General features: G+C 42.0%; 2 protein-coding genes and 1 long non-coding RNA gene across 8 annotated transcripts; all 3 read right to left on the bottom strand.

Moving 5' to 3' along the window:
* Positions 1-34,754: 34,754 nt before the first annotated feature.
* ZNF326 (zinc finger protein 326) lies at positions 34,755-64,053 on the bottom strand. Of its 2 annotated transcripts, XM_064455472.1 has the most exons (13): positions 63,860-64,053; positions 63,312-63,386; positions 57,078-57,204; positions 54,601-55,006; positions 51,676-51,874; positions 49,853-49,887; positions 48,833-48,920; positions 46,460-46,574; positions 45,252-45,399; positions 44,823-44,922; positions 43,340-43,470; positions 42,251-42,346; positions 34,755-35,501 (listed from the first exon to the last, which is right to left on the bottom strand). In XM_064455472.1, the coding sequence occupies exons 1-13, from the start codon at positions 63,873-63,875 to the stop codon at positions 35,337-35,339; spliced, it is 1,701 nt and encodes a 566-aa protein (XP_064311542.1). In that variant the 5' UTR covers positions 63,876-64,053; the 3' UTR covers positions 34,755-35,336. The 2 variants fall into 2 exon arrangements, with proteins under 2 accessions (XP_064311542.1, XP_064311543.1); XM_064455473.1 differs by lacking the exon at positions 63,312-63,386.
* A 6,189-nt stretch (positions 64,054-70,242) lies between these two features.
* LOC135313973 (uncharacterized) lies at positions 70,243-75,492 on the bottom strand. The gene is made up of 4 exons (XR_010373482.1): positions 74,337-75,492; positions 74,098-74,247; positions 73,929-73,995; positions 70,243-70,546 (listed from the first exon to the last, which is right to left on the bottom strand). It is a non-coding gene; the product is annotated as an uncharacterized LOC135313973 (long non-coding RNA).
* Positions 75,493-83,572: 8,080 nt separating this feature from the next.
* On the bottom strand, positions 83,573-138,684 carry LRRC8D (leucine rich repeat containing 8 VRAC subunit D). 5 transcript variants are annotated; one of them, XM_064455469.1, is made up of 4 exons: positions 138,396-138,670; positions 126,461-126,588; positions 106,315-106,416; positions 83,573-88,772 (listed from the first exon to the last, which is right to left on the bottom strand). In XM_064455469.1, the coding sequence occupies exon 4, from the start codon at positions 88,768-88,770 to the stop codon at positions 86,200-86,202; it is 2,571 nt and encodes an 856-aa protein (XP_064311539.1). In that variant the 5' UTR covers positions 88,771-88,772; positions 106,315-106,416; positions 126,461-126,588; positions 138,396-138,670; the 3' UTR covers positions 83,573-86,199. The 5 variants fall into 5 exon arrangements, 4 of the variants coding, with proteins under 4 accessions (XP_064311539.1, XP_064311537.1, XP_064311538.1 ...); XM_064455467.1 differs by lacking the exon at positions 106,315-106,416 and having other exon boundaries at positions 138,396-138,669; XM_064455468.1 differs by lacking the exons at positions 106,315-106,416; positions 138,396-138,670 and adding an exon at positions 127,831-128,181 and having other exon boundaries at positions 126,461-126,584.
* Positions 138,685-144,179: the final 5,495 nt, after the last annotated feature.

Here is a 144,179-nt window from a genome sequence, read left to right as displayed (position 1 = left end):
ATGGGAAATAGCCAGATCTTGACAGCTGCTGGAATTTTTAAAATTCCTTTCACACTACCAACACACCTGAAGATTTTCACTGCAAAGGAAAACAATGCCAAGGAATGGCAAGACTTCAGAAGAGCTGGCAAACCTAAGGACGTCCAGCTCCGTGTGGCTCCCCTCATACAGCTTTGAGAGGCTTGGCTTTTGGAAGATGCTTGGCACTTCCCTCTTAAAAAATAGCTTCCTTTCAAGCTTCTCAAATGAAACAGTAACACAACAGAGATGCATGGTGCCAGGGCACATTTTTGAAACTGCTGGCCTGACTCCTTTGGGTGTATCTTTATACCTACATCTGAAAATGCCAGAAATGGTGGGGAAAAAAACCACCCCCACCTGGGAGAAAAAGGGAGAAAATGATATTTAAGAAAACGGAGAATTTAAGTTTTCATTCAGATTATTTCATGCAGAATATAAATCAGTACCATGTAAAATTATCTTCTAGGTGCGTCAAAATCGGGGCTTTGTATCATGCAAATAGCTATTGAAGGTGCTGTGCAGAAATGCGGCACCGACAGTGACTGTGCATTCATAACCTGCGTGGGTCACTTCGTCCTCAGGCCTCCGACATGACTCTTGAGGGGATAAGAGGAAAAAACAGACCAAAATACTACCCAAATACAGAAAATTTCAATAATCTATTTTATGTTTCTGTAAGAGCGCAAAAAAAAGCGCAGGAATAATTTTCAGTTTTGACAGAAGATTGCATTTGCCTTCCTTTCATCCTGCCTCCTAGGCATCGAGACAGTTTTCGGCAGCACTCCTCCCCCTGAATGACAGTTTGCTCACTCTCCAGTGAGCATGTATGAGACCAGGATTCACGGGACAAAGATGGCTGGATGGATCATTAGCTCTGCTTGGTGAAGACCTAGTAGTGGCAGAGGGAGTGAGGAAAACACTGATCCATTGCTCCCCAAACACCCACTAAGAGGAATCCATAGACTGCACTGTAGACTTAACAGACTTAATTATGGCATATGAAGATTAATGAACTCCATAATTTGTATAATGTGGAAAGCACTAGCATCCTGCACAATGAAGCAAACCTGAATAAAAGAGGGCTTTGCTCTTGCAGACAGAATCTCAATGCTATGGGATGGGATGCAACCAGACCCGGCTGCATCTCACCCACCTCAGCAGCCGGGTACAACCTAAGCAACACAATATGCAAGGCAACTAACCCCTAGTGCCAGTTCTTGTGATTTGATTCCAAATTACAGTAGTTTTAGATAAATTCTAGCCTGTGGTTCTCTGTCAACACATAGGGGTCTTATGGAGACTGAATCAGTGCCGAAACAAGGCCAGTGCTGGAAATGATTCTGCCCAGTTTGTGAAGTAGCTCGTTAAAATCTGCCTCCAGCAAGCTCCAGCCCCCTACCACTGCTCTCTGTGTTACCCGAGCTGTGTGACTTATATGTAACTTCTGCCATTCCCCGCTGCCCATTCAGGCATGGATCTGCCACCACCCATGAAACTTATTGTCATTAGTTTGACAGTGGGGCCCTGGGCAGAACCATGCACCCAACTCTGATACCCACCCTCCTCCTAGAGCGTGGAGAGCTGCAGAAAGAGCTGGAGAGCAAGGGCTCCTCATTCCTCTGCTCTTTTCTGCACGCTTTTTCCTATCTGACTAGCACAAAAGTTAAAAATGCAGTTTGTGCTAGGCTTCTGCGCTAGCTAGACAAGTGCTGATTGCATACCCTCACTGTCCACACAAACTTCACTGGAGTTAGGGAAATTTTTCCTTCCAGAATGACGCTGTTTGCAAGTGATGCCACTGCTCACAGAAACATTAATTCACAGAGGATGCTGCTATCCCACAACCAAGCATTCAGGTGCTTTGCATGTTTTGAAAGAGCACATCACTACAGTGCTGGATACAGTTTAACTTGGTTTAAATTCATACCAGCAGCTATAACGTAGATTCATTTTTCTAAATATTTCCTTGAGAAGAGTATCAAATGGAATGTTTCTCCACCTGCACACAGACAACTTCCATCCTGACAGCTCTGCAGCACGACCCAGATGAGGCTGAGAGAACTGCCTTCCTCCAAGACCTACTGTGCACCTAAATTGCATGTCCCAGACCTTGCAAGTCTCATATCTGCTCAAGACTCCTTAACTGATTTGTTTATCACTGTAATCACTGGAGATAAAACTTCCTAATCCGTATGAATCTGAGAAAAGAGAGGCCAAACCAGAGGTTGAAATTCTACCTCCCAAATATTTGGGTCAGAGATCCAAAGTACATCAAAAATTACTTTCTGTATACCATTTCCAAAGTTTATTTGTAAAAACATCTATTATGCCATCAGCTAGTTAAAAGATTTTATCATCCCTCCTCATATATTGTGGATTTTCAGTAATGGCACGCGTAGGCAGGCATCTTATACAATTCACTGCTGACCTTAAGCTTCCACATCCGCTCAGCTGCTGCCTGTTGTCCGCTGTTTACAGTGGAAATCCATGACACGCCTCACAACTGGCGGCTTTCTGGCAGGCATCGTACATCCTTGGCATAGTTTAGAGCAGAGCTCCTCCTGCCTGTTAGGATCATATGCTTTTGTTCATCTTAACTTACACAAGTAGATGGATCAACTCTATTCAGACTTGGCTTTAGGTTGCACAGATGAAGCACACTGGTACATTAGGGACGCGTGTGCGTGTTTATAATACGTAGCTATTTAAATAATAAAAATCCTGCATAAAGTATTTTTCTACCACAAAAGGATATCTGAATAATAATAATGCAAATATCTATTTAGGTAAACACTGACACAGTAAAACCATCACTGTAAAATAGCTACCGATTAGAGTACCCAATCCTACTTCCCCCTGAAAGAGTGACAAAATTCCCCTTAAGTGGAAGAAACTCCGATATCTAAAGAGCTGCTGCCTGACAAATACATTGTCCTGTTAATATTTTGCAATTAAAAAAAAAAAGATACAAAAAGAGGCATTAACTCTTATTACAGAATCTTCTTGGCTTTGCTTATTAGTCCCCATTGTTTTCTGAGACCTAACATGGAAATGGAAGTTTTAAAAGCCAATAGCCGTATGTTGACTGTTGTCACACTTTTACCAAAGACAAATACAGATCTGTTTGAAAATTTACTTTAAAAAAATGCTCCCAGGTTAAGACCGTGTATGCCAAGTTTCAGCCCAGAGCGAATTTTTATGGCCAAGTTATAAACCCTTGAAAATAGGAAACTAATACTGCAAGGATTTAAAATAATAGAAAGTGTTTCACATAATATAAATCTATAAGCAGAGTATTATATTTAAGTCTTAATATCTACATAGTTGGATTATCTTATATCTTGACAATCATACTAAGTAATCTTGCCTCCTTTCCCCTTCCTTTGATTCAGTGTTTCATTCTTATGCATTAACAATGCTCTGGGCCATAAAATACTGTATTAATATTAGTTTGTCACAGTGGACTAAATTTAGAACAACTCATTAATATGGGAGAGTAAAAGGCATTCTGCCAGGAGTGTGAGTGACTCTATAAGCTCTTAAGGCTATAAGTTATGCAGATATGCCACTTGAACTAGAGAGCTAGCAATTCTTTTTGTTACTAATAAGAGATTCTATTAGTTGAAGCCGATTCTATTTCTAATTAAGAAATGTGGAAAAAGGCAATTTTACCATTGGATGTACCTCTGGTGTGTAGCTGGAATAAGCCACACACCATCTTTCTCTGCTTTCCGGTCGGACAGGATTAGTGGCACATACACAGAATGAAATTTCCCCTGAAGTATGAAGCAAAAAACTCCATAGTTTATTCTTTGGTAGAATCATAAACTGTGTATCCAGAAGAAAGTCCGGCATTCAGAGCCGTTTCAAAACAAATCTCGCCATGTTTAGAATTGCCCCAGTGAAGAAAGTTTTCATTTTTCACAAATACAGTCTTTCATTCATATAGTTCCATGCCAGTAATGCCTTCTCAAAGGTTGTCAAATATTAATTTTTTTAAATTTAGTCCCTTGCTAAGCTACAAATATTCATGTTTAACACCAAGTAGCAGTTCAGGGGCTGACAACAGTATGTACCTTTTGAATGATGCATAGAAAGCAGCAGTTAGCACAAAGACAAAGCCACCAGATTGGTCTCAGGGAAACCCAGTGTCTGAATTTTTCATGATTCCTCTAGCACTTAAAGAATAAGAAACTGGCTACTACTGTTGGGAGATCAGCATTGTGAAGGTCAGAGCCCAAAAACATGCAAGTGAATCAGGTTTTGCCTGGGGAAAGTGAAAAGGGATTTAAGCTGCTTAAGAGAATTATAAAGATTTTTTTTAATGTATTTTACAAACACTGTAGCAGCTAAACAATAGCTATAAAAATGAGGAGAGAATCATATCCACCTACTATTCACTGCCTGTAAGTCTCAAAAGACAGAGAAAAGACCTTTTCTTTATGTCTGAAGGCTTAAAACTTCCAGAGATCATTCTTTTTCATATAGACTTCCCATTACCCTTCTTCTGCCTTTTAAGAACTGCAGCTACTTCAGAAGGAAATTGATAAATGGGAAGTGTAAAATAAATTCGATAATTTCTCTATGCTTACAAAAATGCAACTGCAGTAAGGTGATGTCTTAATTACTTCACAGCCCAGTGGCTTGTGTATGTGCTTATTTTCCATAGCAGACAAACTTTACTTGATCTCATAATTATTTCTAGAGAGTATAAATTGATTCCAGGGGGGGAAGGAAAAAAAAAAAAAAGAAAAATAACAGAAACTGCTTAGAAAAACATTACACTGTTTAAGCAACTGATGGCTTCACCTGTCATCATCTAGTTAAGCTCTTAATGAGTTATTTTCTATTCTTGGTCACATCTGATTTTTTTTTAATATAAGTCCCTTTGAACAGCTGGGAGTTACAGCATCCTTTGATCACAGTATTCTGAATTTTCAGTCAAAACGAGGACATTTTTGTCCTTACTTGGGCTATTTTTACAAGTGTATTTCTTCAAGTATGTTTTTGGGCATTACTTCGCAGGCATACAAGGAAGCTGAACAATTAATGTATACATTTTTACATAAATGTTTATAAATTTAGTAAAGGGAGAAAGCTTTGCCACAAGAAACCTCAGCTCTTTTGAAGGCAGTTTTCTAATGATGACCCTTGGCATGCTAGCCCACATGGGACTCCTCTGAGAAGAGTCTGATGAAAATTAGTCTATTCTCATTTCAAACAGAATTTTGCTGAAGTCCTGATCAGAGCATCAGCATGGAGTCCAGGGAGACAACACACGCTACTTGATTCACTCCGCAGCCTCCCTCTCCTGGTAATTGTTGCAGGAACACATAGTGACAAGACTATAGGATGTGAGGGGTCTGGATGTACTCAGGCTGTTACTCTCTGTTTAAAGATTTAAACCATCAGGGTATGATAAGGCTTTTTGATGTTCATTGAACATGGAGCTTGGGTACAGAAGAAGGGGAAAGGGCTTCACCGGAAGGCAATCATCTTTCAGAGCCACAGTAAGACTGAGAGAGGTGGGAAAATCTCAGTCTCAGCATAGACATGGAACAAAGGGAGATGAAAGGGCTAGGGTGAAGAAGGGGCCAGATCTGGCTGTGAGGCAGAACTTGCACTAAAAGATAGTTCGATGCCTTAAAAAGCAGAAAAAACATTTAGTGTTCTTGCTCCATTAACATACACTTTTGGCTAAAATTTAACTATTCTGCACATTTTTTTACAGTTTATGTTGACACTAGGTTTAAACAATGCCTCTGGCTTATTTTGAAATTATTTAATGAATGTACTTTGTCAGATGAACATCATTTCCTAATTATACAGAAAAGTATTAAATGATGAGCTATTTTAAAGAGTGGATACAATCTTTTCTCTCCTCAGGGACAAACTGAAAACAGGCTGATGCCATACGTCGCTGTATAATGTGGACGATGTTGCAGGGGTGGGACAGAAATTTTCCTTGTCTTGACAAAGCGAGATCTATAGCTAGGCATCTCAGACAAACATGAAGAGAGATCACCATCACCAGGTAATGCTGATACGCCACCGTTTCATCACCCAGAAGGGAATGACTATTTCCAAGGATAATTAAGGGCCTAATCCTGCACCATGAATGGTGATGAGCACTTTTGACTCTCATTAGCTTTAAAGGGAAATGAGAGGAATCAGTGGGTCACAGGATCAGGCTCTAAAAATGAAAGAGAGATTTGAAGGAGTCATCCACACAATTTCATACATTAGGAGAAGGAGAAAGACAGTTTGATCTGAGTGTCACTTCTATGCTCTGGGAGTTTCACAGCACCTCCACTCTAGAGCACTGTAATTTTGTAGGTCCAATAGGCATTTGCCAGCATTAGCTGCTCTGAAATAAGAGAGAAGGTAAAGGATTCACACAGAAAGCTGAGTGTTAAGCTGATCAAAGTTAGAGTTACAGGGATTTATATGCACCTTTCTAGCTAAGAAACACTGTCTGCTTTTTTATACTAATCTCAGCGGGCCAAATTTATCCTGATGTAGCTCAAAGCATATCAGAAGAATTACTGCAGAGATAAAGTGGACCCAGTCTCCCTCTGATGTTATTTATAATCTGTATGTTTTGCTCTATAACGGCATATATAGTTAGAGGGTTGCCTGACTGCAGTCACTTACAAGGGTGCAAAAGTCTTCAGCAAAGTTAATTCTGAGTTTGATGAAGGAGATTCACATCAAAGCAGTAACAAGGGCTATTCCTAAAAATCATTCCTATTATTCACTAATGTTCTTAACTTGGCATTAAGAGCTGTATTAATACTCACATTAGGCTGTGCATTCTTCAAACCTGAAGGTTGACACCCTTTATCTAACAGCTAAATACCTTATATGCATCTGTTGTGAAACAGCTCAGTCCTGCAGCGTGTCTGTGAACAGCCTGCTTCTGTGGAAGTGCTTAGCATGTATGTTCGGCATCCAAGGCTGGCATTTTCAGATGCATTTAAGAGACTTAAGCATACAAGTCCTACTGAAAGTCAATGAGGCTTGTCTTCCTAAATCAGTTAGGTCTTCTGAACGTTAGATCCTATTGCGTTTCAGCAAGAGTTGACTGCCCAGCTAAGGCTTTGAAAAATCTAGCCAAGACAATAACACAGTCACAAAATTAACACAAACAATAGACACAAGTTGTATCAATGTGAGTCTTTCTGTGACCAGCCTACTTAGAAAAATGGTAAGACCCCTAAATAGTGAATCCTCTTTATCCAGGACCCTCTCTAAATTTCATATGAGGAAAGGGACACTCTAGTTAATGCACAGATGTACCATGTGAGAGCCCAGGTAAGGCCCACTTTATTAGCTACTGTATTGGCCAACTTCCACTCAGAAAGGAATGGGACTTTCCTTGCTGCCGTTATGCAGAGAGGCATACGTCCAAACTTGTCCGTTATCTTATAAGACGATTTGGTAGGAAATTTTTGCTTCGTTCTGAGAAAGAAACATTCATCTCTGTTATTGTTTTGAACAGCGCAAATTGAACAGTAAACCTAAGTACCTTGCAGCAAATTACAGATAAGACCAGAAGATGCTGCTATGCCATCCAAGCCTCTGTAGTCATATTTGATGTGGTGTTTAGGTAACAGCAGTTACAGGAAACAGAAGTTGAAAAACAGTATATATTTTTTTTTAAATGGAAAATGTATTCCCTTTCTTTCGTTTCCTTTAGTTGCTGCCACACAACATATTCATCTGCAGCCATCAAAGAAATTATGCATGGAGCAGTAGCTCACCCAACCCCCTGTGGCTTCAGCCGACACTTTAGAAGCTGGGATCCAAAATGCAGTCCCAGACCACAGATGTCCTAGTTTTTCCATACAACACTCCTCGCTCAGACAAGTTAAAAACGTAACTTTGTATGAAGTGACAACCAACAGCACTGAAAGGGGCCAAAGTTTGCATGAGGCATTGCAGTCACCACAGGTACAAAGTTTATAGGCACCAAAAAAGCCACAGTGGGATTGACAACTTCAGCCCATGGCTGGAGGAAGCAAGTTCTGGAAACACAAATTTAACCTGATTTCTTGTGACACAGTCAATTGTGGAATAAATGCTATAATAGACACATGCTGCAACAAGAACAAAAATCGCACCAGTTGCTTTTATGTTATTATACTTCTGGGCGCTCTCACAAAAACTTTCCCCAGAAAATCAATAAAGCAGATTGTGCCCAGCAGTCACCCATTACAGAATTAAATCCATATGCCAACACAAAACAATGAAGAAAACAAAACTAACAAGGGATCCATTTGGCTTTGTTTGACTTTGCCTGCCAGAGAATGAGAATGCAAGGCTGGGTGTAATTCAATGCAAACTTTGGCCTATCCTGGTCATGCATATGACTGACCCTCAGGGCAAGACCATCAATTTTCTATTAAAGATCAGAGAGTTGACATATCAAAGTCAACATCTAGCTGAATAACTGCAGTAACTTGATAATAATTCTTTTGTGGATTTCAGAGTGGCTTTTCGGTAAAGTATCAGAAAGGTAGCAGTTTTCAATCCTGACCCAACAAGATCTGAATATGAAATAAAGGATTTGAGCTTGATCTCCCCATGATGTGAGGATGAATGTTCTGGTAAATGTTAACTTAGTGCTCTGAATAGCTCAGTAATAGATGGGTTTAGGCGGTAATAGGTTTAAAATGTCAACTTATTGAATAATAATTTCATGTTGTACAAATACTACGTGTAAGAAGGGATTTGTTTTGCAAATTTTGAAATAAATGAATGGATTTGTGATGTCCTTCACTGTTCCGGTCAGAATGTTACACAAGAACAGAAATTAGTTTTGCTTCAAAAATATCCCTCGTTGTTTCCCTGCATTATTCCGAGTATGTGTTGTTACTCACAAGTCTTGTTTACTCCTGACCATTAAGTAGCTTGATGCATGTTTTGGCCCCCATGACAGGAACGATAATCATTCATTGTGCAAATAAGATAGGATAAAGAAATCTTAACAGATTTGTCTTAAAAATTCTGCCACCCAATCTAAGGAGGACATCATTCCATTCCTTACGCCCAAACAATTCCCCCTGAACTCTTACTGAAGCAAGATCCAACACAAGCATCAGACTCTGAAGCAATGACAATCCAACACTGCCTGACTGCTAACACGCGGGCAGAAGCATTCAAGCTGCTCCCTTTTTCACATCACGCTATTTCAACCATTGCCTCCTGTCTGGGCACCGATGTTAAGCAACCTGTAGAGTATTGCTAGCATACTCGGGAAGATGATGCCAAGCAATTGGCCATATGGCATTCTGGAATATAAAGGCATTCTGGGGGCCTTTTTATTTTTTAATTATGTTTTTCTTTACTTATTCTCAGCTTGCTTCCATCCAAATCTTGCACTGAACTGCCATCTATGTACACTTTCACACTTACGTAAACGGTTCTCATTTTAGCTTACATAAGTTTTAATCCACTACACTTTAATTGATACCAAATGACCTGTGGATGAATCGTAGCAGTTTCGTTTTTCTGACTGACCCTGAAATCATTAGTTCATCTTTAACTTATTAATCAAGTACCAAAGATATAAATGGAGCCAAAACTGTTCATAAACTCATTCTTAATGAGTCAGGAAGAGATGGAATAATGAGGAGTGTTAGCTAAGCTTAGTTATTCCTTCTAATTCCCCTTGATGAGTGCCAATAGCTGCATGGCTTGTTCCCCAGTAAGAACCCATGCAGCTCAAAGCCCTGTCTTCCAGACCTGCTGGAGGACTGGCAGTTGCACCTGCTGTACGCAATTATTCCATGGCCTATTTTGCACAAATAGCTTCATGCGATAGAACAAGAGGAAACAGCTTCAAGCTGCATCAGGGGAGGTTTAGATTGGCTATTAGGAAAAATTTCTTTACTGAGAGAGCGGTCAGGCACTGGCACAGGCTGCCCAGAGAGGTGGGGGAGTCACCGTCCCTGGGGGTGTTCAAAAGACATGTAGACGTGGCACTTCAGGGCATGGCTTAGGAGACATGGTAGTGTTGGGTTGACGGTTGGACTTGATGATCCTAAAGGTCTTTTCCAACCTTCATGATTCTATGATTCTACGCCTTCAGATTTATTTAAGTCTCCTAAAGCAGCACAGGACGTTACATCACTGGGTGAAGAACCCTGTCCCAATTTCAGATAGATAACTGGACCTCAGACAGTCAAGTGATTAGGGCACACCTCAGTTAAGGATGCTGCTGCTCTTTGCTTCTTGACCCCAAATTGTTGAGTAGCGTGGCCACAAGGTTAAATAAGTTTTATGTTTTAGCCCAGAATAAGCTGTAGTCACAGGCAAAATGATTCCATCTAAATTGTCTGATGCTGAAAGAACCAAGAGCCTAAATTCCCGAGGAGACGTGCCCCATCCACTCCTCTGTGGAAGTGGCAGCTTGAAAGGCAGACCCTGCTGGGAGACATAAAGGTTAGGAGCATCCAGCCATTTCTATGGGAACTGGCTGTGATATCGTAAAACAAAAGCTGATGATTTCTGTACAAGATCAGGCACAAAGAGGAGGGGAGAGGGTGGGCTGTGGAAAGCAGTTCTTCACTCTCATACAAATATCTTAGAGAACAATATAGGGATTACAGGAAATCATACGCCAAGTAAACTGCTTTTTGGATAAGTATTTTCCGCTTACAAGGCTGCCCCAAGGCAAAAGTTGCTCTTTAAACAGAATTTGATTTTAAGGGCAAATTTACAATTATAATTAGCTGCAACGAGCAGCCAAACCCAGAGGGAGGGCTGCGTTCAGGTCCTAAGTACAGTTCCTCGTGGTCTGGCAGCATGTTCAAGAGCCCCCACCTTGTTGCCTGCCCCCAAGTAACACCCTCCAGACAGCTTGTGGGTCGTGCTGACAGGCGGACTCCTGTGCTCCTAGAAAGAAAAGAAAGTGGAGCTGGGGACACTGCCTGGAAACAAGTACATAAATACATAAATCATTTTAAAGCTGATCACAGAGGTAACTAAACTATCGAAGAAACTTGCAGCACAGAGCAACTTGAAACCCCAAGTGAGGCTGAACCCCCAACTCTTGCTTCAGCTTTGCCTGAAGTCTTAGGTCAATTCATACGTATAGCACTTCAAACTGGGGAAAAGGAGAAAAAAAAATCCTCAACCAAAAGCCCAAACAACAAAATACAATAATGCAGCCCTGAGAGACTCACAGAGGTATCAAGTTCTGAGACAACACACATTTTTAGCCCAAGATGTGCCAAGCTGTACCTTAAATTATGACCTTGCGGAGAACAAGATGATAGGGGAGCCCAGTAAGTATCTTCAGCATGAACCAAAGAGTGAAAAGACGCTTGAATAATTAGTGCCACTGTCACTAGGAACTTCAGCACCAAAAGATATCGACATTCCAGCAAGCAGGATTTTTGCTTGGTTATTACTCTCATAGTACACCTTCCCAAAATACCGTGGCTTGTTTCTGTTTCTTGGTTATATTAAATTGTGAAATCTAAGAAAAAAAAGGATCCTCCTTCCCATAAGCTATACATTGGAGCCTTATTCAGGACTGTGGCAAGATAACATGGTAAACTGAACAGTTCGACCCATCCCGTAAGCAGGCTGACAGCTTGGAGAGTTCAAATGGCAAGCACATGGTGAAGTTCCTCCTCCACAACAGTTTGTGTCTCCCAGACAGTATGTTATATTTAGGTTTGGAGACATTGTATCTGAATCCATTCACCGTAACATCCAAACTCTAATGGTGTATGGTAAAGAGGAATGCCAGATGAGCAAGTCAAAATTCTCTGTGCTAGTGTGGTGCTGGCGACCCTACTCACCCCTGGATGCCCACCGACTTCCTTATCTGTTATGAGGACCAGTGGGCTTAAAAAAAAACAAAATTCAGCTTTCTTGAAGAATAGAGGAGGTCTTTTTTGCTTTCTCAAAATCTGTGCCTCCCTAATTTGATCAGGAACTTTGACTGTTACAATTTTCCTTGCAATTCCCAGTTGGAAATATAGAAGCATTAATAAAGTCTCTCCTAACAGCACCGTCAGTGAGACCTTTCTCTCCAGACTCTGTGCCTGCGCTAACAGAGCAGTTTGGCCAGAGATCACAAATTGGCTTCCCGAAGCCATCCCCATCCTCCATGCGAAAACATAACTTGTAAGAGCACACAGCTATCCTCAGGTCTCTGGCCTGCATGTAAGGCAGTTACTGCCTGCATATTCAAATGAGCGCTTCCTCCCTCACTCCATAAGGAAAATCCAAAGGTTCCGACCTTCCACAAAAAGAGGCCTAAGCCAGTGGTGGAAATAAAGTAAAAGTTTCTCCTTCCTTCATTAAACATATTGAAGTCAAGCTTCTAGACAGATACTATCACTGAAGAGTCGGGCTAGTGGAAGTATGATGCTACAAGAAGCTGAAGAGCTTAACTTGGAGCAGCTGGTGGGTGAACCTTGGGTCAAAGGTGGTAAACATGACTGCGATACTTTCTGGAGTGGTCACATTAACCTCTGAAAAACCCTAACAGGCTTCGAATTTGGAAAGAACTCATGCTCTAGGCAGTGCTTTCTGAGAGCCCAAGGAACGGGCAAAACCAGAGTTAACTCAAGTACAAAGACTAAATGATCCGAAGCTTCCTCTGTCAGGATGAAAGCAGGCAAGAAGCAGGTATCTGCGTGCTAACAGTACATGCCAAGTGCTTTGCAGGAATACTCTCCCTGAAGTCAGAGACCGCTCTCGGAACCAACGCTAGAGCTTGCACTGTCTACAGAAGAGGTGATCTTAAGGCATGATGTAGTGTCATCACCCAAAGATCAATACGGCTCAAATAATTATCAGCCAAACTTAGAGAAACCTATCATTCCACTGACAAGAACATCTGGATAGTGGGGTCTGCCATGGAATAGAATCTTTTATATGACACTTTAGCTAGTGTACAAAAAATATAGACCCTAGAAGGAAGAGGGAAATCAAATTCACGTCATCATCAAGTCACAGCATCAGCTCCTCTATAGTTTTGGTTTTTCCCCAGGGTTTTAGTTTTATTTTTTCATGTTAGAATGTGATTTTTTTCTTGTTAGCAAAGACTTTATTTTCCAAAGACTAAAAAAGACACCCACAACATTAGAAAAGATTCAAAACAAAACCTTTAAGAAAAAAAACCACAAAGAAAAAGCTATGTAAGACAGCCAGCGCCAGCAGCTCCGTGACGCAGGCAACATTCTCTGAGAATGCAGAATTTAGGCCGTGAAATCTTCCCTGGCCATTTCCTCCAACCTCCACAAACACATCTGTTTTGCAACAGAGCAGCCTGCCACTAAAAGGCTGTTTATGACTATCCAAAGGCCTCCCTGTATTGCTCATATTACACGTGCAAGAGTCATCCTTTGGCAGAATCTAACCTTTATTATTTCCATTCTTGAAAATAAAGCTTATGTCAAGGGGGGAAAGTCTGCGGTATGATCTTCCTCCTCTCTGCCTACCATATGCACAGCCTAGGGCAGCACTGGAAAGAGTCAAGGACTTGCCCTTGCAATGAGAAGCACCGTAACAGCTTTCAGGCTAACCCAAGGATGCGCATGGGTTGTCACGAGTGCAAGCTTGGGCACATCCGCCTGGGCTCTAGGTCGGTGAAGCTACAAGGCTAGCATTTAGCCCGTTTCTTTAAACAATCCGTAGACATTAAACAGCATCCTTGATGGTATTTGAAAAGCAGGTGTTTTTCATACCAAGTAATGCGGAATTTACAGAGGACTGCTACGCAGCTACCAAAAGAGCATCCAGAATACAGAGGAACATAAATCGCACGGCTGAAATCATCATGCCATATTTTCAGCCGCCAACTTGCTAAACCCATATTCATTTGCCTCCACCAAAATATTTCAATCTTTCTTAAATGAGGTTCAGTCCTACACAAGTGTAAAATGGATGTGTGTTTTTTTAAAGCACTGAAACTGATTTGCATTTCAGCACATTGATATATCTATAGGAGAACTTTAATAAAAAGGCTCAGCTCTTCCAGATTATTTGGTCTCTGTTGGTTTTGGCGGTGTATATAAAGTTATATCTTAAAAAAAAATGAAGGTAAACCAGGGATCCATAGGTAATCTAAGAAGCACAACATTCACGCTTGTTTATATCAGTATTTTCAGCTAGTACATATACATGATTTATTTGCAAACAAATTAATTAATGTTTCAGCAGCTGTTTGCAGCCAGTCTGTGATCTAGTTTAAACAGAGATGACACTTTTTTTTTTATTCTACAGGGGCAATTTCAAGTACTCATAGATTATATTCTTACTATCAGTCCAAATGATAAAAGAGGAGTGAATCCTGAAACAGCATAGCTGACTTTATAAGATCAGTGTGCTTCCACATACCCAGTTATTCCCTAATGCCATCTTTCCTGTGTTATCTTTTAATTAAGGCTGCATAATGCCAGTTTATAAACAAATCTCTAAGTAAGATCAAAACCTGACATATTTTAAATGTTTTTCATTCTCTAGTTTGTGGTCTCCTGGGGGCGTTATTCTAAAATGTACATCTCTGTATGAAATGACTTTTTTTATCGCATTGTGTATAATGAAAAGAAATGTTTGAATATTGTTCTGTAACCTGACAATGAACAAACAAATGAAAGAACAAATGCTGGGTAGCGTAAAAGATAAGCTTAGTATACAGTAGGTAGATCACTGCAGAAAACATTATTATACTTTGTGATTTTATTTCTTTTTTTTTTAAAAAAAAAAAAAAAAGAGAAAGACTACAAGACAAAATCCCCAAAGCCTCGCTAGGCTAAATTTCCTCCTTCTTCTTTGAACAGACTACACAGATTTTGTTGACTAATTGAGATCAATCCCAGTTGTAAATCGCCTTGCTATCCTACAGCTTTAATTAAGCTACCAGAGGGAGTTGTTTATCAATTAACACTTGTTACAAATTATTAGTAATTATATGGACTTTGCGTATATACTTCAGCCAGTAAAGACTAAGCCACACTTCCCTGTGACAGAAATTAATTCAGATATAGCATATAATATTTTTCTTACAAAAAACCCAATCAGCACAAAAAAAAAAGTGGAAATTAGATTGGTTTCGGAAGACCTGAAGTAATCCATGGTATTACTTTTAACTAAATGCAACAAATTTTAACGTATCTTGTGCTTAAATGTAGGCAATTACAGCAAGTGAGTGAAGTTAGTCAAACTCTTTTCAAACAATGGTAGCATTCTTTAATGGGTTGCGTGTGTTTCCTTTGAGTAACAAACATCTTAAATAAGGAACGTAGGTAAAAGTTGATAATGTATTCAAACATTAAAGCTACCTATTGCTCTGTGCACTACATTCTGTGATAATTTTAATTGGCTTAATTGAGATGCACAAGTCTGATTAATGTTTAATTCCTTTATATTAAAAAAGAGAGAGTCAAGTAGTTCGACATTTCTTCAATTATGTTAGATCTTTCTAGACTTCAAAGGAATGTTACAGTAGACAGCCAGATACTGGATGAACTGATTAAAGAATAAAGACTGCTCATTATAATCTAAGAGTACAAAATTGGTTTGTGTAGCCTTTGAAAGTTGAAATTAAGAGCTGTTGAGCTAAAACTCAAGCTACAGTAATTAACCCAATTTATAGCCATCTTCGCTTACCTGGTTGACTAGGATTAGTCATTTGAAATGATCCACTAGATTCACTGGCTCATTTATAATTTATCCTATGACCAATGAGGTGCAATTTCACCCTACTGAAACCTTCATGAGACAAAGATTTAGTGCCCTTACTTAACTTGGTTTTAATTACTTAGGATAGAACCTTCCTCATTCACATTAATGAGTAGAGACCTGTTCAAAATCTGCCTTCCCTCCCTCCGCCCCTCCCATTTTTTGACTACGTAAGTAGTAAAAGACTACAAAATCTTTTGGAATAACACAAGTGTTGCATTATAAAAATAAGTACCTTACAGTAAATTTTGTATCAGTACCGCATTGCTCTTTGCTAATACATCTTACTGCCGAGCAGAGAGAGACAGGCCATTCCTGGAGGCTGTGTGTGGATACAGCAAAACTACTGGGCATGAAAGGGTTAACTGAACTTAGGTTGTATTAGAGAAGGGGGCAGTGAAGTTTGTTTCTTCAAAACCAGCCTGTATTAGCAGGAGTTTTAAAGGTTGTCTCCATTGGCAATAAACACTGAATCAATTGATTTTAAAAAAGATCTGTCTTTTGACCAGAATAACAACTAGAAAAGCAAAGGCACTGCACTTGACTGAAGACAGATTCACCTAAGTCTCAATTATTTACTACTTGCAATGCTTCATAAGAAGAAAAAAATCATCTAACAAGTTTTATAATAACCAATGGGCTTATGAACAAAACTACACTGCTAAATTATTCACAGGAAGTAGAATACGAGCACTAAAAAAAGGAGTCAGAAAAACAAATAGGTGGCCTGTTTTGCCAAAGGAAAGCAACTGTGTTAGAGTTATTTGATAATCATGGTAATGATTTGATCAAGACTGGTCTACAGTTGGGCTTACATGGGAGCCCTACACCCTGCAACACACACGAGCTACATGAAAACACTCCCCTAACTAACCACCTTAAAGGTATGCAAAACCAAAAATGACAGTAGAGGAAAAGAAGCTTTTCAAATGGAAGCAGTTCAGCGGCTAAGGGCATGCCGGAATGCAGTCAAACCTTTGAATACAATATTTTTTGACAATACCTGTTTAATGTAACTGAACATGAAAAGATATCAACACATGATAGTTTCTCATCTGATGAAAACTCTGAGTTCTATTGACATTAGTTGGAGCAGAGATAATTTTCATATTCCTAGAAGATATGCCCAGCTGTTTGTAGCATCTTAGTAGTACTTTGTTATATTAAAGGTTTATGGTAGAGAAATGCTGCTTTGTAATTACCTATTCACCACAGGCAAAAGAGGGATTTTGCTTCTTCCCTTTTTCCATACTAAAACAAAAGCTATTGCTCAGATTCTCATACCCTAAGACTGTAAGGTCCCTTTCTCTGGGTTATCAGATTCATAGCTGATTAAGAAAAATTAAGTGCAAACAATTACAGCATCAAACCTGCAACCATTTATCCTGCCATTACAAATACTTATTTGAATTTGTACAGGAATGCAAGTGCCGGCTAATTAACTCTTAAAAAGAAGGCTACCTTCATTTCTGGAGGAAAATGCATCAGTACTGAGGCAGACTGACAGCCACAAATCACAACTATTACAACAAAAACGCTACAGGACATGATTACTTAAACAAGATCATCTCTACACCAGAGCAAGAAGGAAATATTTTTGATCGACAAATTACTTCAGGTACATTTTCTGTAACCTTTGCAAAAACTCAGATGGAAAATTACTAGACCCTTGCCTTGTGCTGCCATAGATTGATGCAGACTGAACAAGGAAAACAGCACATTCAGAACTAGCTGTTCCTGCTGCAACACTGTCCACCGTGCCACTGCACACTGCTGGAATCTTTGCCTGCAAAGCCTGACAGCTACCCATTCTAGTTCCCACCGCTTGTCACAGCAATAGTGGACACCAACTCACACACAATTCCACAATCCAACATTATGATAGCATCCTCTTTTCCTGATATCAGAGAAAGTGCACTCATTTTCTGCATATTTAGAGCTCTTCTCACAAGTTAGGATAACCTGAGACTTCCTGCCCTCTTCAATAACATGGCTATTTCACCCCCTCACTAGGGAGGCTATCCTCAAGCTCCCCATATCGACTGACGCTTTACAGATAGAAAAGTAGTGGTCAGGTGGTAACCTGGAACACAAAGGCTTCTCTTAGACAGTTATATTTTAACCCTGCACTGTGTAGTTCTGCAAATGGAAGCCAGGAAAGCTCTGAAAACCTTTTCCCATAATGCTCTTTCTACATATGCAAGGAAAAGATTCTTGTATATGTTTTAATGACACGTTCCTATGACATTAATGCTAAATTACACTACGATGGCAGGGCTTATATTTTTGCACAGTACTCCTATTTCTTTGGGTGGACTGTGAGAGTTACTCAAGTACAAGTAATCCACATTCTTGGCCTGTCAGCCTCCTCCGCTGGCCCAATCACTCCTTCCCTTTATGGGGGCCATGTGGGGGGACCACGATCAGGTCTTCGCCCTGACACCTTGCTTCAGATCTTATAAATTAAGCAGACCAAGGGGAGCAATGTTCATACAAGACCCCTGTGTCCCAGGGGGTAGCGAAAGCAGCATTGGTTAAAACAGAGAAGGCCATCGCCTTTCTGCAACAATGCTGCAACCTGCCTCTTAAGAAGTTTCTCATTATGTCTTTTGGACGTAAAGCAGAACATAAAGATACAAAGGATATTTGCCAATTGCAATTAAATAAAATGCTTTTATATTCCTATTCCTAAACCCTGACTGACAGTGTATCCTCTTAGAGAGAGGCCATCTTTCATCTTGGAGGCAGCTATGTTTTACTGATGGGTGATACCCAACACAGTATCTTTTAAAGCACTGGGTATCCCTTGGAAGGTAAGGTACTATTTAATAAGCTCATCAGCATCTACCCTTGTTCTGTCACTGCCTGATCTGCCAAATTATGCGTTGCAAGGACGAAAGGAGCAGACAAACTTAAAGTACCTTCCCACCTATTCTGTATGTTCAGTAGATGATGGGAAGTGCTTGCAGCCATAGGAACGCTCACCTGGATATATGGTAGAGAACAAGCAGGCTAGGTTGTAAGTTCTGCACTCATCCACCTGCGGCAGAGAGCTCTAGCAGGTTTCACTTCTAATTGTGAAGTTTCCTTATCTGCCTAAAAAATGTTCCTGAACTACACAGTACCTTTGAATTTTCATCATTGGCTGAATCTGACAAAACTCTTGGTATCATATCTCTCTCTCACTCATCTTGAGCAGATCTTGTTAGTGCAGATTAGAACTTGTTAAAGATTAATTCTTAAAGCATCCTCAAGCTTTCTTTTCCAACAAAGGAAACATCAATTATAGGCTCACACATAAACTTTGCCCCTATCTTGAATACTTGCTGCCCTTTATAAATCTTAGATTTCTTCCCCTTGTGTGTGTTCAAAGGAGAGATTTTATTGCCTCCAGGGGTTGTTAAACTGATTGCAATACCACGTATTTAGAGCAGTTCAGTGGGAATTAAGCTGGTTCAATGCTGTCAGACCTAGAATATAGCTGTCAAATAGCATTACAAGTAAAACAGCCTTGATAAGAAATAATGACCAAATGTCAATCTGTTTTTTACCAGCAGCACTACAGACTTAGCTTGCCAATGAAAAATGCAATATTTTGCACATTACAGTAGCTATGCTTTTGTGATGCTACATAATAAAGGGTGTTTCAGTCTTTCAATTTAGCTTATTTTTAGATTATACAATTTGATCACAAAAAAATGTCTCAAACCTACCTTGGATTCAAAGCAGCAATGCTTAAAGTCTTGCTTTAACCTCCTCACTCTCTTCTGTAAAAAAACAACCACCACAACACCAGAAAAACCACATGCATTAAAAATTCATTAATCCTATTTCCTAAATCTTAGCCATGCAGAAATTAAAACAGCCAACTTGGCTTAGAGCTGCTTTATGCTGTTACAGCATAAAGGGTCAAGTTTCTGACATCCGTAACTTCACACTACAACGCAAATCAGTAGGTACTGTTATTTTTCTGACTTATGGATTGTTGTTTTTAATGACAGAATTATGTACAAAATTACTACATTTCTTGTGATTTCTTCTGCAGATCCAAATATTTGTCACTTATATGAAGAATTAACATGCAATAAATATTTTAATACTTAAATACCCACTATTCCCACTCCAATACTTAAATAATTACTACTTTAACACTTAAATCATCAGGTGACAATACAACATTTATAAATGGGTATTCATTTTTTGATAATGCTAAAGACTTCAGTGTAATGGTTCCCATAAACAATGAGACTTTAAAACCTAAAATAAAAACATTACCTAGACACGACTTAAGACTCATTTATCCAGATGTGACGGGGTTCAAAGTAACATCCCTGAAAACTTGGTTTAGATAAAGCAGGGCATATTCCAAAAATGCCTGCAATAACTTGGAGTCACAGTTGCAGCCCGAATAATAATTTCACGATTTTGTCTGTAAGAGATGCAAGAGTAATGATATACAAAGGAAGGACAAGGAAAATCTAATGTAATGAATAAACAATTAACAGAAGGAAAACAAAACACAATCCAAACGCTAAAGGCACAATAAGACTAAGAACATGGAAGGCAAACTGTGCTTTCCGTGGCATTCAAAAGGGCACTTGTTGACAGCAGTGAACACCCCAGTACAGACAAAATTAACGCAGTATTGTTTAAAACAATATTAGAACTTTGACAGAAACCTACAAAAATAACAAAAAAAAAAAATCTAAAATCTAAGAGGAATATTGTCCCCCAATTTCAACTGCAAAATATTTTCCATCTCTGAAATAAGCAGTCAAAAGACAGACAGCATCTTTGTGCTTACTACCTTCAAACTTACACCTGATCTTTCCATTTTGTAAACTTCTCCCTTGCATTAGATAATCCACTGTGAACAAAGAAGCCCCATTAACAGCTACCCAAGGTAGCGTGTGGCTGAAAGTACGGGTTTCAAGTACGCATACAGAGCACAAATAGCATAAGACTGAGGAACTACCCCGTACTCCGAAGCTTCGATCAGGCTGTGCAAAATCTGAACATTTCAGAGCTGGTGAGCCACTACAAGTCCTTCCATACCTATGCAATTCCCCGTCTTCAGTGAATCAACATGATATGAAAGTTAAGTCTGAAAGGGGGCCACAACATCTGAATAGAGGTTTTGGGGTTTGGTAGATAGGCTTCATAAGAGAAAGTCACAGTAAAGCGTGACTGTTGCCAGCTTCAGACCCTGACCTTCATCATCAGTCCAGCTCAAACTGTCCCCTAAACTCACTGCATGGTAAGAGGCGATACTAGTACCAGGCATCAGTACTAGCTAAACAGTACATCATTATAATCACTCTAAAAGATAAAATATATGTTCCAATGTATTTAACGAAGTAAATTCCACTTTCTGCATTAATGATCAACATTCATTATTAATGGCCAAAGTACTGCAGAGGGTATTCCCTTTTGGATGAATTCATAAGAATTAACTTCTACTTACACTTGCATTTTTGCTTTAATGCTTTTCCTGTTCCTCTTGTGAAATGTTTACAGCTCATGCACCGATGCTGGAGGAGTAACTGATTTCAAACTCGATGCCATCATTTCATAACTACACTTAAGGAATCACAGGGGAATTGAGTGTCACCACTGAGCAATATGAATAATTTCAAGTTGCGAGATAAATGAGGCAAAGATGGGGCATTTATCCAAAAATCAATCCAGAGCCGCAGGCAAGACTCCCTTTCATTTTTTCTTCCTTAAGTGAAGTGGGAGATATCTGTGTGTGATTTCGTTTTGTTTCCACTTATACAATTCAGCATGCAGTCTATAATTATAGATTTTGGCACAAACCAGCACAAGTTTCTCACTACTGATGTTGAAAAGCTGTCCTTCAGTTGGTTTTGCAAATTATTTTTCCTCTATTGCAGCTACCTCACAACCAGTTAAACCGTACTGCAGGCAAAGTTCTTTAAAATTTATTTGCATTTTAGTAAATACTTTTCTTAATTTAAAATTTTATATTAATTTTGAATCGTTCAGAAAGAGCATCAACCAATGCATCAAAAACTGACATAATCATTATTTAGCTTGATAAAAAACCCACTTCAATAAAAAAAAGGTTTGAACTTGATTTTAAAAAATAGAACTTTGCTGCCCTCTACCTGTCAGTTTCCAGACTGGGGGAGAAGACAAAAATCAGAACTATGTCCAAAGTCCCAGACTTTTCACAGAATACTAAAACGAGCTCAGAATTCAACTACAGTTAAACAACCTGTCTTGATCAAGCAGAAAATCACAGTCATAATTACTGTCCCCATTTATTGAGTTTAAATGAGGGACTGCTGTAAAACTATTTGGCAAATACAAAAAAAAAAACCAGCCAACCAGCTCTTTTGCTTATGCTTAAACATGGAGTACAGAACCACCATGGGAAGAATGATTTCCAAAGCCTTTTAATTATGTTCAGGTGGAAGTTACTGCCCTAAAACCACTCACTCGTTTAATCATCCATTACCGGGGCCTCCAGCATGGACTCCCTCAGGCCAAACCTACTTAATTTCTTTTCTGTTAATAATTGTGTTTGGTACACGCAGGACAAGACAACAGCCACGTTTCTGCCTCTGCTTTCTCTCATAGGGGTGCACAGTCCCTTTCCTTTTACAGGCTGTATCCTTCAAACACTCCCGGTTTGTTTTGCTCTATTAAAGGCAAGACTTGCAAAAGGAATTAGAAGGAATCAGCCTGAGCCCCTGCTTCAGCACATTTCCTTCTGATGCACTAAAAAGTGCTGAACATCCATGATTGCAATCACAGAAACAAAAGAAGAAAACCCTCTCTTCCTTACTTTCCTTCTTCCACCAGAAATTCAAGTTGCATTTGTGGTGGCTACCGGATCAGTGCAATCACTACAGCACTCAAGTCAAACACTGCTACTTATATGGCAACAGAGTTTTACCCCTCCTTTTTAAATCTGTAGTTTGTTCACTGGTTTCTCTTAATGCCCACTTAATTAAAACACTAGTGAGGAAAAAAACCCACCCTTTGAATCCCCAGTAGCCTTACCATATTCATCTTACGCTCTCATTGAACAGCGGTAAGAGTTAACTCTACTCTGACTTTGAAAGCCACCGTGAAGGAAAAGAAGGAGAGTACACCTTTTCACATATACCCTCGATCTACTCCTGTATTCTGATGAAAGCCCTCCTTCACACAGAAGGAGACCCCATCTATGCTTGTTCCAACATGATTTATTCCAGTAACATTAACAACCCTTCAGATCTGACTGCTACTAAAATCAAGGAATTTGCACAGAGAGAAAAAGTTATCTTTCGTTAGGGTTAATAGCAAACCTTCTGAGAAGCCTGGCAGTAAGAGAGACAGCTCCAGCTCTGGACAGCTTATAAAGATGCAAGAAGAACACAGGCTATCCAGAGAGCGACAGGGAGCGAGGAGGCCTTTTCTCGGTCGCCGTCCAGGTTCTACCTCTCTGGCAAAGCTAACAAATCAACACTGATCATCTCAGGATTACACCAGGCTCTGCTGCCTGCCACTGCCGAGGATAAAAAGCCTCCAAGAAGTTCACTTGGGATCTCATTTTATTAAACCATACTGCTGCACAGAAACTTCACCAGTGGGCTCTGTTATAAAGCCTTTAGACAGACTTGGCAAGTCAGACTTTGTTGTTGGTTTGGCTTTTTTTTCTTAATCTTGAGTTTGTTCTGAAGAACAACAAAACAACTCCTTTTTTTGTGAACTTCCCAGAAAAGAAAAAAAAGCAAGGCTTTCAAGAGGAACTGAAAACAAGATGAGTTTCACATGCCACAAAATAACAATTTTTGAATGGAAACCATGGAGAGCCACTTTGGCAATACAAAGACTGAAACACTGAATAAGCACCTCTTTTGCTGACAAAAAAAAAAAAAAAAGTTAAATGAGAAAACGAAAGCATCTTCTTTGACAAAAGAACACAGGTACAAAGCAGGCATTTTATTTAAACAGGAGTCCTGTGGTTCTGTGGTAGGCCCTCTCTTGAAATCTCAAGATACTTTCAGCTGCTTTGTGAACTTTTGTAATTTCCTTACCCAAGTGAGAAGTTTAACCATTAGTAAATGAATTTCTACAAGGTATCAGAAGTCTTCGGAAGAGCTAAACACAAGCAGAGAACCCTCGACCCCCATTCAGTTACTTCTAAAGCAATACTTCCCTCTCGTACCACTATATGTTCAAGGAGGTTTTTTTTTAGTTTGGGTTGGGTTTTTTTGTTTGGTGTGGGGTTTTCTCGTTCGGTTTTGTTTTGTTAACTACCAGCGCTCCCAAATAGCAGTCAAACAAGAAACTAGAAGAACCACAACAAACTCTTGCAAGCAGTCCTTTCCCAACCCATAGAAGCTCTCCAAATTGAGAGGTCAATGTAAAGGACCTAACCCTTATGATTTTAAGGAAGTGTTTTATATCCACTGGTAGAATCAGAGCAACCTGAAGTCTGTTCTCCTGTGAAGGGCTTATGATGTTTTCTGACCTGCTCAGAGGAAAGAAATACAAAAAGTTTTATGAGTGCAGCTAAGGATTTTATAGTAATATCATCGCAACTGCACTCCATCATGCAAGTTCAACAAAACTAAAAGTAGAAATACAATATTGCTAGGGAATATCACTAAAGGAACATCTTACGAACATTCTGCATTTGTACACTTTTACTGTAATGTTAAAAAGGCTAACCAGCTTGGGTTTATGATAGCCTGCCAATAAAGTCCAAAAGAATTTTACAACAGATGGGCATTGACTTAAACCTAGGAAAAAAGTAAAAATCAGGGTCCTTATAGTTAGGATTTTTTAAGTTAGGAAAAAGAACTCCACAATAATCTCGGAAAAAAAGAAATCATGGCCAAGCTCCGTGTGGAGTGACAATATGGGTCCCAGGAACTAAACAGTTAAGAATATCTCATGCAGGAAGTGAGTAGAGGTCTGGCATAAAATGTAAGTGCTCATGCAACCCTGCATTCTTGTTTTGCATTTTGAGTGTCTTATTTTAGTCAGTTAAAATCTCAGGCACTTCAGCTTCTGTAATATGGAAAGTACACTGAAGTTGGATCTGTCTGGACTTAGGTGTTCAGTACTATGACTGCATCTAGATTTAAATATAGTTTCTACATTAAAAAATACTAGGAAAAAGAAGTTTTTAAAAGTCTGAGGACCTGAAGAATGGATAGCTCCTTTGTATGTTCTTTCAAAGATTAATAGCTGCCCCTCTGCCCATGCTTACACTTCCAGCAACATTTACCATTGATTCAAAGGTTGGGAAAAAAAATAGTGAACTAACAACTGCAGGGAGGGGGAAAAGAAATCAGTCCTGTATAAAATACCCTTACCACTTCGATGAGAAATCAGAGACCATGACTGGTACAACAAATGTGATAAGGGAAGAAGGAATCAGAGAGGCAGAAGGGAAAATAAGTCGGTCTTCATTTACAATACTGACATCAACCTAAGAATTAACATTTGGTTAACACAGCTAATACGTATAAAGGAGGATTACCACAACAGAGGTACCATTATAGCACCCTCCACAGGCTCGAGATCTAAAGATTCTGAACACAGAAAAAGACACTCAGAATAGAGCAAAAGAGGAAGTGAGAAGATAATATCATATCAAAGACGTAGAATTTAGCTGCCTTTGGTTTTGACGTGTTCCCTCAGTGTACTTCCAGGGAAACAAAGTAAATATTCGTGATGCGGAGGAGAGGAAGAAGTAAAGCCTACAGCATCCGGAAAAATATCTGGCGAAATCCACATTCTGACAGCCACGACTTCTGTAAAGCAGGAAGTTGTTGCCTTCTGGTTGAAGTAACACCTCTTTGCAAGAACAAAGCTGTCACAGAAAATCCTGCTGCATTTAAAGCTTCCTGCATTATCTGATACCTTTTACATTTTATACATCTTCTCATTTTGAAATGCTTGTCGACTTTTTTGAAAGCCATTCTCAATCTTAAGAAAAATGCTCAGAATGTTAAGTTAGGTCGATAAAGTTGTGAGCATTTTCTGTAAGAAACAAAACGAAAATCTGATTGTTCGAAAAAGATTTGTGAAACGGAAGCAAACCAATTCTGTTTGCTGAAGGTCTTTCCTTACGCTTTGGCCATATTTAATGTCCCAAAGATCACACTGTCATGAACCTCCAGCTAAAAGGAGCCTCCTGAGAGCAGTAAGGATAAAACAAATACAAAGTAATGTTGACGCAAAGTTCATTCTAGCTAACCAAGACTGCATTAATTACATCATACGCTTACATAAATATTGTAAACCTACTAATGTCCACCTTCTCAACAAGCACAGTACTTAGCTCTCACGTAAAAGTAATTAGCAAACCGCAGTGCTTTGGCACAAAACTTTGCATGCTTTGAACATTCTTATGTACATGTTCTTACAATCGCTAGGATTTTGAGCTTACTGAGTTTGCTGCAATTAAGCAAAACTAAAGAGACAACGATTATTTTACATTTACTTTCAGAGCTTGAAATATCCCTTGTTTAGGTCACCTGATAACAAAACCCACCTTAATTCAAACAGCCTAATACATTTTAATAATCTTTAACTCTTTCGGTACAAATCCAAGTTTATTAGGGATGAATCTATATGCTTCCATATTCAATTTGGACAATTGAATTCTTTGTTTAAAAATAATTTTTAAAAAGTGTCTCTATGAACACAGACACTTAAGCTTTAAACAGGTTTTTCTCTCTGCCTTCCTGAATTCCCATCTGAGGAAGGACAGGCTAAAGGCCATAAATTTAGAGCTATCTTTACAGATGAGACTGGAATACAAGTCAAATATGACTTTGTAAGTACGCTATTCCTGTTCTCTCTGACAGACCAGTGTCCCATTAGCATTCTGGAGGAGCTGGACAGAAGACTATCAGTTCTTAAAAATATGCACAAGAAACTAAAGTGAAATTATAGATTAAAAGTAAAATAGTTTTGTTCCATTAAGGTTCCCTCCTTTGTTTATGGATTAGCTTTCACAGAGCATGTATGGAATTGTATTTCTACAGTATCAGAAGAACTATCCATTTTGTAAGAGTAGTGGTGATGAAGGGTCCAACACTCAATCTTACCAAAACAGGCTGGGTGCTGCCTTGGCTGTGTTGCTGTCAGTGGAAACTTTGCCACTGGCCTCGATACACTGGGGACTTTGTGCAGAGCATGCTACCTCTACCACACATGCGACCGTTGCTCTCCATATACTGAATATATTTTTCTGGCAAATAGCAAGTCACTAAACTGAAGCGGTTTCATCTCCAGCTTTAAGCTGCTGCAAAAATAAAATTAGTCTGACAATTGTATCAGCATTAAAACTGCTTGGATAAACCAAGCGTAATCAAAGCCTGATAGCATATGTGTAACACCTTGCATTTAAAAATAGCCCTTTATGCTTCATTAATCTCAAGGTTTAAAACAGATGATGGAGGTTTATAAGAAAATGAGTACTAGCTTTCAAGCAGATCCTTTCTAAATAATTGATAGTTAAAACACATGTCAATGCTGCTATACAGACATGAAAGTTGCAAAAATAATATAGCTGAAGCGAATATAGCTAGAGATTACAAGGAGATTAGGGCAGGGATCATCATCTGTCTGTACTCTGAAATGCCTGCCAGGCTTTTGGGTGGTGTGAAAACACTGAGTATAAAGTAACATTTTCTTGAGGCATGTGTAGCATAAAGGTCGATCAGCCAACCACATTTCTCAAACTATATCTCTCTCTGTTACAACATGAATGTTGCTATCTCACATGAGTACTTAAAAACCAGCTGTTATTTTAAAAAGTCAGTGCTGTATTCTCATCGAATTCAATAAAAAGCCAGGAAATCCCTGGAATTAGAAAACCTATACAGCTGTCCTCCTTACCTCTTATCCATGTGACATAGAAATGCAGATTGTGACTGCATTGTGCAGGTCTGAGCAGTGAATACAGCCTTACAAGGTGCTTAGATTGAGTCTATTTCTTCTCACTTAAAGTTACATTATGCTAGACTTAAGGCATGCTTTATTTACATGCATTCAATCTCTAGTGGGAGTTTATATACTGTGCACTGGATAATTCTCTAAGTGAACAACAGTCCAGCATCAAGAAGAGTTTCATGCAGAATACAAATAGAAAGCATTAGACGACTACCTCCCAGGGACAGCAAGTTCCCCGGGCTTACGTTGGGGATGAGGATTGGTCGATCTGTTCACCCTCAGGGGCTGTCTGGAATTATAGATCAGGGACCTTATTGTCATACCCCAGCTGCTGCACAAAGCCACTAGAAAAAAGGAGATTTACGAGTATTTCAGCAGCACTGAACCAGGGATACAGAAGCTATACAACTGGGAGTACAGTGGCTCTAAATCTGTAGGCATTATGCAAAAAGAAAATGCAGAGTTCGGCATCAAGGGAGCTCTCCCAGAGCAATAGGACATCTTTGTAAATTCTCTAAAGAATAAATTTAACAGTTATTAAAGAACAACACCCTGTTATTGCAGTCACTGAACTTTACATCACAAGGAAAGATGCAAGGGATTTTCAGAAAGACATCTGTCATTTAACAGTGACAGTGACCTCAGCACTGACAAGCAATTCAAATCCCCAGTGATGGAAAGAAATTAACCCCTTGGTACACAGTGGGTTGAGAACTCCAGCACTAGGACTGCTGCACACTGTAACGGTACAGCAGGCAGAAGGCTTTACCTTCAGACAAGCAGTAGATGCAATAGGTATGTTTTTAAAATTGTAAGTGCCGTAACATAAAGAACACTTACGACATTATTTAACATCATGATATTGACTGTCTTTAAAAGGTGCGAAGCCATTTCAGTGGCAGAAATAAACCCTTCAATGAAAACCATTTATAATGTAGTATTTACGGACTGGACACACAAGTAGGGAGGCTAACACCCTTTATATATACCCATTTCACACGACAATTGTATTTTACCAAGCGGGTGTTCAGTCAGATGCAGAACTGGGAGACTCTAGAGATCCTGCGTAGTCTTTTCAGTAGGAACTGCTACAACATTGGCCTGCAACCTGACCTGACCCTAACTCCTATACATAGTCCTAAGGAAACCCAGGAGAAATACAAAATCTGCCCGTATGTTCTAGACACTCACCAGATGGCTGCAGAGTGAGAAGAGGGATCGGCCACAGAGGTCACTCCATCCCAATGGCTCCAGTAGCTCCCATGATGCCTACAGAGAGTAGGACTGGACAAGAAGCTCTAAGGAGTAATACAGTAAGTCCTTCAGCCCTGCTCGACCCCACCTCACATTCTGTGCATTTCCACACAGAGAAAACTAGCACAAGACAAGACACAGTATCCTTCCTTCTGGGAAGGGCACCATACTTGTTACTAGACAAACCTTCACAGCTAAGGAAGGCAACTACACCTGTCCACTGTAATCAATACTAACAATAATTAAATTGGAAAGCTCTTTCCTTCCACAGAGTCAACTGCACTTCTTGAACACTGGCTTAGCCTCACAACACCTGAACTGACTAGTCACTTTTTTCAAAGGAAAACACGTAAGTGGTGGGAAACCTATGGTTGAGTCTGAGAGAAAACTCAGCTCTCCTAACTGTTATAGCTTTGCTAACCTTTTGAGGGAGGAGATGCCCATGTAGCACCAGATTTCTCAGTAGTCAATAGGATGGTTCCTTTTCCTTTTTTTCAATCTCCCCTTTTTTTTACGTTGCTTTCTGTGACATTTAACAAGTGTGTTAGTTACCACCAACAGAAACAAAAAGTTACACCAATAGGCTGAAAAACAGGGCAATACCATACATACCGCATATGGAGCCCCACACTATGCTGATAAAATCACTTTTAGGCTTTTAAAATAAAATATGGTAGAGATTGCATAAGATCCACCCTTGTCTAAATAGTAAGTTAAAATAAGTTCACTTTCTAAAATACATATTCTAGACCAATGAAAAAAAAGCGCCTGATCAGCAAAACAGTTGACATTATCTAGGACAGCTACGCAACAGTGAGTGGTCCTCTCCAGCCTTAGAAATCCGTGGCCTAAACAGAGTATGCCACTGTACTCCAGGTAAACAGTGACCGCATGCTAAACAAACTGCTGGTCTGCCATCACAGTCCCCTCCCTCAGAGTAATTAGCTTCCAGATAGATGCCTTTAACACAGAGTTAAATATTCAGACAACACAGAGCACATTTAGATCTTAAGGCAACTGTAAATTGTCCACTGCCACATGTATAGCGGCTACACACTTATCTTAGCTATGTTCTGGAAAACTCAAACAGGCTCCAACATGTTCCAGTCATCTCAGTGTGAAAAGGGGAAGACCGATTTACAGGTACTCTTGAGGGAACCTTAGCAATTGATGGTTTAATGATACAGCAACCTTACAGACCGATAACCAGGGGAAAAAAAAACCCACCACCAAAAAATGGATCTGGACCACAATATTATTAGCTGGTGATGAAGGACATCTCTCTTATGACCTTTCTGAAGTAACAAGATTGAAAAGGATTGTACAATGACCAAGATGCTGTTTTTTAAAATGGAGCACATCAACACTTGCAACTTTTTTCCTAAGTCCATACAGCTGTTCTGCTCTTAAAACTCTCTGATAAATATTCACTTGAACATGCAGTAGGCTGTGCTAATTTGCAATATATGCATTCCTGCCACAGTGTTATCCATTCTTTGCTTTTTTGGTACCCCACAAAAGCTCCCAACGTTCTTAACTTACCTTCCCAGCTTTGGATATAAAGAGAACCCTACAAACAGTTCATAACACACATATTCTAGAGTCCACGAGGTAGATGTATGGGGTAAAGAAGAATGAAGATGGCAAGTCTCCATAAAAAGAACAGGCACATTTGATGTGAGGACTCAAATGTTTGACCTGCAGGGGACCACAAAGGCAAGCAGGTTATTTATTCCTTGCTCTCCCATAACACTTGGTACTCTTCAATCCTGAAAAAAAGAAAGAGAAAACCAGACTTCTGCATACAGGCGGAACTTTGTTTTACATCAGAATCACAGGATAGTAGGAGGTCTTGGGGTCTTGTTAAGAAGCCTCTGTTTTATGTTTTTGCCTCAGCAGATTTTGATGTTCCAGTTCACCCTCTAGGTATTTATTCCTTTTCCTATGGGCATCAGCTTTGAAGTAACAAAGGATGGGATGAGGAAAGCTTAGATTTGTAGAAGATGATCAGAAGCTCTTTTGTTTTAGATGTTGGACTTCAGTTTATGCACATTTTTATTTATACAGAAAGGTTTATTCATTGGCTAGCTGTATTTAAAACCAGTCAAATCTGTTTAAAGACAGCTGAATTGAGCTGCAGGACTTAGTGCAGCAAGAGTTATTTTAAAAGCAAGTATAATATTGTAAGCCTAAAAAACTTAGGACAGTTTTAGAAATCAACTCAAAAAGAAATTGAACAGATGACGTGTTATTTTTATACTTAACTCAAAACAAACCTTTATTGCTAACAAACCTGATGTAAAATTTCAATCCTCTCACATGATTTGAGGGACTTCATCGCAGGCTTTAGAGCCAAGAGTATGTGGGACTTACCAAGCCTTTCCTTGCATTAGGTTGGGAGGAAGCATCTAGGAGACACCCAGTCTCTGATGGTTATGGGCATTCCTTACAATAAAGTTTCTCCCTACAATCCTACAGGCTGAGTGGGTGAGGACTTCATTTAGTGGAAGGATAATCAACTGAAGAAAAGCTCTGGATCCTTTATTTTAGTGCTGCTTAAAAAGAGCAAGGGGCATTCCAGCATCTGAAAAATACCATAAAATTAGATCGGCATTTAAAGAAAAGCTTTATGGTTTTGTTAGAAGTCTGTTGGCAGAAGACAGCAAGAAAAGGTATAGTTAATATTTCAGCAAGCTGAAAACTGATTTAATTTATTCTTAACTGTAAGTAATACAGGAAGAGCCAAAGCAGAAGAATCTACAGGCTCATTTCAAGATTTCAATCCTTTATGTAGCATGAAAATAAACCAAATATTATGTGGATGTGATGTTATTTGTTCTGCAGTTATACTGTGTAGCAAAAAATAATTACATATAAAAAGCCTAGTGCATTTGGCCTGCAATACACATATGATCACACACATATGGTAGTTATTCGGTAGGTATAAATTGCAAGGATTAGCGCCCATATTTCTTTCTACTGTGCTGCTACCTTGCAAGTTCAACCCTAAACAAATGAAACAAAAAACACAAACAAAAAGGCACAGAATATTTTGTCAACATCTCTCAAAGCAGTAAGATTTGGGTTCTAGCTCCGGAAATAGGTAGTTAGAACATGAGACAAGTTGCACATATTTCTTCAGCACAACTAAGAACCAACATACCATTAAGCAGTGTCCTGTAAAAGGTTAAAAATGCAGCAAGGTGTTTCCAACAGAAATAAGATAGCATTAGTGTCTCTGTGCAAGTCAAATCCCTGCAATTCTTGTGCAAAGTAAATCCTCACCTCAAACACTGCATGTAATTTTGGCTACTCAGACCAGAGGTACTACACCTTCTCTGTTGATTCCACTCCAGACACTAAAAAGAGCTCTACAGCTCATGCACTGGAACAGGATTAGAGAAAGATCTTGCCTGTGATCTACAACACCTTTTTATTCCCCAACAGATGTTTTTAAACATCCTGAAATACTTAACATCACTTTATGCCATATTTTAACCAACCTCAAAATTCCTTATCAAACCTCTCATATTGGTTCCAGGGTAGGACCTATACCCACCAGCTGCCTAAAATACATTCAGTTGCTCTTCCCTTATCAGCTGGCTCTCCAAGAAATACCATTAGCAACCAGTCATCATCTGGAGCGTGAACCACCAACTACTACACTTCAAGTCCAGTTCTCCACTGATCTTTCATTTACTTAACCTGGTCTTTAGGGATGGCGATACAACTGCGCTCCCAAACTGTTTGTGGTTTTGTATTACTGGGGTAGTCAACATTCCAAGAAGGTTCTTTAGAAAAATATATAGGGAAAGGCATATGTTATAAACAGTCAGGAAGCTGAGAGCACATAGCTGGTCTTTGGTGAATGCAAAGGGAACTGCAAAGGTTTCTCAGCAGGGATGTCTAAGTAAATATACCTGTATATTCTGGCAGGCACCTTCATCCAGAACTGCCTAAAACTGTGGACTTTATTTCTGAAATTCTGAAACAAAAATTTTGCCATCTCCACTCGGTTTGGAATAAGCGGGGCGGGGGGACACAGCTGACCAGGAATCCATGTTGTCTGGAATGCACAGCCATCATTCCTGCTAAAATTATTTCCATACTTTGTTACTGATGTAGGAAATTAATTTAATGGAATGTTAGCTACAGAAGGGGCCCAAGGACTCCAATAAAAGTTCCTTCTAAGCCTACAGAAATTGGTAATTTTGTCCATTATAATCGGCAGTTGCCCTGCCCCCCCCCCCAAATATGTCACCTAGGTTTAAGCTATCACTTAACACACTTTATAGGTGAGAACTGTCAGTATAGAGAAGTCGTCAATTATTTAGATTACCAGTGAAGTCAAGAATGATTAGAGTTCAAAGATCCTGAGGTCATAGTGGATAAAACTACAGCAATGGAAATAGAGTACTGAGATCTTAGGTAGAAGGGGTTACCTCAGCTGATTAGAAACAACTTCTCTCCAACTATAAAAGGGCTATAGACAAAGACAAAAAAACGCACCACTTGCAGAAATTTGGGCAGCACCTCAGTTCTGTTAACTACCGCAAACAAGTTCTCATGCTAAAGCTCTCGACAGTTTCTAGAACACTGTCACAGTTCCTGTTAAGTTGTCTGGGAAGAGATCAGCATCTTCCTCTTGTAGGGCAAGAGATCTACAAATAGAACACACAAATAATTGAGTGACCAGCTTGTAAGGCAGAAGGGCAGATTACACCCTAAAAGTAATGCAAATATGAATCTTAATCCTAGTCTTGAGATGGCGAACAGGAGAATGAGTATTTAGAGATCTAAGTAGTACTGTGTTATTTGAAGCTTACATATCCAAGAGACACTGTTTAACCAGCTGTAGGCTTACGGCATCTTTTGATCAACCCATGTTAACTTTTAGTTCCAAGCTAACCCACTTACAGGTACAACCATCAAGCCTACATCATACTGTTTTGGTTGGTTGGTTGTTTTGGGATGGGTTTTTTAGGTTTGGGGTGGGTTTTTCTGTTGTGGGTTTTGGTTGTTTTTTTTTAGTTGAAAGATATAAGCCATATAGGAAACAAGAGGTCAAGGCACCAAACAGTTTAATCTCTCTTTCCTCACAATGTTATACATTTTCTACTCTCCAACCTATGCTAAAAAGCAATAGCTAAACAATTAAAATACACAGCATTCTTTGGCTTTGACTGCTACTGGACCTCCTGCTGGCCTAGTATCTAAATCAAGTATTCCCCCATAATACTCGCACACTTTCACCATTTCTACATCACTGAAAAAGCAAATTGGTTCACATTTGAGGTTAGAACTATTTTAATTCTGTCTAACCTCTGTCCATTCTCTGCTTGTACCACCTGTATACAGCAATGGCTACAAATCAACACAAAGGTTCTCCAACGGAAAGGTGCACAAGTTACACATATGATGAGATTTTGAAAAAAATTCCCCATAATAACTTCTGTTAAGTTACCACATTTAAGGAAAAGTGATACAAATTGCTCAGCTGTACTTAGAAATAGTTAAATCAAACATTTTCAGCTCTCAGTCAAAAGCTAGATTAGAAGGACCTGTGCAAAAACCAAGTGTACTTATATATCATTTCAGACAGACAACAATGTGCAGCATGTAAATATACTGAAAGCATGCTTCCCTAGGCACAGTCTGAAGGAGTAAGTGCTTATCTGCCCTGGTAGGTGGAGTCCAGATACATGAAAGATCAACAACAACTAACATGAGTCGCTGAGATGCAACTAGAGATTTTAGAGAATTGCAATCGTAATATCAGTCAAGACTTGATTTGAAACCAATCTGGTAGTCAGCATGGGGAAATACTTGAAATACTTAACTATAGACACTTTAAACAGTAACATTTCTTAAGTGTTTTATTGCTACAAACTGGTACATCTTATCACAAAAAGCTACAAGGCATATTATAACACATACTCTATTATACAGAGTGCAATGCAGTCCCCGAAATGGCCACACTCAACAGCACAATTTTTGAAGATACCCATTCTGTACTAGGAGGTAAATATGATAAGTTTATGCCATTCAGCATTTGATATATTTACCCCACAGACCCGCCTTTCTTCTCAACTGATTAGACCAAAAATTATTATATCCAACTTTCAATACACACATCAAAAAAATAGGATGCTTAAAAAAATATACAACACAATGTTTTAATCAGCTTTAACAGTCAGTTTGCTATAAAAAGCTCAACTAAAATAGTCTTATTTTCATTTTAAACGAAATTGGAAACACAGAGGAATTATATAAACAAGTTCTCCACGGAATGGAATGCATGCATACGGTGGGGAATCTTCAACATCTTCATTTGAGACTATTAAAAAGTCTTAGCCATTTTATAGCAGAAATAAAAAGCTGTTTTGCCCCCCTTCCCCCCCCCCCCCCAATATATTTTCACTTTCTTGCACTTAGTTATCTTCAGTGTGGTCTAAAGTGAAGTCAGTTTGTTCTTCGGTTTCTTCTTCCTCCTCCTCCTCTTCTTCTTCCTCCCCCTCAGCTGGCTCATCAGCTTTGTCCTCTTCTTCCGTCTGCTGCTCCTGAGCCTGATCATTAATTTCAAAAGGATTTTCACCCTGAAGCAGAAGATTGAAAACACACACTTTGATACTTATTTCGAATATAAAATAAAATAATACTCATAACTTCAGTGAATGAAAAGGGCAGCCACTAAGAAACGCTATAGTATTTTATACAGCTTTTTAATAGGGTTTGGTTTTTTTGTTTTAAAGAAAATCAAAACAGATTTTATTCAAAATTAGCAACACCTCATTTATGCACACTGGAAATCGGGATCTCAATGACCTGTTTTAATGAACATAGAAATGGCATTGAGAAAAACCCAAAGTATGCTACACGCAAACTTCAGTTTAACTTCAACATTCAGTAAGTTAAAGTTACATGGTTAAGTTTCAACATATTTTTATTGAGAACTACAGCTGCTCCCGTTTCCTCCACAATTAGAACCAAATCCGAAAAGGAAAAGCAGAACAAAACTCTTCTGATTTAGTCTTTATTAAATCTGAATAATTCTATCAAAAAGGCAAGGTCTTCACTAAACAAAAAAGAAATCTAGAATTAATTACATTGACTAACCTGAAATTCACTCCATTGCTGATCTAGAAAAATTATCAAGCAGATTTCTCGGTATTTTAAATATGCTGGCATTCTAGTTTCACATTTTCTCTATTTCATAAAACAATTCAGTACAAGATATAGCTCTGCTTTCACGTCCTTCAGTTATTTAAGAAGTACAAGTAATCAATACACAATAAAGAATAGCAACATGAAGTATCAGGAATTTCTTTGTTAAAGCTCCTTCCACATTCAAACATACAACAGAGCAAGTCTGATGCAAACATTGACACCAATCGCTATCTACACTAGGATTGGGATGTCAAGAATACTATTTAAAAGATGACCCAAAAGAAAAACTGAGTACTAGGCCCCTTGTCCTTTTTTGCTTACTTATCAGAAGAAATATAAATATTTTTACTTCAGTTACATTTTTCAGGTAGTGTCTTCCAGGTGGCCTACAAACTACTGAAAAATTAGAAAGCTATAAAAACATTTAGCAAATGCCACTAAACAAAAACTTGACTTCATTTTTATTCAAAAAAATCATAAAAAAACGATTTAAAAGAGTAACCCAAAGAAAGTAGAATTCTTTGAGACCAGTTTATGCCAAGTCCCAGGATAATTTTATGCATGCACTTTGTAATGGCCAGCCTACAGCACTTCAATGGTGGTGCCTGTTGAGCCCAGTCAACTCATAGCCTAATCGAAGATATAGCTGCCACATATAAACCCCATGAATAAGGTAGTATTTAAACTTCTTTAAGGTACTAAGTTCAGCTTTTTTAGAAGTAGACTCTAAAAAGTAAGGGTCAAGTACATAGAAAGCTGGTATCATAAGCTTACCTGAGCCCTAGGAAAACAAGAAAACCCCATATCTCAGCTAAAACTCTGCAACTTTTAGATGATCTGCTATTACTGTCAAGCACCATGGGGCTACAGAACACTAAGGAGTATTTCACAGAATAGGTACAACATTGAAATACCAAAAATATTTATTAGCTCAGTAAACTGTTTCAAGGGAAAAAAACCATACAGAAAAGCAAGTGCCTAAACCAATTCAATGCCCGTGTCAGTGTAAAGCATTGTGAAATAAAAAGATCGAGCATCCAAACCTTATTCAGTAAGAATTAGTGCAACTGCCAAATTGTACTCATCAGCTTTCCTTTTTAGATAGAAGTGCGAAAGGCCTCCTGACCGCAAAGCCTCTAGTGCCATTTTCCTCAGGTTCAGCCAAATATTTTTAATCACATTTGGGTACAGGAACAAGGAGTTCCAAAGACAGACAGAAATAAGCTAATTACCGAGTTAAGAACACTCTACCTGGTTGGCTTCAGATACACACTCATCAGAAGACATTACAGAGCAAAGACAGGTATATTAAGAGTTTGATATGGCCTAACAGAGCGCATTGTTTTCCAGCAAAAGGAAACAAAAGGTGGCTTTTCTCTGTAAATGATTCACAAGGGTATCAGAAGCCCTTTTATAGGTCTGATAGGAAAAAGATTAAAATCCTCTCGTGTCTAGGCTAGGCAAAATGATGAACTACAGCTACAGAATGCACTTCTAAAAGGACTATTTCCACACTCCTGCTGACAGTTTCTGACCGTGCCTGACTCTTGGGGACAAGCTACAGAAAATTGTTACACTTCATTCCTGTGGAGCCAGTACATTGCTCCTGGCTAACCGAGCAGAGCTGGATTCAGCACACTACTGGCTGAATAGATCTCTATACAATAACAAGAACAAAAAAGTTAAGATGCTCTCTCCAACTGTTTTGTTTGGGTTTTTTTTTTTTTTCTTCCAGACAAAAATGTACTTTTCAAGTTCTCAAACTACAGAAAAAGTTACTGCCCTCAAGGGGAAGATCCTAATGACTGCGCTCTTTTCCAGTGATGTAGCATCAGAGGCATCCAGCACAGCATGCAGAGCCAATTTTGATGCTAGTTGATTTTGACAGCCACGCATCTTCCCAGATGGCTTTAAAAAACAAAATAAATTTTAAAAACCCAGAAAACAAGAACACAGGAACACCACCAACCTGCTACAGAAAGACTTTATGATGCCTACAGAGCTTAAAACCACCAGCAGATAAGCAGTTTATTCCCAAGAGATGCATTCTTTGGGTTCCTTGTCTCTGGAATATTTAAACTGCAAAGAAAGCTTAAGACTGTGAACTGGTATTTTCAACTAAAGCTTTGGGACTCTAATGTCCCCAGAAACCACTCTCTGTCTCACAAACCTGACCCAAAAAGATACCAAAATCTGATTAAACTTTAGAATGCCTTAACACACATGATCAAACAGTCCTGGGATAGAGCAATAGAAAATGTCAACTTCCGTGATGCTTCTCTCGAGCAACATCCAAAGCAGCTTTTAATCAGAGACATTGTTCTACCTAGGAAGTTCTAAATGGTCCAAAATTAGATATAATCATGACTTTGTCAAGTGATAACTTCTTGCCTGAGAAACAAGGTGGTCTTTTCCTCCTTCTTATAAAGGCACTTACTACCAGGTTCATAACAGTTCTAAGATGTTTGTTTCAGAGTAGCCTTCAGATGGGTTGATGTGAATTTCCCACCTTTACAATATGGATGTAGGAGAATAAGGAGAAATTAAGAACCTCAAAAAAAAAAAAGCACACAAAGAGTACACTGGAAGCATAAAAAGGTACCTCACAAGACCAACACTGGGGAAACAGAGGGGTCTTTAAAAGAATGGCCAAGGTAAGAAGCAATCCTTTCAAGGTTCTTGGATTAAAATATCTACAATGAAGATATCAAATGAGAGTAAGAGGAAATGTTCCTTGCATGCAAAGGACAGGATGCAAGCAATATGCCGTTAATTTAAGCAATGAATTTGTTTTTCAAATATAGAAATTAAAAAATAATTACGGAATAAGGTAGCGTAAAAGATTGTCACCAGCACCATTCGGATCATAAAGATCACAGGCAAGTTTTGACAACTGGAAACCTCCGTTCTGTAGTTTTCTGGAATCTGAACAGAGAAATTTCCAACAGTGCAGACACCAGCTCTAAAGCAGCAGCAGCACAGGGAACACAAGCAGCACTTCCTGATGGACGACACGATACAGAAAGTGACAGTCTTAACAGTGGGGTCCAGCAGAAGACTGGAAGAATAGTACACGTGACAAGAGTTATTCCAATACTAATAGATGCAAGGAAGCTGCATCAGTAAATCAAGGCGGCCACCTTTAACAAACACTATTTTCCACCATGATGATTCTTGTTGCTCTCACCATCGACTGCGGCACTAACAACCACTACCAAGCCCTATCTGGACCTTAGTTTCTTTTCTTTCCGTTCATAACTCTCATCACCAACCAGAAGCGTAACAAAGATCAAACACCAGGAGCTCTTCTAAAGCCACATCAGCTAACTTACTTGAAGCTGTCTTCCATGGAGCTGGGACCTTAATTTCAAGTGGATTGTAACAAGACTCTCACACAACATGTGACTGATTATCTTAGGCTAACTCCATATAGATCCCTCCATCTTCAGTGGACACCACATATATCTTTACCATGTTAAAAAAAAATTTTAAAAAATAGCTTAACTCAGTGAAAATTAGCAGGGGTGATTTAAACTTTACACCTTTGCTACAGCTGATGTGTCCAAGCTTATAGAATTAGTCAAGCATGCATACTTATTGAGCATGTATAGGTCAATACTACAAAGTTTGCCTTCAGTTCTTGAAAAGATGACTTTGTTGTGACATTTGAAAAATTAAAACTGACTTCATAATTAGTTAAGTAGGAAAATGTTTGAAAAATGTCTACAGCCAAAAAATTTCTTTCTGCTTTGCTTTTCACAGTGCAAACTAGAAACATGTAGTTGAAGAGAAATGGAGTCGAGTGTGTGTAGAATGACAGTTCTGAAGCTGTTTGTTTAAAATGGATGCATCCATTTGCTTTGTTTCCTTCTGCACATACTGCAACCAACCTGTGGAACAGTCTCTGGTTGGACAGAAGATTAAATCAAAGGGCAAAAGACATTTTCTATTAAGCACTGGGTAAAGGAGTAAGTCACAGATAGAAAGGCATTTTACTTAAAAGAAGTGGCCAAGGTGTCCCAAATAAAACAGCAGTCATTACTGCCTGTCAATTAGCTTATTCCAGACCAGAAGCCATGATTCACTCCCTCATTTTCAAACATTAACCAGAGCCTTCAACCTTGAAAGTCTCATACAACGCAATACACAGCAAATATCCTCAAGACCGATCACCCACTGCCAGGTGTCAGCCAGCCAATCAACCCAAATTACATTAAACTGTCATCCTCCAGGCAGTTACTCAGTAGCTCCATGAGGCAACAGAAATGGCTTAAGCAGAATTTTTCACACGGAACCACAATGGGGGAAGGCGGGTCCCAAATACTGGTTGTGGTAAAGAGGTGAACAACTACTCTCGGCAGGGTGTGGTTTAGAAGGCACTACTGGCCTCACAGAAAAAGAGCTTTCCCTAATTCAACTCTATTTGGGATATGCATCTCTTCTAGGCCACACATTAAAAGAACAAACTTCCCAATATGCAGAGAAATCCAGCAGTGTAACAGGAAAGGGGGGAAAAAAACCACTTTTTAAAATTTTTTTTTTGCTTATGTCAAACTGTATCAATGGGGATGCATAAAAATCAGGAGTTGCTGGCCTGCAATTTTGCTCTGCTTCTGTCAAAGGCATTTGTGATGTTAATGACCTGCCTTTGAAACCTGGTACCAATCTATGGAACAGCCTTGCAGGTCTTCCCTGCTCTGAATTCCCTCCTTCCACGCCGCACATGCAGGATAGACAACGCTTTCCAAAACAATGCTGGGTTTGGGCTTTTTGGGGGTTTTGTTTGTTTGGGGTTGTTTTGGTTGGAGGGTGGGGAGGGGTGTTTCCCCAAGCCAGTCTGCCCTTCATCTCAAAGCAAGTTATTTTTGGCTGTGACAAGGATTTCCCCCTCTCCTGGAAGGCTGCAGGCACCAAGTGCATGCACCACAGACTCCAATTCATCACACACTGTATAACAGAACAGCAGTCCTTCAGTCTGCAGCTGATTATACATGTAGATAAGGATAGAGGGATTCGTATAACCAGAAGCCAGTTACATCTCACTGAGCAGGTGCTGCCAAAAGTGTATTAAGTTCAACCCACCCCAGGACATACCAGCGCTAGGCATTCCGAAAGTGTCAGTGGTCTCCTTGCGAAGACAATCTTGCAGATTTTATCTTTCCCAGTTTTCCAACTGAGGAATGACACATTTCCATGCCCCTTTTACCAATCCCCCACTAGGGGGCTGTACGGGACAACGCACGGGCACAGCAGGCCGTAAGGAATGCCGGAATAAAGAGCTGGAAACAACAGGCAGGTGTTCCAGGCTGTGGTATCTGGTCATTTGCTACCTTAATAGATATAGAACAGTTGTCTGAAATTGATTCATGCACCCAACCATATGCAGTTTTGCAGGACATGACTAATTTGACATTTTTAAGTCACAACTAACTTCTGCGTTGGCTCATACCTTGTCATATTTCTGCAGCACAATATTGCTTTGTCTGAAGGAGTCTATTGCTTAGGCACAGGCAAAATTATAAACCAGTTAAAAGTAACTGCCACAAATAGCCAACAATGGTACTACAGAAAGAGTCACTATGCTGACCCAGAAGAAAAAAAAAAACACTCGCAGTTTGCTAAAATGAATTTACGTTTCTCAGGCCATGTATCTGCAACATAGGCTACCACGCCTTTTAGATTCTCTGATCGTGACAACTACTGTTGTAAGCTTTCATTTTTTGTACACTGCCATGAGTGCTAGAAATTCTATGGAATAAATCTAGCTGAGTAGTGTACAGGCTGTACTTTAGTGGAGCCTCTGCTTCTAAACATAAAGATTCATTCATTTTGTGAAGTGTTTTGTGCTCTACAGTTAGTATTACATATAGAGTTGAAGACACTGCCAATGCTTTCTTAAAGCGTGGGGGTTTTTTTAGTTATTTTTTCCTAGATACACCTATAAATGGTAAACAAAACCCAAAAGCTGGTGAATCTGAAGGTGGTAATTTTTTCTGCAATGAAAGCTGTCTGAGACAACAACCTGAGACTGGCAAAACACATTAAAAAGTATATTCAATCTTGAGCTACCTAGAAGGCAGAAACAGAAGAGACAGCACTGAGGTTAAACTCCATCAGCATGGAGGAAATAGTGATAGAGCAAACGTTACACATGACATTTTTTCCATCTGCATCTTACCTTCACATACAGTTCATATCGTGCCTTGACTATAGGATTATTCAAGATACTGGTGGCAGTAAGGACACTCTCCCTTTTTATTTGTTCTCTGTAGGCCTAGGAAACAAATTTTAAAGTGAATAATTATCATACACCTAATTCCAACTGTCACACAAATTTGAGTTCATGGTCAGTTTCTGTAAGAAAAATAAGGAACATATTGCAGCATGAAATGCACATTATTAGCTTTTTAAGTCCAAACCACATAATAAGCTCAATTAAGTCTGGTACTGTTTAATTCGTTGCTTTAGCTTGATCAAATGATACATTTTATAAGCAAGATGTGAATAGACTACTACCACACACCTGTCACAACCACACCTGTTCTCATCTGCAGATAACATGCATGCTTTTCCATCACAGCCTAACATGTTGCTGAAAGTGTCCCTCCTCATTGCAGGGGGGTTGAACTAGACAACCTTTAAAGGTCCCTTCCAAACCAAACCATTCCCTGATATTCCATAATCACAGAAGCTCATATATAAACTAAACATTATTTTGGCAATCTTGCTTACTATGACAACTGTGATTTTTTCCGCCCACACTCCTCTTTCAACCCTTCTACCAACCTTAAAAGTGTATCATTATAAATTGTAACAGGGACCAGTTCTATAGTACTGCTAATCCTAAACTGCTCTCGCATTTCTTCAAAGTAAGAAGATAATGGCCAAGAAACAAAAAGACACCAGGTTTGTTATCTTGCTGGAAATATATGTATATGTTTTGCATTTTGGATAACAATCTTTCCAACACTTAATAGCAGTAAAAAAAATTCTAATAAAGTAAAAGTCATTCCTAGTAACCTTCTCAGGACTTACTGCTATCAGCTGTTCAGCACACCAACATTTCATTGACTGGGGGTGCTTAAGCCCTGGCTACTTCATGAGACATTATGTTTACAAAGCGTAACAAGGACATTCTAGCTTTCTAGAGAACAAGTAACACCAACAGGAACTTAGAAATTACTTGCACCGAGTACCATAACACTTCTCACCTATTAGGTGATGCTTGTGCTTTTTTAATTTATTTTAATGATATGTCATATCTTACTTGTTTTCCTTTTGTGTGATCAGGAGATTTTAAGTGCTGCTGAACAGAACTGTGCAATGCAGGAACGTACACGCTGCAAGCACTGCAGTGAACAGTCTCAACTTTCATCATATGGTCATCAGCAGTAACCCCTGCCAAAAAAGACGCAACAAATCATTAAGACAAATGCGTTATTCTAGGGGAGCAGAAGAGGGGATTGGTTGTTTTATACCAGAAAATTAGAGCTCTCAGTTGTTAAACATGTCAAACTGAACCACAGGGGAATATTCACTCAAATTCAGGCATCAAAATTAGGCTCTCTGAAGGCAATGTTGAAGGAGGATGTTTTTCACTTGGATACTTCAACTCCTTCTCTCCACAGACTACATAGGGCACCCAGGCAATTATGTTTGCTGCCTAAGGTTATGATATATGAACACCTACCTGCCTAAAGAGAGGGAAACAAAAATGATACAACAATCAAATTGAACTATTTAATGTACAAAAATACTATCTATTTAAAATCAACAGTAACTAATATCCTTAATAATACAAATTCTGATACAAGAAACAAATAAAGCTTCACCAGAGCAGTTGGATTTACCATAGCCCTCATAAGAGCAACTAATTTGTTTCCTTCCCTCCCCTCGCCACCAGGAAGAAGCACATGAATCCAGTTCCTCTTGCAAATTTAAATATTAGCTTGCCAACAGAACGTTCTGATGATAAAGGCAAACAGTACTTCAGGAAAGTACATAAAAAGAATTTGGGAGATTGTTAAGATGTTGACTATATCTGTTTAAGTAGCTTTTAGCATTTAAATTCAAATTAAGGTAATATACAAATACAGTTATTACCTAAAGTAAAGACATCAAAAGGTGTCCCTTCTAGCTCTGGCACATCTTTTGAAAGTCCTCAAGCAAAGGATAAAGTGGAAAGATATGGCACAGCAAGGCAGGGATGCACAAAAGGCCCTAGAAAACTGCCTTTAGGGCAGTCAAGGGGAAAGAATTCAGGCCAAGATGCATCTTGGGTAGCCAAGAAAGCGCTCAAACCCCTCCTTTTGTCAGCGTCCCACAAAACCACAGCAACTAGCCCTTACATTACTCATATCCTTACCATCATATTTGACCATTATCACCTTACTGCTTTGTTACATGCTCTCTTTCAATCTATCTGCATCCACCTGTTGCCACTCCTCACGCGCTATACTGAATCAGACTGTGGCAAAGCCCACCTAATTCTGGCTGCCAAGTACCTAGCACAATGTTATCTTACTTTCTGACATGGCTACATGGATAGCAAATGTTATTAACATTTGTTATCTCCAACTGTGCTTACTTTCCACATTATATCAGAAATGAAGCAAGGAATCCCAACCAGGTACAGAAAAGGTGTGAAAATTGATCATTTTAATTCAAACTTTTTATCAAATTCAAAGAAGAATGGAAGGACAGGATTAGAGCTCCACAATATGCACTTTCACATAGAAAGCATTACTTACCTTCCATTATATCTTTTTCAGCTGCTTGAGCATTTTCTGTTTGGTTACTTGTCTGTTGCTTACGCATAGCTGTCTTCTTGAATTTATTCACCATACACTCCTACATGGAATCAGAAAAAAAGTGGTAACATTTGATATACGACTGTTTATATTCCAAGAGGCACCTATACTTAAAATATTACTGAAAACAGCTCTGTAATAAACAGCAATTAATTGTTTTTACTGCTTAAGGCATTGGTTCTTATTGTAAAATTAACACTATTTTACAGACTCTGAATTTGCTTCAACTTTCAGTAATATGTGCTGTGTCAAAGGTCATCTGCAAAAGGAGCAACGATGATAAATTAAGCATATTTTGAAGCTAAGTGGTAAATTGTGACCACAGTCTCATGTAAATGTATTACATAAATAAAAAAACAGTTGTCTTACATGAAGAAATTCCATCACTACTTTGTCAAATTTGGTTTGCTTCTGGATATGATCCAACGTTTCCTGGTGAGCTGCACTCTCCAGATGTGATTCAATTTCTTTTTCTTCAAACGTTCGAAATTTGCAAAATGAGCAAGTAAATGCCATTCTATCAAGAGAAATACATTAAATACTACCATTAAAGAAACATTCTTCCCTCTCTCCTCAAAACTACAATGACTTGACAAACCTAATCAGAAAAGGAATGGGAGAAGCATTCTTTAGAGAAGTCTAAGTGAAAAAGAAAAAAAAAAATTCCAGCATTGTACATCATGAAGGGTAACTGCTACAAGAACCAAATACACATCAGGCCAGTCTCAGAGTAATGAATTATCTGTGCAGAAGATCAAAACTGCTGAAGTCAGAAGCTAGCCATTTAGAAGTCACATTATTCTGTGAGTATATCTATCATAGTTCTCTAGTTTGTGTCACCTTTCGTAGTACTTCTCACAGTCAAGCCAGCCCATGATTTCCTAACTACAAATAGTCAAAATAATTAATTTAAAGCTCATTTTCCATACAAAAACTATATAACCTTTATAAGGAAATACGGCCTCCTCAGCACAATGAGGAAGTGGCTGTAACACTATGACCATACACTGCAGTGACACAGAACAGTTCTGAACAGTGCTGGCCATTAGCTTGCCTGGCTGCAGCAAGAGTACGAAAAGTTACAGAACCATCTACTTTTTTTTTTTTTGCGCTACAAAATAGCTCACCATACTTATAAAACCACAATAAAGTCAAATTCTAACAGCTCATTTAAGGCAACATGAATATCTATTTAACTGAAACACATACTTCAAAAGCAGTACTGTGCTAAGCTGCTTCTCAAGTGTGCACTGATGCACTTGTGGGGGAGAAGGGGTTAGGAAATTGTGCGTTTTCTGATACAACAGAGGTCCAGTCTTCTAGGATCCAGTCTTCTAAGCCACAGGATCTGGGTGCTGGGTTTTGTTCTGAGTTTTTTTGTTTGTTCGGGTTCTTCGGTTTTCTTTTAGGGGTGGGGGATTTGGGGGATGGCAGAGGGTGGGTTTTTTGGTCATTACTTTGTTGCATTTTATTTCCCTAAAATCAGTCCAAAGGGTCTTTCAGGAAAGAAGACATTCCTACAGAGGGGTAAAGGGGAAGAAAAGCACTGCACACAAGACGGAAGTTGTAGAACAAACCTGTATCCATCACCGTATTTTTCACTATTTTTTTCCCTTCTACGCCTTTGTTTCTCTCTTCTGGCCTCAATTCGCCGCTTTTCTTCTTCCTCACTTTTAGCTTCTCCTTTGCCATCTTAACAAACAGTAGAAGAATTTTAAAATGTTACATTAAAAAAAACAAACCAAAGCAAGTAAGAGGATGTGTCTTCCTTGCCTTTTCCACAAACACCTCAAAATGCCAAGAACAGCCCTATAGCAAAGTGGTTCAATGGTTTATTTAAATGCCACAGAAGTTTTGCTTTGGTTTCCTCCTCTAAAGACAATGAATTCAAACATCTGCTTCCAAGAAACTTAGTAGTTTAGGGGTTACACTCTAAATTACACTCATAAAAGTAAAGAAATTCAGAGTTAAAGCAAACCCTACCCTGTTATGCCTAGTTGTTAAAGGCCTCTTCAAGTAAGTGACCAGGAAAGGGTACTAGTGGTGCATGGGGAGAAACACATCATTTAAAACTCCCTCCATGGTTTTAGAGTACCATTGCTATAATCTCCTTAAGTAAAAAGGAACTATCTAAACCCATTCTCTTCTGCTGAGAAGGCAGTTTCCAAAACACAAAGCAAAGGTTCTTATGAGGGAGACATGACAGTGTTTCATTAAGGTATGGTACCCAACCTAAACTTCAACAACTTTATTATTTTTCCCCACTAGACTTTGCTTGATTTCACAGAAAAATGTTCCAAAGATTTGCAGTTGAAAAAATAAACCAGTGAAGGAAGAACCATCTGGGAGGGTGGGGGTGAACCCCAACAAACCCACAAAACAGAAAACCCAACCAAACCTTCAAAGGAGTAGTTCATTAAATTATCACCTGGCATGTAAGTTAAGAGTGCAAACAAATAAATGACTAGAAATTAGCTTTGCAACGTTAAAGACTTCTAAGGACATTGGCTATTTGCATAAACGTACTTATAGTTGCCTTTTCTATGCCTGCTTTAAAAGCCTATAGACAAAGGGAAACAATTAGAATATTATTCGGTGAGTAGTTTTAGAGCAGGAAAAAGAGGACCACTTAGTTTTCTTCTGCAGTTCAGCCTTAGGAGAGAGGTCAGCCCCTGTGAAATCTGCCTCCAGCCAAACAGCAACAGAAAGGAACATACAGCAGCATAATGCAAAAGGAAAAACAATAAAAAAAGACTTGCAAAAAGCTCTGTGGGTCTAGAATTGTTGCCAGCAAGTACTGAAAACATTTCCACTGACTAACAGCTTACACTTCATTCCTGACTACCCCAAGGTTTTTGTTTTGTAGTAAAGTGTTTCAAAAATTACTGATCCAGAGAGAAGATAAACTCTTATCCAAATTTTTTTTTAATTCATTTTGAAAACAAAAAAACCAACCACCCACCCACAGAGGCAATTCCCATTACTGATCTCAGGATTTAAATTTCTCTTAGTGCCTCACCACCAACCCTGGAAACTCGCAAAGGATCACTTGTTTTACTGCTGTAAAAATCATCTAGCACAATTCTGTGGAATGAAATGCGCCTGTATCTCACCCGTCCAGCTCACAAATTCTCCTCTTATAAGCCTCTCCTGTTACAAGCTGGGGAACGGAAGCCTAAATCTACACAGAAACTGGGACTCCCGCTTTCCTTCAGTGCACTTACAAAAACTTTTAAAATTGAGAAAACCCACACAATTTAAAAAAAAATAAAAATTAAAAATACTATTTCAAGAACAAGAAGCTCTAATCTGTTAGCTGCAAGCTTCCAGCACTCTTTACCATCAGATTAGACTACATACTGATAGGGCAGCACACAAGGGAAGGGTGCTAAAAATAGCTGCAGCCTTAACATTGGATTTCTTCGTGTATGTGTTTAAAATCAGTACAGTTAATATACACTTTAACTGATTTTATGTAAACTAATAATTAACCTGTTTCATCAAAGCTGCACATGAAATAGGTCTCTCGTTCTTGAGAGCAGCTCTGAGTTAACTAAATCCACTTTCATAAAAGTGACTCACCGAGGATTTAAGGGTAAGGTTGATCAGCTAGTGGGGTAAATAATAGGATATGGGTGAGGAACTGAGGGGATAAACATTTGAGCAGTGGGTATAGAAAACCATTGACGTTAATTTCACAAAAGTTAAAAACAAGTCAAACAACAACATACAGAGACAATCAGAAAGCAGAGAGACAATAAGCATGTAAAGAACAAAACAGGTGACTGATGGATGTTACAAACAATCTTCTCCGTGGCCTAAATTTATAAACTCTTAAAAAAAAGTCATGCTACTCTAACTGTTAGAGGTCATACATACAGGCTTACCAAATCTATTCACTCAATGTCACACAAATACAATACCATACCTGACAAAGCAAACTGACTTACCTCCAAAAGTCTGATATCCAAGATCATAAGCATCTCTTGTAAAGTCTTCATATATAACGACTGCACCACTTGTGTCCACTTCAATTTCCTAATAAAGTCAAACCCATAGATTTTTTTTGTAAGAAAAACAACAAGACAATGCCTTTCTAAATCCAGAAAAAGACAGCACAAATTACTTCATTTCTGATAATCTGTTACTTGCTATTTTTATCAAATATGACAATGGAAGAAAGCGAATTGAGTGTCTAACTAGACTCAATGTACAAACACTCCAAGCTATGCATTTCTCCTTAATGCCTTGAAGTCTTTGTGAATTAGTTTCACAATCAAAATTCTCACTGTCTTCTACATAAATATTCTGACTTCCAATTCAGACTTTGAAATACTTACTTGAGAGTATGTTAATAACATCCACTCTAAAGGAAAGGAAATATCATTCCAGTCTCTCAACATGGAACCAGGATATACATACACACACACACCCCCCTTACTAACCACATCCTTACATATTGCTGCAACTGATCTTCCTGTAGGTGGGAACTAATCTCTGTACCCTGCCAGAGAACACCTGTTAACACTGGTTCTTTTTTTATTTGCCCTCTCTCCTTGATGTGTCTTATGTCTCACCCATTCTGTCTTACTGTTGGTTAGTAATCTCTGTCATTTTGCGCTTAATTTCTCAACCCACCCAAGCAGGTCACAGGTGTATGAATTCAAGCTGACTACCTATGACAACAAGAAGTGTTCATATGACAGCTCTCCATGCATCGCTAGAGCAGGTAGGGTCTACAAATACACTTTAACATTCATTTTCCAGGTGATCTGCACAAGCTATATGTTTCACTCAAAATCAGTACAGATTTCAGACTGCGACCAAAATAAGGTAGTTGCAATAAAAAGTTTAGAAAAAACTTAAGTGCTTAACTTTTAGAACTCTACCTTACCATGAATAATTATTAAGCCAAACTATACAAACTTCTGAAAGAATCACAAACATTTTCCAATTCTGGGAGTCTTTACCTCTATTGTAGAATCCTGGAAAGACGTCTTCATGTCTATAAACATAAGATGAGGAAGAAATAAATAATGCAGAAGTGCTGTCACTGTCAATTCACTTTAAGACAATAAGAAATTTAGGTAAAAAAATCAGCTTCTTATGCAGCTAGGACAGTCTACATCTACAATTCATCATATTTTAGTAATGATACCAAATGTAAAATCAGTTATCCTTCAGAATATAAACTAAATAGTCTTGTAGAAGCAATCACCTATATCTAACTCCACAAAACAAGAAGGTCAAGACTGAAAGGACAACACAATTTTGAGATATATTTTCATACATATATTGTATACCGATTGCATCTGCTCTTCTGTTAGTTGTTACCTGCTTCTTAGCTTTCAACTACATGATATTGCTTAGTGCATCTCAGTTCAAGTCTCAGAAAATTGTATTAATCCACCCAACAGTTTCTTTCCTCCAATGTCAGAGCCACAGGACAGGCTGATTAAAAGCCTATTCTAGTAGGCTCTATCTACACCACTTCTTAAAGTAACTTCGGTATTAAGTAATACATTGGTCCTTGGATTGTGGAAATCGGTGAGGGGGGACAGATAATAAACTAGGATTGCTCTGTCTGAAAGTTTAGAACCAGAGAACCTACAAAAGTACTGAAAGAAGAAGAGCTAAGAGGGACACCTTTGAGATGCAAGTCTTTGATATAGCTGAATGTGCATTTTACAGACCCGTGTCATCACCACGAAGCTGGTGAGTCCAGCAATAATGTTACATAAACAGAAGGCAGAGGCATGTGCTCTATACACCCAGTACCTGAATTTTTTACAGTATTCTTCAAGCTAAAGGGAACAGCTTTGTAATACACAGTAATGTAACTAGAATTACAGAATCAAAAATAAATTTTCATATGGAAGTTTCTACCAAGTCTGTGCATTTACCTTGCAAGCTTTGAGCTAAAGTAATTTTAAACATTTCTCAGGTATGATTTGAAACCAAGCTAAATAAAACACTGCAGATCCAAATGACTGAGGAAATTACAAGCACAAAAAACTAAAATATGACTGCTGTACATGCCACTCATAATATTTAACTTAAGTTTACATTCCCTCAAAGTAATTTATTCAAACCTCATTAGTGATTTTTTTTCCTCCAGCTTTGCCTGCAATATCAGAGTTATTACAGTTGTAGGACATCTTTAGGGAAACTAAACAATCCAAGCGCCACCAATACTTTGCAGTGTATACTTCCAGTTTATCTATCATATTTCCAGTTCTTCTCTTCAGTACTGCATTTCATTTACAAGAAGGAGCGATCTCTCTCTGCCTTTCATAAAGTACTCTGTAACAGTTTTCACCATTTTCTCACTTCGCTTCCCCTTCCCTCTCCTTTTCACCCACACCTTACGCCTTTATTTCACCTGCACTGCACTCCTTTATGTCCATCAAAGTATTTGGACAGCAGGACCCAGGCTCGTGCAAGGGCACATTTTAGTATTTGTCAGGCACTGTCCCTTAGGGCAACCTGAGGCCTAAAATTATTTTCAGTGGTGAAAATTTGCCTCCAGGAAGTATCATTATAAAGTCTGAGAGAAACGGTCTTCAGCAGTACATATTTAAACACATCAAAATACTAAATTTCATTCAGCAAATTATCTTTTCAGTCGAAGAGTAAACTCAAAATGTGTTGTGGAGTACTTCAAAGGTAGAAAATGAAGAATTGCGAAACAGCACATACAGCCCTCTTTCTGAATATTAAAACTAAATAATGCTTAATGAATTAAAAAAAAATCAGTAATTTTAACTTCAGAATTTTGGCACTTGTTACTTACTAGGTGATTTTTTCTGGCTCAACTTCAAAATAGGTTTTGTCATTTTGGGTTTCTTGATAAATGTCCCACCAGGTTTGTTATATGGCTGTGGTATCATTTTTCTTTTTATCCCTCTTGCAGCAACTGCTGCAGGACTGGGTTTGTTATGATAGTCAACAACAATTCCAGGTCTGTGCATTCCTCCAAAGTCTCCCATATGCTGAAAATTTGTGAAAGCAAGAAAAAGGTATTAGTATATGAAATCAATAGAAATAAAACAATTACTTGGTACAATTAAATGTGAACTAAGTAAAATCTGCATTCTAGAGCAAAATGCAGGGGAAATTTAAGCTTCCAGATTGATGCCATGTTGGGCAATGGCTTTGTGGGTGTTTGTCCAGTAGAATGAATATGTATGTATAAACTGTGTTTCTGCTTATTCAGAACCATTGTCCAGACAATAAACATGTCTATCAGAGCTCATATCTCAGCCTAACGTCTTGGCTCCTCTCTTCAGATTCTCTAGATGATTAATGACTTCTCCCTCTGGGGAAAAAACCAAGGGCTAACCAGTCCAGTTTGACACTTCAGTCAGCAGTCATTTAAGAGAAAAAAAGAAAAAAAAAAAGCAGCTTTTTTTTTTTTAAATGCCAAATGATTAGCAGTGATTTGAAAACTTAGTAAAGAAGGTTGTCCAGTGTGGAACAGTGATTAACTGAAGGATGCTCATTCTTTCCTCTACTCATCTTCCCACTGAATTCAATAAATTCAGAATTTAAAAGCTGGGCCTGAAGGGAGCGATACAAAAACATGGCAGCAATAGGAATGAAAACTCAGTTGAAAGACTAGACCTTTCTATTATTTCTAAAATGCTGCAGTCATTTGTGGACACTCGTTCATGAAAGTTACCTCTCTGAAGGCACAGAACACGTGAGTAATCTGAAGTGGGAGAATTTAGGTAGCTGCAGTATTTTCAAAAGCGCTAACATACTTATTAATATTAATTGAATTATTTGATTAATAAAGGGCAGAAGAGAGCCCACTGACTGGATGGGTGACTTGGATAAGCAGAAATATTTGTATTGCCATGAGAAGAGAATTAGTATTATGCTACCAAAGTTAAAAGAACATAAATAACTTCAACATACTTTGTGAAAAATATTACTTTTAAGCAAATTTTAAATGACAGACAGAATGTACCAAAACAGGCACTTTTCTTAATCAGAAGTCCATGCACAAGATCTTCATGTTAATTTATTTAGTTGAGATAGTTACAGATCTACCTAGCATGTACATTTACACTGTACACACAAATTTTACGTGAAGTACGCACTTGGATAATTTCAAGTACTTTTTTGTTTTAAACAGACAGTCTATCTATTAAAGGTGCAATGCATTTTACATATGGTAAGTAGTTTAGCCTTTACATTCTCCTTCATTACATAACAGACTAAAAAAAGATAAATTTCAAAAGCAAAACAAAAAAAGAAATAAAGCTACTTGGTTGTAACTCTGCACAAAACTTTCAGATCCAAATGCGTTCTGAAAGAATGGCATCCAAGCTGAGGAACCTAACGCTTTCAGCTTCACAAGCGGCAAACCATAAAGATTAGAATCTATTTCTCATACCATGCTATATGCCAGCTAGCAGCCATGTGCAAATCTGAGCTAAAATTTGAATATGGCAACTATAGTACTCAAGAATGCTGTAAAGCAGACTTTCTGGAACAAAACCACCACACAATTAGGCATTTAAAAGACCCCAGTAAAAAATAATCTTCCTCTACACTTCAAGCTACAAACAAGTTGTATGGTTTAGTATTAAAGAATTGCTTCCCAAAGAAATATGGCACGCTTAAGAATTTTAAAAGATAAGTTACACCTAGAGGCACAGGCAGAGAAGTGTTCACTGAACTCTTAGCACTTAAAAAAACATAATCAGAACTGGGATTATAAAACCAAGATAAAGGGACACCATCAACTCAAAGTTAGTACTTCTGTCGGGATTTTTTTTTTTTTTTTTAAGTCTTTTGTTGTGGGGTTTTTTTTTTCCTCTCTCCTAGCTCATTTAACATTAAGCATTACTTCTCCAAACTGTGATCCACTATTTTGTGTACAGCTAATCTTGCCGTTTCTTGGACAGTTTTTACATCCTACACTGGAAAGGCGTCCACTGAGAAGACGTTAGAACATATAAGTCTTCAAAACAAAGTGAATACAAGTAACAGGACTAGGCATACTCTCTGGATATTGAAGTCAATTCTGTGAAAGGATGTTATTTCAAGTTGATGATGCTCCTTTAACCATGCTTTAATTTTGAAAAAGAATCACTGTAGCTGCTGACCACCCACCTTTGCCATTTCCTCCCCATCACCCTTCCAATACACAAGTCAGAGTAAGAATTAAGTTTAAAAGACGACTTGATGTTCCATAAAGCATGTGTTCAACATATTAAACAATTAGCTGAACTTCTACCTTTACAGGAAACACAGACTACTCTAGCATTCACAACCTGGGTATTATTTTTTGCTTATACATTGCACCTTTAACCTACTCAAAACTTCAAAAGACTTTGAATTAACTTTTACAATGTTCAAGAATTTCCCCACCAGCAGCAAAGATGCTAGCGTTTACAAGGAAAAATGGAAGTCCTTTTAATCCCTTTTAGACCAAACCCACTACTTTTATCTTCACCTTTCAAACAAAAGGAGAGATTTAACAAACCTTATCAACTAGTCTTCTATTACTCATTACTTTCAACAGAAAGAGGGACTGGGTTCTACTTGAAGACAGCTTCAAGGGGGTAAACAACATTGTCAACCATGATAGTTTGCTTGGACAAAAAACCCACACTGTACCGAACAGTGCATTCATTTTAAAGCAGTGGTCTTGAAAGGGTTTAAAAGAGTGTCTAGTGAAAAGAATCTGAAAAGATTCTGTACTTACTCCTCGGCCTCGGCCTCTGCCTGTTGATGGTCCTCCAAAAGCATCATAGTTTCTGCTTCCAAATCCACTTTCAGGATAAGCAGGCGTTCCTCTCCCCCGAGAGCCTACAGGTGCAGGCTTCATATGGGGTGAAGAAAAACTGCTGTAGGAAGAGTAACTCTCTCTTCCTCTGTCCTCCATAAACCCAGGCCTCAATTTTGAACGGGAGTAAGGTGCTTCCCAGCTAGACCCGCCCTGGTTTCTACCTCCGAAAGAGTCAAGGCTATTCCGGTAGGAGTTGTCAAATCGACCACCATAACTACCTCCGAAGCGGCTTTGTTCGGGTTCATTATAACCATAGCCAGATCTGTACAGATCTCGCCCACCCAGAGAAGACCCGGAGTCGTAAGACTCATAAGGTCCAAACCTGGAAAAGTTGCACAGTGAGGAGAAAAAAAAGTAAGCTTACTAATGTTATACATTTCAAAAGACAAGTTATCAGTTGACATTTATCAACTAAAATCAATTTATTACTATACTGGTCCGTACAGTTGTGTTATTGTTTAATCTTGATTAGGGCTGGGCAAATCACACTATGACCAGATAGAAAGCTATCTGAGTCATTTTTGCTACTAACAATTCTAAAGTTCAGTAGGCCTGAACTTTCTTTACTTATAATTTTCAGCAACATTTATTTACTAAAACATTATTAGAGCCCAGCCCTAGTCTCACAAAAATAATCACCTGCAGACATTCATAGGCTAGTCAAACTCTCCTTTCTTCAAAATCATGCCCTCATATTCTAACAGTTAAACAGCATTTAAAAGGTGGCTTTAGTTCTGAATTGAGGAAAGAAAGAAAAAAAAAATCTTTTTTGTAGTGGTACAGTTGTGAGTCTTAAACACCCCACAGTTCTACTTTTAAAGGAAAAATACATGTGCTCTTCCACTCATATCTGTACTTTTTTGACATTTTCTGCCCCGTAAAATTCAGTCTCCCGATCAGAGTTCATGATCTTCAGTGTATTCATCTTGCACTTGCAGACCATTAAGTCTAGCAACTCAGGATTTTGAAAGTCTACCCAATGCATGCACAGTGGACACAAAAACAGTCCTTGGAATTTCAGAGTAGAGTAACAAGGAACTGAAATCTTTAGTTATCTACCAAGAGTTTGCTTTGCCTGGAGGGGGAGGGTCAGGATGGAAATCATCAGTATTCGTAACCACTTGGAAGGGAAACACATTAGTGTCCCTGCCAGGTTATAACAGGGTAATTCAGCAGGAGTTGGGAAAGACAACCCCTTGACTGATAAAATATAAACTAGGACAGACTCAAATTATTAACTGTATCTACAGTAAACTGAATGCCTTCATTTTAAAATATGTTCGTCTCAGAAGACCCCAAGCTACACAGAAAATGCACTATCTACAGAAAGAGCCCATGCACAATATTAACGTTACATGGCAAGAGACATTTCGGTGTTCAAGTAGTCATTCAACCTCAATCATATGCAGATTACTATATGGTAGGTACAGCTCATTCCTGAATCTCTGCTCAGACTTTTAAGTCAATCTTAATGTTCATCATTAAACAAATTATACTTAACTAAAATGTTTAACAGAACCGTGCAGCAAAACACAACACTTCTCCAGCCTCCCTGCTTAGCACTGTCCTTGCCCAGTGGCACCACAGTGACTACAGACAAGAGTCATACAGTAGTCTGGCTGCGGCCAGACAAGAATTCAAGGGCACACACAAGAAAACCATCAGATTATCTAAGTTTTCTTCACGTTTTATTTCCTCCAAGATAGAATCGCTACTCTGAAAAGCATGCTTCTTTGAATACGATATTAAGACCTAAATCAAATCAGCTGCTCCCTACTGTTTTTGTCTGAAAGAGCAACAGTAATAGTATCCTAGCATTAAATACACAACTTTAAGACCACTGCATCAGAATTTTTCTTTTTAGACCAATCCATCTTACAAAGCAGCCCAGAACATGCACGCAGTTTTGAGTGTAATCAGTACCTGCCAATGAAATAATCTGGACATGACTTTAAGATTCAATACCAAGATCAATTGAGCACTGCACATTCAAGCCAAAGAACACATACCCTAAATGTTCCTTGAAAACGGAATGTTGATAGATTCAATCTAAGGCACTAAACCAGTTAGGTCTAGTCTGCTAGGTCAGAAATGGTATGTCAGGCCAATCAGCTACAAATTGCCAGCCATTACTGAAAAATAAAACTTTTTTCATTTTCATTCAAAGACGCATTGTTTCACTGTCACTTTTCCACAAAAATGCTGATTATTACAAGAATCTAGCTCTTACAGTTTAGTATTTGCTAGTATTTATCAAACAGGAAGACTCAGAACGGAAGTGTTTATACAAAATCATAACAACATGCCTCAGGAACACTTAAGTTAGAAGACAGAATGATTTAAACTTAAATTGGATTTGATCAATTCTTGGGACAACTGAAGGATTATTTTACCTGTTACCACCACCACCACCTCCTCCGCCTCCACCTCCATGACTCTCCATCCCATAGGATTGGTTAAGGTAAGAGTCCATGGATCGTGGGCCACCATAGCCTCCATGCCCATAATCACGGTCCATGTCTAAAAAAAGAGCAGAAAAATGTTTATAAAGAAAGCAAGCATGAAGTCTTATTAAGTAACCTAGTTTAAATTCTTAAGTAAAAAACTTTACTCTGCCACAGTGCTTACAAATAAAATACAAAACTGCCAGTTGCAAACCAATTTTGACACTGTGCTTAGGGAAGCCATGTGTCTTGGTCATTATCTGCGCACCTCTTAACTGAAATCCAGTTCATATTTTTTCTCAGTAGTGGATAACTCAGAATTACTGTTCCATCAGCTGGAATTCGGACGCAAGTTAAGAGAATTAAATGCAGAAGCCCAATGTAGAATATGTCAGAAGTTAGTGGAGAATTAAGACCACTTCCCTCCCTTTAATAATACACACAGCTCACAGGCATCTGCCTTCTCTATCCAACACTACAAGAAGCCTTCACTCACATTGACAGAGACCTTGGGTCAAGGTTACAAGCTGTCATGCTGCAGTGCAGACTCTGTCTATAGGCTACAGTCAAACGAAAGAATTTTCTCCAACCTAGCACAAAAACCTACCCAAACGAGCACCGAGTTGCAGTTCACTAACTGCACTAAGATGTTGGTATTTCATAGCTGAACTGAAGTCATTTCCTGACAACTTTATATCTTGTAACAAAGTCTGGCAAAAGAACCAACTTCTTCCTCAATATTGGAAGTCCTATGTAAAAGTACTGGTTAAATAACCACTCATAAATTCAAAGCACTAAAACGGTGTCATAGATCTGCATAACAAGTATGATCCACTGTCCTCCTGTAGCATACACAATTCGCACTTCACTGGCATTCTGGAGACCAAAACTTTTGGATAACACACAGAAAGCCTGGCAAGTCAAGCCTCACAGAAAAGGTAATGCAGAGAAGGAAAACACAGTGAACACAGGAAAGATAAAAATATAACCACACAAAGACTTGTCCGCTCTAACAAGTGAGTGTATTTTATACATTTTGAAATCGCCAAGTTTAAGCCATTGACTTTTCCAGAAGATAACAGGGCAATAAGCTCACTTGAAGTCATAAGAAGTTTTCGTTTTTAAAGAAACATTGCCTAGAGAATTACTTATAATTGCATGAAAGTAGCTGTAGTGATGAAAAGTATATATATACACTATTTCCTGTTTGTACCTGCTTCTTGTTCGCACCAGGCAACCATCGTAACCTACTTTCTTATATCTGTCAACAAGAATTCTGCAAATAGTATTGAGCTGACTGTATCGCTTTTACACAGATGTTCTTAGCATGCCTGAATACAGACTCCAACAAATGAAGATCTCCTGCTAATTTTTTTCTTCTAATAATCATAGGTACTTTCTAAAAAATTAAAGATTATACTTTTGAAACAAAAAAAAAAAACTTTGAACACAGAAGTCACTCTACACCTTTCCATATTCCGAATATACAATAAGATTCTGCAGCAAAGCACAAGAAAAAGCTTTTCAAAATACTAATCATGTAGCACTACGCAGCATCAACTTAAACCGCAAAGTTACTCTTTAAAGAGATGGCTGACCCTTCTAATAGAAGCATCTATTAGTCCTTTCTGGTGTGACTGAATGACCTACCACCTAATCCAGTAGAATACCCTCAAGACTGCCTACATAGAGGTAGCAGGCCAGTATAAGGAGTAAGTTAGTCAATAAAATGAACTCAGTTTCACAGAAATTAAGGTTAGATGATCCCATGGTCAATCTCAGATCCAAGGTTTTAAATCTAATCCAAAGACACTGACATTCTGAAAACTGAAATACCTGACCTGAAAGCACCCAATAACTTACTTCGTTTCACCTATTCGTTGCTCCCTATTACCTACAGGCCCTGAGATGGCACAAAAGTAATTAGGTTAAGAGTTTAAGGGTTGAATCAAGTCATTCAACAAGGAAGAACACAACATACTGTCAAGATCCCTGCCACTGCAGTCCGATTCTACTACAGGGTAGTAGGTAGTGATCCACATGCCAGAAGTTCACTACTGTGAAAAACACATGAGTTCTTAAAGAAAAAAAAAAAATGGATCGAAGCATAGTTTTGAAATCAATTATTAGTCTCAAATCTTCAGCATGAAAGCAAATACTAAAAATACGTTTCACAATCACAGGTTAACTTCCGACATCCACTTTTGCTCAACACTCTCCTTACTCATCAGCGGCTCATGTTAGATAACATCAACAGTCTTGCCATAGAGCTATGTCAGTCCCTAAATCCTCAAGTCACTGGCTCTAGGACATCACCTCCTCCTCCCTAACAGTGAACAACTAATTCATCCTTTCCAGACTTACTACCCTGCATTCACCTGCATTATAAAACACTCACATTTGAAAAGGTTTAACAGACGATACACAAAAGGTACAAAGAAGTGAAGAGGGATTATCACCTTGCATTATTTTCTACTACAAGAAACTGGAGGTAACAAGCTAAAAAATTAATTGGATCCTTTTTCACAAAACAGATACTTAAGTCCTGGAACTGCTCTGTGAAAAGTAGTTACTAAAAATTTACATGGATTTAAGAAAGAAATGGGATAAATCCGCTGACAAGAAATTCAAAGGATGTTGAACACAAGACTATGTCTCTGGTTCAGAAAGTCCCCAAGCTGCAAACCAGTGAAGGCATATAAATGTACTGAAGGAGTACTTGTATTATTCCTTCCACGTTGCCAAATGGACAGTGACAGACAGGATATTGGTGAGATCTTATGATCAGCTTCTAACTACTCCATGAAGTGTCCCACATTGCTGAGCAGTCAACCTATCATTCCAGCCACTGGCCTCCCGGTTCAGCCATTGTGTCAGCTGCAAACTTCGCCAAAGATTTGTAGATTTTACACTTCATGCCCAGAGCCTGACAAAGATACTGCATTCAAATTAGTAAGTGCAGTATCTTTTCAGGCATTAAACTTCTCTTTATCCTGAAAATCTGTTCTTCAGATAGGCTTTATCCTAAAAAGGGGGAAAACATACAAGAACACAAGAAGTTGGGTGAACCAAAATAAAAGGATTTCGATTTTTTCATGTAGTAGCTGAATAATAATCACTTGTACAGCTTTAATTATTACAATCTCAAAGTAAATAGCCTATTAGCTGACAAACCTCACAATCACAGACATCAAAATCCATTTGCACTGGCCTCTTTCACACTTTTGATTCTTCTTCTACTAACTAAAGCAAGACAGATGGACATGGAGCATTAGAAAAAGCTGCATCCACACAGAAGAATTTCCTCTGCCTGTAGCCTGCTCCCTGTTCACTGTTACGTTACCTCTGGCTGTCACCACCGATGAAGATACGCAGAAGTTTGCCCGTCTGTGCGAACTATTTAGACCAAATGTGAAATTGTTTCACACGCTAAGAGAACATGTGCTAAAGCACTAGAGAAAAAGCACCAGGAATTGTACTGCAGTGTCTCACACTGAAAATTCGGAAGTGTAGTACTTCATTTAAGTCTAAATAGTAACTGTTTATCAATGAAGCCTTTGAAGAAATATTGTATCTGTGTATCTATGAATACTAGAGTGAAAAAGAGAAGAAAAAAGTGGCAGCTCATATTTGCTCCTAAAGTTTAAAAATGAAAGAGTAAATCTCCAAACTGATGAAGTCACTGACCAAGTATCTGAAACAAAGAGTTTGCTGAAGGAATAAATCAGGTTTTGGTATCTGCAGCCTCTTGCATAAATATGGTGTGGATAAATGAGCTGTTGAACTAAAGTACAGAAACAGAATTGCGAAGAACAATCTCACTTTTCATTTCTAGATCATGCTTAAAGTCTACTGGGGTAGGGCAGAGGGGAAGAGAGTTATGTCAAAGGGGAAAAAATATTACTTCTAATAAATAAGAATGGGACACTAAAAGACAAGTTCAATTTACAAATGAAAATGTTCGTGTATTCCTTCAGATTAAAACACAAGAACAAAGAAAAGCCTATCTGGTGGAGAAACCATTTAAAATAGCTGCAAAATAAATCTCAACAGCCAGCAAAGAAAAAAATCAAATTTTCTTAGGGAAAAAAGTAGGAAGTTAAACACGTAGGAGGTAAGACTCAGAATCCCTTGTTACAAAGGAGTCCATTCAAAAGAAAAAGCTTAAGATCAGAGAACATTGAAGTCATTCACAGAACAAAGAAACAAATTCGTTTTCTATAGTGTTCTCCATGTGGAGTACATGAAAAGGCTACGAAGATTAGAAAGGCGAACAATCTTGCAGTAATAAATAATAAATCAAAAAATAAACTTCAATAAAATAAAAATAACCTTTAAACAATAAAAAGCCCCCAGAAGCACTAGCTTGAAACAGGCTAAATTCCCCTATATTTTAAATGCATAATGACTACAGCAAGCTTAAGGATCCATTGTGCCATAGTAAGCAACATTTTTTCCAGGCACGCTACATTTTTTGTAACACCATGCCTGCTTTAAGATCACAACTTTGTTATTAGATACAGAAGTTTTAAGACATCAAGTCCCATCCAACCACATTGATGAATTTTAGGAATAGCAGCAAAAGCCATTTCCCCTTCCAGATTAAAAGCACAATGGTTACAGTAATCAAAATATTAACATGAATAGTTAATATTTCTGTTAATAATATTAACAGAATTTATTCTACAGGGCATGTCATCTCTGTCTCAAGCCAAGTCATCAGCAAGGGACAATGGCAGCATTACAGCGGTCATCAGCCATCCAGTGAGAAGCGCTTCACACTGGCTAAAAGTTTCCAGCAGGAGGAACCTTGCCAAGAACTCAAATGAAAACTAGGCAAAGACGAAAACTCTCAGCATCCATCCTCTATTGCCATCTACTGGACCCCTACAAAATAGCCTTTAGCCCACTATACAGAATCGGGGTAAGCAAAGCTTTATGCATGCCTTACCGACGTACATACAATGCATAAACACTGACATTACATGTTTCAAACTGCATACATGACAGTTAAACTTGTTTAATAATTATGAATAATGGAAAGCTTAATTATCACAATGAGAACTATTATTGAAGAGGTATATGAAAGGAACAATCTAATTGTACAACATACATTTGATTGAATCCAGGCTTATCCTATGGGAAGTAACCACTTTAATACTACTGTCATCAGATCTCAGAAAAGCAGGTTCTGTTAATGGCTACAGTGAATATTCCAATAAAGATAATTAAACTGCCACTCAAGAATTTTTTCTACTAAAAATCTAAAGGACATTTAATTAGGAGTTAATACAGAAGATTAAAAAACAGGGCCACAGCTTTCATTTCTATATTTTACTATGAAGAAAGATAAATACAAAATAACATAATCGGCAAAAAAGGTAAGACTCAAGGAATGTATCATTTAAATTATCATCCTGCAATCAAAGATGCATCTGTAATCCAACATGTTACTTCCATGTAACAGCCAGCAAGAGTATCAAGAGATCAACAGCAAACGTTTATTTGATGGCATCTGTAAGTGAAGCTTAGATACAGTTCAGTAAAGTTTTCATAATAACATCCTTTTAGTATTTGCTTGCATGCTGGCAAGAGATGTCAAATCATTCCTTGAGTCTTACTAAACTTGTAACCTTAATCATCTTACAAAAATATGGGCATTATTTTGTGTTGTATCTATGTGGTATTTTTGATAGCGTAAAAACAAGAGCTAGCTTTTGCTGTATCACATTTACTTTATATGCTCTCTAAATTTCTTCCCAAACTTAAACTTAAAAAAAAAAAAAATCAAGCAGTTGCAGGTTCTGCTTTTTCCATGTCTGCATAAAAAGGGGAAACATCCTCCTTCTTTTCAATAGCAGTAGCAAGAATCAAATACAGCAGTCCATAAGAAAGCAAAATACTGATTTATGTAAAAAAGCATGACTATAAAAGTTTGTATTCCCCCCCCATCCCCACTCCTCGATCTCACAGTTTTGATTTGGAACGTGCAGGAGTTCATGTCGACATGCCCAAGATGAAAATCAAGTCTCACTCCCAGCCAGTTATAACTCCTCCAGAAAACAACATGTGCAGTCAAACCATGTTACGTACTTTTAATAACCCGTTTGTTTTTTGCTTTTGCCAACACTGACTGTTCAGCCCCAACGCTTTTTACAGGTTAGACGTATTTATAGCTCATACCTGAGACTGACCCACTGGGCATGTTCACACCACAATGCATGGGGGTATCTGGGAATCTCCAATCTCTGTCTTCAGCTGGAGAGGATGGGTCAGTGAGAATGACTTAGTGCTTAGCAAGAGCTGGAGGGGAGAGACAGGGAGCCGCAAAGCGAGGCGGCTCTCTCTCCTGTCGGATCTCCAGTCTCCTGACACGACCCCCTCACGGAGCTCGCCCCGAGCTCCCCCCGGCCCTGCCCGCGCCGCCCCCGCCCGCCGCCTCCCCCTCGCCCCCCGCTCGCCCCGCTCGCCCCAGGGCGCCTCGCCCCGCCGAGGGCCGCCCCCTCCCGCACCGCCCTCCCGCCCGCGCCGCCCCCCGGGAGGGCCCTCCTCCCGCGCAGCCCTCCCGCCGCCGCCGCCACGGCTCCCCCGACCCGGGAGGAGCGGCCAGGAGGAACTCCCGTCCTGCGCGGAACAAAGCAGCCGCTGCCATTTTGAGACGCGGCCGGGCCCCGCGGCGGCAGCGGTGGCGGCGGCCGGGCCCTACCCTTGCTCTGGGGGTGCGCCCTCACCTTCCCCGTAGTCCATGGCGGCGGCGGCGGCGGCAGGCCCGGCTCCCCCAGACGGCTGACGGCCGCGGCGACGCGGCGGCGGCTCCGGCTTCTCTCAATGGCGCCTTCTACCACAACGAGCGGGGGCGGGACCTGGTGCCACGGCGCGCCGGCGATTGGCCCGGCAGCCGCACCACGTGAGCAGGCCGGCCTGCGAGGAGAGGGAACCCGGGACCGGCGGCGACGCCGCGTGAAGCGCTGGCGTAGGGTGCCCGGATGGGCTGTGTCACGAGGGAGGCTGCGCGGCGGCCATGTTGGGCCCTGGCAGCCGCCATTTTGTGTTCTGGCGTCGGGCCCTCTCACGCGTCAAGCCGCTCCAGGAGTAGCAGTGGCGAAACGTCCAGGCCTATACCCCCCGCGCCCCACACACGCACCCATGGGCCCCGGCGGTGGCCACTGCAGGCAACGCTCCCCATGGTGCATAAGTACCAAAATCTACCGTTACGCAGAGCTAGAAGTCCAGCAGAGTGTGGCAGGAATGAGCCTTGGGTGTCTTCCCTGCAGCCCCACAGCCCCAGCTGTGAGGGGTCCCGTCCGCTGGCCCTGCCAGTCCCTAAGGGGGGCAACTGCTGTGTGGTGCAAGCCAAATGCCTTTGCAAAATAAAACTCTTATTTAAGCAACACCACCCCTCTTAATGCCCCCCTTAGATGAACCTAACAGGTATTAACACGGGTTCATCTGTCAATCTCAAGACAAAGTAATTTCGCGTTTATAATAGGCTGCACTGAAACAGAAACAGGCTAACAGTAACCACAGACTTCCATTTTAAGTTAGTGGTAAGCTAACACTGTGCTTCGCTGTGCAGCCAAAGATTTGAGGAAGAAACAGACTTTGACCCAGACACATCATCGTGCAAAAAATCCCCCAAAGTCCTGTGTGAAGATCACATGTGGGGAAATGCTCCATGTCTTATAGCTTCTTAATGGTTTATACACCCCTGAAAGAAAGAAAGAAACAAAAAGGAAAAAAAAGCACATGAGGGAGATGGCAATGAGTAGATCTGGTACAGAAAACCTGGGAGTATGTCTCTGAGGACAAGCTGTGTGTGAACTTCCAGGTTTTAAGGCCAGGCAAAGCCACTGCCTCCCAGGGTTTGATTTTGTCTGGGAAGCAGGGCTTCTTTGGGTTTCGGGTGGCTGATAGGATGGCATCAAAAACTTCCAATTTCTTCCCATCTGAAAAGTAATAAAAGCCTCACTGCACAAAAGAAAGATTTGACTCACCCAGGTCCAGAGTCCAAGTTTTGTATTAAAACCTAAGTCTGGCAGAGCAGTCAGGCAGTTTCTTTCCCCGAGCTCTGGATGGCAGCAGATGCGAATGTACTTGAAATGCAGACATCGGCTACAGCAAGGGAAGAGCACAGCAGCCAGCAGCTTCCCCTGATGAGCTCTCCTCTAGCTCTAGGTCCCGTCTCTCCCCAGCATCACAGGAGAAGTACATGCAGAGAAAATGGTTATTCCTGCCAAAGGGAATCTTTTCTTTGGCTTCACTGCAGACTTCTCAGCCAAAGATAAGTAATGCTTGTGCAGAGCAGTGATTTAAAGGCCTGAATAGCCCTCATACAGACTTATCTGTGCACCCATCCCTTTACACATGCACCCTCGTGCAGACCAGACAAGTTTCTTGCATCGAACATGAGACTTATACAATACGCATTTTCCTATATGTTCAGGGCTGTCTGCAACGTAGCAGCCTCTTCCCTGCAGCCTTTTCTGCACTGCTGGGTGCAGCGCTGCTCAACATGATTTATAGTCTTGTGCGTGTGAACAGGAACAAGGAGCAGCATCACACTGCCCTGCAGATGGGAGCAGACCAGTGTGTGGGCGGTATGGTCAGAAGGGCTCCTGCTACCAGTGCCACTGGGCACCCCCCTCAGCAAGCCTGCCGAGGGCCTGCCCGCCACTTCGCCATAGCCTGGCACAGGTGTTCTCAAGAAAAAAACATATTTGAAGATTTTTTCTATGCAAGAAAATACATGGGCACAGCTCTATGCATTCTGCTGTACACAAAATAAAAAATGTGGGGAATTAAAAAATAGCATATATGTGCACAGAATCCAAAAGCTATCCTAGGTAACAATTTGATACAAGTGTAGTGGGAATAAACTGATTTTTCCAGGTGGCCTGAGACACGCAGCAGTCAAAATTGTAAGGTATCATCTCTGCTTGAGGACTCAATGCATGCTGCAGGATGAGTTGCTGAGGAATACACTAACCCCTTTCCAACACATCTGTCTGGGCCAAATGAGATGGCTAATGAAAATGCTATTGAATAAGCAGCTCTGAAGGGAGGAAATCATGCAGAATAGATAGATTTGTGATCACTGTAAGAGTATCTGGCTAATGGTTATTCAAAATAAACACAAAGATCCAGAAAACCTGATTCATCTGAATCAGCTGCCCCTAAAACTATCAAAGGGGGATGGTTTAGCTGTTGCCCTGGTGCAAAACCTACTGAGGGATTCAACAAATGAAACTCTCTGGTAGGCTGTGCAACCCCAGGGTATATGCTATTGCATAAAGGAGAACAGGATTTATAATGAGGTGCCTGAGAGGGAAACACTGGGATTGAACAGGGGACTGTTAAGATGATACAGGATTATTATGAGATGTTTAGGGAAAAGGCCAGAGACAAGGAAGGGAGGAACAAAGGTAGATCAGGGAAGAACAAAAAAGATTGAGTTGGATGGGGGAAGAGGAATAAGGAGGACTGTTTGCATGTAAGCAGGCTGCTGGTCAGTATATTTGTGTGGCTGAGCCCTGTGACTGTCACCATTGTCTGTCTGTCTTCTTTTTAAATTCTGTTTTTAACTATTTTCCATGTGATTGTATTCTCTATTCTGTGTCTGCACATGTGGTCTGCTCATGAACTCCAAGCCAGACTAGCTGGTGAGTCGAATGAGCAGTCTGGGAGATGGGTGCTGGGAGACCCTTGAAAGGGTTTTCCCTGAGCACCCCTCCTTAGAACCTGGATCGGGCTTTGCACCCTGCCTGCACGTGTGGTGTGGGTCTCTGTAAAGACCCACACTGACAATGGGCAGGAGCTGGACCAAGGCACCTAACACTCCCCATTTGTAGGATAAAGGACTTGATGCCAAAATGGCATCTCTTTTGTGAATCTCTCCACTATTCTCCCCAAGCATGTTTGTTCTGTGACTAATGCATGAGCATATTTACTCATTAGAGCATACTTGACTACCAAGAGTCACAGGGTTAAGCCTCTATATTTTGTCATATTAAGAATCTGACTTCAAAAGGTTAGAAGCAGCCTCTGAAAAAATCCAGTGATCATTGAAGTCAGCAGAGAAGTTCATACAGACTTCAGGAAGCTCTAAATTGGGCCCATGCACATCATGGCAAGGTTACTTATAATTTGTACGCAACTCCCCCAGTGTTATTATGAGAATTACTGCTATCCTGTATGTTGTTTCACGATCTGAGGAAGTTATTGACAACAGAGGTGGTTGTTATGGGGACAGCAGTCTGTCAAAGAAAAGAGGGTACGTGACAAAGAGAACATCTGATTATGAAGAATTTGTTCTCATACCAACAAGCACTTCAGGCACCAGACAGAAGAGGAGGTGCTTTCACATGCAGCCCTGGAAACACACAGGTATATTTGGCCTTTTAAAGTTACTGTCCCAGAACTAGAAGCTCAGGGAGAAGAAACTGGATCTGGGGGCAGACCAAGGCTACAGCAGGTATAACATAAAATTTTTTGGATTCAATACAAACAGGTCAGTAAAAGCGTATTATTTTAGACTTAATTATGATCAATGGGCCACTGTTGGTTTCAGGCTTTTTAAAACAAAGGCTCCTTCTTTCCTCCCTGCAGGACTCCAAAAAGGAAAAAATCTAAGCTAAGCAAAGCAAAACAAAATGGAGACATAAGAAGAGAAAGGGAACAGACCAGTATTGTACTTCATTCGTTCTCAATGATCCAAAACATGAATGTTTCAGTTCAGCGTAAAATCTCCCTGTGCAATCCTGTTCTGCTCTTGAATTCATGTTCTGCTGCTTCCTTGGATTTGTTTTCTTGGGTTTTTGTAAATTTTTCAGAGCAGTACAGGGATAAGAGAACAATCAGTGATTTCTCTAAGCACACATAGCAGCACAGTTATTGTGAAATACAGCTCTTCTGTAGTTTGGTACTGTTACTACCCACACCCTCTCCTCCTCTTTCCAAGTGCTGTGTTTTCTTTTACCCTTTCATTTAAAGCATTGTCTAAAACCTGAAGAAACTCTGTAAAATGGCTATCCATTGCTGCTAACAGTGGTTAGCAACCAGGTATTACCAGTTGTGGCGGCCTAAGCTAACAAATCCTCTGTATTTCATTGCAGTGGAGCTGATCTAAATCTCATTGACTATAAAGGGTGGGGGTTCTTCTGGCCTCTGATGAAAGCTCTCTGTCACTTAACTCTGTTTAGAGCAGGTGTGATTGACATAATGTTTAAATCTACAGGAGTACTGCTCTCCAACAACAGATCTCTCCAGTGCCATTAAAACAGAATTCACAGCAGTGGAAAAGATATATATATTTTTTTAGATTTTTAACATACTTCTCTGGCACTTGACATTTTCAGGAGGTGGCTTTCTTTGCATTTTAGGACGATGGGGAGTGGAGCAGGAGCATGAAAATTGCATTGATTCTTTCCAGAACATGAAATCTAATTCCCTTTCTTTCTTCTTAGATATTAACACAGAAGCAGATCCTTCCATCTGAGCCTCACAGAAGAACCATGGTAACCATCCAGAGCCACGGTGATTTCAGCGGGCTCTTAATGTCTGTCATCACAGCATAAATAGGAGCCATAATATGGCATTTCCAAAGCTGAAATATTATGGCCTCTGTATGTATATATTGTACAATACAAGCATAAAAACCACCCTAAAAGTCAGCAGGAGGGAGTGGAAGCATCCTAATGCAGAAACATACTAATCAGTTATTCTTTCCTACTGGAAAAAAAAAAAACCACTCAGAATATAGATTAAAAGTCAACCAAACTTAACAAACTTCTTCACACCCCTCCTTTACAGGAAAGTCTGAAGCTTTCAGATGTGTCATAGCACAGACCTGCTGGAGCTCGCATGTGCTACGGCCCCGCTGGAGCCCCAACAGCACCCCACAAGCAGCAGTGGGCACTCACCAGAAAGGGTAATTGCTATAACTTTTGGGTACGGTAGAACACAGAAGTGAGGGTAGCAGAACCCATTTCAGGCTTTGTTTTTTTTGGCATGATTTCCAACTGCTGGTTGGTTGGGAATAGAGAGAGGATATCAGCTTCATTATCACACAGCCCTAGAGGAAAAAGAATCTTTGCAGAGCAACTTATTAGTAATTAGGAAATTACCGGTGAAGTGCCGTACTTTTCTTGCATGCAAATACTTATGAGCAATTATTCTTATTGCTTTTTAGATTTACAGCTTACTTTTACTTTACGCTCCTTGGAGACCAGCTCTATTTATTACCTAATCTTGCAGAAAAGTGCCGCTGGAGGTGTCTTAAGACTCTGTCTGGGCTGTTTGCCCTATTGCCTGTATGCAGGCTCCACACTGGGTGAGTCAGAGCTGCGTAGGTGCCCTAAAGAAAGACAGAACTGGACTTGTCATTGCTTATTGCCCTTTCACTGTCGGTCAGCCCATTGATGTCCTGGAGCACTTCTTTCAGTTGCCTATTACGTGCCCATATGCTCCCATGTTAGAGATGTCTGTGCCATACCCCCTCCCTAACCTTCCCTGTCCTTAAACAAACAAACAAACAAACAAAAGCCAAACAAGACATATAACTAAGGCAAACATACATATTAATTGCCAATAGTTTTCAACCCTTCTGTACAGGTATTTATGTATCAGAAAGGGCACACACCCAGTTCCCTCAGAAGAAACTTTGCATTTAAGTCGATTTTATGGCCATGCCCCCTCTCACACACACAGAGTAGCTGCAATACCAATGTGCCATTCACAGCAAGGGTTTATTCTCACTGTTTTCCTAGAAAGTTTGGCCAGTACATATACATTTGAAACACTTTTTAGATAGAAGCAGCATGTATGAGAGAAACTGTGAGGTTCCAAGATAAAAAACCGTGAAGATAAATAACACTTGCCGCACACAGCGGCGGTCAGACAACTTATCTCAGAGTATAAAGGCGTGTTCATATACATGCCCCTTTAAAATAAAAGTCACCTTTAACTGGGATAATGCTACTGTGACTGAAGACAAGAATGCTGAACAAGAGAGATGTGGAAAAGCATGTCATCTTCTAGGGAAAAGTAAATAACTGGGTGATATTTTTCATACAGCTCAAGTGGCTGAGGACTTTTAAAGCCAAAGATCTCGGTGACTATGGTTGGTATAGATAAATCCATGGGCTTGCTACAGAAAGGAGAAGCCTGAAGGGGAGCGCCGCAGATGGGAAGGGACCTGCTCCAGGCAATCCCCCGTGAAGGGGGCTCTTCAGAAACAGAACACTCACCCCTGCCATTGGAGCAGAAGAAGACACCCAGCTGGCTGCCGTGTCCGCTCTGACGTCTGGCTCTCTCTCTCTGGACAGTTAGTGGCACACGGTAGCGTACTTGTCACTGCTTTGGTAGGGAAACAGGTAGAAGAGGGCCTCCATCCGCAAAACTGCCATGAACTCACACAGAGTCTAAAAATAAGCAAAAAAAGAGGGGGAAAAAAAAGGTTGAGGGTATATTTATTTGCCCTTGCAGGCCACTTTCTAAGCTTTTGCTCTTGGGCTTTATTCTTGAACTTTTCAGCGTGACTCTGCACAACACTTTTTCTCATTTTTAATTTATTGTTTTTATTGTTACCTAAAGCTCAGGTTTCCATGCTCCCTTGGGTCAGACTGCAGAGGAGTACAGCAAGCACTAACTGTTACAAGACTTCTGATAGAATCACCAGAATGTCAACATACGGTTTGACATAACATTTCAAATATTTTTTCCTGTGTTTCCAAAGTAGTTCATTCCAGGAACAATTTCCACGTGGCCCGATACATCCTGCCATGAGAGTGCTCAGCATTTGTTTCCTTAAATTGTGTTATGCTGGTGAGTATTACCGAAGGAGCTGGTCTGTAGAAGGTATTTTCCCAAAGTGCAGGAAGGGAAAATGGCCATCTGATTTTGCTGGATTTATGATATAGTGTGTACACCGTGGCACAGAGTCAAACTCCCATGTAACAGTTTGTTTCCAGGTTACTGACATTTATAGGGGAAATGCTGCATAGTTTCGTGAAAACAAGGAACATATGCAGAACCCTTTAAACAGGAGAAAATAGCTACAGCCTCTTTCTCACACTGCGTGCATGCTACTTCCCATGCGCTTCAAGGATGACAGAAATTTCAGCAAACATTTTACCATTCAAGACTCATAAAACCTGCATATGCTGGATCAGGTTTGTGCATGTAGCGCGTGCTGAGTACGATCTGAAAATTTTATCCTGAAAGTAATGCTTTTCTGTGCTTTCCATTTGTTGTGCTTTGAGTCAGTCTGCACTGAGGAGCCTCACATCCAAACGTTCTGGTTTCTGTGAAACATCTGATGATTACACACTCTGTTAACTCAATAATTGTGCTGTTACACCCGCTTTGGAGCATTGGTCTGGAGACAGGGTGTAGGTTTATTCACCACAAAAGGTGGGTGCTGTGCCACTCTCCCCCCCACCTCAGGTGTCAGCAGCCAGGGCAGCAGCTCCCAGGGTGTCAGGGTGATGAGCAGTTTGGCACTGACAGAGGTCTCGCATCCCCTCAGCTCTGCCCTGGGAAGCTTCACTCCAAGGTCTGAAAAATGGCTTGGTAACTCTGCCTGCTCCACAGCAGAGCTCTGTCTCACCAGGAGGCAGCTCTGCCCAAAGCAGCTCATCCAGAAAATGATAGAAAGCATCTGCTCAATATCAGCTTTTGCTTCCTCCTCCTCCTTCTCCTGCGTTGCACTTGTTACTCTGGCTCTCAAGTCTGGCATGAACATAGAGGTGCTCTCCACAGCCTGAGCCCATTCATCAGCGTGAGGATTGCAGTGTCTGTCAACATTTCCTCCACGATACTTGAGAGGACTTTGAAACCAGAGCTGGCTGCCTCTCAAAAATCCCAGTGAAATGTGGATTTCACTCAACTCCGTGCTCCAAGGTCATATACCTCCTAGGCACCCGGTTCCAGCCAGCCTCATCGTCCGTGGTCCCATCCAGGAACACTCCAGGTGCAGATAACCTAATCTAACAGCAATTATAGATCTTAATACAGATGCACAACATGGGTTTTCTGCACAGGTGCTCAACCACCCCTTTCTGAGGGCTTTTTAAAATCTCGTCCTTTCATCCAGTTCATGTGCAGCCACACGAAGAGCTGAATCAGCTCTGCTGAAAGGACCTTCTGAGCAATGGCAGAAGTGAGCATCGGGGGTGACGGGGGCTTCAGAGGCAGTTTTTCCTCACCTGTTTTTGCTACCAAGGGACATGTAATCTCAGCTCCTGCCAGGTTAATTGATTCACCCACTTCACTGCTGAGACTCACCCACACAAACCCCAGAAGTACCTTAGGTAGCTGTGGGAGGGAGCCATGAAGCTTCATATTTTCCCCTTCTAAGTGCTGTATGTTAAGCGTTCTGGGACAGAATGGTCAAATCAAGATTCAAGCAAAAAAGAAATGCGTACATTTCCCCTTCCTGTCAATATCTACCACCCAGCCCAGTCACCTGCAGCCATGGGCACTGGTGAGCTGGCTTTGTTATGGGCTCTGACCCAGATCTTCCCTGTGGCTGAGATACATCTCCCTTCCTTTCTCTCTCCTTCCCCAGTTATGGCTCCAGCAGGTACAGGCGAGCTAGCAGAGAGCTACAGTGCGAGGGACTTGTGCTTATGTATTTTTCCATGAGAGGCAAAAATCAAATGCAAACATATACGTCTAGACGTTAAGCCCAGATGCCCAGGGCCAACTTCAGAGCACCAGGATTAGCGCTCCACGAAGCAATCGGTCTGCCTTGCCTCCTGCCGCATTCCTGCACACAAAGTACCCGGGTTTGGAAATGGATACCCTGTGGGTAAAGCCTGAAACCGGCCCCCAGCGCTCTGGTTATCCAGCTCACACTCACACACAGGGGCCAGCTCCAGCTCCGGCTAGACCGGCTCTAGCTTTCTCCTTGTGTTATGTATAAGAAATTTTTTCTGCTTTGTGCTTGCTCAGTGGAATTGGGATGTGGAGCCAAAGATTGCTCCACAACTGCCTCAGAAAATCATGATTCATCAATTGGCATTTGCAAGGGACCATCCCAGTGCTTGTCCCCTGGAAAACCCCCAGCTGCCCCAGCGAAACTCTGCGGTGGCAGTGCTTGTACAGGTGGGGTCCCACGCAGGTGGGTGCTCCGAGCAGACACTCAGACACTTGTATGGTCTTCTCAGTCTATGACTGCAAACAATTTTAATTTACTCATCTAGAACAGGCTTTCAGTAATAAAGGGGGAAAAATGGTTTCCATGTTATTTCTGGAAGCTTATATCATTTTTTTCCACTTTCTCCTTTCCTCTGGACAACGCCTTCCATTTGCATAATTTCATTAAGATGTATAAACTCCAAGACATATGCCAGGGGAAGGAGAGTCGAAGCAGCAATCACAGGGGGAAAAAAAAAAAAACAAACCAAAACCAACAACCACCGAAAACCAAAATACCACTTTCCATCCAAGTTACGCACAAAAAATTGCAAAATTCCTTGGCACCAGAAGCATGGGGAACCAGAGCCGCTTACTAGCAAGGAAGGTGGGGTCCCTGTGTGTGCAGTCAGGGCTGTGCCAGCAACATTAGCAAAGGTATTTTTACGGACACTTGAACTAGAGAGCTGCAACACCCCTTGCTGACATCCGTGCCACTGCTAGTCAGCCCAGCCAAACTCAGGCAGTGCTGGAACATCACCCTGCGCTGTGGTCGTACCCCCGGCCCCCCCGGCATATATGTTTACCTCAAGTGAAAATGTCAGAGATCCCCACATATTTATTTAAAACACAGAACCCAGACTGTTAAATGTGGGACAGGGTCACCTAGGACGTCAGCTGTAGGATGTGGGGTTTTGAATTGGAGCTTCACATCTTCTCAGATTATGTTGACCTGAGGAAAGATAGGGAAAAAGAAAATTAAAGTTGTTTATGAAGTGCTATAGCCCTGCCAGGCCGGATTCCTTCAGCAAATTAAAGAAGTTTGTAAACTGACCATGACAACGAAGGTGATGTCCCACCTGCCCAGGATCCATCCGGCCTAGAGAGGGCTGTGCCAGGCCAACTGTCTCTCCCCGGACCTTCACCATTTCCCTCCTCAAAGACGACACACAAGCTGGCCATTTAAAGCCACTTCCCAGATGCTCTAAGTCACAAGAAAAGCAAAGCTATATATCAGCAACCGTGGATATGGCTTTGTCAATTCTAGCTCTCGGATTAAATCGATACTCTCACCATCTAAATAATGCGCAGGAAATGAAAATGAATTGATGGTCTTGGATCTCTTCCCAGCAGGCTAGTGTCCGCTTCTCAACACCACCAGAACGAATTTCACAGGCTGGCTTTTCCCCTTGAGGCTTCAGCAAAACACACAGAGCAGATACAAGGAGCGACCTGTCTTCTCAGCCTTACGCCTGCTCCCTGCCTAGCTCTGGATCCGGGCACCAGGGCAGGGCTGCCTGGCCAGTCGCTCGCTGCTATTTCCCTGGCTGAACCAGACTGGCAAGGACAGGGCAACATAAAGCTTGGGAATTTTTCATCCGTGAGCATGTTTGTTTGCCTGTTACTCATGTCCTGGTAATGTCCAAATGCCATCTGAAGATCCTCATTCTACACTGTATTGTATTTGCTCTTGGCACGCCCCAGACAGTGAAAATCAATACAGGCAGTTTCACTTGCATGAGTTTGAAGCCGTGGCTTTTGCCCGGTAAACATCCCATCCACACAGTCCTTCATTCCTAAAGAGACGGCACCAAAGCAAAACTACTGCAGGTACTTCTCTTGATCTTAGAGCTTGTAAAAGGATATTCTTACAGCAGCTGCAAGGCTGGATTGTACAACCCTTACAGCACTGAGCACTTACCAGCACAAGCAGCCCGCAGAGAAGGTCTGGCACAGAAATGTTCCCCACAGGTCTATGGTTTCAATAAACCAGCAAATTAGTTAATGAAGGACGGCAGCATCTCCAAAACGGCTGAGGTCTCAGCCCCAGATTTTAAAGGGTGCCTTTTTCTGATAAAGTTAGCATAAATGTACAGTAAAATCCTTTCAGGAAGAAAATGGTCCCCACATACTGATAGGGTGTTGTGGCAGAACGATTCCTCCCAGCGAGTGGAAGTTTTGCACCAGATTTTATTAGGGAGGAAAGATCTAGCCAGGCTTTTTACTGGTTTTAACTGGCAGCGAAAAAGAAGAAAAAAAACATTCATCCAAGTGCTTAATTTCAGCAACTCCAGGACAGCCTGTAGTTTCTTACAGGGAAATAATTGGGATTCAGAAACATATAAAAGACCACTCCGAATGCCATATGCCTTTTAATCCAACAATGACGTTGTAGGCCACTGTCAGCCTGACTGTGACAAAGAAACTTCTGCCAGAAAAAAAAACCTCAAAACCCAAGCCACAGGGAAGAGAAAATAAAGACTGCAGAGATTGTTGTCAAACTTTTAGCAGGTTGAAATCAGAGCTGCCGTGCACAATGGCTCGAGTGTGCAGTTTTCAGAAGAGGCATCTGGAAAAAAACAAGCTTTGAAACATTTTGGATGTGAAGCAAAAGGAAAATAGGATTTGAGAATAAACATTTTGGGAACAGAAAAAAGTGCATTAGGATGGGTCAGGACAGAAATGGTTCATCTCTACCCCAGGTAGTGATAAAGCTCTGAGAAGCATCCCATGTTTTTTGGAGAATGGTTTCACCAGGGCTCATTTAACCCTACCCTTCATATGAGAGCTTTGGACGCTGAGCAGTGGAGAGGCAGAAGAGCCCTGCAAACAGACAGCACATTGAACTGCAGGATTTCTTTGCGCTTTGTGGTTCTGTTAGGACCAGTTCCAAACTCCTTGTAATCGTCACGTTAATCTCACAAGCCACGCCTGACTTCAACTCTGCAATGCTAAAAACAGGAGATTTCCACCAGCCCGGCCTCTGACAGCCATTTAGCCGCTGCCTTTGTGTGAGAACTCACAGAAGGAAACAAGAGCTGTGTCTCCAAATGTGGCGACTGCTCTGGGAGAGAGCGAGAGCCACCCGGCTCCACTCAGGCTGGAAACACCTTTGCATTTAAAAGTCAGCTCCAAAATGCTCATTTTGCTCTGCCCCGAAGTGCAGTACGCCGCCCCCAACAACCCCCAGCATGCAGGTGAGGTGGAGGAGCCCCAGCTGGGGCCTTTTCTGCACAGTGCTCTGGAGAGACACAAAATCAGCAAAAGCCAAGCACCAAGCGTTCGTCCCTTCCTCTTTTGCTGCCCTTGGCACAGATCAGGGAGGACAGTGGGGGTATCTGGCAGTCCCTCATCCCCCTGTGTGAGCACGTGTGGGGCTCAAGAATCCTCTGCCGGCAGTGCCTGAAGCTCCTTCCCCGTCTCCTCTACAGAAGCCTGTGCTGTGGCCAGCCTCTGAAGGCTGTACAAGCTCAGACTGCTCTGGAACTAGTAATGATGGAGCATCTTGCACGGGGCAGGAAGGAGAGGGGCTGCTGGCAGCAAGGAGCCCCCCGAAACACGGCAAAGGCGAGCAGCTGGGACACGTACCACGCTCTGGGCCTGTCAAAGCATCTATCAAAGGCATTACTCACCAAGGAGCAATGCCTCTTCCCTTCAAGCAGATGGTGCCTCTCTGCCCAGGTGACACCACAGGCCGGTCTGGAAAGAGCAAAAGGGGTATGTGCTGTGGAGGATGGACAAAAGCAAGGCAGAGAAGGACAGAGAAATTAGTTTTTCTATCAGAAAGTTATCCCAAGCAGCCTGTAATAAAGCTGTGGTGATGGAGGAATCGAAGCCGTGCCCGTGGCTTGCAGCCACGCTGCCCTCGTTGCGGTGCATCCCGAGGGGAGGAAGGAGGCTTGCGCAGCACACAGCGGCTGTTTGCTCTCCACCAGGGCATTTTGTTGGAGGGCTTCCCATTCTGACAGCAGCCAAAGGAGGTGCTGCAGATAACAGGAAAATCAGGGCAAAAGCCAGGGCCATGCCACAGCAGAGGTGGTTTCTCTCCCGTGAACTTCCTTTGCATCCTCTTGAGACTACGAAAACTCATAGCACCCCCAGTATCCTGTAGCAAGGAGTTTCACAGCTGCAAAGCTCCGAAACAGCACCACGCCAAAATACTTTCATGCTAAACCGAGTGTTCAGGGTTATTTTTCTTTCCCAATATGTGTAATTCACAGCTCCTGGCAGAACAGAGCCAGCCCTGCATGCAGTGGGGCTGCTGAGGGCCAATGGCCTTGGGGCTCAGGGTATTTTTACCCCAAGTCCTCGTAAACCTGCCCAGCCCCGCTGCACATCCCAGCACGGGGAATCCCTCCTGGCCACCCCAGCCCGCTCCAAGGAGCCGTAGCTCACACGGAGGGCTGTGAGCTGCTAAGCACTGGAAGTGCTGTGGCCAGCAGGAGACAAGTGGAGAACCAGCGTCTACACACCTTTTGCCACATCACATAGTACTGCCGTAGTTCTATGATATGCAGTGCCTAAGTCCAGTCTGCGTCTGTCTGTTCATCCTTTAAGCTTCTTCGAACTTAAGTCTTGCACAGAGCTAATCGCACTGCCAACATTTTGCTAATAATAGCAGCAGTCCTTCAGGCTTCCAGGAGCAGCCTAACAAAACTGCAGCGATGCTGGATCTCCGAGGTCTCCTCCAAGCCGGCCCTTTCTCAGTCTGGTGAGGAAAGAGCAGCAGATTGTAAAGCTAAAATGCTCATTTTGGGACACTCCGAGTCCCACCCAGGCTGTTCACTGGTGTTTCACGTCCCATGCCGCCTGCTGCGGAGCTCCTCTGGGGGAGTCAACAATTAGCAGCCCCAGAATGAATGTTAAAAGCATTTAATTAAACGAATATATTCAGAGTTAAACATGTTGCTAAGGCTGATCAATGCAAGCACGAAGACAAACAAAGCCCCACAGGCACAAGGACGTTGTCTACGTGGGATGGTAACCTGGAATGCCTTCCTCTGAAGATGCCCTTGCCTTTCACTACAGGTGTAATTCTTCCATGGGGTAACTCCTGCAGAGACACCCTGGCTGGGAGCGTACCTGCTCCGCCGGGGAAGAGGTGGCCAAGCTTAGCCTGACAGCCTGGCAGGGAGGAGAAAGGCAGGTTTCAAACTGTGGTGCAGCGCTGCTGTCTACATGATCATTTTGCAGTCTTTTAATTACTTCAGACAAATGATTTAATTAAGGCCTCTTTGGTACAGTTCTAGTTCAAAGCTGCAGCCCGTCAGCTTTACTGGTCCTAAACTGAAAGAAGGACGGTCCCCGAGAGAGGACGTGCTAAGGCTCCCTATGCGATGCCTGCGTGGACTCCTGGAGGTGACCTCTCTCTAGCAGAGATGGCACTGGGTCGCTGTGGTTTCAGACCACTAGCACCTGGGGAAAACACCCATGCTCTGTGAAGGCTGAAATCTGCAGTCAGAGGGACGCGCACTCAGCCATAAATAGCTTTGAAGGTTTGAGGAACTTTCCCAAGTACTAAGTGTATGAATTATTCAGCCACACTAGTGCTGGCTCGCAGGGACACTGCCGCCTCACACCTGGTAACACACTCAATTTTAAAGCCAATTTACTTAACTAGAGTTTAGTACAAAGATGGCTAGAAACGTTATCTCATTCTCCCAGGTCAGATCGTTCTGGCATTTTCTTAGGTCTCAAATACACATAAACATCGATACCAACAGCGATCAATTTACAACCCAGCTGGCCTTTGCCTTTCATTAAGGACGTTTCCCAATTTTAATAAGTTAAAACCTGGGGCCCTGAGAGACATCTGGTTTCCAGCTCTGTTGTGCACTATAGCCAGAGTCTCCACTTGCCCAGCATTTCACATCCATAGGACATCCTTGCAGCTACAGCGTGGGAAGAAGTCCACAATGAAACACTCACAATAGATAAGCGCCTGGAGGCCAGCCTCCACCTTCAGATACATCCCCTGGACCTCAGAGAAGCTGAGCAGCAAATGAGAGCGGCAGAGTCCCCTGCCCCTGAGCAGAGGCACTCTGAAGCCGTGCGATACCCTGCTGCTCTCCCCTGCTCAGCCATCAGACCAAAGTCACCTTGCAAAACTGCCTCCGAATTCCCTTTCTGCAGAGGATGCCAAGGTAAGCAGGAGGGTTTGGGCAACCCAACCCCATGGCACGATGCTGCTGCTCCTGGGGAGTCTTGTTCCGGCTGCGTGTCCCCAGGGCCAGCGGCTCCGCGCTGGGAGGCCTCAGCCCAGGTCCCACATCCTGTTACAGACACCACTAATGTTACCAAACTTGATAAATTGAGAGGACTGAGGAAAAAGCAACGGGAGTTACAAAACAAACACACCCAAACAACACATGAAGAAAGGCTGAAGGAAGTGGTTTAACCTAGGGCAGAGAAAAAAATCAAAGGGGTGATGAAGAAGCACTCACTGCAGAGGGGGCTGTGACAATCATCAGGTGCTCTCTGCATCCTTTAAGAAACACGCAACCCCACTTCCAACAAAAAGATAGGGGCGGCTGGTAGGACACACAGCAGCAAGAGCTGCGGGGATGACTGTGGAAATCGCAACTTAAGGAAAGCCTTTGCTCTGCGGGCTGCAGGAGAAGCGCGGTTCCCCCGGGCTGTGCGAGAGCTGGAGGCAGACAGGCCCCCGCCAGCCCCAGCATCACCCACTCCGCAGCACTTCCATGCAGCCACCCTGGAGCAGGAGCCTGGAAGCTGGGAAGGATTCAGCATCCCGGTGCTGTGGCAGCGCTCTGCCCCACTCGGGTATCGCCTGCCAGCCAGAGGAGGGAGAATCCCTTCGCGAGGGGAAGCTGCAGCTCCAAGGTTAGACTCTGGCCCTCGAAGGCGCCCAGGGTTTCCCTGCAGGGCGCTGCCAGGCACGCAGCCAGGGCAGAGGGGCAGCCCCGGGTACGGCCACGCTGGGATAAGCGCTAACGGTTACGCAGGGATGAGCTTATCGCAGATACTTGCATGGCAGCAGGAAGGGAAGGAGGGCACACAAGCTGCAGCTGTACAGGCACCCTAAGGCCCTGTCTGAGACGGGACAGACGGAGAAGGAGAGGGAGAGGAGGCAGAGTCACAGGGTGCCACAAGGGTTTGAGCCTGGCTCTAGGCAGGAGCAGGTGTAACTTACAGTCCAGATTTTACACCATCTTTCTAAAACTTCTGAAATTTCAAGCTGGGGATGGGGGCTCTACCTCCTCTTAGGACTATTTATTCCTTTTTTTTTTTTTTTCTCTCTCCTTATTCTGCATTTCCTCCTATTATCATGATCCCCAGCTTTCAGACACATCGCTTGGCAATAGGTAGCGTTCAACAGAGTTCCCTTATTTTGTGGCTAAGGACACAATCTCGCATGGCATCTTCCATAGATATTGCCTCAGGAGGAGTGAGATAAGTGCAGCCACCCCAGCAGAAGGGAGCCTCCACGAGGTAATGGCAGCAGCTTCTCCCACCCCAGCTCTGCCAGGGCAGCTCCAGCAACACCCTCCGGGGCAAGCCAGCCCACCCCAGGCCACCAACATTGGCTCCGGAGACGCTGCAGGATGGTGTTAGGGAAAAGGTCTTAAAATCTACTTTTACAAATCACCTGAAGCAGCAAAACTACCCAGAACTGGTTAGCAGAACAGCAACGTGTCCGTGCATTTATTCCTAATGGTCTAGGCAACCCAGTCCCAACCCAAGATGATGTTTTTTACGGGCACATGCTCATTTTATGGGAACAGACCTGCTCTGTGCTGGAAGACTTCCTGCAGGCGACTATGGTGTTAATTTAGAAGATGGCATTCTTCCCAAACAGTCATTATTAAACCAATAACCCTATGTTACCTCCAGCATCAAGGGGCAACGTGCCGTTGGAGGCAAGACAGAACAAAGGTCCTGGCTGTAGTAATTGCAAAAAGGGCTTAGGGGCTGTTCTCTTCAGGGAAGGGAGAGAGAGATGCAGCCTGGCCAAACTCCAGTGCGTGTGGTTTTAAAGATCTTCACTTGAGTTGTATTGTGTTGATGTGCAGCGTTAAAGAGCAGCCACTTCTGCACCCATGCCTGGCTGGGCTACAGGAACTATTTTCAGCATCTCACTGCCAGAAACGACATCTCTCATGACTTTTATCGTGGAATGGGTGCATGTTTGTAATCAGCTTGGACAATCTGTTTCTGAGCTCAATTCTAAAGCCTCATCTTTGCTACAGAAACAACAGTACTCAGTAACACAGCTTTCCCTCCCTTTAGCAGCATGGGGAATGATTTGCTGTCCTGGGAAATTGGTCACAGCATAAGCCTGCAGGGTTTTGCAAAATCAATGTTTGATGCCTTCAGTTTAAATGCTGAACACACTGTACAAGCACAAGTGGACAGCCTGAACCGGGAACACTTCTGTAGTGCTAAAACTGCCAATCATTCGGGGAACCCTGTAAGCTAAACAGTAGTTCATGCAGCAATCTTATCAATTGACAGTGGGAGGCAAGGGGTTAATGCCAAGGTTAAAAACACAACAGAATTTGTCTCAATTCTTTCAATTCTGGTAATCTTTAGGAGCACCTTGCACGTCCCTCCAGCAAACTTGCTCGAGAAACATTTTATTTAAATGCCTTCACAAAACATCCTTCTGAACAAACAGACCACCCAGGCTTTGCTCGGGCAAGGAAGTCAACCTCCAGCCTGCGACGAGGCAGACCGGCCGTAAACGCACTGCACCATGGCTGCGAATGGCCTTGCTGCCGTTGGAGAATGCAACTTCTTGCACTCTATCTGTAACCAAACCGATGCTAGCTGTCCCTCAGAGCTCTTTTCAAAGGAACCCCTAACTTTAGTCCTCCCAAGCTGCTTGGGACACAACACATCCACACCCAGGTCTGACTCAGTCTGTGCTTCTGCAAGCAAATAGATTAACACATTTCTAATCATTTGGTTTGGCCTAATCAGAGCATCAGCAGTTGCTGCCTGGCTAAGGTTCTAGCTCCGTTTCTTCAGCGGGGAGGGTAATTAAAGAAACAGCTTGCCTAGAGAGACTGGACTCTCCGTTACTGCCCAATCCGTTCCTACATCTTGCCAAACACCTGGCAGGAATGAGTTAGGGAACCTTATTCCTGCACGAGGCAGGGTGGCAGGCTTAACGACATCTTGAGATATCTTCTAGTCCCACCTATGATAGCTTGCTGTCTAAATCAAATTGCTCTGGGATCACACATTAGGAACGCGTTGATAGGGCTCTGTCATGCAGCTGATGACGAGACTGCCTGTGCCTCTTGAATCTTTCTCCATGACCTCATTTCTACCGGATTTGTGTTTTTCACAATCATTCATGCATTTTACCTCCATTAAAGAATCCCCAGCTTACAGACAGGAAATCTAAATATTTTTAATGTCCTTTTTCCCAGGTGAGGAGAAGCTTGTGCCAAAACCAAAAACGGGTCTCAAGTTTAACCTCCCTCCTTGCTTCAGGCTGAAGAGCAGCGCTGTGTCCCACGTTATCTTCAAGGCCAGTTGTTGCACAGGCAATAATCCCATCACACTGGGTGACGGCAGCTCAGATAAGCTACCCTCAGCCCACTGCCACTGTGCCATCGACACTGGGATACCGCAGCAAATTTGAGGCTTTTGTTCTCATCTTCAGCTCCCTCATGGGCACAAACACGACAGAAGCCGTATTTTTCATGCTCACAGCAACACTCAGGACTGTCAGGTTCCTGCACAGCTCCCTGTCTTGAGAACTGGGAAGTCTGGAAGCTAAAATCTGCTTCTGCAAGAAACCAGGATGATGGTCAACACCACAACTGTAGGAGAACTTCATTTGCTTTGCTTTAAGTATCACAGTCTAGCCCACGGCCTTCACATCACCGTACACCACTAACTTCTGTGCGCACCCATGGAAACACAATATACAGAGCAGCTGTTTCTGTAAGACTTTAATAAAAATACAGTCCACAAAGTGAGTCCCCCATAACGAGGCATGACTTCAAGCGTCTGGCCTTCCCCCTTTGCTACCAGAGAGGGCAGCTCAAGACTGCAAAGCCATTTTTTTAGCAACAGAAAGCCTTGTCAGCATCCTCCCTTACACCACCTTACGCTCAGGACATCCACGGCTCTGCACCACAGAAAGTATTTTCCAAAAGGAGAATTTATTGGAAGACTAAAGGATCTTCACAGAAATGCATTACAGTGGCAGGAGCAATCAGAACGGGCAAGATCCTATTTCCTCTCAATCTGAACGAGCACAGTAGTTTTTCTTCCGGGGCCATACACATATTCTGCAAAACTCCATGAGCCAAATAAAAACAGTGGTAGGTCATTTAGAGTACCTATATATTAAAAAAAAAAAGAGAAAAAAACCCTACCCTGAAGTACTTCATCCTAGTTAGAAGCCATACCTACAGGATTTGCTAGAGCAGCAACTCATACCTCTTCCTTAGATTACAGGCACCGCAGAACAATTCAGCATAAGATACTTGAAAACAGATTTTACGATGCAAACACACTTTTCCCCCATTAAAAAAAAAAATAGATTAGAGGAAGATATAAATGTCTTATTTATTAAATCAAATAGAAATGCAAAATATATTTCACATGCCTTACATGGAAAAGAGGTGAACTTCCAAGGCATTAAAGCAAGACTGTGTCAGTTGACACGCAGGAAACAGGAACATTATAAACAGTCACAACGGGGAGGAAGGACTGGGGGGAGGCAACGTGGGGATGACGGGCAGTTCCTCCCCACTCTGAGAAAGCTCTCCTAAAAACAAGAATGGAGTTTATGCTGAGCAAGCATCACAATTCTGAAATTAACTTTTAACATACACTTATTTTGGAGGAAGTTGTCTAAAGAAGTACCATTGGCTAATACCTAGTCAAAACAGTGGTCTAAATTATGTACACCATACTCAGACGAAGTGGACATGGGTTTATTTTTTGAACATCAGTAGGGACAGTAGGAGAATTGGAAACACCAAAAAAAGTTTTAAAAAAGCTGGATCAATCCACAGACACATTCTGTGCGACTCCGCTATTGAAATAGGAAAAAAAGATGAAAAATAGGACTATTTTTCTCAATATTTTAATTACTTTGTCATCCTCCAACTCTTCCTCCCTCCTACAAGCAACTTCTTGGAAGCTGAAACGACACTCAACAGCAAATACAAAGCATACACCAATAGTATATTCCACAGTTTTTCTAAAGAGTCAATAGTCCAGCAATTTTAAAGTGATCTATGTGCAAAAAATAAACACAGAAGAGAATTTCTTGAAAAAAAAAATTCCACTGCAGCCTTAACTTCTACTTAAAAAAAATTCTGAGGATTAGCACTAAATTTCCCAGTGGAGGACAGATCAGTAACTGCAAGTATTCTGCCACACCTGTGACTTGGTGTTGCAGAACCGTCAGCATCCCAAGGTTACTACCTGCTGGCAAGCGGAGAACAGACTCTATCCCCAAAAGAAGTGCGAAAACCGCTCTTCATAAACTGGTCTTCTGACATACATAAGCATAGGGTGCAGGTATGTATTCAGAGGCTGCTCCCTACAGCTGAGAACAGTCCTCCCAGCATGACTAACAGTAAATGATTAACAATAAAATGTGCAAGATTCGTACCAGCAGTATTTGAAATGTTCCTGACTGCTCGATGCCCCTAGGCTTAAACTATCCCCTCGTTAACAGTGGTGGAAGTCAGGGCAGCTCTGGTGAAGTTACAGTAGAAATCGCTGTGCATGAGGATTTCTGTGTGAGAAGAACAGTCCCTTGAACTACAGACTAGTTCAGTCCTGACCACACTACAATAGGGAATTGTGTTTAAACCATGAGTAATCATGTAATCATCTCCCAGCATAGTACTTCTTTTCTGCACACATGGAATGTAAATGGCCAAGATTTACAACTGATGATTTTGCAGATTTAATGGATTATATTTCTTTAATGGTTCTGGCAATGCAAACTCAGTTAAAAAAAAACACCACCAAAAAAAACAACCAAACAAAAAAAAATCCCACGCTCACTGCTGTCTGCTTTTTTCTTTATTTGATGACTTATCTGGCACACAGTTAGGGCTTTCTAACAGTGCGTAAGTGTTCAAAAACATCAAATTACTTGGGCTGGGGTGGGGGAGAAGGTGGTCCTACGGTTAAAGTCCAGGTGTGGAGGACACACCACGATAGGTGATAAAGCTAAAACGCGTTTGGGTAAATCGTAACTGTCACGTCTCTGTCGTTAGTCTAGTAAATGGAACAGACACCCCGGTTCTTAAGCAAGGGCTGTGAAACAAAACAATCACCAACTCATAAAATGCCTGGAGTTTCCCAGATGAAAACTCGGAAGAGGAGCAAAACATGAGCAGTAAAGTCACTTGGTGTTTCATGGCTTTTGAAGTCACCTTGCAAAACAGTTCAAATATCAAAACTATCCCCAACTTGAAAGCCAAGTGGCAGTATTCTCCCTTTTACCACCCACTGCTGCGTGGGACAGAGGAGCGTTAGGGAAGGAAGCGGAGGGGGAGACCAGCCGCGGGAACTTGACCAGTCTTTGCTGGTGTGAAGGAGTAGCACGCCGGACCACAGAAGAAACCTCACCCGACAACATGAGGCCTTGAGGATGAAGAATGAAGGCAAACACACTTGGCCTGATGCAAACCACATACCTTAATGCAGGAAAACGGTGATTGTGGTGCAGTTCAAAGCACAGCCAAACTGGTTTCATTTGCTGAGGGTGGCTAAATACTAACAACACACATCAACATGTGTTTCAAGTGCTGTTAGAACCATACCGCATACAACATTTATGCTTGGTTTCCCCCCCCCATAATGCACTAAAGTAAATCCAGACCTTAAGGAATAACTTGCATAGTAAGAAAAGGTCATCAATTTAATCATTTACTTTAAGCAGGCAAGCAAATTTGTAAACATTCAAAAGCGGCAGCATCCAAGTTACAAACAATTTAAGGAAAAGAGAATTGAGATTATTAAGGTTCTCAAAAATTTTTGAAATAATCTTTTAAAACACTGCAAACATTGAACACTCGGTTACACCTCTTCTAATCCTGCTAGCAGTCCTTCCAAGGAATTCTGCTTTCTAAAACGCATGGTCTCGCAAGTGCCATACTTTTTAGCATTTGCCTTTTGGAAGTCAGCTACGGGAGCCTTTCGCCTCAGCCTAAATCCCGTTAGCAAAGGGAACGCTTGTGTCTTGGTTCAACACCTCTTTAACTTCTGAGGGCAAAGCGTCAAAGAGGTGATCTTCCACCACGAGCCCGCTTTTCCTGAGAAGCTGACACTGCCCCAGCGTGGCTGGCAGACGGTCCAAGCAGTTTCCCTTCAGTTCCAGATGAGTCAGGTGCACCAGCTGACTAACTTTATCTGGGATTGAGGTAATGCAGTTTTGTCCCAGACTCAAAGTCCTCAATTTAACACATTTAAACAACTGTTTTGGCAAAATGTCGACTTTGTTTCCCGTGATGTGAAAATGCTGCAGATTTTGAAGCAAACCTATTTCCACTGGAATCAATGCGATTGAGTTGTAGCTTACATCTAAACACCTAAGTTTCTGTAAACTAAACACTGCGGTTGGTAAGGATTCGAGTTTGTTATTGGAGAGATAAAGAGACTCCAAATTCTTTATGTGGGTAATAGAGGAAGGAATGCTGACTATTTTATTGTGCCACAGCTTTAAACAAGTCAATCTTTTTAAATGCTGGAAACTGATGATTTCTTCAATTGTGCGTATGCTATTTGTCTTTAAATCCAGTTCTTGTAAGTTAGAGAGGCTGAAGATGGCATGAGGAATTCTCTCCAGTTCACAGTTCTGCAGTTCCAACTCCGCAACATTAGTCATTTTCTTAAGGCTATTGAGTACCACAAGCTTAGTGCCGTCATTATGAATGACTAGTTTTGTCAGATGTGGTGCCACATCTGTGATATTGGGGGGAATTTTAGTCAAATTGCTCTTCACGTGGAGAATTTTAAGGTGTCTTAACTCTCTGAGAGATTCAAGCCCTATCATTTTATTGTTTTCAGAGTTCAAGTTGCCTATCAAGTACAATTCACAGAGGTTTTTGAGCAAATACACCCACGCAGGAATTTCTGCAACATCTGTGAATTTCACATGAAGGCATCTCAAGTGGTCCCGGAGGAAGCTGAAGGCAGTCTGCTCGACCTTCGCAGGGCAATGGCAGAGATGAAGCTCCTGAAGATTTGTCATCTGGGAAATTTTCGCTGGGATTTTCGCTTCAGGAATCAGCTCCAGTTTCAACACATCCAGGTCCGTCAGCTCAAACACTGCATCGGGGACCCCCGACAGCATGAAAAGATGCAACTCTTGCTTGTCCTGGGCATTGCGGGAAACATGTTGCCGCAGCTTTTCAAAAGTCCATTCATGGTTTAAACTAATTTCCCGTAGTTTGTTCTCACTTACCTCTGACAAAAAGACACCAAATCGCTTAGAATACAGCTGGTCGTACTGATCTACCATATGCAAGAGAAAGGCAAAATCATTTTTGACATCAGGGATATCACTGAAGCTACTCTCTTCTCTGACCTTTTCAAAGGAATATTCTTTTAAAGGTATTCGGAACAGCCAGAAAAGCGTGTAGAGACAGATAAAACCATAGACACAAATGAGGGAAATATAGCTGATAAGCAGCTTCTTCAACATGTAAGCCATGTTGTGTGTACATTCAAACTGTGTGTAGCCAATCAGGTGTTCCACTTTCGGGTTGCAGATGTGTTCAAAACTAATGGTGTTGACAAAGTTTGCAGTATAGCAGAGAATAAATATGAACTTGACGGTCTTGATGACAGTCTGGCCAACATAGAGCTTGTAAATCAGATCACTGTCCTCCACATGAGCCCGGAACTTACGCACTTTCTCAAACAGCGCTTTGGCTTGCTCTCCATCTTTCTTATCTAAAATAGTGACACTGGGAACCTCAATCATAGGCTTGTCAGCTGAAAATTTGAAGCCAGACTTTGTTATCATGGGAGTGCTGGCGCTTGGGCTTCCTTCATCACTGCTAGTGGAAACATACTTGGGCTGGGACTGGGCTCCAGTTAACCTCTGTTTGTTCTCCTCAGAGTCCTCACATGCCGTTTCAGACAATGCTTTTGTAGTCCACGGGGACTCAAAGCACTTCCCTAATATAGACACAAAATGCTCAATTTTTGAGCAAGTCTTGGGATACTTGAACCAAAAATTGCTACTGACTATTAAAATAATAGTATGGATGAGAACAAGATAGGGAAAATACTTTGAATACCAAGGAAGAGCCAAATGATAGCACATCTGGTTAATAAATACGTATTGCTGAAAATCCAGATTTGTTTTCCGGCCTGAAGAATCTTTCTGCTCCTTCTTCAGCTCTTGGCCTGATTCAGTGGGTTGATACTGAGAAGAGGTAGCTCTGCTCAGAGGTACATCAGGTGTTACAGTAGGGGCACTTCCGAAGGCAACCGTTCTCATTGATGCTTCTTCTCCTTGAGCAGTGGTTGTTTCAACAGTGGTAAACTCAGCCTTCCCTGACGTGCTGGGTTGTGCTTTTGAATTTACAGTAGACTGCAAAACTGGCAAGCAGACCACCTGGTCTTTGGTCAGCTGCATGGTTCCAGCAAAAATGGCAACCATTAACATAACAACAGCTAGATAATCCATGAATACATCCCACCATGGTTTCAAGATACGGTAAGTTGGCTGGATGTCATTGAGCGATGCAACTTCTGCAAGGGTAAACATTCCTACAAAGAGAACAAAGACAAAAATCAGTATTGTCGAGTGGTGAGCAGGTTACTTTAGCATTTCCTAGCAATCGCACCATGACATGCAGATCCTCAGAAGGTTCCAGTTTTCATTACGCTTTGTTGCCTGTCGCACATTGTCCATTATTCCACTCAACACTGTTTTCTCAAATGCTATGTACTGAAATGATGCGTTACTTAAGCATCAAAACATCAGTCTTCTCATTTCAGGCCAGATGATACTTACGTACTTTTGCCACTTGACAGTACAAGCACCAAGGCCTGCTCTGTGCAAATGAAATATCTGAAAGGTAAAGTGCTGTAGCTGATATTTAGTAGTAACATGAACAGCAACAATTGATTACCCCGCACAGAATCCAATTCTGTAAAAATGACTGCCTGATTCTGAACACATGAAATCCAGCCGTAACATCATTTTGTAGTACCTTGCATTTAAACAAAATAGCTTTTGTTAAATGCTTTGCACCTTGCTCATGACTTGCACAGCACATTTGAGCTCTCTTGTTGCATTATAAGCAAGGTCTCTCATTTCTTTTCATCTAACACAATAAGAGTCAATGTCTCCCACCCCTTGCTATTGAGCATCCGCACTGCTTACCAGATTGGTTGGCTCCTTTACCTTAAGTACCGCTGCACAAGTGAAAGTCTTGCAGTTACTATGTGAATATTTGGCACAATTTTTAAAATGTGTTTGGATGTTTTACAGTGAGAAACAGTTATCACCTGTTCACTGGACCAAACGGTACCGCATAAATTTTTTTCCTCCCAATTAAAGAAGAAAAAATCCTTCCTCAGAAAAATAAAACCCAGCTAAACAAGAAAAAAAAACCCCTCTCAACTCTTTCTTAACATAATGGGGAAAATATTTTTTTCAGATTATCATCACAGCCTGGTGATTATAGGATGCTGGTTAGTCCAGGTAGCACAGGAGCAGGCTGTAAGGCTTTCACTTTAATTTAAACATATGCACCGTGAGACAAAGTGGCAAACTGATACTGTGAGAATCCAAACCTCTTTGCAGCTTTAAATAGCTTGCTTTGCTTTTTGTTTTGACAAAATCTAGGACTCAACTTATCAGCTTTTTAAAAAATAAGCTTCCTGTGCAAGCAGGATGTGGTAAAATCATCCTTTTAACTGCTGAACTTATGACCCAAATTTGCCATTTCTAAAGTAAAATATGCAGCTTGTGCGCTGCATGTACGGAGCGGGGAAGGAGACAGGATGTGCATTATCACGCAGAGTCTGGCTCCCTTTGGTTGGGAGAAGAACAGCTTAGCAGAGCACGAGGAGATCAAAGCAGGCAGCATGACGAAGCATCAGATTTATCATTTTTAACTTGTGGAATACCAATTTGTACAGGCCTGCACCTTACACACGCTAAAGGGCAGTGTCACAGGCAACGAACATACAACATGATTATTTCTAGCCTACATTTCTCTGAAGATGATAACAGACATTTCTATACACAGAACTCAAATATGAGCTACTGCCTATATGGTCAAAGGCACGCGTTAGCCCCTCTCCTTCCCCGCACGAGTGCAAGCAGCTCCCATGGCCTCGGTCTGTGGGAAGGGCCAGCGGTCGTCGTTACAGAGCTCGGCATGGAGCTCCCGATGAAAGCATCTCCTCCACCACAGGGCCTGGTGGAGGAACCAGCCCCTGGCCTCCCACGCTCTCCTCCCAGGAGCTTTTACTAGTTTTGCATACCTAGCCTGGGATTTGGTGACGGCAGCCGGAGAGGAGAGGGTTTTATCTCACTTCAGCACTCATCTCAGTTGGTGCTGTTGGCACAGTTGCCAATATGTAAAAGTTAAGGCTCAGTTCCTCAGGGAATGGGCAGAAGGAACTTCCAGCTCTCCTCCCTCTCTTTATTTTCCAGTGGGCAAATGAATGTCAAATACCCCTCCCTCATCAGTAACACAAGTTGCTGGGCTCTTACAGTTCTCCCAGCTCCACAAGAGCCTCCTCTGGGCAGCATGGTTCCTGAGCCTTGCCCCACACAATTCCCCAGGGCTGTAGTTGCTGTAGAAGTGCCGAAGGACACAGATCAGTAACACAGCCCACAGCTACCGAAGCCTCACAGTGCTTTACTTGAGGTTAGCTACAAACTCCCATCTCCTTTAATGTCTCCAGGTGCTATCCTAGACTGAGTCACAGCATGACTGCTTGCCCTAGGATCGCTATCTTCAACATGTAAAAAACATGTGCAAAAGAATAGCATTAGTCATTTGTACTAATGTGAACAGATAGATAAGGACCTTCCTTACTTGAAAGGCAAAGCTGCCGCCTGCCCAGGACAGGAGAACCACAAAACAGCAGCAGGATCCCGTAGAGATTTTTTTTTTTTTCTTGGAGGCTGTTTGGAAGGGATGCTGTCACGGATCTCCAGGCTGTTTTCACCGTGGTCTCACCCACCTTGGCAGCCGCAAGAACTTCTCGTCCACTAGGTTACTAGCGCGATAGTTCGACAGGAGAGCAGAGAGCCAAACGCTTAGCAAGGACAAGGCATGCACGGTTCCTACAGCCGTGCCTCTGCACACAGAGCTATGCAATGCGCAGGGGGAAGGAGGCAAGCGGGATGGGAAGGAGGAATGAGATGCCTGCTGTAACAAACGTGGGTAGCTGCTACTGCGTGTTCCTCTGGGGCTAGCCTTTCCCTCAACTTTGCACTAGCTAATTACGTGGGAAGTTACTTCATTGCGGTTTGGGGCACAACCTGCAGAATCCCTTTCACAGAATGAAGGTGATTTTTTTTTTTTTTTGCTTCTGCCACGAGAACACGTGGATAAAGTACCGAAACCCAAGCGCTGCAGACGTGGCTGCTCTAAGGCACTGAAATAATGGAAATGAAATGAGAGTGCACAAAGTGGTTCCAGCTAGAGACTTAGAAAGAACAATTTAAAAAAAAGCTAAAGCTAAAAATCACCTCTACCAGACCTCTGACTCGCATTCACGCAAAATGATTTCAAAAGAGGTTAGGAGACACAACAGAGCCCATGTAATCCTCTTTGTGAGGCTGTAGGCAGCGTGGTGTAACAGGAGCTTTACACCGCGAAGTACCCCATTCAATGCTCTGAACATGTCTTTTCTTTCAAGTTACTGATACTCACAGAAGAGCTGCTGTTTTGGCAGCGATTAGCAGTTATAAAACACAAAAAACCACTCTGTGGCATTACTGTCTAACAGTGTCTCATAAAAGAGAGGCAGACCTTTTTCTAGCTAGCAAAAATCAATTCCAGGAGCTGAAGACAGGTTTCTGTCCTCACATGTCTAAAATAGTTAAATGTTCTGAGTCTTAAAAACCAAAATGAAAAACTATAAACCCACACACAGTATAAGTAAGACACGTTCTGGCCCACAGGCTGCAAATTAATTTAATGTTTTCTCTCTTAAATCCATCATTGCATATATTGGTGCTTGTTTTTACTAAACTAATAACCATAGAAGTTAACTTTTATTTTTGCAGATGCTTAGAAATCAGACTATTAAGAGGTACTCAGAACAACAGCTCTCTACAGTGTTTTGATATTTGGGGGTTTTCGTTGTTCCACGGTTAAATTTAAACTAAAGCTTTTAAAACCTGCTTTGAAAGCCTACTATCCAGAATATTCCTTGGAGTAGGTAGACAGCATTTTCATCGCTAATTTTCACCTCCTTTTAAGGGTGCCAGATTGGGGTTGGGGTTTCATGACAAGCTGCAGCGATGACCCAGTCGTAAGGAAAAGCAAAAACAGAAAAAAAAAAAGGAGGAAGGATGAAAGAAAGAAAGAAAGTAAAAGTAAAAGCCGGTCTGGAGGCAGGGCCTGCAACTCCCTGCTATAGGTGGTCTCCCCTCAAGACCAGTGCATGCTCTATTCACAACCCTGATGCAAAAAAAGTTTGTAAGCAGTTAGCTCAAACTGAAGAGCAAAGTACTATGCAGCTGAAAAGCCAAAATGCCTGATTTCTCATGGCAAAAGCATGCGTTTCTTTCAGCCCCTTTCAGGGCTCGCCAGCATTGAATGGACCTTGAGGCTCAGCAGAGCATGGGGTCTGAACACACCGAGATCTAGACCCAAACTAGAAAACTGTGGTTCTTGAAGAGAAATCATTTTTAATTCCCAATATGGAATTTCAGGACACAGCCTCCTTTTTAAAATAGCACATTTTAGTTTAGTTTTAGTAAGCACCGATTTTAATTCAAGCCTATTGCAGTACGAACTTCAGGGCTGCACAGATGCACCAAGTAAGGCAGACATTTAATTTTAGCAAATAATTCTTTTTTCTCCCACACCCTTTGTCTCCCGTTCCATAACTTGGATGATGCTTTAGAAGAACATCAACCTCTCCCAGCTCCATCCATTACCTCCAGGTATCTACTGGGTGCATTCTCTCTTCTGGGAAAAAAAAAAAATTCTTTAACCTAAACAAGCACAACTGTTCTAAGCACAACTGTTTCTTGCTGCCTTCTAAGATTTTAGGTGGACAAACTTAAAGTTCTGAAAGCAGCATAGCACTACCTCCAGTTCCATTGCTAATGTGATATGGAACTCTAGAACTAAAACCACTTTGTTTATTTTGTACTTATATAAGTTACAGTAAAAACAGAATCAAAAAAGAAAAAATTGGCAATGACAATTCAATTGTTCTAAGTTACCCTTGCTGATTTAACACGGGCCTGTAACAACTAATTTCTTAAATCATACTTCTTACCCAATTATAACCCTTTCATTAGTCTTACAGAAAAGCTGTAATAGAAAGAGCTCAGAATGTGATTAGCCTGGGTGAATTTTTCTGACATATTTCAGACTATAAATGCTGAAATACAAAGTGGACATATTGGGGTTATTTCCTAAGAAACTGTTGTAGCTTAAATACAGAAGTTAGAGGAAAAGGAAGCAGCAGATTGGTATGTCACTAATGTTTATTTACATCCTACTTCTTCCTGTACTTACTGATAAAAACTTCATCTGTCTGCCCCTGTAATTCACCGGCCCTCCTGTTTTAAAAGCGTATTTAAATTTAAAGCAAATTCAGAGTTCAAACAAACAAATAAAACCAGAATTGTAGCACATGAACCTCTCATTTCATTTTCAGGTTCCCAAGACTCCGAACAAACCCACTTTGTTTCAGGAAACAAAAAGATTCTTGAATTAGCCTTGTCACCGCAACTGGTCAAGAATTTCCTATTAAAAAAAACCACCCCATTTCTAGTTGAAAAGAAAAAGTGCTACCATGAACAAAATTGTTTTCTCCCTTCCCACAGGAAATTAAGGAGAAGAAAAGTTTTCCCATAACTAAAAGGCTTTGCTAGCTTGCTTTTGATCAAGTGACTATAGGTTTAAATTTATTTCTGCTGTATACTTTACTCTCTCTTTCCACCAACCATTTCTACTTCCTTTGTTTTTCTACTTCTGCACTATCCTATTAAGGCAGGCGATTAGGCCTTAATGTGATAAGAATGGATTATGAGATTCCTCTTAGCCAGGACATTGCGAATATCAATTGTTCCACAGACAATCTGCAAAGATCAAACAGATCAAAAAGATGCCACCATCCTTCCCTCCCCCCCTTCCCAAAACAAGTGTAAAGAGCCCCAGAGCCCTTGTAAAATAATGCATAAAGTAATTCAGAAAAGAGCCTATGAATGAATATATACATTCTGAGCATACCGACACATTCACCGCCTGCATTGGTTATTCAGTTTCTGACATTAAAAGAAGTTTAAAACAAGCTGAAGGAAGTTCAACCAAAACAGCAGTAGACTTTGGGATCTGGTAATAGAGGGCAATAGTCCTCGCTCATGTCGCGGGCATGTTACAGCTGCGCCTAGCCTGGACTGCAGCTCCTAGTGGGTTGGCTGAGGCACTGCCTCTGGGTAGCTGTAGAGAAGCAGCAGCCCACTTGAAAAAGAGGGGTTAACTGCTTTTTTCCACGGGGGATTATTGTGCTTTGCTCTACCTGACCCGACTAAAGTAACAAAACCAGTTTTAGGTACAACTGTGATACAGCTGCTCTTCCCAAGCATCAAAGCCCGAAATTCGGCTACGCGTGGATTTGTGCATTGAGTGTCCCCATTGCCTGAAAAGCCCAGGAAGGAAACGTTCCACAATAACATAAAATAGAGGTATTTTTAAAGTGTTTCTCTACTGTATGAAATGTTTCGCTACTTCTCCAGCAACAGAAGGTATTGCAGAACATTAACTAACACCAGAACGCAAGGACTAGAGCGCGGCTTATGGTATCAGACACTCCCTGATTAGTGCTTTTGTCTCAGGAAGATCAGAAACAGATTTAACATAAGAACTTGCATGGAAAAAGATTTCCTTTTTTTTTTTTCCCACCAAATTAGAATTACAAAAATTCCTACTCTCTATTTCTTCCCTAAACATCTGACAGCAGCTTAATCTACCAGTTTTAGATCAATCTGTAAGATCTGGGTGGTTTATTTTTGTTTGGCTACCCCTTAACTGAGCAATTTCTTATTTGTTTGGCCTATTTGACGTTGCAGGCTAAGCAAATTTCTACGGGATGGGATATTTATCTGTCTGATTTGACTTTCTTAAAATTAATCGTGTGTCACCGTGAAGGTAGTATTTTAGAGATAGCGTACCACAAGATGCTCTGTGGGAGTGATGGATGGTAACTGAATAAGGAGAAAGCAACGAACACAAAGCTGAAAGGAGATTTCCTGTAGAGAAAAACATTCCAACTAAGGAACAAAACTTCCATAGCTTTTAATTATAACTAAATCTCATTATATAAATATACATGGAAAAATATGATGCTGTTACTACATACCTGATTAAGGAGGATTCATTAGCACCGCTCATACACTCATCATTTGAGAAATAAACAAACACAAAAACCAACAAGAACCCCCACAACTAACCCATCTCTGCAATTCTCCATCCCACTACCCAAATTGCACAGCTATAATTTTGGACTTTCCCTTAAAGGGAATATATAATCTCTGATACAGACCGTAAGTAAATTCCCCAAGTAAGGAACCATCATCATCTTTATGAACAACATTAACATGACTAACAGTAATTTGGTAAACAAAAAATTATCAAAATCTAATTTCTCTCAGACTGTATACAGAAATATTAGACTTCAGTAAGTTGGAGACAAAAATAAGATTTTTTGCTTTATACAATCAATGTCAAAATAGCAACCATTTATAAAAAACTTTTTTTAAATCTTCAAAAATTCTGCCCTTGAACGCTGGGCTTCTTCAAGTTGTATAACACTCTAACCTACTTTTGGATCCTGCTATTTAAGTGTTTACACTGAACCTTCCTTGTTTACCAGCTCTTTGAAGGTCTAGTGCTATACACCACTCCTACACAGATGGTTTTGTAATCAATGTGATATTTAAAATCAGTATTAGCAGCCATAATTTCCCTAACAATAAACTCTCAAACCATTCTTGTCGTGCTGTAAGTGACCGCAGAGGTCTGTTTAAGGATGACTTTCAAAACAGGAGCCCAATGTTGTACTTCTTACTAGCTCCGCAATGCACCCAAAAATTAATACAATTAACTCTGCATTTGCCACGTTCAAGTCCACAGAGCACAGAAAATTAGCAACTTCCCGCTTTACCTATGGCAGGACTCCTGAGCCATGCTCTTACGAGATGGCTGCTTTGACCAGAAGCACAAGCTTCAGTTTTGATTCACATTTATCCCAGGCTTCGGAGTACAGTGCTCAGTATCTTTCAGAATATGACTTGTCAGTTTTTGACCTTGAAAAGCTCAGAGATACTCTAAGCTGAACGTTCAGCAACACTTCTCCATCCTCACTTCGTGCAGGTTAGTAGCACTGGAGACCATAAAGAGCGTGAGAGATGAGATGGGAGAAGGAAACGAGTGGAGAGGAGAGTGGTCGTGAGCATCCCTCTGCACGGGTCTCTCTAGCTGGTAAAGAGCTCAGGATTACATTACATTACGTTACAGTGCAAGTCCGTTCACCACGTGTGATTTTACAGTTACAAAACAAACCACCTAGCAAGGCAACATGCAAGAAACCAAGAGAGATGACTGAGGGTAGACCCAGAAAGAGTAAATACTGAACTTATGCTTTTCATACCTAGTAAGTAACAGTCCATAAACACACAGGCATTTGACAGGCAACTTCTCTCAGGAAGAACATGAATCTTGCAAAACACAACCGCCTGAACAGAAATTTTACAGCAGAGTAACAGGGACCTTCCAGATGAAGGCAAAGAACATATAATCACAGAATTGTTTAGGCTGGAAAAGACCTTCAAGATCATCAAGTCCAACCGTTAACCCAGCACTGCCAAGCCCACCACTACACCATGTCCCTGAGCACCACAGCTACATGTCTTTTAAATACCCCCAGGGATGGTGACTCCACCACCTCTCTGGGCAGCCTGTTCCAATGCCTGACCACTCTTGCAGTAAAGACATTTCTCCTAACAGCCAATCTAAACCTCCCCTGGAGCAACTGGAGGCCATTTGCTCTCATCCTATCACTAGTGTCCTGGGAGAAGAGATCAACCCCCACCTCACTACAACCTCCTTTCAGGCAGCTGCAGAGAGCGAGGAGGTCTCCCCTCAGCCTCCTCTTCTCCAGGCTAAACCCCCCCAGCTCCCTCATAAGACTCGTGGCTCCAGACCCTTCCCCAGCTCCGTTGCCCTTCTCTGGACACGCTCCAGCACCTCAATGTCCTTCTTGTCCTGAGAGGCCCAAACCTGAGCCCAGCATTCGAGGTGGGGCCTCCCCAGTGCCAAGCACAGGGGCCCCATCCCTGCCCGGCTCCTGCTGGCCACACCAGTGCTGACACAAGCCGGGGGCTGGTGGCCTCCTTGGCCACCTGGGCACACTGCCGGCTCATGCCCAGCCGGCTGTTGACCAACACCCCCAGGTCCTTTTCCTCCAGGCAGCTCTCCAGCCGCTCTGCCCCAGGCCGGTAGCGTTACATGGGGTTGCATGCCTTAGCGTACCCTGGCACATGCACTCCTAACCTTACTTGCTGTTACAACCACCATTGTTTACACAATATGGATTCACCCTTCTTTTATCCAAGGCAGCGCATTGCTAGTGATCGAAGTAGCAACACTAAGGCTGAGCAATCAGATTTCCAACAGCACCTTCTGTTTTACCTAGGCTGATTACAGCAATAACAGTGAGCGGACACTTGGTATCTCATTTCACATACATAAAACATACCCAAACTGGTAACCTTGAAAAGACAGCCTAACATGTGTGTGCAAGACCCCCAGTTTAACACTGAGCACTTTTACTCAAGTACAGACACAGCTGAAAGTTACTGCAGTTGATTTAACCTGTGCTGACATGGACATACAATGCAATTAAAAGTTACATCATCCAACAAACTAACAGCTGCTTGTGCTCAAGTGCTAAACAATTAAGCTCTCTGCCATTTCAAAATCTGCTCTTCCCCTATCTTTTAGCCAGTGATGTTTCTGCAGTGTTTTCACAACCACTATCCTAAGTACAGGAACACACAGTAAACATCTGGCGCCGCTACTGACCAGAGCACTTTGGGAATTTATCAAGATGCAAAAGCAAGCTACACCAAAATAAAAGCACATCTGGTAACTCTAGTCCCTAGAGGTTGCATTTTATCACTAAAAAAGCCCCAGTGATACAATTTTTTAAAAAAGTAATTAAAAGGACTGAAGAGAAAAAAGGGGAAAAAAATTATAACAAAATTGTATTTCCTTTTTAGTTTACAAATCTGAAAAACAGAATGGCTGAAAATGGTTTAGACCCTGAGATGTTATTTAAATTTGCCTTTACATAAGTAAGTCCACATGGCTACAAAGTTTGTTGCATGAAATAGTGGAGATGGCACTCAGCAACTCATGCAACTCCCCTGAAAAATACTCCTTTCTGATCCACAGCCACACACACTGCCAGTCCCTGTCTCATCTTGTTCTGGATTCACTTGGAACTGGGGCAACTTCAAAAGCGGTAAGAAATTGAACTTGGCATAGAGCTGCTAGTTTGGTGATTTTAAGCCACAGAATGTAAAGATACAAATCTTATTACAGGGTATATTAGTACCTTTAACTACACACCCTAAACATACCTAAAGAATAGGAAGGAGTGCCGACCAAAGAAAATGTGTTGCTGAAGTTCACATTGCTGTAGGTTTTAATAGCCCCTCTTAAGGGCAAAATGACCTCTCCACCCTAACTCATACTAAGGTCTAGGTTTAATTTCTAAACTGTATTCCCATCAGAATGGAAGCAGGTTTACTGAGTAACTAAAGTAAGTTATTTTCAATGAATGCTTTCCTTCTTTTTATTTTTAATGGACATGCCAGCAACCTTGGACTGGGTCATTTACAGCATCCTCATGGAGATCCAGAGCCAAGAGCAGACAAAAAGTGCCTTTAACTAAAGAACAGGCTCCATTGTTCCCTACCTGAGCTGGCTCATCTCTTCAGTCAGAACAGCAAACAGTCACTCTCACTGGGTTACACATTAAACAGAAGTTTCATGTATAAGATTTGCACACATGCAAGCTACTGTATTTTCAGGTACCTGCAGTGACACTCCCATTACATCCATTAGCTAAAAGTGATCTAGGAAAGGTCACACTTAAATTAAAAAATAACAACAAAAGCAAATTAAACACACAAAAAATCCACCAAAAAGCACCCAGCGACACAAGAAACTACACGTAAACAGCAGCCACCTCCTCGCAGAGAGTTCCTCTATTTCTGCAAAGATCTTTTCCGTGGCAAGAGCAGTAGGAAGGTACACCAAGAGCAGCTGAGAATCAAGATATGAAAAAAGCACACTTAGAATTCTACCTTTCCTTTTACCCACTATGCCAACATAGAGCTCCCTTGATTAAAAAAAAAAAGGGGCAAGTTTACAGCTCAGTAAATAGGCTGCACCCTCAGTTTTTAAATACGCAGCCTCTCCAACTCTTTATGGGACAATAGTCAAATTATGTTCCTGCTTAAATGTCACGCAGCCTTTTTTCTCCCCGGGGAAAAAGGGAGACTTCCTCACTCAAGACAAGGACTAGCCATAAAGCCATGTCACAGAAACTATTAGAGATAACTGCTAAGCAGCCTCCAACACCCCTCCCACCACCCTGTCTCCCCCCACCCTGGGCAGACACCGCACAACCGATAGCCTGATCCCAACCCTACCTGCTCTTTATCAAGCAAAGAGATCTTCTATGCTTCGGACATCCTGCCAGATGGGTAACAACGATGACTTGTCATGTAAAACTGATTAACAGATGAAGGATGACTTATTAATGTTACCGCGTTCCTGCCAAGCTTCCAATAGCTGAATCTCCAGTAGTTTCATGCCAGGAAAAATGCCTGAAGCTGAAGTATTTATCTTCAAAGGGAGTCATTTAAGTTTACTATATTTCTTTTTCCTCTTCTAAACTTAAGCTGCTTTCTGTAAGAGGTAAGCTATTTACTTAGTCCATCTAGTCCCATAATTGTTTGGTTCAGGGTGTGTACTTCAATCTCAGTACTTACACATAAAAAGGAATTATGCTACAACACAATTTGGAGGCTGATGTTCTGAAATTTTGCTGATGAGTTCAGATCACCTCCTTCCTTTTTATGCTGTATTTTCTCAAAACGCCATTCAAAATGTTGCCTGAAGAACAGAAAGAATGTTCCAAAAGACTTGCCATCTTGCCTGAGAATGCAGCATTCCTGCTCTAACAAGCAAGCTTCTGGCTCTGCAAAAAGGTTCAGTAAGGCTCAGTTGTGTTGCTTGCTGCCATTCACCAGCACCAACAGATCCATACAGCCTCCAATTTAAATATTTACTATTGCTAAATTTATATTATGATTTGACCCAAATGTTCCAGCTGGAATTGTAACCTCTGCACTGAGGGCTCTCCAGCAGGGAGCGGGCAGACAACCCCTGCCCCTGAAGGCTTACAATCCAGAAGTGATTATTTGTTAGGCAATGACAAGCATGTTTGTGGCTGTAAAATTCAAAGCAAAAAACCAAACCCCATCGGGCTTCCAGAAAGAGATAGAAAAAGCGGGATAGCAGCGTGATTAAAAGTATAATCAAACTTAATGTTTTAATGCACTGCTATCTTTGAAAAGGATTAACATTATGTCCAGATAAATCTGTTTACAGTTACAGCATTCCTATATACTTAGCTGTACTCCTTCTCACTGGTGTGAGGATGATGCGATCTCAAAAATAAGGCATTAAACATAATAGCTCTTGAAACCTACCTTTCCAGTAAGACAGACAATGAAGCTTTCCTTTCCACTCAAATCCGTTTTAAAACAGATAATGAAGCTTTCCGAGTATGTACTTCAACTCAAATAAACAAAACTATAAAGAGGAGACATTGTATCAGTCTCATCAATGGACAGATGCCACTCCTGCTCCAGCACTTACCACCTTGCCACGACTACGACCGCCTGCCCCACGCGCTCGCAGTAACGTTTTTGGCAGCCACCTTCGCAGACACGCAGTCACGTACCATGTCACTGCCTGTCTGACTTTTACAGCCAAGGCGCTATCTGCTTGGATGGCCAAACGGGTCCAGCGGCAGCTTCCCCTTGCCCCAGGTGCTCACCATTTGAACTTGTTTTGGCAAGTTACTCATCACTTAAAGCAGCACAGTAGCCACTCCCCAGATGCTACAGAAATAAAAGAAGAGTTGACATCTACTGGGGGAAAGCAAGAGAGTCGGGTTTTGTTGTTGGCATTGTTTCAATACACAGCCAAACCAGGTAATTTTCACATCCTCCAGTTAGCCCCAGTCAGGTCCCAAAAGATTCTGTGCAAGCACAGGTAACCGGCAAGGCAAGTTCAGGACACAGCACTAGCAAACTACTGACCTGGGAGAAGGGCCCTTTCCTTCTAAATAATCCAGCCCTTCCACCAGCATGCCAATATTTCAAAAAACTGGGGAAACGGAAAGCCTGAGCCTGTGCAAGTACATCACCGCTGATTTCAGAGTCCTGGCTCTCATTGTGCTTTCCGTCGAGCAAAACGCGAGGCTTTCGGGAAGAGGTGCAGTCCAGCCCCCCTTGCTGCCCTGGTGTCCTGTGCAGAACAAGGTAGAGACCCAGACTTGTCCTAAGGCAAATTGTTCTTTAACATCATTTCCAGCAACATTTATGTGTGATGGACAGGGCATCACCTACTCACGTATGTGAAGCAGGAACAACGGAGCAAGTTCTGCTTTTATCTTTTAACAGTGCCAGAAAACGCCAGTTCTAGTGTGGTGGTAGGAGACAGGACAACTACAGCGTTCCTCTCCCACAGGCATGCAGAGACCTCCTCAGGCTCCCGAGTGATCAGGTGGCACAGCCTTACGGGTCTGCAAACACCGCCCTCTTGGAACAGGGCAGCCTGGAGGCAACCTGAAACTATCAGGGGACAGCAGGGATTACTCGAGCTCTCGGTTTGCATTTCAAGTTGTTGACTCAACACGAAACAAAACCACTAAATGGCCACAAATCGCCCACAGTGACCTGAAACACATCATCTCTGAATGCGAGTAATCTTCGACACACCATATCTATCCACAAGTTTGACTGGCACTGTTTTAACAAGGATCTACTCAAGAACATTAGGATAACTAGCCAACCGCTTTATTTATATGTTCCCGATATCTCATCCGCACATTTGTACTACTGCCTGTGCATGTGGGTGTACAGCAATAATATACATATGACTACATTCCCATAAACCATGAGTTAAGAGTTTAGGATTTGTCATGGCCAGGCCAAAACATGAACAAAACCATCCGTTTGATTTATTATAAAGTTTCGTAACAGCCCGTCTTTGACCAAGAATTTTGCCTGCCAAATTATGCCTCAAGTATGTTTTTTTTAATAGGAAAAATGTTATCAAGGCCCAGAACTCTATGATAGCTTTGTTCCCTTTTAGGATGAACGGCAATTTCAACCTTTGTTTCAAGTTCCTCAATGGCTAACAATAAAAAAAACCTTTCTCTTAGATATAAAACCACCAAGCAACTTCAAATTAACAAAACTGAATTAAATTATTCCTTTAAAGCTTCACTGATTTCAGTTTCCCAACTGCTGACTTGCTTTAGGAAACCAAAGTGAAGGACCGTTCTCCACCCGCATCGCAAAGCTTGGGACATGCACACACACAGCACCAACTGACCTTGCAGGACAGACCCGAAATGGCGACTTTAAGAAAGCAGGTGATGTGCTACTGCTGTAAGCTGTACGTCTTTGCACGTGGACGCAGCCATGTCCATGTCCACAGTGAAGCAGCCCTGGATCCCAAGGCCTTTGCAGAAATATCAAAGTTGGATCCTTGCTCACCACATGCAAGCAGGCATGAGATAGATGTTCTTTTGGATCTGAAGCTAAGAAAGGGAAGAGCTAGTACTACAGCTGGCCACGGTCAGACAGGCATCATTCTTTCGGCCTGATGGAACGCTGCAGCCTTGTCCCAAAATGGGACTAACGGCTTATTGTGCTGCTTGCTCTGTTAAGAGTGGCAGCGCTACTGTTGGGTTAAAACATTCTTCATATGACAAACCATTATGGGCAATCCTGCTCCTGGCTCACTAGGGGCACCCTCTGTCTCACCATACCATGCATCAGATGGCACTACCTTTCACAATACTTGCATTGTATGCTCTGTGCTCCTTGTGTAGCGCTCAGCTCCTGGGTTTTGGTTAGAGTTCCTTCAATTCAAACAAAAAAAAAAAGTTATTTTTGGACTAAGAGCTAGACTGCGATAGCACTTGATATTTATATTACATAAAAGGTTCAGTTTCCTACTCTATATCAAAGCCTTACTGCATTATGCATTGTGTAATCCTGTCTCAAAAATATTACAGCCCCAAAATTCAGTTGAATTGCATCAAATTTCATACTGTGTAACACGGTAGAGTGTTTGAGGAAGGCAAAGTTTTGAGCTTGACCAGTTATAAAAGCAAGAACCTTTAAGTCTATGCTGTGGGCTAGAAACAGGAATAAATCTCCTTTTATCTTCTTTATCTTTATCTTCTACATTAGCAACACTTTGACCACAGGAAAAGTCACAAAGTAAAGACATCCTAAAAACGTTTGCAAGTATTAGCAGTGCATTGGAATTATTCCTTAATACGTGGCTCTATTCTGTTTATGTGTTTTAACAAAGGCATCATTCAAGGATATAAATTAGCAGGAAATTTTGCTATTTCCGTGCAGTTGTACAATTCACAAATAAAACTATTTCTCTCCAGTTATTGGAACTCTTCCTCAGGAAGTGTAGCTGAGGTTTCCACATACAGTTAACCTGGGGATAATGCTTCTTAGTGCTCTGCATGGACTTACTTGCTGAAGCTGGCCATATTCACTGATTTGCCATTTGCTTTGTCAAATTAAGAGATGCAAGTTGTAAGAGCGCTTTACTTCCACCCCTAAAGGGAGACGATACAACTGGCTGTATACGTACAAGAAACAAACAAAATGAGTAATCATGAAGTGGCTTTAAAAGAAAAACAAAACCCCTACCAAAAATTAACACACTCATGGAGGTAAAGGCCCACAGGCTTAGACTACAAGATCTCAAGTTATATAAATAAGAGCAATAATGCTATTATGAGTCATTTATTAGGGAATCTTTACTGCCTTCAGTTAACCAAAAAAAAAGTGTGATGACAGCACACTTGAAATTATCCAGTTACATAAAATGATTTCTTGCTTCTGAGTTGCTGTTTGTGAATAGCTGCAATTTGAACAGAGATCTGAATAAAGATCCTTCTTCCCCCTCACTGTAACACAGACCCAAAATGAAAGTTTATTAGCAATGAGCAAAAGCATATGCAGATTAACATGAAATATTCAAACTTTCCAGGTTAGGCTTGCATTTAAGGTTTTTAATTAGGAGCTCTGCAGGTCTATAGTCCAAGGCAACGGTCAGCAAGGAACAATCAACCAGGTTATGCCACCACAGCCAGCTACTACAGTCTTCTCCAGTCCTTCTCTGAGACAGCTGTCACTGTCAAAGACACAACATACTACAGGTCTGATCCTCCAACTCCCAGATAAAGTCCCCCTGCCAACTGTAAAACCATCTCACCAACCACCACAGAACAAAATATTGCTTCTTAGTAATTTAAGTCACTGAAAACCCACAGGATATAAAACTATAAATTATCACAACCATGCCAAAAACCAATACGGCCAAAACATAGCAGCAAAGTGCAGTTATTTCTCTGTAGATGAAAGCCAAGGGATTTCTAGTGTTTTCTTTCCTCTAATGCACAAAACCAAAATGCCAGCAGCATGTTCCTTGGTAGAAGCCCAAAGACCACTTAAAAGTCTCCATTTTCAAGACGTCTTAGACTACATAACTTATTTCATTACTTTCCCCCCCTCAAACAAAGTACAAAAGCAACTTCAGTTTCTTTTATGATCCCCTTTGACTCTTGGAACTCCTGTGGGCAGGCAAGAACACCAAGAACTATGAATACAGCTCGTATTTGGCATTAACTGAACATCGTTAATTTATGATTTACAATTATATTACAAAATGCACATATACACAAATGTGTCTTACGGATCAAGCCATCTTTCCACAGTTAGCAAATGATGCAATTTATTCAGTCATCACAGTCCAGATCAGACCAGTGACACTGTAAGACATCACGCAAGCAACACAATAGCATGTACTGAAGAACTACTGAAAACTCATTTAACAAATCAAATCCGTCTCGTAAAAAAAAATCCCAGGGGAGTCCTTTACCACAGTATATCATCTGTGTTTCAGACTCAGCATTCCAAAATATTTAGCTTTTTCTACAACAAAGAATTTATCTTGTCTTGGAATGACTGCACACAGGGGAAAATACAGCATTCATACAGGAGCCACAAAATATCACACTTAAAAACTGTGCTTCTTGATGCAGCTCTTCAGAGCTAATCCACAGCATCTATGACTTCAACATTCTGTTTGCCTCTGTTCAAAGGTCCAGTAGCCCTATTTCGTGGTTTGCCAGATTAGTGCTATATTAAGCACGAATATAGCACTATTAGCACCGGACGGGCAGCCCAGGGAGGTAGGACTGAGCTGTTACTTTTATCCTCGCACAGGTCTTCAAAGGAAGTCCACTCACTGGTCCCATCTTTGGGCCACAAATGGCATGACCACAAAGAAAAAAACAAAACCAAAAACATTCCCACCTACAGGGACAGAGATGCTAAAACGCTTGATCTTTCTCATTTGCTCAATTTTAAAAACTTTTATTGCATTACCATTCTTCTGATGTTCTTGTTTTAAGACTTCCCTCCCTTGCTTTGCAATTCTGCAGATTCCTTTCCACCAAGACTCTTGGACAGTGCAAAGGCGTGTGCCACAAGACACATCCAGGAGCTGACTGCTTTTTCTTTGAGCACATACATGTGTTTGTGTGGACACAGTGACAAACGCAGAAGAGCTCTCGGCTCTTCAACTGACATCGCAGGAGCATACTGAGGTAGACACTGCCAACAAGGCTGAGCAGCTACTCCCAGTGCTTGGAGGACATGAAAGGGAAGAAGCAGTGAAACAAGTCATTATGCCTCTACCTATATCTCCCCATCAATGATCTCTGTCCGTCAGTATCAACCAGATGCAATCGTCATCCATAAATAAAGTTGTGGGTGTGCCTGTGTGCGCCCGCAGGTAACCTTGGGAGGAGAAAAACAGAAAAGAAAAAAAAACCCGTAATGAAGACTGAAACATTTGTAACTCAAGAACAGAGAGAAGCTTTCTCCAACACAAGTGTCAGGAGGTAGTTCCTAAAGGAAATCGGAGACTTTTGCTTGACAAAAGCACACAGCTAGGCCTTCTTCCCTGCACATCTTAAATCTCCTTGCTCCATTCCATTCCTCTCTCCACTTCTGAAGACATCAATCCTCAAATAAAAACCATGCATTTTCTCTGCAGACCAATTACTTTAAATACAATGGAGGGACACCACACAGGTATGATCACTGAAAGCTGAATGCTCAAAACCAGTTTGTTACTCTGATGCATGTATATTCTGTTTGTGGATCAGCACCTATGCCCTGCAATCAGAGGCACAATGACACATTTTAGCATGCAGGGTGCTTTCTTGCTTTATCACCACTTCTCCTTCATATACACACCCTCAGTGTTCCTTCAGCCAGCATGACACTCCTTATAATAAATTTAGAAACAAACCTCTGAATCACCAGTTCCTGTTGTTGAAAGTAGCTAGATGTTACAGCAAGTTTCCTAGTAAACAGTTAGAGAATAATCTTCCCACTATGTTAGACCCCATTGTTACAAAATGCTTTCAAACCCTGGAACAAGGTTTTACAGTTTCACATGAAACTAAATTTCGTTCCCGAGGTGCCTAATCCTTCCTAGAATCATATGAATTCTTACCCATAATGGTATCATGCAGCAGTGAGTTCCAGAGGTTAATTGTCCACTATGAAAAGAAAAAACCCATTAAAAACCCCCTCAAAAATGTTGCTTATAAACTCATTGCTTGTGAACCTCCCACTGCATTTACTCCATTCCACTGTACTTGTCCTTGTCACTTCTTTAGATGCACCTTCAAGAGGAGGAATGGAAAGATCTGAGCTACTACTCTGCAAGAGAAAAGCATCACAAAGATTCCAAAACTGGTTATACGCAAGAAAGGTCAGTTCCAGAGAGAAGAGAGCAGAGGTCAGATGGTGCTACACACAAGCTAATTCACCCTTCAGAGAGGAATTACTTCCTAGCATAAGCAGACTGGAAATGCACCCACATTTCCCAGTTTGAGTCCATGAGGAACCATATGCATGGTTAAGAAACCCTTGGCAACCACCTGAGGACTCCAATTCCTTCTATTGTTCTTGAAATATATAAGAGGAATTACATATCTCAGGCCAAGAGGCATCATCCATGTATATGCCTCACATGTATGTACATATGTATATACATACACACACACACTCTCACAAACAATATATACTTTCTGAGGGGCCAGCTGGTGCTCAATTATTCAGCATATGAGGAACATTTTGTTTTGCGGATTAGTATGGTCCCATCTATGAATTACTGAAGCCAGAGGGACACTATACTCAATTATTCCTGTATTTAGCCCAGAGGACTACATGTAACTGTAAGCCAAACCTTTGTTTGCCTAACATAACACTTCCAGAAAAGCTTTCAGCCTTGGGAGCATTTTGGGTGGAATCCACCACTTTCCTTTGTCATTTATTTGTTCCAGTGCTTACACTCTCTCACCGTTACAAATGCATGCCTTATTTCCAATTGCCTGATCTCAGCTCCTCGCCATCAGTTCTGTGTTACGCCTGTTTCTGCTAGCCTTTTAGCCTCCAGCATGCCTTCCCTTAGAAGGTGCTTCTTGCCAACTATCAAGTCACCCCATTTATCCATCAAGAAACAACAGATCCAGCAACAGAATGAGCTTTTCAGGCTCTCCTTGTGGTACCCAAAGACCACCCAGCCTTCAAATATCTCTTCTGACTCTTTTCTGAACTCACTCCCGTTTTCAACAGGCTGCTCACGACCCCAGATTCACACTCAATTCACTGTCTTTTGCCCATTGTCCCTCCTACTCATACACCCAAACTTGCACACCTTTGCTGCCCTGCAAGACGGCAGTCATGTCTAGTTGTTTACTCGCTGAGCCCCCAAGCAGTCTTCTCCCCAAGCTCCTCTTCTGCCACTACTTTGAAGTACAATACCTGCAGGCCCCATGACCTTGCATCAGACTATATTAAAATGCACTTTTGATTGGTACAGCTCACCAGGATACCCAATTACTCTGTACAAGCTGCCTTGTCCTCATTTACCACGCTGCCTAGCATGATATGGCCTGCCAGTCATATTAGTACAGATCCTGTCCTTGTCTCCAGGCGCTTGATGAAAAGGTTCAATGGAATCTGGCCTCACCTCAATCCTTAGAGCAGATTTCTAGAAACATTCCCATTTGATAATGATTCACCACCAATGACTAACTTCAAAACATCAGTTAGTCAGTTCTTAATTCCTTTGCTTTTGCAATGCCACATAGCACTAAAATGTCAGGACAGGAGTCCCGAAGGGGTATGTCAAAGCCCTAACGGACCACCTCTGCTGCTGCCAAGAAAGGGCAACACTTTCTCAGTAGGCAGCGCATGGAAGGAGCTGGGGAGTAGTAGGGAACCGCAGCGGTTGGACTGTCTCCCTGCCCCTGCACCAGATGCCTTCTGAAGAGAGCTTTACTACATCTCATGCAGGTCCCTCCCTCAAGTAAAACTTAAGCTTCCAGCATGTCATTCATTTGCTAAGACACATTTCCCTTGAAGTGATACAGACCAATATTAGTCTGTCTAATGTTTTATCAACTGAATATTGCATTAACTTTTCCAATATTTTGATGAGGATTAAAGTCAAGCTAGGTAGAATATGGTTAAATCAGTTGTGCACCCTTTCCTTGTCTACTCTGGCACAGTTAATTTTAAGACCCGCAATACCAACAGTTATTAAAAATTGTCTGCAGGCCTGCAAGCTCTTTAAAACAATCAAGTCCTAGCACTGCTGATTTACCTATATCTATCCCTAGAAGGTAATAAATATTTATTCATTAAGAAGGATTTAATTCTCTGCTGGAACAGCATTCATGGTATCACGTTCTGCACCTTCCCAAATATGGAACAGTATTAACTAATATTTCTACTTTTCTTGCATGAGCTACTTATTATCTCTATCGAGTAACTGGAATTATTTGTTTCCTAACATATTTCAGCTGGAGAAAATATGCAGAGTTAATTCTCTAACTTACTTCCTAACTTCTCAATGTGTGCTAATTTTCATGTATCCATTGTCCCCTTTATTAATATATTTTGCTTTAACATTTCTAGATGTGTCCTGAAGCCAGGGGGCTCTTAGTGTAGTAGTTATCTGTTTTCTTTAAACCAGAATTTCAGCTTTTGAGCTACTTAGTATCTTCTTATAGACATCTCTTTTCCATTCACATTTTTCTTCCTATAACAACATCGTTCTCCATGATGACAAATAGGCTCTTTTGAAGCATTAAGTATGATTTCTTTGGGGCTGCTCTCTGTTCATCCATCCTGTAAGTAACTGGGTCACACTTGATAGTCCCTTGGCAACCACCAACCTCCAGTTGTGTGATACCAAAGTCCACAGGCGCCGTCTCAGCCAAAGAGCTGAAACAAGAGCCGACCTGCAATGGGCTGAATTTCCAAGGCACTGAACACCTTTCCCATGATGCCAACTGGATGTTCAGTACCTCAGAAGCAACAAAGCAAACAGAATGCATAAAAGGAAACAAACCTGTCTGCTGATTAGTAATTTTAGGCATCTCTAAAAAGCATTTTAGAAAAACATCTATATTAATTTCTCCTATTCCCTGACTGTAGAGGTAAGGCATTTACCAAGTCACCAATTTGGTGAGTCAACCAGACTGGACAACGAACATGTTCAGGCTCCTGCTCATCAGCCTGACCCTTGCCCAGCTTAACAGCTTCTGCATACTACCAGCCATCTGCTACTTTTTTTTGATGAACAAGGCAAAACAAACTGACCTCAGTCCTACCCTAGTGTGCAGCACCACAAAAACTGCAGTGCTCCTCAGCAGTCTCAGCAGAGAAGAAAGGCAGTGCAAAGCACACGCACTCTCAGTGTAGATACAACATTCCTTATATGCCTGAGGTGGAAGCTTCTATGCTTTACCTGGATTTGCACATGCAGTCAATTAGAATTTAGTACAGAATCAGTCCTTAGCCTCTAGGACCAAGTCTTTCACAGGGCAATAAAACTTAATGTATTCAGTAAGAAAACCACATTTGGTTTTGTAATTGCCACAATAGTAGGAAAGACACTCAAAACCTTCCAGTTTCACAACTTTAAATAAATATTTAAATAAATATGCTAACTTCATACATAGTGATCTGTCGAGTATCCTAGAAGCATGGTGGTAGCAGTCTACAGATGTAATTCTGCAGTTCAACACATGTGATGGACTTTTCCACATAATGAGGAGTCCCACGTGGCTCCTGAAGCACATATTTGTGTGCATTTAGTTAGAGTAGAAATTCCTTGGGATGTTTAGCAAGAGTCCAAATTCAGTAGCTGAAAAGGAAATAACCTGGGTTCTTGCAGTACATCAGCCACTGCAACTTATTTTGCACAATCGAAAATGACTAAGGGAAAATGCATACAGTTGTTCCGTCATTTGCCCTCTTATTAAAACAGCAAAGTGGGAAGGAAAGTGAAGGACAGGGAAAAAGACTGTAGCAGTGCATTAAACAGCAAAATGGAATGCCCTACCCATACCTTCTGCAACAAATCCCCCCAAAATTAGACAGCAAATATTCAAAACCACCAGTCTGCGCAGACAGTTCAGTGTGAAGTGTATGCTCTCTGTGCTGGGTTCCTCTGTCCCCTCAGGCTTGAGGTAAATGTAACTACGCAGGTTGCCAAAAGCGTCGTATACTAAAACATTCAGCCTTCTTCTACTACCCACATTTTGCCAAAGTTCTCTGCCTCATGCATACATCTGAAATAACTTTGTATGGGATGGGAAGGATCTCAGTTTGGGCTGGAAGTCCAAGATGTGCTAGGGGGGCTCATACGCCTGAAACTTCTATTATCCTCCTCCCCATCCACTTAGAAAATCTCACAAGAGATCAGCAGCATTCCATTCACTATAAAAGATAAAATATGTGAACTACAAGTTTCTACTGAAACTCTCAGCCATCACACAGTTAATGACAGCTTTAAGACGCCATAACAGTGTTTCAAAGGTCTATTGCAAAGACAGTTCACATTCCTCTCATAATTTCTGCTTAAGGTTAGCAGAGCCTGAAGGAGTTACTTGAATATTAAATTCAGATGAAAGTACAGAGTGACTTTAAAATATCAGTGCTATTCCTGACTAGTAATACATCTGTGTCCACATAAACCCGCCCAAATCCTTAAGGACAGCCTTCCTATATAACATAATCCACTTTGCGGCTTTGTCTGCATAAGGCACTTTGGATTACTTCTTAAGAGACAAAAAAAACCATAGAAAATTTAAAAATTGATTGATTAAACTGCTTAAGACCCTCTTCAAGCACTCTTTCCCAGAACCAGAGTGACTCTCAATTATTCTGCCTCAGAGATGTAGGGCAGTAGAATCAATTCACTTTAAATTCACACCTTCAGCTGATTCAAATAATTTCTCAATGGCATGTGAAGACAAGCCCTTAACTCCAGAACCACACACAGGATTTACTTGGGAGTAACTGTCCAAAACATCTCCCTCGGGAAACAGGCCCAGACAACACAACACATCAGGATGCTGGTTCAACACCAAACCATTCTAAGAAGAATGCAAGAAACCACACAATCAGAAAAGCTTGAATTCTGGTAAATAAATTCATGACTGTGTATTTGCCAGGTTTGTTTTAGGGAAGCATTTCCAACAGGCACCTAGCCTTAGTTTGAAAAGCCTCTTATTCTGACACGATATTCCAAGACTGCTCACCCTCCCTCCCCATCCCTACCCTTTCTCTGCAGGCTACATCCCCCAGCTGCTCTAGCCCAAACCCCAGCCTGCCTCCCCGACAGCTGACACACGGGGCACAATTTAACACACAACACCACAGCCCCTTGTTGTAAGATTTTGGGCATTGCCCAAATACAAGGCTAAGTAGCCTGGAATGGGAATTGCAGGTTCAGATCCAGCAGAGAGGTGCCTTGACTTTGGATGCTCCCACCCCCGCAGCTGGGCTCTCATTGTTTTTTCCTGGGGATGTATTTTCAGATCAGAGCCAGGGCCTGCTGGAGATACAGATCAGCTTTGCTCATCCCACAGTTCTCTTGTCACTGACGAAAAATAGCTCTGGAGGGAGAGGAGGAGGCTTTCAGCTGTTTTCTCCAGTCCTCTAGCAGTTTCCTCTGTCTTTGTCCTCTCCTTCCAGTTTTTATACCTTGCAATATGGGAGAAACCATTTCTCATCTTCATGGCTTGATGTCAGAGTAACTGTTTTCTTACACTATAGAGCCAGCAAATCCCCAAATCTGCCTTTAAAACGAACTTAATAGCAGCTACAATCTTCCAGCAGCACCCTCAACAACATGATCACCAGGTTTTTCATGGAAGAGCTGAAAGAAGCCGGCATCTTCCTTGCTTCCTTACCAAAGGCAGCCCAGAGAAGCAGCTGGAGCCAAACAGGAGTGGTCCGGGTAGATGCTTCTACCAGGCGCCACTGATACTCTACAGGGTTCAAAAGAACCACAGGAGAGGGACATTTTCCTAGACAGGATCAAAAATAGATGGCTTTAAGATGGCTGGAAAGCATGTAATATACTATTTTTCAATTTTCTCATAAACAGTAACTTTATTCTTCCTGAAACATTGATCGACATTTGATCTTGTTATGAACAATTCTGATGCCTCCCCCACAGAGCATCTAAGCTGCATCACATTAAAGCTGTTCCTTTCTCCTTGCCTCTAGCATATTCCTAACATGTAAACAACTCAGCTGTGCACACAAGCAAAGGCACAGCTAGCTAGTGAAAACTGCAGCACTAAGGGCACCATAGGAACCCATCCAATCCTAATAACCCATTATTTTCACAGGGCACTGTATTTATTAACTAGAAGCCAAATGCTATTAATGCAAATGTACACGTGAAAAATGATCCCATTAGAAAAGCTGAAAGAATATTACAGAGTGTTGTTTTTCATGGATAGTCATGTTTCACAGGCTTTGTTATCCCCCCGTAACCCAAACATACCAGAGAAGTCAGTCAATGATGGAAGAATTGTGACAAGACTAGGAGAAAGGCAAGTGTCAAGAAAATCCAAGCAGGCTTACTGTCTGAGGATTTCTCAATTGATGTAACACCACATGACAAGTAATATTGTTGTGGCCAAGCCTGAAAACCTATAGGGATTTTTCCAGTTCAGCTTGAAAAAAAAAAAAAACAACCAACAACCAACCAACAAACAAACCAAGAAAAAAAACCTCCACAATCTCTCTTCTCACCCCTTCAGCAGTGAAGGAATTTGCAGGTGATACGCTATCACAAAAATTACTGAAGTTTAATGCAAAAGCATTGCTTACCCACATATTTTGTGTATGTTAACTCTTGCTTTACAGGCTCTGGACCGAGCGTACCAGGCAAGCTGCCCTGGTAAACCCTGCTCCCTGGGGCAAATTTCAACAGCCAGATCCACCCGCTCCTCCACGGAATCCCCTTACAGCACCATTGCTCAACCCACAAATCTCTCTGCAGGCAAGTCTGCGAGTAGGAAAAACTAAGGTCTGGAGGAAACACAGGTCATCTCTGACCCCTATCTCATCCGTCCAGGGGTCCTGCAGTGGTGCCACAGGAAAAGCAAATGTAACTGCAACTACTTTTGTTTAGGGCCTTCTCTGCATTAGGAGGTTTCCAGTGGCAGGAATCCAGAGCAAAGCAGCTCTGGAGTTGTGAACTGAATACAGCTGCACTGCCAGGCTCAAACACCAGGACCTAGAGCAGGCCAGGGTGCCTTTGGACACTGCCTTCTGACCAGCGCAGTTGCAGTTTTTTGCCTCTTAGGTTAAAGCAGAGCCCAGTGATTTCTTGCTGTCCTTCTGTCCACACCTACTCCACAAACTGGAGCAAATCAGTCATGTCCCAACACCCACTAGCTTCCTTTGGCTTACTTCACACATTCAAAAATGTCAGACTACGAATTCCAGACCCTGCTTCTTCCTTCCATGACGCAAAGTATCACCCTAGTCACACATATCCTTCTCCTCTCCCACTTCTTATCAAATTCCACTGCCTATATTGCCACCGAAGCAAGTTTTATCTACTTGAAGCCATGAAATCATCCACTTCTTCCCAGAACCCCTCAAGAGCAAACTGCTTTCATGCCCTCCTCTCTGTACAACCCAGCAGGGAGCACCCACTCAATCCTGCACGTGACGTTTACCCAAGGAGGTTTTACTGGAGTAAAACAAGCATTCAGGGAGATCTAGTTTTATTAATACAATTGCATATCATTCCCTGCAGCTAAAATTTCTTCATCATCCCCACATTTCCCACTTTCAATCCTTTTAACACAAATTAAAGGAAAAAAAAGCCTTCCCCTTCCATATTTTGAGCCAAGGCAAACGGTTGTTTTATAACAAGGTCAAACCACCTCATTTTACAAAACTAACTGGAGTCTAAGTCCAATGCTATCCCTGCAAAGCAGTCCTGCACACTCTTCTTCCACTCTAAAAACCCTACTCATGGTAACTGCACCACACGACAAATTTTATGAAGACTTCATACAGCAGTGCAACTAAATCTTAACTTCTGACTAAGGTAAATTAAAGTTCACGGTTAAAGCAGGCCAAAGTGTATCACTATCTGCAAGCTGGAAAACATAGACTACTCTTCACAGACTCAGGCCTTGAAAAGTGCAAGGTTCAGCAGCTGCACCCTACATATCTCATAAAATGCAATGTCACAAACACCAACACCAGAAGGCTGTGGCTACATTTCAGTGCCAAATACCTGACAGCCATCTCACTTTTAGAGGAACCTGATCAGAAGACTGTAGCCTAGCCATAACTCAGGGTTTAATGACTAAGGGGACTAGTGAACTGAAAATGTGAAGCGTTTCAGGTTTAAATTATGAATGGTAGAGACAGCTCAAGTTAAAATTATTACATTTTCATTCACCTTTCATGCTGATAAATAAATAAAAATGAAAGAAGGGTTGGAAAGCGGCTTTTTTGTACGGTGTCAGCAAACAAATGCCTTGATGTATATTCACCATGCACCAAACATTCAAGATTCAGTTCCAAAAATGCACAGGACTGCACATAACATGGTTTCAGTTAATAAAAAGACAAAGACCAGTTTGTTACCTCTCCTAGGATCAGAGCCACAAGACCTACACCTTGTATCAAAGATCTGCCCCAGGCAGGAGCCCTCAGAGGGTATCAATTAGCATCTTAAAGGATTTCAAAAAGCTGCTGAAGCTTCTATACCTTTCATGAATTGGTTTTGATTGACCCATCTTTGTCCTACTGCAGCTGAAAAACTCCTCAAATAGAGATTATTTATGCTAATCTAACTGAATTCAAAGGGCCAGTTTTGAGTCACCCCTTCAGGGTCATACCGCAGCTTGCAGCATTCCCCACTTTTACCACTACCCCAGCATAAAGGCAAAAAGGCCTTTATGCACACCCAGCTCAAACACAAACCTGTAGAAGTATAAGGCCTTGATGGACAAACTCCTATTGAGGAAAAGCCAGCGAACCTGCATGCAAGAGCATACAAACACTGAAAAACTGCAATACCTTTACCCACGAAGCACCTAGTATACCGGCGCAACTGAAAAGGTTATGAAGCAAGCATAATTAACCCTAACACTCACACCAAAATAATGGGAACACACTCGGCTCTTTCAGTGCTGTAACCTCATCAAAACGCTTGATCCAAACTTGACATTTATTTCTCTATAAATAACATGTAAGCAAAAGCAAAGAAAAAAACAACTGCAGTTCAGGGAAAGACATCAAAACGAACGTGTCCATAGTACTCAAAACGCTAAACTACATGTGGGAATATGATGATCTTTTGAATGGCTGAACACTGGGACACAGAGGAAAGGCTTCTGATTAATAATTAATTTAAAAACAAATCTTTTCAGCCATCAAACCCCTGCAATGACTCATCCGCTTTCTTTACCAAAGTCTAAATTGTTATGAGAAGACTGCAATTCCACTGGAACATTACCCTCCTGAGTGCAATACTTAACCCTGCATATGAGAAAGGATTTTAGTAGGTTCATTCCTGTCTCCCACAAAAATATCAGGTTCTCATTGGACCTGAAAAGAAAATCACACACACACAAAAAACCCCATAAGGCAAAACGGTATTTAGAATTTTTACACGGAGAAACAAGAGAAGATAAGGTCCACCTCAGTTATTCATTACAAAGCCATATTCTCCTGGTGATGGTATGTACTGCAAGCAAGTAGAGAATTCACATCATCAGAAATCCTCAATAATCATGCCATTAAACAACGCAATTTTTTTTACACTCATACAGACAGTTCCTACTGTCTGTAAAGGAATTTGGTTTTATGGAAGTATGGTTTGATAGGACTTGCTTTTTAAGCTTACAAAATTAAGAGCTTGATCCTATACCCCACATCCATATAAACCTCTCTTCAGAGATAACAGCTCTATTAAATAAACTAAGCTGCAAGACTGGAGCTCAGTTGGCGATACCTATGTGCAGAGCTTGCTCTTTTCCTGCACTAAAATTATATCAGAACATTACAGCACATTTGCATATCTCCCACACACGCAACTTTCTGCCAGCAGTAACACGACGACGCCATCAAGGCTTAGAAAACGTACCAGAGAGATAGAACAAGAGGGTGGAGTTTCCTGCAGCAACACCCAGAGTGAAGTCCAGCAGCTCCCAGGGAAGGTGCTGCCCTTCTACCAGCCCGATGCCTTCATATCAGGCTCCCACTTATCAGTGGCAAATGTGAAACTCCACCCAGGAAACGAAAAGCTTCCTATTGTTTCTCCCCTCTCCACAACCTCCTGGTTACTATCAGGAAAAGTGATAGCACTCCACCCTTTTTCCATAAGAATGGTTTCCATTTTTCCCTTTTACTATGTTCAGCCTTGGAGCTACAGTGAAATAGGAGGAACAGGAGAAAGAAGTCCCTGCTGGATTACCTCTCCCGTATGGTTTTCCTGGGAATATTTCTAGTGGCAGCCCACACTGCTGCCCTTGATTTTAATCATGCAGAAGTAACACAACATTTGCATCACTCTTGTCAGTTTTCCGGCTGCACAAGTTTTGCAAAAACATCAATTAAAACAAGCAGACCTTCCCACTTTAACCTAGCAAAGCTGTAAAAAAATTACAGGAAGCAGATCCTTGGAAGAGTTTGATTTACACATTGGTGTACAGTTATTTTCAGAGAAGCTTTTAGTTAAAAAAATTAAAATTACGACAGTGCTGAAGATTTCTGGCACCTTACAATCCTCCTAAGCTGCCAGTTAGAAAAAAAAAAAAAAAAAAGAAAACAACCACCAAACAACAAATGAATTGATCCAAGTAAAAGGAAGTGATAAAAAGTTACTATCAATCACAGGAAAATACCTGACCTGCCATGCATAAAGTGTAACTAAGGTGTGAGAGTAAGTTTAAGTGATTTCAAAAGTCAATAGTGTAATCCAGTATCATAATTCAAGGTGTGCTACATACTAGAAATTGTAACTTGAATGCTCAAGTTGTACAGAGTTGTGGCCATTCTTTCCAGCGGCCCGTTTTTCCCAGTCCCACCCTACCATGGCATCCCAATAGTGAAACTCATTTAAAATGCAAGTAGAACAAGTCAATTAATCTGAAACTCGGGAAAGTCTCAAATATTGTGTAGGAAAAGTTGAAAACAAGCCCATACAAGTGAGACAGTATAACAATAACAGACTAAATACAGTAAACCCCCCCAAATGATTAATAAACGTTCATTAATGCTCATGCTAGCTGCAGGGCAAGTGCCTTTGTACCACAGTTTGGTGAAGACCCAACTAGAAAGAAATGAAACCACCAGAAATTATGTTTGCTAGTATCAAATCAGGCCGAATGCACACCATGTACATGGGGATAAGACACTACCCTTAGAAGCAGGCTTTCTGACACCAGCACACTTAAGATCTAAATTACTATGGACTAAGGAACGGAAAAATGCAAAACCGCATGAAAGGAAGGCAAACCCTGCTTACAAAATAGCAGTGAGTCAGCTCCTGAGGACTGTTCTATGACTGCTCTGAAAACAAGATGCACATTCCTTATGTGCCCTTCGGTTGTACAGACTGAAAACAAGTTCATCCTCTAAATACACTTTTAATACGGTAGATGATATTCCAAAGAAGGTGTCAAGAAATATCAGTAAAACTCTCTAACCCATTCAAACTTCAGAAAACATTTTCAACCAGTGCTAATCCACACAGCCTTTTAACCCTATACACATCTACCCATGTTTGGTGCATTTAATAAGCAAGAAACACTCATATCCCTGGCCTTAGATCAATCAGAAACAGCTTATCTTGGGAATACCTCCAACTCTAAAAGGTCATTGAGTTATTTTGAAGAGAATCTTTCTAAAATGCCATGACCCTTTAGCCTGCCTAGTTCCATCATCTGTGATCAGACTATGTAGAAAGCCAAGAATAAGCTCCAAGGCCTTTTGTGACAAGCTGTGAAACTCAGCCATTTAATATTACAAGGAACACTAAGTAACACTGCTACTCCGAGCATTTATTTGGAGAACACAACTACATTTGTCCTCGTTCAAAACCAAAGATAGCTGTTGCCTTTTCATAACCTGTCTCCCCCTTAGCAAGGGCCCTTGGCTGCAAGCAGCTCTCTCCTTGACCACATTATAGCTCTTTTTGTTGTTGTTTAGGGACTATCTGGGGGGCTTGCTGGTCTTCTGCTCTTTTTTTGTTGTTTTCAGATGTTATTTGTGACTGGGGCTTTTCCTGGTATATTGACTATTTTAAAATATATATATATACACAGACACACATATATTCAAAGAATTACTACAGCACACGTGCAGGAAAAAATAGGTCAAATAAGTCAGCTCTGTCAATAGTACTTTGCTGCCAAGTATTAAAACAAGGTGCTGGCCACTGAATATCATGCCAGTGTACACTTAACAGAAGGACCCTGTTCAACCCCTCCCAAAAGAACAGAAACCTTGAAACCAGATCATTTCAGGGAAAGGATTAAAGGTTGTTCCTTCAGGTGTTGTTCTTGAACACTGAATCCCTCTGCCACACGTTGCAGTTTTTCATTGCTAAACACATATATATTGCAGAAGTACCTACAGGCCTCAAGTAGGTCAGGGCCTCAGCATGCAAGGTACAGAATACGTGCATAATACTTGACAGCTCCTGCCTCATCATATTTTTCTATTTCAAGTGTTTGTCTTCCCACTAACACAGCTATGTGAGCAACCCACGCAAGCAGAAGAAACTCATTGACGCTGCAAAAAAAACCACCCGAGTTCTACCAACAACATACGCAACTGCTGTCCAACACACAAGGAAAACAGAAGTAACTCTACCCCTCATTAGGATATTCCATACAAGGATCTTGCTAAATGTCAAAGCAAAGCAGATTTGGGGCTTTTTAGGTTGGCACAGCTCCAGCTATTATAACAAAGACAGAAGTGGCTGTTGAAATAAGCTTTGGTAAATGTTTATGGATGAGACATCCAATTCTCATTTCCCATCCCCTACAACCTCGACATACCCTTTTAGTGAAAGAGTTTCTCGGTTGTTGCGTTCAGACTGAACTCTGGTTGAGACAAACAGGTGCAAAACAAAAAAAAAAATTTACATGAACTGTAGGTAGAGAAACTACAGACAGAGGGCTAAAAACCACGTTTGCATATCTTAAATTAGCTGCATTAAAGACGGACAAATATGCCATAAACCTGAAGCGATGTTTAACCAGATGACAGGGTTCCCGGCAACCTGATTATTTTACCAAGCTGACAGCCAGCTTTCCCAGATTGTCTCAGACTCAATACACACACCAGGACAGCACAATCCAGAGAGGGAGCGGACCAATACATTCTCGTAACATTACCTGTGCTTTCTGCACCACGCTGCTGTCCCTTCTGATATCTCCTTGCCCCACCATCACCCACCTCTGCCTTCCCAAACACTCATCCACATCCTGCAGAGCTTCCCCATCCTGTTCCCTCAGCTGAAAAGGAAATACTGGCATTGCCATGGATCTCGACTGGAAGTTACCACCGATCAGCTGCTGCCCAGGGACTAGGGAGTACACAGACTTGGGAAAAATAGCCATTACTCATCAACCATGACATGGGACCGTCTAGCTCTGTCACTTCTTGCATCTAAAGAAAATACCATGCAACCCCCCAATTTCCACAGCCCTCTCTCTCCATCTCCCCCATGCCACAGGAATGTCCGCTGCCTGCGGCAACACTACCAACATCCCAGCCCAACATCATGGAAGGCAGCAAGTCACCACCTGCCAAGAAGGCAAGGCACGCAGGACTGCCAGATCCGGCTGCAAACTACGGCCAGACCCCAGACTGTAGCTCTGGTGCAAGCAACAATCTGGGGTTTTCTTTTTTTGAGGCAGGTTGGGGCTGGTGGCTGAGTTTTGCCTCTAAAGCCCCAAACCACCATGCTTCCTCCATAGAAAAGATTGGAAAAAAACACCTGGGCAGTATTCTCTTTAACCACTGCAGGACTTCAAAACAACACATGGCTGGGGTTTTCCTTTTTTACAAAACTTCTTTACACTTCTTCCCCCCCCCCCCAACACTTCAAACATCAGTAATGTTAACAGTCATAAAGTTCCTAGATAATTACTTGAACTGCCCATAAAAATAGTTTTGCAGCCTGTCTGGAAAAGCATTTCACTTCAAAAGGTAGCAGATTCAGTTTGTGAGCAGAAAAATCATGTATTTTTTTTGCCCAGCTCCTGCAGAACAGAAGAGTTAAGGGAATGGGAAAGAGTCTGATGCCTTATTAATCAAATTGATTTTAATTATACATAGAAAACTTCCACACCTTCCAATAATACGCTGAGCAAAGGCTACTTCACAAAATACAAAGTCAGATAAGTGGAAAGCTTGGGAGCTTATTGCTCAGCAACAAAGGCCAAGATTTTATATATCCAATGACCGGAGGCAGTGGACTGTTATAATTGCAAGCAAACTCTAGCACTTGAAATAATAAATAAAACTAGAGAAATGTATTATTTATTTAAATTTAAAATTTTTCTGAAAGAGCCCCGTAAAAAGCTGTGGACAGCGTAACACAATATTACAGCTAAGCCACAGCAGCACTAAAATAATTGGGCAACAAAGAGCTCTTTTTTCATTTTTTCCCTTGCAATTCTCTCTCTCCCCGCCCCCCATCTTTACTGTCTAAAGCACTGGGCAATAACATCTTCAACTTCTTATGGTATGTCCTTTTCACCATCAAGAGGTGCAAATACAGTATTACTACACAATGTGATGGGCCCATCTACACAAGGAAAAGCAGGTCTTAGAAAGGCCAACTTTTCCCCACCCCAGCCCAATCCCTTCTGTGGTTTATCAATTGTTGGAAGTCTTTCACCACTCTGTGAAACTAAATCAGGTGTGGACAAGAATGGGCATACTTTACCCTTTAATGCTGAACCTCACTATGCTGATTTGGTGCTCCAGCATTCACAGCCAGCCTTTAAGAGAACAAGAGAAAAAGCACACTGCAATGGCACTCCCTTATTCAAGGAAGCATCGCCTACTGGAGACAAGGGACGAAGCTTGAGGGAGTGACCACATATCGATAATCTCCTCCTGTCTATCCACAAGGCACCTCTTGAGACTGCAGTCAAGAACTGAGAGTAGGTAAATATTTCAGATCATCATCATGTTGTGTCAAAACACACAGCTAAGATTACTGCAGCCTACTGATTTTGGTACACATCCAGTAGGAAACAGGTCCATGCGAATGAAAACATGCAATACAACATTACTCCACTGAAGGTTTAAAGAGCACTGCTGCATTTTGACCATGGTTTTTCTCTGCTACAGCAAGTTTGCTGACCAACACCCATGAGCACCATCTCCTTCCTCCCCCCGTGCTGCAGTTGGTATCACCGTCCGTGGCCAGGCTCAGGCTCGCAGGAGGACAAGCTGGCTGGAAGCAACTCAGCTCACAGACACAGAGCTGTGGGGACTGGCTTTTGCTATCAGTAATGGACAAACCTCCTGCCTAAGCAAAGAAATATGGGAGCAAAAACCAGTGGAAAAACCACCAAAGTAGGGCTGTTTCCAGTTTCTGAAACTAACGTTAACCTTGAAAACCCTACTGGGAGGACAGGAAGAAAGAAAAGATAACCTGACATTAAAATTGCAACATTGGAGCGAGGTACACAAAAGTCCTTTTCATTGCAAAGAAGTAGTCAAAGTGACATCTATATCTACACCTAAGGAAAAATTTACTTCTGCCTTGAGGCAGCCTTGGCAACAACATTGTTGCAAGCAAAAAACAGTTTATCAGTTTGGGGGGAATGCAAATCAATTTAATTTGTCAGTTAATAAACTTCTAATTACTGCTTCTGGTATTGAAACACACACATGGTGGGGGGAATGGCCCTTGCTCTCCAATCCCCTCGTTGTACCTGGTCCTGGCAGGCAGGCAAGGGGGCCGGCGTGTCATGCTTCCTCCGCCGCTCATGGTCCCAGCAGGGTCTTACAGCGGGTCCCTCGTGTCGGCTGGGGAGCCGCCTGGAACCGGCGGTGACGGGCGCAGGGCAGCCTGCCCTCCTCCCTCAGCCCTCGCTGCCAACACCTGGCCAACCATGGCCAATACCAACATCGATATAACTCGATATATGAGCAGGCAGGCCTGCAGGGAGCCCCTACAACATGGCGAGAGCACACCTTAGTATTAGGTTAGAGGTCAATCTGTAGGCGAACATCCAGGAAAGTCTGCTATTCACAACACGTCTGGAACCAGCACGCCCTTCCCCAGAAGCTGAGGGATGTTCTGGAACACACAGCTCTTCAGGACATCCATCTTTTGTCCGTCCTTTGGGTGCCGTTGTCAAAAATTGATTTTATTTTCATAAGCGAGCACCTCCCATTCTCCCTCTCCACCTCTGCCACAGGCTCGCACACCTCAAACACATGAAACACAAAGGACCACCGGCACAAGCTACACCTGGCACTCACTCCACAAACAGATAAGAGCAAGTTGACAGGTTACCTCCTGACATTAAGTTTGGCATCAAAACATTTTTGCAGTTAACTCAGAGAGGAAGCTGATGCGTAGCAAGTAAATCTGTCAGATTTGCCTACCTCTCAAGAATGAACGCTGTCTTACACCGCACAGAGGAGCTACGTCCCAGAACACCAGTAAAGCAGGACACAAGAAATGAAAGAAAATAACCAAGCAAATCCACCTTTCCCTGGGTCCCTTCATTCATACTTCCAGAAGAGGGTCGGCATTGCCACTTATTACACATCTATAGTAAACAAATAGCTACAGACAAGTTGTTCTTAAAACAAATGAAAAGCACATCAGTAAAATGTGATCTAAAATAAACCAGCTATGTTTGAAGATATCACTATTTCCTCTGGTGCTTCAGGATTCTGCAGCTGCAGAAATCCCACTAAAAAATTCAAAAGAGCTTAAAGCTTATGCTCCCATGAAAGAGGTTTCCAGACACAAATATATTTTATATATAAATACATATATATACACACACACTCTCCATCACAGTAACCAGACCAGAACACTTGTACAGGAAAGCCCCCAGCCACACTTTAACATTTTGCTGATTTAGCTGTATCAGCCACGATTTTTTTTCCTTGCTTCCCAACTACGCCAGCAAAAACCTTACTGCAGAGGCCCTTCTACTGGCTGTGAAATTTTTCTGCCTGCATAAACCGTTCCTTTCATAGGACCCCATCTGAGGAGCACCAGCAAAAAAACTCTCGTAGCCGTAAGGGCACCTCAGAAGGAAGTGGTAAGACAGGGTAATGAAAGCATGCACAAGGGAGGGCTGAAGGCAAAGGAGAGCATTGCATCAGTCTAGCTTACATCTACAGAAGAAGGGAGGAAGCAGTAACTGCCATCACACTGGGTTTGTGCCAGCAGAAACTACACTGCAAAGTCACAATCCTGCAAGAAGTAACAGCAGTAAAATTCTGCACAGGTCAGACTGACCAACTTTACTTTGACAGATGCGGCATTTTGTTTTCTATATGTATTTGTGTGTTGTGTTTTGTGTGTAATGTATAATCCTGAGAAGCAAATAAGACTCCCTGAAAACGTAAATGCAAATCATTACGTTTATGTCAAGTAGATACTAATCCTATTCCCCGGCAAGAGATGATTAAGTGTCAGTTGGGTTAACTGTTTCACTACTGGTAAGATACATATCACCTTTTCTTTGTTAAAACCTCTCTCACAACTCCGAACCGTCTTATGGGTAAAACCATCCATGCATTTCCCCATCCAGGAGTAAACAACCCCTCCACTATTCCTAATGAGCATCCTTATAATAATGCAGACTCATCCTGGCTACATAGAAAGTACTCAATATTAAGAATAGAGAACTATGGGTTAGAAAACAACAAAAAAGTTTTAGACAGATTTAGCACAGTTATAAAGACTGCCTCGTCTGTGCTTCTACTCAAACATAAATCTTCTCTGCCCCCCCTTTTTTTAAACCCAGATCTGCTGCAGGTTATCCAGCCTGCCACATCACATCAACACAGAGGCCAGTAAGGCCTGGCTGCAGTATTTAGGTCAGCTTGTCTGTGAAGTACATAAGGTCTTGCAGACAGCCATGAATTTCTCAGTAATGCTTCAATAATCCCTCTTCATCTGCTATGCAGCTATTTTACTAGTAGCTGCTAGCTTTCCTCCAACTCCCCAACAAAGACTCTCCACAGGAGGGATGTTTGCAGGCAAATGAGCCACTATCTCTTCCTTGGGAAGCAGGAAGCTGGTTGTTGAGTCAAATAAATGCTGATTCTTATTTCCCAAGACAAAAAAAAAAAGTGAAGGATTCCCAATGCATGCTAGAAAAGGACTTCCCTTTTTTAACCACACAAGGAAAGATATAATCAGAGCTGGAAATTACCCCTAGAACATTAGGAATAATTTTCTTGACAGATCATCTGAACAAAACCCCACTGTTTTCTCTTGGGTCAATAAATAAAAAACAACATCAAAATGTGACTAATAAATTCAGACAGTCTAAGGGACAGATGCTGGTATTTCTGGAGAGAAAGCATCACTCAAGGTGAGAAACACTGCGCCTCTTCAAAGAGTGCTTCCCTCTAGAAGTGAATTACGGGCTGCTGCCATCCCAAGCATTGTACAAGCACACATAAGTAGTAGCCCTGTTCTTAAGTAATGTCTAAAGGTGTATAAAAATATGCAAACTCTTTTCAAAACACAGTCCTTTCAGCAGGAGCTCAACATAAACTGGCAAGTACAGTTATGTGAGAAAAAAATAATAAATCAAATACAATAAACCAAAACCCTGAACTACTCTGTCTTCATACAGCAAGATGAACTTAAGTCGTCTTAAGTACAACAATTTGAAAGATGCAAACGCAAGAATAAATACGTTTCCAGGAACAATTATGGGAATCTCAGCAAACAAAAACACAGCTAGCAAGCTGACAGTTGGTTTGATCTTACAGCCCATCAGTCTGCTACCTTTCTGTGCTCTATGGTTGCCACATAACATTGTGCCCTTCAAAAGCTGGCACTTATATCACCCTATTAGAACACAGAATAAAACTGAGGAAAAACTCTTTCTTCAAGACATCAAATTGCTCTTCAACATTCAAACGTGTTCAGAGTATTCCTAGTCCATTCTTTCTAACTCACATGGAGCCTGGGCAAACACAAAGTGAGCTGTACTGCACACTAGACGTGTAAAACAAATACCCCAGGAAATGCAGGGTTGTGTTTGTTTACCTCAGATCTATTACAGAACTCAAGCCTATAACATGCACCCATGCCAGGCACACATGATGACGTGGTTGCTGTTACTGGGCCACCGTCATATCACACGTTAGCAGGACTTTTCAAGGAAGAAAACTTTATTTTTTTAACTAATGATCATCCACAACTTCACTTCAGCTCATCATCAGGCAACTTCTCCCATTCCCAGCTCAGTACCTGATCAGGCTGTGCTTCTCCTCCTTCCTCCTCCGGCTTCAGCTGGCTCCAGGAGGCTCTGGTGGTGGGGATACCAAGCCAGGCGCTGACAGTCACTTTCTCATTTTGACAAGCACCACAGACTCTTCCTGTATGAAAACAAACTGCTGTGAATCAAAACGGCCAAATAAAGTGTTGACACTAGCAGGGTGTCAGAGAAATGCCGCTCTGTGAGACAGAAGTGGAACATTAGTCATCCTTTTGCCACCTGATCTCTGGGGGAAGGCTGAGCACACCTTATTTTTATAATTTCAGAAATACTCTAAATAAATTGTCCAATTCTTGAAGAGCGGAAATCCCTCAAACTAGCAATTTGCCACTTCTCACATATTTTCTTAAACATATTGGTTTATCCAAACTTAACCAAGAGCACTGCTGCTTCTACACCGCTGCTTCCCTACACCACCATAAAAGCCAGGCAATGGGCTTTGATCACACTTGAACTGTTGCATAAAAGCAGTATGACTCAAGGTGGGCTGCTTGCCTGGCAATGAGCTGCCTGGAAAACACCTCTGTCCCCGGGATGAACAAAATGGAGAAGAAACAGGATTCTCCCCCCTCCTCCTGTAGCCAAACACTTCCCCCAGCCAAGAACTCGGCTCAGCTGCCTTCATCTCCAGCGACTCGGAGGCTCCAGGGCAGAGCAGAGCTCACAGACGGAAAGCAACGACTCAGCAAAACGAACAGCCAGACTCCAGCAGGTAATTCATGAGTATTTATTTTAGTTTCCTGCTTATTAAGTATGCCTCGTTATAAATCAAGTATTTTACAGTAATTGCCTCCAATCAACAAACACCGAGAAAGCCGCTACATAGACCGATGCTGCTTCATAACCAAAATGAGTCCCCCAGCAACAGGCACGACTCTACACGACTCCCCACATGCAGCAGCCTGGCCACCACTGCCTCGCTGCCTTTCTTGTGCCTCTCCTGCCCTGGCTGCACCCCAGGCAGCACTACTGCGTGCCCAAGCCCTTTCCCAGCACTGCCGACGGCGGCACGCTGCTGCCAGGGTGCAAACGCCAGCACAGCAGGGCGCTCGCCGCAAGGCTGGCAAGCCCCAGCCTGGCCGGCAGCAGCACCTCAGCAGGAACCGGGGCAGCCCCCCAGCACGGGGAACGCCCCACAACCAGGGCTCAAAGGCAAGGTCAACCGGCTGCTTCCCCTGCTTCATCCATCAGCCCACTGCTTCCACGCTGGCAGAGGCTGCAGCGGAGAGCTGCTCTGCCATACGGGTCGGTGCCCAGTGCCAAGCACAGTGCGCTCGCCCACCGAGCTGCTCCCAAGCCATTGCAGAAAAAAAAAAACCCAAATCCAAACCAATACACACACTTGCCTCTTAATTTATTTTCCAAGACCTTTTCAGGGTTGGCACTTGCCGGCACTTAGAAGCCCACACGAACGAGCCCTGTGTCATGCTTTCCATTGACAGCATTTTAAAGGTCAGCAGGAACCTGCTGTTCCAGGTTTCTTCTTAGCAGTAGAGACCCAGGGTAAGGCGATGGGGAAGACACTGCCAAGTACGCAGATAAAATATGCGTCTTAAAGAATTTCCTCCTTCAAAGGGTTCGGTGTGGTCAAGTGGTCTCGGGAGAACTAAATCCCTTTGCAGCATACATCACCAGAATCGGAGGTTTCACAGACGGTTGTTTTTTAAATACACAGAGGGGAAAAAAAGCTCTGACAAAAGTCTATTGCAAGCAGGTTTCAGAACAGACCTTTGGATCGTACTTGAGCTCTGACAGAAAACACTCTCATAGCCACAGGGCCGTTCACCTTGGCTGTTTCTGTTACCTTTTTTCACAAGGTCAGAGACCCATGTGAGAAGGGTGTAAGCAGAGCTTGCCATGCCCTCCAACCCCTCCTCGGCAGCCACCCCAAGGCAACGAACAGTTTTTGAACACAGAAGGCCAAGGCAGTTCCCACCTCCAAAGTCAGAGGGTTGCGCTTTTCGAAAATACATCAGCCTTTAAGGAAAGGTGTCCAAAGAGGCCGAACGCCACCGCCACCACCACACTTGGTAAGGCATGGAAGGACAGGACAGCTTGTCTTCAAGAGCTCCATCCCAAACTGAAAGACTGCCGAGGTCCATCACCACCACCCTCCTCTTCCCAGGACAGACCAAGCACAGGAGCTGGAACATACCCAGACGGAAGGTGGAGGGCAACAAATGAAAAAACACAGTCATAAGATTTTGGGTTTGGTTGTGGGGTTTTGTTTTGTTTTTTTTTAAACATACTAAAGCAGAAATTCTCATATAAATCATATCAGTCCATAAGAAGATGTATTCACATCCTTCTTACTTGGCAGAGCCAAGACCAGTGGAGGAATCTTCTCCGCAGAAATCCTCCTGGATTTTGTTCCAAATCCTGTTTGAAGAATTCTGTCTTTATACTTCTTCCCTCAGCTCCCCCTCCTATTTTTGAAGTCACAACCTCAATTTATTAAAACAAAGCAACGTCTTACTTAAAGAAGCATCTGCTCTGATAGAAGAATAGACACCCACTCCATTATGGATTCAGTGTATGGGACAATGGGTACGAAGGAGATTAAATAAGGAGCACATGTACCACTTCTCTTATAACCTAGTCCCCTCTGGCATTCATTCCCTTTCATCCTTCTCATTTCTTTCAGGCCCCTTCAGCATAGGGAAAGACTTAAACCCCACTTACACTGGGGTGTTGGCATCACCCAGTGCCAATTTCATCTGAAATGCAGCCAGGCACTTGGCACTTCAGGCATCACACGTGCAACCTCCGAATGCCACGTCCTATATACTATAGCCTACATGTGGCTGCCTTCATTTCTACAGTCACTTGATTGAACATCTTTTCCACCAAGGAAAACAGTATTTCTGTTGCGCTTAACAGGGCTCGCATTTAACAGGGGAAACAATCATTGCTAACAGAGTGAAAAAAATCAGATGATGCACTTACAGAGCAAATCATTATGAATTCTGTAAAGAAAGGAGGAGGGCAATCACAGCATTTTGGGGAAGAAGTAGAGATCTTGGGGAAAAAAAAACCTCAGCTAATAAAGTGAAGCAGTTCCCGTCATTAAAGGTTTAATTTCAGCACAACTGAATAATTTGCAGTTCCTCACATTCCTCCAGGTACCCAGCAAACAGCAGACGTTTGACAATCACTTAGGCTAAAATGCCATCTTCCTCCCTTGTTGCTGCATAAGAAAAACAACAAACCACCACACAGGAAAAACACCGTGACATCAAGAGAGAAGACAAACCTCAAACTAGCACAGAAACCTACTGTAGAAGTATTGTCAAAAGCAGCATGTAACCTAACCATAGAAATACCATTTTGTTGCTATCTGAGTGAGGTTTTGCAGTCAGGTTAAGGGGATTTGTGGCCAGCCTGCTGCCTGAGAAAGCCGTCGCCCCCCAACACATTCCCACCCTGGTGCGTGCCTGGGAGAAGCATCCCGCCTGACCACGGCAGAGGCGGGTGGGCAGGAAGGCAGGACTTCCCCTTTCAACAGTAGTGCAAGCTCAAATTTGCTCCAGCTGGTCTTGAAATCACACTCCCTTTGGAAACCACCTTAGGCATTGCTCCTAATCCATGGGAGCCCGCAGGATCCCACTGACACTCCCTGCAGAGTTCATTGTCCATACTAGGGCCTCACTGCAGCTTTTCACATGCCACCCAACACCCCTTTTATTTCGGGAGCTCCCTGTAATTCTTTCCTTCTCTTTGCGGTCACCTCCTCCTCCCCTCTCCATGAGCCAGGGGCTGTGTGCAAACTTCTCCCTGCTTCCTCTCTTCTGTCACGGAAGGCGTGAATATAACCAAGACATTAACAACGCAAACCTTGCTGGGCAAGCAGGCAGAGTTTCCCAGTGCTATAGGTGACCCGGTGTTTGACACATGGGGATAAGAGAGGGGGCTGCTGCTGGCAGCTCTGGTATTACATTCTTTAGCAGACAGCAAGCCAGATCTCAGACCTTACAAATTCAGACAGCAAGCAGGTAAATAATCAGACACTGAAGAATCCTTAACATGGCTGGGGTGACAGAAAGCAGCAGCTCTCAGAGCACGGAGGGCCACCATCCTCTCTCCATTCACAAAAGAAACAGCAGAGGAGGAAGGAGCCCTCTGAGCTCCGGGCACTGACCAGCTGCGTACTGGTTGTGACCAGGCTGCTCTGCGCCGCTGTGCACACGGACAGACTGTGATTCTACAACACAAATTACAAAACTATTCAGCCAAAACCAGGCTTGTATCAGTTCAACCTGTAAGCTCATAGGTGCCCGTTAAATTTGCTGGAATGAATACTTACATCCGCACAGGGGTCTGTAGTACTTTGCAACATGCTTTCAAGCTGACTGCAAACTGGGAGCAGTTGGCCGTCCAACCGTGAGCAGCAAAGCCCTGTTCCTGGAGGTGAGACTCCCTCAGTCCAACACAGCGAATTCACACACTTTCCACATGCAGAACAGTACATACAACTTCATACTTCAAGATTTTCTTTTATATTTACTCAAACTTAACAATTTTGTTATCTCCTCTCCTTTGCCACACTGTTACTGTTTTCTTTTGTATTTTTTCATGCCTCTCATGGTTTTATTTTCTGGCTTTACTAATTTCGTTCTCCTGTAACTCCAGCCCCAGCAGTTTCTTTCTTTAAAATCTGTTTTGGTTAAATTGATTGATGCTAATAAGGACATTCTTAAACTCACCTTTCAATCTAGGTACATCCGAAATCAAATTATACTAAAAATAAACAAAGAGTAACCACAAATTTTAACCACTGGAAATAAGAGTCTTGTCCAAACCACTGCAATTTTCATTTTCCTGTTTTTTTTATTAGTACAACTCTGTTTCACTCTCAGTCCACTCTTTTTTCCAAGAACCACTCTTCTCCCATTATTCTCCTGTTAGACAGTTTCCCACCTGCTTTCCATCGGGGCACTAGCACTGACCAAACTCAACGGTTTCTGTAGCACCAACGAGCATTTGTGTATCCTCATTCCTCCACTTCCTTGTTTCAAGAGCCAACAGATCTGTTGTCTGAGGGATAGGAAAGGAGAGGAGCAGAACTATCAAGCCAGTCTTCCCTTCCTCTCTGCTAACAACGTCAACGAGGTTACACAGTGAAGAAATTTAGTATGGGTTACAAAGCAGCAAACGTTACTTTAAAAAACTCAAGTGTGTGAAAAATTTCATTTCCCTTTTGTCAGTTCCTCTTCTAAGCTAGGTAGTTTAGGCTTTACTTCTTAATTTAATTAGACAGAAAGCAAGTACGTGAAAGTTTCTGGATGGCAGCCATTGAGAGGAGCCCTGTATGGAGGCTTCTCAGTTTGTATTTTTAAATACCAGTCAGATTAAGCGTGAAGTCGGGTTCCTCCGTGCATCTTTGACAAAGGCAATTGCTAATGCATGTGGAAAGTGTTTGTAACCACACTGGTCCTTGAAAACAAAGCAAGCTAGTGCACCACCTTTCACACTTCTCACTCAGGGTTTAACCCAGGGACTGTCATTCCCATCCTCCCTTTCCATGATCTGTACATGAAGCACTATGTACAAACGTGAGAGATGGACTTTTTTTTAATCATTTGCTGACATTTGCATTGGTTTAGTGGACAAATTTATACTGAACAATCCACATGACATCAGCTTAATAATGTGTTCCTCTGTGCAGGACTGCAAAGGTGACAAAATGTCTATTACATAATACTTAGGTATAAAATATTAATGTTCACAGAGGAAGCTTTTGAACGGAAAGGTTATTTTCAATGATTAGCGAACCAGTGTTGTATAAGCTTGGGTTTTTAATCAGTGTATTTGAGATAGACAACAAACTACACTTTCTGTTGACAAAATCAACATTGCACACACATCAAGGTATATGAACGATCTCCCTGGGGTTATCGGCTTTTCTTTTGACCTTGAGATACTGCAAGATTATAGAACTGCCTCCATGTCTAGCACACACAGCTTCAGCAAGCCTGCTGCAGGGTTATTCCAGGGATGGGTGTTCTTTATACAATCTCTCACACCAGCTGAAAGCCCGTAAGTTTCCTTTCCTTCCTACCCTGCAATGGCTGAAGAACAGCTAGGTATTCAGGCATCATATTCACACACACATCCCGTGCACTTGTCTTCTCCTTAGAGCTGTAATCCCAAGTTGCAAAATGACTGCAGCAAGAATAAAGTGCTTCAAACAAAGTCCACCCCAAAAAACAATGCTGCTTTCAGTGCGCAAGTTGGTATTTGCGGCATTGGCTAGACTTGAAAACACTAGAGGTGCGGCAGCCCTGGCTTCTGTAGAACCCAAGGGCAATCAGGAACACCTTTTGCAGAGAAACTTATCTCAGTGCTGACTTGTAAAGAATGAAGTCCAAAGGGAAAAAAATAAAATAAAAAAAAAAAACAACAACCCCTGCATCTTGGCTGTGGCTTTGTAGCCATTAGGCTGCATAAGGGCGGGTATGTAACGAACCTCAGTTGGGCTGCCACGAAGCAGCCTGCCTCACTGCTTCATTGCAAGGGTTATGAAGAGCCTTTGTGTTTAGTTTTTTCCTTTCTGTGAGTATCTTTACATAGTGAATCTAGGGAAGGGGTCCACACAGAGCATCACTGGTCTCCAGCAAACGCTCCAGGACACTGTTTGCTGTAGGTCTCATCATATTTGCCAGCTCCATGTGAGTGTCACAGATAAAACATCTAAAACAGCAACAGACACCTGTATTTAGGCAGCCCCACCCCTGGTCTTGAGATACAGAGGAAATCATCAGAAGACATGACTCAGAAAAATCCTGAGCAAGTGAATAGAAAGAGATTTCAAAACTCGAGTTTGGAAATTGTGCAATTTTTTTTCAGATTTAAACGCCCAGCGAACTATGTGAAGGGATGTTTGGCAGGAAAAGGCAGGAACAGCATATAATTATCTGTTATGCCCATGCTTTGGGTCTGAGAAACCTTTCATTGCATTTTCCTGGTCCTCAAAGGAGACCTTCATAAGACAGCACCTTCATCTCACCGGAGATGCCTAACTTTTAACAAAAAGACCATATACAGAAAGGGTTTTTTAACACTAACAAGGAGCAAGGCAGGTCACAAGAACTGGACCGTTTCCTTTTCTGTTGATCACAATACAAAATGGAGGACAATGGTGAATAAAGGTGATTGCTATCCTCACCTACTGTGGGCTGCCACACACCTCCAGCCTGGTTATTTTTTTCCTGCTTCTTCCTCAGAGTTACCGTCAGCAAAAAAAAGGTGTCTGAAAAGAATAAAAAGTCTGAGCAACAAATAACTTTCCTCCTCCCCTAAGGGTGGCTGTATTTTACACGACGATTGTTTCTGAAGTCTTGAGTATCACAACTACTTCAGGCCTAGAACAAGTCACTTCTGAGGAAAGAACTCAAGAGGAAAGAAGGAAAATTATAGGTAGCAACCATTTTGAGACTACATAAGCAACATGTTTTCATATCCTGATTTATACTTGAAGAAGAAAAGGGAAGGAATTTCTTTTAAAACAGTGCCAACAAACAGGTCCTTGGTGCAGCCATGCTGTCCTCCCATACTACTGCTTGCCTCCAAGTGTTGGGCACAAGTGGCATTTTGCTGGCTTGATTCCAAAATAACAAGCTTCCTCTTTCCAAGGATATCTCCCTGAACACTCCGGCAGCTACTACATGAAAGTCTTTGAGCTTCTCTTCCTATTCATTTCCTGAAGGGGAACAGCAACCTGCTCTCGCAAGACTGGAAGAATATAGCTGAAGAGAACATAGAAATAAGTGAAAAGAACTTCAATTTTTTAAATTAAAGAAATTTATGGTGAGAGAAAGATTGAAGCAGTGTCAGTCAAAATTAATGATGTGGAAATTAGTATTACTGAGGGTATTAGAAAGTGCCAACTTGACTTGTGACGCACTTTCTTTTTTAACATGCCAAAACCCAAGATGATCCTCAAGAAATTAAACACTAGAAATACTGGCTTTGTTCTTTTCTTAAATTTGTTTGGAATCTCCAAGGGGAAAAAAATTGTTTGGCAAGCAATCAGTACCTATTCTTTGTTATATGGTTAAAAGAAAGTTGCATTTAATTTGCTTAGACCAAAAGATCTTCAGCCAAACCCATCCCCAACACAAGCAAAACTTTGAAAAAACGTAGCTCAAAGTGTTCTCAAGGTAAGAGGCACAAAATAACTTTGAAACACTAATTATAATCGCTTTTACAAATATAATGCCAGTAGTTGCTAGAAAACTGTATTTTACAAACATCCTTCTCCATATTTCAGCCCTTGTCTGACAAATACTTACAAGCGTAGACCCACAGCACCTCAACATCACAGCCTAGAATAAACACTTTCAAGACCAAGCACCTTTGCTGTGACCCCAAGGAGCCTTATGCATGCGTACGTACCCATGAGACCACACGTGTGGAAAATTAGTCATGTGCACAAGTCTTTGCATAGTGAAGTCCACAGACTTCTTACTGCTTGTTAGATTAAAAAAAATGTTTAAAATGTCAGTTATGTAAAAGCACAGACAAGCCTGTATCTAAATGTAAGGTTTCTGGGGAAAACTATTTCTGTTCCATAGCTTCCCCCCCGGATATAATCTTCCCACCACCAAGAGGCAATAAATTAATAAATAAAACAAAACAGAAAGAAAGGGGAAAAAAAACTCAACTGTGTAGTCTCCATGCTAGCAAGAAATGGAGAAGTTTAAACATCAGAAACTGAAATAACATGTTTTGTTCTTTTTACTTTATATGGTAACATTTGAGTTTAACATAAATACTGCTATTTGTGTTTATGAATATTTAGGGATTTACAGCAACTTCATTAATTAATTGGAAGATATGGATTGCTTTTTTTGAGAAGAAATGAAAAACCTTCAGAGTTCATTATCTGTCAAAATACTAACTTTGGAACTCCCTTTCGTTCGCATCTAGTTGAAAAACTAGTTTACAGCGTTCCCCTGCAATATCATTTGTGACTCAGGCTACTTTCTCAGTAAAACAGTCATCATCAGCCTCCCGGATTAAACGCTTTAAGCCCCAGGTCACTAATTCATCCTCAGTGATCACAGCGTCCATGTACCTGTATCAAAACTGCCCTCTGGCTCTTCGAGGTGCAGGAGAAAGCACAGGGAGACCCAGGGCTGAGGTGCTGAGTCAGCACTCTGCCTGCAAGACATCCCAAGCCAGCCCTCCGGCATGCAGCAAAAGGCGAACTGACACAGCAGCCAGTGCCATCAGAGAACACAAGGGGAGAAAAGAAACTCAGCTGGTGTTACAGGACCCGGTTCAAAATCCACACACTCCCACTGGCTTCAACAGACTTTACATGGGACCTCAATACACAGAAGGAATGGAAAGACCTGGAGAAATTAAAAGAAGTAGCTTCAAGGTGGTAAATTTCAGTACAGTCACTATTTATAAAATTGCACCAAGGCACAAAACGGCAGGGTCACAAGAGCTTTTGACCACAGGGATGTACATACCCTTTTCTCCACTAGCCTTCATCCCTTAGCCTCCTGTCACCGGCAGTATCTATTGCAAGTGTACTACCAAGAGCATTAGCTTTTTTCTCACCCTCCAGGCATGCAGTCAATAAAGCTGTCCATACCGCAGCTGTACATCCTGTGTATCTCCATACCACCACCTACCTACTGCTATAGAAGAGAAGGAGGCTTCTCTGAAGCAACAACAAGAACACGGTGCTAAGAAAGAACTGGAATACAAGAGCTATATTTCATGTGCGCAGCTATGTGTTAGTGCAATGCACACTAGTTAATCTTCCCACAGCAAGCACCTAGGCACTTTGCATTGTTATTTTACAGGTTTGCTCCTATTAATAATTACCTTCCCGTGACGGCAGCACACAGACTTTCTCCGTTGCCGGTGCTGCTGCTTTAGAATTCCTCCTCCAGGTCTAAACATGCTGGACAGACTACCGTCCCCCCCAAGGATGTCAGGTCTGGTACAGATATCTATTGCACATATCTGGATCTTACAAATATTACTGCTTAATGCTGCTCCCTTCCCCACATTACCTCATGTAGCCTTTGTAAACTTTGGATCTTTATCAAAGTAATCTTGATTGCAAATAACAGTATTTAAATATTCCTTGCTTATTATGTGCAAGAAAGCAGATACAGCAGACATAACAGACAAGTGTTTTTCACACTAAGCAAGATACAGGCAAAGCACCAAATGAGTTTACTATAAAGGCAGTGCCTGCTCAGAAACATAGGAGAAAATGGTGTACGGCACAGAAAATATAGCCACAGTAGCATATTCCTAGGTCAGGACCTCATAAATCAGTTTCAACTAACAATAAAGGGTTTATAGGGGATTTGTAAATCACAAAGAATGAATAGGATCCTGGCCTCTGAGCAAGTCTTGGTGAATTAATTTAAGATGGCAATCAAGAGCAAATAACATAACACTAACCTTCTATACTACCAGTCCTTACCCTAAGTTTGAAGGAAAGGGGTTTCCTCTGCCACCAGAAAGAGGGGAGAAAAAAAAAAACAAAAACAAAAGAGGAAGAAAAAAAAAAAAAGAGAAAGGACTGAGCTACCCAATCTGGGATGAGAGTGCTTTTTTGATAGCTCAGAGCAGTGGGATCAAAAATCTCTGTGCTGTTCCTGCAAATTTCTCACATCCTAAAGCCCTCTCTCCCAAACAAGGGGGCATAGCCATTCCCCACCTTCAGTTTCAGAGGCACAAGAGGCAATCCTTTCCTATCACGGCTGACAGACATAATGACCAAAAAACCCCAAAATAGTCCTCTACACTCATTTCTTTACCAAAACACCCTGTGACTGACAATGCTGATGAGTAGCAGGTCCCCCAAAGCTAGTACCGAAGATGTTTTGCTCTCTGCACCAGCAGCCAAGCAAAACACCACTTTCAGCACCACCATTGCAGCAAGTACCGCTGAGACTTATTCCACCAAACAACAGGCTGGTTACCACTACCGTCCTCCATTTTCAAGTCTGAGTAACCTACCTCATGGCTCTTACACACTGGGTGCGTCCAGAGGAGAAACTGCCACGGGCTGCTGGCGTGCTGTAAATGCACAGCCTGCATCCCCCCGCTGACCGCAGACCAGCTTCCCTGAAGGATGCTGGGCAAGTCACAAGCTTTCTGTGCCCGAATCCGTGTTTGTTTCACGGCAGTAGCAGCACTTGTAACGGGGACAGGGGGGGAAATGGAGGTTGCAAGACAGAGGAGCTGCTGTGCCAGGCTCAGGGATCCTCAAGGAGCTGGAGTCGGTATTGCCACGTACCGGGGAGCTGGGGGAAGGGAGGAGACGTGCCTCAGGAAAAAAAAAAATAAAAAATAACCACAGATGATTCTCCGACAAGGGCTGTTTTTGTCCTGAAGATGTGTTTTATTGACTGGTTGAGGCCCCTTTAATCTGCGTGTGGTGCAACAGCAAGAAGAGTTGACCCCATACAAAAGAGACGCAGCTGGCGGTCCCCACATGGATTTATTGCCACCAATCTCGGAAGGGGGCTCGCTTCTTTTCCAGCCGCATTTCCCAGGAGCACGTTGTTACTCCCAGACCCGCCGCCGGGGCTGGCCCCGCTATCGCCGCCACTCGCCCCCCGCACCGGCGGGCACGTCGCGGGTGGGTGCGTGGGTGCCCTGAGGCGAACACACCGCGCCCGAGGCATCGCGGCCGCTCCTCGGGGGTCCCGCCACCAGCCGTGCCCGGCGTTTGCGGTGCCCCCGAGCAGCAGGCACCAGCAAACCCAACCCGTCTTGAAGGCAGGAAAAAAAGAGAGGGGGAAAATAATACAGACGAGGGAGGGGAGCGCAACGGAAAGCGCGGGGAGGGAGAGGCGGGGGTGCCGCTGCCGCCGCGCTCCCCCCTCCCGCCTGCCCCACCGCCCCACAACGACCCCGCGCCCGCCTCACCTCAGGGATGGCCCCGCGGGCTGGGGGACCCCGAGAGCCGCCCGGCCGTGCCGTGCCGTGGGGACGCAGACCTTCTCCGCGGCGGTCACTCCCACGGCGCTGCCATGCGGACGGCGGAGGGGGATAAGGCGGGGAAGGGGGAGGCCGGGCCGGGCGGGCTCGGCTCCTAGCAGCGCCCTGCAGCGCGCTCTCCGCATGCGGCGCGCACCCGCATGGCTCGGCGCACGGACAGCACCGGCTGCCGGTGGCGGCGGCGGCGAGGGCCGGCCCCGCGGCCCAGAGCACCGCCCGCGGCCCGGCGGCGGCCAATGGCTCCCGCGGCGCCGCGCATGTGAGGGCCGGGCCCGCCCGGCCGCCCCCCGCGCAGCCGCCGCGCCTCGGCTACCTGCGGGCGGAGGGGCGGGCGAGCCCCGCGCCCGGCGCGGCCCTGGGGTTTGGGGGGCTGCTAAACGTGACCTTGAGCACACTCGGCCCGCGGGGGGTGGCCGTGGGGCGCAGCACGGAGGCGCTAGGTCTGAGCGGCGGCAATGAAGCGAAACCTGTGGTGGCGAAGGCAGGGGTTTGTTCTCATGGTGCAGGTAACTGACACGCAGTCCGTGAGGTAAACAATCGCTCGCGATGAGTTCAAATTATGTTTTAGTTATTAAAGTGTTAACTGGAGGGGAAAAAAAAAAAAGTTTTCTGGCATCTATCTTAAGCCCTCGAGGGAAGCAGAAAGTCGAAGGCAGCTTTAGCTTGGGTGACCCCGCCACTGCGACTCCAGAGACTGAGCGCAGCACCCTGAGGAAGGAGCCGAACGGAACCCGATCCTCACCCCAAAACATATTAGAAACTTTTTTCCCCTCCTTTAAGTGGAAAGACACCAGTGCCCTGAAGGCTTTGTTGAACCCTCACCTGACAAGCGACCAGACCTGTGCCTTTGTCCAGCTAGAACTGGATGTAACCTCTTACTTTTGAAATTATATTGAACTTCGTTGAAAATTCTGGCTCATCTTCCAAATTTTGCTCCGTCCCCATGACTTCTTGGAACCGGAGGAGATGGGGAAATGCTCCTTAGGTGCTTGTTCAGAATAGTTTTACAGCCCTTTAAAGACTGAGAATCTCCCCTTAATAGTTTGAGATGCATTTTTAATCAGACCTTCTGGTCTAAGTGACTGCAAGGTATATCTAAGGTTGCAAATGAAAGCGCTTCTTAGCAGCAATTCAGCTGCTGAGACCAGAGAAAATCAGGCCAGCTTGTCCTCCTCTCAGCTGTTCAGCACTATTTTCATACCGGAGTTTTCATCTGGTGGAGAATTTTAGCAGAGTTCAGATTTAGTCTAATGAGCTGTCAATTATTTTAAGCTTTCATTTCTAATGCCTTCATTTGGCCTTTTAGTTATTTTCTTCCCTGAGATCATCAACACTTGTGTTATTTTTGGCCAGCATTTTAGACCTCACTGTTTCCTCAGTAAGGTGAACTTATTATCTCTTTAGTTCTGCTCTGACCCGGTGGCTGAGCCGCATAGGGTGTCTAATACTGGGGCTCCGCAGTGATGTAGGGTTAATAGAGATAAAAGCAGTCCAATCTGGTAAACATCAAGGCAAGTGAAAACAGATAATAATAAGAGCTGCTGGCTGGGAAATCCTGACTTGCAGGCAGCTGGCAGAGAAATTCAAGCAGAAGAAAAAGGATTTTTTCAAATGCCAGAGCTGGTCAGAGCTAGCTGAATCCACATTCACTTGGCAATCAAGACACCTTGTCAAGCTGAGGTGCACCAGCAAAACAAACGAACAGCTCTGGGGACCTAAGGCAGAAGACACCTGGAACTGGGTAGATCCAGATCCAATTAGAGTCCCTTTCTGACAGGGCAAACGCAAGTGTGAAAAGACTTACCTCCTACAGAACGTATGCCGAGTCACTTGGTGTGTTTTTATTCCCCTTGTTGTGATACGTATTTAAAGGTAACTCAAATTTTCTTTAATTTAAAACTCTTTACGGTCCTTCCTTTCAAGCTTCTCTGGCAGAGACTTCTCCCACTGTCTCAGGTTTGTCTTCCCTGGGCTCAAGTCTTAGTGCTTTTGGGCAGCTCTTTCTAGATTGCTGTTTCTGGCTCTGGCTGCCAGGGACATGCTAAAGTGCAATAGAAGAGAGAGGAGGGGAGTTAAAAACCCAGAAGAGCTTGGTTTGGGGCAAATATACATCCCAGCTGTTCTGTTATCCTGCTATAGTCTGTAGGGTTGTTTCAGCAGAAGTACAAGTCAGCAGCTCCAAGTTAGTCCATGTGATAAAAGAGATGCCAGAAAAACAGAGACAGTGAAGGAAAAATGGCTTATTTCCACTTGCACATTTTTGATGTTGGCCCTTTACAATTAAAATAATATTGTTATTTAGTTCTCTGGCTCAGAGGACTGAATTAGTGATTACGTTAACAAGCAATAGCGATGCAGCCATATGCCTCACAGGGTAAATTCATCCTGTTTGTTTTTACAACTGCGTTTCAGTTCAAATTTTTCAAATTCCCTAACCTTGACTAGCCAAAAGGTGTCAGATTTTTCCACCTTAGCATTATCCCTGTTCTCGTATCATTAAACATTTTTAGAAAATATTGGTCCTCCAATAGAGTTATGGTTTTGGCCACGTTGAAAAGCTGAAAATTTATTCTGAGACATCTTCTAGGTCTTTCCTTCTTTCCCTCAAACAGCAATCCTGTGCACATCAGCTATGCCTGCGTGATGTCCAGTGGGTGTCCAGGCTCAGTCCGAGGGAGCCAGGTGCAGGAGGGACACCAGCAGAGGCGAACATAAGGAAGAGATGGTGCCAAAAATAGCGAGTGCCAGCAGTTCCTCGGAAAACAGTGAGGAAAATCCATACTGGGAAATATTTCAGTCCTGGCTTTGAGTGGGCTGATAAATTTTTCTCCCAAGCAAATTTAAGATGAAGGGGAATATTAAGAGGTAGATGAGGTAGTTACTTGGGAAGGAGTGCAGACAGCAACACAGAAGACTGATATGGGCAGGGAACTGGCTTTCACCTCTCCAGAAACACGGCGATTTGGCTTCATGGAATGGGCAAAGCTTGAAAGGGAAGACTCCAGTTTAAATAAGGAGCAGGATGCGTATGAGTCACTTCACTTGGATACTGGCCACCCCTTCCCAAGAAAAAGGGTTTCTGAGTGCTGAATGGTTCAGCCCATGGTGCTCATCCAGGACGTGTGGGCAGGAAGATGGGGTTGGAGATGCAGTTAGGCTTATCAGCCCTGATCTGCCGCTTGCCACCCACCCAGCCATTAGTGCCACCTCTGCGCCCCACACCTTCCCACAGCGGCGCTGAGGCTTACTTTCCAGGCAAAATTAGGCAATGTGTTGGCAGCTGTTTTATTGCCCTGCAGTCAGATGATATTGGCAAGGGCCTGCTTTGCTTGTGCCCGCAGCTGGCTGCAGAGAGGCTGCTGCGTGGAAAGCCAGCCCAGGGGTGAGGGGCTCAGAGGCTCTGCTCTTCCAGGGAGGAGAGGGAAACCCCCCAAGCACTGCGCTTTGGCACTGCAAGGCTGCTGCAGCTCAGCATGCCCCGTGACCGTGACACAATGTCAACGCTGTCGGAAAGTCTCACTAAATTCTGTCAGACAGTTCTTCTCTAGCTACAGTTTTACTGACAATCTCAGAGATATCTAAGAAGACCAAATAAGTATGTTTTTCCACTATAAAAAGCATTGCAAAACTTTGTCCCTACCATGCCAGGTTCCTTTATAATGCCATCAATTTATTTGTTTTTAATACCTACCAACCAACTTGCTTTGCTACTTCATAATTCCGTCTTAAATAATTATCCAGACCAATATTACCACTTTTTCTGAAGACACTTCGCTGTTACGCTTATCTTCAACTAGCTGGCACAGCAGCCCCTATGTTAAAAGCGCGGTGACCTTTGGAGGCCTTGCAAGCCAGCCTGTTCTGCTCCAGAGCCGCGTCTCTTTCCCAGATTCTGAACTTCCTGGTTGGAAAAAGTCACTCATTACTTACCTTGTCTTTGTGCTGAAAAAAGGGGGAGTCTCCCTATCGTACAACATTGGAACGACCGTTTTAGATAATAAGCAGTTTCTTCCCCCTTCTAATGACAGAAGTTAGGGGTTGGAAGGGACCTCAGGAGACCATCTCATCCAACCGCCCTGTTTAAGCAGGCACACCTAGGGTACTTTTACATCCAAAACTCCACAGTGTGCTTACCGGTTCTTCTGTTTTGTTTGCGATAATACAAAGTTACTCAATGTGCAACACAGACATTCAAAAATGGAATGGAGATATGGGGGATGAGGCCTCGTTTGTCGCAAGTGCCTTTATATTTTGAAAGAACAAGAGGAGCAGCCATGATGGTGTGTGCATGGTAAGCAGCGTGTTGTCACACTGCAGCTCAGCAAAGTTTTTCAAGTGATGGCAGGAGCGACGTAACAACTTCTGCTGCCTGCTTCTGATTACACAGAAGATCTAGTTTTCGTGAGTTTTCACTTTTCACCCAGTGGAGATACCAACAGATGGCCAATCTGTTTCTTCCTGTACTTATCAATAAAGGACTACGAATTCACAAAACACACGGCAGCATCGGAGATGGAAGTGGGACATGGCAGGAAGCTGTGCTGCAGGCAATCACCTGCCCTTCACCCTAGCTGCTCGCCTGAGCACGGCTTTAACTTGGCAGAAGCAGAAATAAGGTTGTGCGTTGCTTGGTCAACACAAGACAGAGCCTGTATCAGTTGAATGTAGTGCCTGGTAATGTGGCATCTTCATACTCAGATCCCCACTCAGCAGCACACCAGGTACCACTGCTGAGGTGTTGAGCACCTTCAGATAGAGCCAGAGGGCTGGGAGGTTAATCTGGTTAGTCTGTGGCTGAATTAGTCCATTTCATCTACTTAGCTCTTCCTATTTTCTTAATTTTGCACCTTGCTACTACTATGAGCTTTACCTCTTCTGCTCACCCTGGTTTCCACAAATACTAAACGCTAAGCACGGAGGCTGAATAGGAAATAAAAATTTAAAACCTGTCATAACCAGAATTAGCAGCTTAAGACCAAAAGAAGCTTTCAGCTGTCACAGCTTGTCCAGCCCAGCTCACTGGAATGATTTCCCTGCCTCTCTCCAGGACATTTCAGCCTCTTATTTCTTTCTTCAAATCATGCCTGAAAACTCTTCTTCCCTCTTCAGATCTTGATTAGCTTTCTCAATGAAATGGCTGTGGCTCTGTGTGCAAATGGCATGACACAAAACCTAAGTGCCCTGCCTGGATCTAGGAAAATGGTGGTCTTTAAAGAAATGGCAAGCCAGTTATCTTCAGAGCGCTTAGCTACACCTGTGCTAGCGCTTAACTTTTACTTCCCCAATCCCACAGTTACAATCGTTAGAGCTTGCTGATTTTGTTATTCCTCCAGAAGTTTTCTTAAAGTAGCCTAGCCGCAAGGGCATAATGAGGTGCACAGCTGGGCAGAGCTTTCTGAGCAGCAGGAGGAAAAAGAAAGAACATATGCGGGACCAAAATGCTCAGAGCCTGCAAATGGCTGATCTCCAGTCATTCAGATGGCTGAAGATTAAGGACTCGCCCAGCTGGACCATTAAAAAAAAAAAAAAGTTGAGGAAGACCAGGCAAAAACAGCAGAAAAAGAGGGGTAAGGGAATGATACATGATTTATTTCTTACATGCTGCATCTTCTCTCTGTCTTCCTATTTTCCCATGGAGCAAAGAAACCACAAGTCATTCTGCAGGAGAGTAGAGAAAGCTTATTTAAAAATGGGGATCCTTAATCAGGGACC

The sequence above is a fragment of the Phalacrocorax carbo genome, chromosome 6 (assembly GCF_963921805.1).
Source record: "Phalacrocorax carbo chromosome 6, bPhaCar2.1, whole genome shotgun sequence".
NCBI lineage: Eukaryota > Metazoa > Chordata > Aves > Suliformes > Phalacrocoracidae > Phalacrocorax > Phalacrocorax carbo.
Note: the sequence above shows the minus strand (reverse complement) of the source record. Positions and strands in the feature narration are given on the sequence as shown.

Coding starts and splice junctions, on each gene's coding strand:
- ZNF326 (XM_064455472.1), bottom strand. Junction 49,888..51,675: donor GAGCCAGAAAAAATCACCTA/GTAAGTAACAAG, acceptor TTATGTTTATAG/ACATGAAGACGTCTTTCCAG. Junction 48,921..49,852: donor TCCAGGATTCTACAATAGAG/GTAAAGACTCCC, acceptor TGACTTTATTAG/GAAATTGAAGTGGACACAAG.
- LRRC8D (XM_064455469.1), bottom strand. CDS start 88,770: ATGTTTACCCTTGCAGAAGTTGCATCGCTCAATGACATCCAGCCAACT.